This window comes from Mobula hypostoma, chromosome 5 (genome assembly GCF_963921235.1).
Source record: "Mobula hypostoma chromosome 5, sMobHyp1.1, whole genome shotgun sequence".
Lineage (NCBI taxonomy): Eukaryota > Metazoa > Chordata > Chondrichthyes > Myliobatiformes > Myliobatidae > Mobula > Mobula hypostoma.
Genome location: NC_086101.1, coordinates 197029970 through 197174148, shown reverse-complemented (window position 1 = coordinate 197174148; position 144179 = coordinate 197029970). Strand labels below are relative to the sequence as shown.

Here is a 144179-nt window from a genome sequence, read left to right as displayed (position 1 = left end):
GCCGATAGAAAGTGATGCTGGAGAAATTGTAATGGGACATAAGGAGATAGCGGAGGAACTGAACGAGTATTTTGCATCAGTCTTCACTGAGGAAGACATCAGCAGTATACCGGACACTCAAGGGTGGCAGGGAAGAGAAGTGTGCGCAGTCACAATTACGACAGAGAAAGTACTCAGGAAGCTGAATAGTCTAAGGGTAGATAAATCTCCCAGACCAGATGGAATGCGCCCTTGTGTTCTGAAGGAAGTAGCTGTGGAGATTGTGGAGGCATTAGCAATGATCTTTCAAAAGTCGATAGATTCTGGCATGGTTCCGGAGGACCGGAAGATTGCAAATGTCACTCTGCTATTTAAGAAGGGGGCAATAAAGCAAAAAGGAAATTATAGACCTGTTAGCTTGACATCGGTGGTTGGGAAGTTGTTGGAGTCGATTGTCAAGGATGAGGTTATAGAGTACCTGGAGGCATATGACAAGATAGGCAGAACTCAGCATGGATTCCTTAAAGGAAAATCCTGCCTGACAAACCTATTACAATTTTTTGAGGAAATTACCAGTAGGCTAGACAAGGGAGATGCAGTGGATGTTGTATATTTGGATTTTCAGAAGGCCTTTGACAAGGTGCCACACATGAGGCTACTTAACAAGATAAGATCCCATGGAATTACGGGAAAGTTACATATGTGGATAGAGCGTTGGCTGATTGGCAGGAAACAGAGAGTGGGAATAAAGGGATCCTATTCTGGTTGGCTGCCGGTTACCAGTGGTGTTCCACAGGGGTCCGTGTTGGGGCCGCTTCTTTTTACGTTGTACATCAACAATTTGGATTATGGAATAGATGGCTTTGTGGCTAAGTTTGCTGATGATACAAAGATAGGTGGAGGGGTCGGTAGTGCTGAGGAAAGAGAGAGTTTGCAGAGAGACTTGGATAGATTGGAAGAATGGGCAGAGAAGTGGCAAATGAAATACAATGTTGAAAGTGTATGGTTATGCACTTTGGCAGAAGAAATAAACCGGCAGACTATTATTTAAATGGGGAAAGAATTCAAAGTTTGGAGATACAACGGGACTTGGGAGTCCTCGTGCAGGATACCCTTAAGGTTAACCTCTAGGTTGAGTCAGTGGTGAAGAAGGCGAATGCAATGTTGGCATTCATTTCTAGAGGAATAGAGTATAGGAGCAGGGATGTGATGTTGAGGCTTTATAAGGCGCTGATGAGACCTCACTTGGAGTACTGTGGGCAGTTTTGGGCTCCTTATTTAAGAAAGGATGTGCTGACATTGGAGAGGGTGCAGAGAAGATTCACTAGAATGATTCCGGGAATGAGAGGGTTAACATATGAGGAACGTTTGTCTGCTCTTGGACTGTATTCCTTGGAGTTTAGTAGATGAGGGGAGACCTCATAGAAACATTTCGAATGTTAAAAGGCATGGACAGAGTGGATGTGGCAAAGTTGTTTCCCATTATGGGAGAGTCTAGTACGAGAGGGCATGACTTAAGGATTGAAGGGCGCCCATTCAGAACAGGGATGTGAAGAATTTTTTTTTAGCCAGAGGGTGGTGAATCTGTGGAATTTGTTGCCACGGGCAGCAGTGGAGGCCAAGTCATTGGGTGTATTTAAGGCAGAGATTGATAGGTATCTGAGTAGCCAGCGCATCAAAGGTTATGGTGAGAAGGCGGGGGAGTGGGACTAAATGGGAGAATGGATCAGCTCATGATAAAATGGCGGAGCAGACTCGATGGGCCGAATGGCCGACTTCTGCTCCTTTATCTTATGGTCTTATGGTATTATGTTTTTAGGAAGCATAAGTCATGTGAGTCTCAGCCTATCCTGACAATAAATGACCTGGCCAAGAATTTTGATAACAATGTCATCAATGATTTAGTAGTGCTCGATTTCTCCAAAGCATTTGATGTTATTTCCCACCAAAGATTACTTAGGAAGCTCAATTTCTATGGTGTTTGCTCCAATACTAAAAGATGGTATTCCAGTTTCTTGACAAGACGTCTTCAGCGTGTGTACGTGAATGGAAAAAGTTCTAAATGGCGTCCGGTGTTAAGTGGTAAACCCCAGGGTACAGTCCTGGGCCCACATTTGTTTTTACTTTATATTAATGACATCCACGAAAAAGTCACAAGCACCACCAGACTTTTTGCTGATGATTGTTTGATATACCAGCCAATTAAGTCAGCTGATGATGAAGATGCTCTCCAAAAAGATCTTGATTGTATGGTTGAGTGGTCCCAACAATGGGGCATGCAGTTCAATCCTCCCAAATGTGAAACCATGCGCTTCACCAGGAAGAGAAAACCAGGTAAAACATCATATAAAATCCTGGGTGTCACCCTTGAAGGAACCAAACAGATCAAGCATCTTGGTATCAAAATCCAGAATGATCTACACTGGAAGAGTCAGACGCATCACGCAACAGGAGTCCTAAATTTTTTGAGACGCAATTTCATCATTGTTCAGCTTCAGTTAGGGAGAAGTTGTACCTCACTATTGTTGGGCCACATTTGGAATATTCAGTTGCTGCCTGGGACCCATACACAAACAAAAACACGACTTCCATCGAGCGAGTCCAAAGACAGGCAGCCCGATTTGTCACGAATACCTATCAGAGAGAAGCGAGTGTTACTCAACTTTTAAATTCATTAAAGTGGAACTCTCTCCAAGTTAGACGTGAAACACACTGCCTGACCTGGTTTTACAAAATGTTAACTGGTCAGCTCGACATAGACTACCAATCCCACATCAAACCCAAACCTATTAGGAGCAGACAAGGGCACTCAATTCAATTTGAAATACTAACTACCAAGTCAGATGTGTACAGCAATTCATTTTCCCCCCGCACAATTAAAGCATGGAATAATCTTCATCCTAACACAGTCACACATCCAAACCCAATTAAAATTAAGGCAGCTTTTCTTCTTCAAAAATCTCCTTCTTAAGTCCACCCTCCGCCACCTCCAGTTTAAATTCCACACGGAATATTTTGGAGGATCAGGAACCAAGAACCAGGGAGTAGGCACTCTGAGGGCACAATTCCAAAGTTTTCCCTCCCCACACGGTTCCCCCCCTCACCGGCCCGGAGGCCCCGCGTTCCGGAGATGTCTCCCCAACAGAGGGCCCCTGCACAACAGGGCTCCAGCTCTGGGGGTGGGGGGAGCTCTGCACCCAAGGTCTGAACCAGGGGTACATCCTCCTCCTCCTGATCCCCAATCCCTCCGCTGTTTCAGGCCGCGGATGTGCTGAGGCACATCGACCTCCATCAACGGCATCCTCAGCCTCCGGCACCACCCCCACCCCAGGTTCTGGCTGGATTTCGGGAGCCACGAGATCTCCGGGCTCGGTTCAACACCGACAACCTGTTCCTTCTCGCCTTCTCCTGGGGAGAAGACCTCAAATGGCTTTTTCTTCCTTATTCGCCTTCGTGCCCGCCACCTGAACCCACCCTTACCGTCACCTGCCCGTGTCCAACCACGACTTCCACACACGGGGGTGGGGGTAACAGGGAGAGAAGGGACAGTCGGGGGGTGGGGGGGTCACCGGAGGAAGGCCCAGCGGTATCACCCTGCGCCTCCGAGGCAGAGTTGGCCGCCGGACATTACCGGCAATTCTTCCGAATATGCCCGAACTCCTGAAGGCATGAAACCTCGGGCGGCCCACATCCCACGGGACGGTATTACCCCGCAAAATAACCCTGAAGCCACCCTCAGCATCCCCACCCCGCCCCAGCTGCTCCAGACGGCACTGAAATGAGAATAGATGTTCATAACCCCGAGGATGTGCCCTGCACCGTATCGGGATTATTTCCGAACGCACCGCACCGACGGAGCCCAGGTAGGGGAAAAGGGGCTTGTCAGGGGGTGGATTGGATATGGGTGCGGATGTCAGAGATGATTATCACCTGTCCGGTGCTGCACAAACGCTCCTCGCCTTTAACCCCTGACTCAGGGCCAAACACACACCCCCTCACTGACTGCAAATGGAAAAGTGTTTCCCGTTCAAAACCGCTTCCGCAACGAGGCGCTCACGGCCCCCAGCAGTCTCGGCCATGGTCTTTACGGCGGCATTCCTGCCGACTGAAGCAGGCTGTACAGAGTTCTCTAAAGCCAGTCATTTGAACGGGGGGTGGGGGGTTCCTCTTCGTGAACCAGCAGCTTTGCGCAAAGGACTTGTCCGCGCCCAGCCACGACGCAGTTCCATTTCAACAGTTCCAACACGGGTCCTGGGAGGGGGCAGAGTCTACACCCAGCGGAACACCAGGAAACGGTCAAAAATACAGTCCAGAGACAAACTGGACGGAACAGGGACGGGAGGGGAGGGGAGGGGAGAAGGAGTGGATAGGCACGGAACTCTGTGCCGTGTTAAATGAAACTTCAGCGCCGTCTGCGCAGCGGTCGCGAAGAGACGAAAACGTTTTCCCGCCCGTTCCACTGCTCCAAAGTGCAAAGTCCTCTTCACCTCGCTGCCCTGGGCGAGATACTCCGAACGGGAGGCATTTTCTGCTGTTACAAACGGAAAACATCCGTCCCCGCTCCCGGCAAAGTCAGACCCTGGCAATCCGCCAGCCGCTTTCACTGCTCAGCACCGAGAGACACGGCCCGGAAATCTTACGGAAACACACAAACACCAGGAATTCTGCAGATGCTGGAAATTCAAGCAACGCACATCAAAGTTGCTGGTGAACGCAGCAGGCCAGGCAGCATCTCTAGGAAGAGGTACAGTCGACATTTTGGGCCGAGACCCTTCGTCATGACTAACTGAAGGAAGAGTGAGTAAGGGATTTGAAAGTGGGAGGGGGAGGGGGAGATCCAAAATGATAGGAGAAGACAGGAGGGGGAGGGATGGAGCCAAGAGCTGGACAGGTGATTGGCAAAAGGATATAAGAGGATCATAGGACAGGAGGCCCAGGGAGAAGGAGAAGGGGGAGGGGGCGGAAAACCCAGAGGATGGGTAAGGGGTATAGTGAGAGGGACAGAGGGAGAAAAAGGAGAGAGAGAGAAAGACTGTGTGTATAAAAATAAATAACGGATGGGGTACGAGGGGGAGGTGGGGCATTAGCGGAAGTTAGAGAAGTCAATGTTCATGCCATCAGGTTGGAGGCTACCCAGACGGAATATAAGGTGTTGTTCCTCCAACCTGAGTGTGGCTTCATCTTTACAGTAGAGGAGGCCGTGGATAGACATGTCAGAATGGGAATGGGATGTGGAATTAAAATGTGTGACCGCTGGGAGATCCTGCTTTCTCTGGCGGACAGAGCGTAGGTGTTCAGCAAAGCGGCCTCCCAGTCTGCGTCAGGTGTCGCCAATATATAGAAGGCCACATCGGGAGCACCGGATGCAGTATATCACCCCAGCCGACTCACAGGTGAAATGTCGCCTCACCTGGAAGGGCTGTCTGGGGCCCTGAATGGTGGTAAGGGAGGAAGTGTAAGGGCATGTGTAGCACTTGTTCCGCTTACACGGATAAGTGCCAGGAGGGAGATCAGTGGGGAGGGATGGGGGGGACGAATGGACAAGGGAGTCGCGTCGGGAGCGATCCCTGCGGAAAGCAGAGAGAAGTGGGGAGGGAAAGATGCGCTTAGTGGTGGGTTCCCGTTGGAGGTGGCGGAAGTTACGGAGAATAATATGTTGGACCCGGAGGCTGGTGGGGTGGTAGGTGAGGACAAGGGGAACCCTATTCCTAGTGGGGTGGTGGGAGGATGGAGTGAGAGCAGATGTGCGTGAAATGGGGGAGACGCGTTTGAGAGCAGAGTTGATAGTGGAGGAAGGGAAGCCCCTTTCTTTAAAAAAGGAGGATATCTCCCTCGTCCTGGAACGAAAAGCCTCATCCTGAGAGCAGATGCGGCGGAGACGGAGGAATTGCGAGAAGGGGATGGCATTTTTGCAAGAGACAGGGTGAGAAGAGGAATAGTCCAGATAGCTGTGAGAGTCAGTAGGTTTATAGTAGACATCAGTGGATAAGCTGTCTCCAGAGACAGAGACAGAAAGATCTAGAAAGGGGAGGGAGGTGTCGGAAATGGACCAGGTAAACTTGAGGGCAGGGTGAAAGTTGGAGGCAAAGTTAATAAAGTCAACCAGCTCAGCTTGTGTGCAGGAAGCAGCGCCAATGCAGTCGTCGATGTAGCGAAGGAAAAGTGGGGGACAGATACCAGAATAGGCACGGAACATAGATTGTTCCACAAAGCCAACAAAAAGGCAGGCATAGCTAGGACCCATACGGGTGCCCATGGCTACATCTTTAGTTTGGAGGAAGTGGGAGGAGCCAAAGGAGAAATTATTAAGAGTAAGGACTAATTCCGCTAGACAGAGCAGAGTGGTGGTAGAGGGGAACTGATTAGGTCTGGAATCCAAAAAGAAGCAGAGAGCTTTGAGACCTTCCTGATGGGGGATGGAAGTATATAGGGGACTGGACATCTATGGTGAAAATAAAGCGTTGGGGGCCATGGAACTTAAAATCATCGAAAAAATTCAGAGCGTGAGAAGTGTCACGAACATAGGTAGGAAGGGATTGAACAAGGGGGGATAAAACCATATCGAGGTATGCAAAAACGAGTTCGGTGGGGCAGGGGCAAGCTGAGACAATAGGTCTGCCAGGACAGGCGGGTTTGTGGATCTTGGGTAGGAGGTAGAAACGAGAAGTGCGAGGTGTGGGAACTATAAGGTTGGGAACAGTGGATGGGAGATCCCCTGAGCGGATAAAGTCGGTGATGGCGTGGGAGACACTGGCCTGGTGCTCCTTAGTGGGGTCACGATCGAGGGGTAAATAAGAGGAGGTATCCGCGAGTTGTCGCTGAGCCTCGGCAAGGTAGAGGTCAGTGCGCCAGACTACAACAGCACCCCCCGTATCGGCGGGTTTAATAGTAAGGGTAAGATTAGCGCGGAGGGAGTGGAGAGCAGAGCGTTTGGAAGGAGTGAGATTGGAATGGGAACTGGATGCGGTGAAGTCGAGACGGTGATGTCCCGTCGGCAGTTAGCGATAAAGAGATCCAGAGCAGGCAGAAGACCAGAGCGGGGTGTCCATGAAGAAGAGGAGGGTTGAAGACGGGAGAAGGGGTCATCGGTGGGGTTGGAAGAGTCCTTGCCGAAGAAGTAGGCTCGGAGACGGAGACGGCGTTAGAAGAGTTCCGCATCATGGCGAACACGGAACTCGCTGAGGTGTGGGCGAAGGGGGACAAACGTGAGGCCCTTACTGAGGACAGAGCGCTTTGCCTCCGACAGTTGAAGGTCGGAGGGGATGGTAAAGACCCGGCATAGATGAGAGCTGGGATCAGAGGGGGGAGGGGGGAGGCTGGGGGTGTCAGTGGAGAGGGGAGGGTTGGGGTGTGAAGAAGATGGAGCCTCTGAGTACCCAGGAGCTGACGATGGGATCTGAGGGAGACGGGATTGCAGAGTATTGGTGGGGGAAGGGGAGACGGGAGTCACAATAGCAGCACATAAAGGCCTGGAGTTCAAGGCTGGAGTCGCAGTTGGAGGTTGTGCAATCGCTTTGAAGGTGTCCATGGTCGTTGCTGAAGTCCGGATTTTGAATATGCCCTGGGTTGCTGGAGCCGCCGAGATCAATGGCGGGAGCCGCAATCCGAAGTTCGTGCCGGCTAGCGTCGGGGCCAGCAGGCTCTGGGGTCTGCAGATGTAAGATCTTGCGATCCTTGCCTAACATGACGAAGTCAAAGAAACGGTGATCGCAGGCGTGGATCCGTATCTTTTTAAGGAGAGGGATGTTTTCTCTCCCCCGCAATTTACTATGGACTGGCCAGCATCGAATATAAACCCGCAGTCAGGAGATGAGTGGTGTCTCTTGGTTTGAGGAATATTTACTATGTTGTTGTAACCAAGTTCTGTTCTGTTTAGCTGATTCAAGTTTGGAATCCGGAACAGTTCTGTTGAGTTTGTAAACATTTTGGGTAAATCGAACCCCTATTTTTTTCACCTTTACCTGCTCTCCCAGCTTTATGCTTACCCTGGTCCTTCACACAGTGAAATATTACCAAGATCACAAGACAAAGGAGCAGAAGTAGGCCATTCAGCCCATCGAGTCTGCTCTGCCACTCCACCATGAGCTAAACTATTCTCCCATCTAATTCCAATTGCCGGCTTTTTCCCCATATCCCTTGATACCCTGACTAATTAGATACCTATCAATCTCCTCAAACACTCTCAATAATCGAGCCTCCACAGCTGTACGTGGCAACGAATTCCACAAATCCACGACCTTCTGGCTAAAAAATTTCTCCTCATCTCTGTTTTAAATGGGTATCCTCTAATTCTAAGACTGTGACCTCTTGTCCTGGACTCACCCACCAAGGGAAACAGCCTTTCCACATCTACTCTGTCCAACCATTTCAACATTCAAAACGTTTCTATGAGATCCCCTCTCATTCTTCTATACTCTAATGAATACAGCCCAAGAGCCAACAAACACTCCTCCTATGTTAGCCCCTGCATTCCAGGAATCATCCTCGTAAATCTTCTCTGAACTCTCTCCAACATCAGAACATCCCTTCTAAGATAGGGGGCCCAAAACTGCACACAGTATTCCAAATGAGGTCTCACCAGTGCCCCATAGAGCCTCATCAACCCCTCCTTACTCTTATATACTATTCCTCTTGAAATGAATGCCAACATAGCATTCGCTTTCCTTACTGCCAACCCAACCTGGTGGTTAACCTTTAGGGTATCCTGCACAAGGACCCCCAAGTTCCTTTGCACTTCCGATTTTTGAATTTTCTCCCCATCTAAATAATAATCTGCCCAGTTATTTCTTCTTCCAAAATGTACAACCGTACATTTCTCAACATTATATCTCATCTGCCATTTCTTTGCCCACTCTTCTAAACTGACCAAGTCTCTCTGCAACGTTTCCATTTCTTCAACACTTCCTGCTCCTCCACCTATCTTGGTGTCATCCGCAAACTTAGCCACAAAACCATTTAATCCATGATCAAAATCATCGATATACATCGTAAAAAAGAAGCCATTACATTCTCCCCCCACCAAATTTAGTGATGTCCTCATGACGTTGAGATAATTCGCCAACTTTTCCTGCAAATACAAAGCCCAATCCAGGTACAAAAGGCAGTGACATAGCTCCCCAGAGCAGTGGAGATCACGCCCTGTTCCCCAGGCGCTACACAGGCCAACCTAATTCTCTGAGACCTCCGTACCTCCTCACATAACTCTTCAGGCTCAGACTCTACTGGGGATACGTTGGGTCGACTTGGCGAATCCTCCCTCGATCTATCACTCATGCCCCCCTGCAACCCAGAGCCCCCCTGTCCCATGTCCAGGCCCCGCTTCCTCTCCTTCAGGGTCCTGCTGTAACCCAGGCTGCCCACAGATAGCCCTCCTCCCACTTCACCTGACTCGGGGGGACAAGGGCCAGGAGTCTCTTTCTCAGTCACTGGGGAGTTAGCGAACGGCAGCATGTACCACACATCCAGATCCTCATCCTTCAAATCAGTATCCCTCTCAGGGGTGGGGTCTGGCCTAACCTCACCTGTTGGGGGCCCAGTAGTCCCCCATGTTTCTGAAGAGTCCTCTTACGAGGTGTAGGCTGCAAGTCGGGCTCTGGGTCTACCTGCAGCTCTTGTCCCAGGGACAACAGGTGGTTCTGATGGAGAATCTTGACAGGCCCATTCCCCTCCTCTGGTTTTACCCGGAAAACTGGTAGGTTTGTCATCTGACTCTCCAGCACATCGGGTGTGGCCGCCCAGTGGTCAGCCAACTTGTGCTTTCCAGGTAGTCCCAAATTCCTTATGAGGTCTCCGTCTCCCGGCAGGAGTTGGGAGAACCTCACCATCTGATCATACTTCCTCTTATTCCCTTGATTCTGCTGGGCAGCCACGACCCCAGTCAATTCATAAGCCCTTTTCAACTCTCTTCCCATGTCAGACACATACTTCAGATAAGTCTTCGGTGCTAAGTCACCCTCGTCAGTCCCAAAACAAAGGTCAATGGACAACCTCCCCTCGCACCCAAACATCAGATAATATGGTGAGTATCCAGTCGCTTCATTTCGTGTACAATTATAACTGTGAACCAGGTGCCCAATATGTTGACTCCACCTGCTCTTCTTGCTGATCTCCAGGGACCTGAGCATGTCTAGCAAGGTCGGATTAAACCTCTCAGGCTGGGGATCGCCCTGCGGGTGATAGGGCATGATCCTCGACTTCTCAACTCCAAGCATGCTCAGTAACTCATGGATGAGTCTGCTCTCAAAATCCTGTCCCTGGTCACTATGTATCCACCTGGGGAACCATAATAAATGAAATACTTCTCCCATAACACATTTGCCACCGTAGTCACCCTCTGGTCCTTGGTAGGAAAAGCCTGAGCATATCTGGTGTAGTGGTTCGTGATGACTAAAACATTCGCCGTGTTGCTGGCATCGGGTTCTATGGACAGGAAATCATAGAAACATAGAAACATAGAAAATAGGTGCAGGAGTAGGCCATTCGGCCCTTCGAACCTGCACCGCCATTTATTATGATCATGGCTGATCATCCAACTCAGAACCCCGCCCCAGCCTTCCCTCCATACCCCCTGACCCCCGTAGCCACAAGGGCCATATCTAACTCCCTCTTAAATATAGCCAATGAACTGGCCTCAACAGTTTCCTGTGGCAGAGAATTCCACAGATTCACCACTCTCTGTGTGAAGAAGTTTTTCCTAATCTCGGTCCTAAAAGGCTTCCCCTCTATCCTCAAACTGTGACCCCTCGTTCTGGACTTCCCCAACATCGGGAACAATCTTTCTGCATCTAGCCTGTCCAATCCCTTTAGGATCTTATACGTTTCAATCAGATCCCCCCTCAATCTTCTAAATTCCAACGAGTACAAGCCCAATTCATCCAGTCTTTCTTCATATGAAAGTCCTGCCATCCCAGGAATCAATCTGGTGAACCTTCTTTGTACTCCCTCTATGGCAAAGATGTCTTTCCTCAGATTAGGGGACCAAAACTGCACACAATACTCCAGGTGTGGTCTCACCAAGGCCTTGTACAACTGCAGTAGTACCTCCCTGCTCCTGTACTCGAATCCTCTCGCTATAAATGCCAGCACACCATTCGCACCATACACACCAGGACCTGAGGCCCCGCACTTGCAAGTGCGACAAGGGAGCTGCCCACGTAGGCAGTGCCTTCCAGCGTATGAGGCGAATGCATGACTTGCAGTGTTCCTCGACCTCTGCCTACATTCGGGACCAGTAAAACCGGTCTCTGAGCAATCCATAGGTCTTTTCCACCCCCAAATGTCCAGAATCATCATGAAGTGACTTCAACGTCATCCACCTTATTCCTTATGCTGCGTGCATTTAAGTACAACACTTTAAGACCGGTATTTAGTACTTTTTGCTTTGATTTCACCGCAACTCATCCCAATGGCTGCAAATTTGCCCCATCACCAGCCTGTCTTTCCTGACAGCTCTACTGCTCACTATCTTAGATTTATTTCTGTTTTCCCCTTCCTCCGCTCTATCATTCCGGTTCCCATCACCCTGCCAAATTAGTTTAAACCCTCCCTAACAGCTCTATTAAACCTTCCCGCCAGGATATTGATCCCCTTCGGGTTCAGGTGTAACCTGTCCTTTTTGAACAGGTCATACTTCCCCCAGAAGAGATCCCAATGATTCAAGAATCTGAAGACCTGCCCCCTGCACCAGTCTCTCAGCCACGCATTCATCTGCCTGATCCTACTATTCTTGCCCTCGCTAGCACGTGGCACAGGTAGCAATCCCGAGATTACTACCCTGGAGGTCCTGCTTCTCAGCTTCCTTCCTAATTCCCAGAAATCTCTCTTCAGGACCTCCTCCTTTGTCCTATCTATGTCATTGGTACCAATATGTACCAAGACAACTGGCTGCTCACCCTCCCCCTTTAGAATATTCAGGACCCGATCCGAGACATCCCGTACCCTGGCACCTGGGAGGCAACACACCATGCGGGTATCTCTGTCAGACTCACAGAATCTCCTGTCCGTTCCCCTGACTATGGAATCCTCTATGACTACCGCATTTCTCTCCTCCCTCCTTCCCTCCTGCACAACAGCGCCAGGCTCAGTGCCAGAGACCCGGTCACCATGGGTGTCCCCAGTCAGGTCATCCCCCTCAACAGCATCCAGAACAAGATATTTGTTGCTGAGGGGGACAGCCACAGGTGTGCTCTCTACTATCCGGGCATTTCCCTTCCCTCTCCTGACAGTCACCCAGTTTTCTGACCCCTATAGCCTAGGGATGACTACCTCCCTGTCGCTCCTGTCTATCACCTCTTCACTTTCCCTGATAAGCAGTAGGTCATCAAGCTGCAGCTCCAGATCCCTAACACGGTCTCCGAGGAGCTGCATCTCGGTGCACCTGGCGCAGATGTGGCCATCAGGGAAGCTGGAGGTCTCCCAGGATTCCCACATCTGACACCCTGAACAAAGCACTAACCCTGCAGGCATGCTATCTAATTCTACAGGAACGAAACAGGAAAAATGAGTCTACTGACCCACTTATCTCGACAAATTCGGTATCCGCCCCAATGCAGCCACGCACTTCCTCAAAAGCAGCTCGAAACACCGGGTGTACGGACAATGTTCCCAGAAACATCTCCCCAGCCTTCTCCTTGCAGGCCCCCATGAGACTCCTCACAAGAGGGGTGTTGGTCCCCACCAGAACTGAAACGTCGCCCGTCTCAACAGGGTCCGGACAAACCAGCACTAATGTATCAAGGACCTCAGACACTCCCACATCGGCCTCCGAGAACTCCAACTTCACTGACAAACAACCGTCATTAGGATAATCACCAGCACTAAGCCCCCAGATCTCCAGTGCACTGAATGGTGTCAATGGTAAATGCTTCAGATACCGGCTGTAAAATGAACGGTGCCTAATGTGACCTGAGACCCGGTGTCGAGTATGGTTTTAGAATAGATTCCCTCTATCCGTAGCGACACACTGGAGCGTGGTCCCAGTAAGCCTTCCGGAATTGGGCCTTTCACTTTTGGGAGTTCCTTGGTATATTGCTGGGAACGTGTTCCCCCAGAGACACCAGGCCGTTGCTTCACTGGGTCTCCTCTAAGTTTCCTGACACCTCTCCCTGCTTAGGTACCCGGGGACTCACTCCCCGAGGGGCTTCCTGCCGCTCACATTCCCGCCGAAAGTGTCCCTCTCCCCACAGTTATAGCAGACGCTACCGGCCGCCCCTCCTCTCGCAGAACCCCAGCCACCCGCAGCCCTCTGCATAGTCCGTCCCATGAGTGGGGAGCCCTCTCTACCAGTCCTATCATATGGAGGGTCCACACCCGCTGTTAACACCCGGGACATCTCAGTTCTCAGCTCTGCCACCATCTCCTTGACTATTTCCCGGGTTGGGCTGGCCACGGTGACCACAAGGGGCTACTACCGAGGAGACTGTACCCTGCTGACGGGAGTCCTCTCGCGGCTCCAACGCGTTCTCCTCCTCCCGCACCTCTCTGATCAGCTGAACAAATGGGGGGGGGGGCGCGTTTTACGGGACTGTCAGGGACCCCAAGCAATCATGTCCCGGGGCTGGGCGCCCTCGGCTATCTGGTCCATCCTTAACTTACCCACCTCAGCCGTCTGAATGACCCCCCACCCCCGGTGCCGCAAACAGTTTAGCTGTCTGTCTAGCCAGAAAAAGTACGTGGAAAGCTTCTGTCCCTTTTCCCTCGGGGGTGGGTATTATTCCAGAGAAAATTCTCAGCTTCCGGCGGGGATCTGCTGCCTTATTCGCCAGGGAGGTAAGGGCTGATGTCAACTCCGAACCCTCACTCTCCATTGGGGGACGGGGACTAATTAAACTTTCCAAATCCCACCACTCTTTCCCCTCACTCCTCAGCGATGATAGAACCGTCTCTGAAATCTCTGCCCCAGCTGCGGGCAACTCAGCTTGTGACCCGTGACCCAGCCTGCTGGGCTCCCTTCTCCTCCTCCCTGATAGTATGGACGGGCTACGGCCCCGCCTCCCCTGGGGCACCGATAGACAGGGGGCAGTCCCACCGCCATTACGTCTGAACTAAGACAAGGTCTGAGCTCGCCATTTTATCAAACCTTCACGTTACGATTTCAAACTTGCCAACAGCTTTAACCATACTCAAACAGCTAATTAACAATTCATCCGGGGTATGAATATCCACCCCACTCGACACGCACGCGTTAATTCCCAGCAATTCCACAGAGGCACACCACTGCTGTAACCCAAGAACACCCACACCAGCAGAGAGTTACAGATTTAAACAGGGCGATCACACAGCATCCAACGGAATCAATCCCGGATGAGCCCCCAGAATTGTAACCCTCAGGTTCGCCCAGTTCCTGTTCATCTAGGAGAATCAGCCTTCGGACCCGCCAAACTGGGTAATCACGTTTGTGTGGAGGCTGGGTGATGTACCCCCAGATACAAACCCACAACGCAAAATATCAGACAGTACACCATATGCAATTAAGTGATAGACTTTATGAATCTTAATCTGAATATAGGGTTAGTAATGAAAATAAAGAAAACAAAAAAAAGGGCCCAAGTCAAAGTCAAAGTGCCAGTTGGAGCTCACTCTGTAGTCATTCTTCCACCATTGATCTCCTCCAAACGTCGCTGAACTTCGGACCCTCAGGTTCCAGTCCACTCGGTCGGTGGTCTACCAGCTCTCTCCACTCGCGTCTTCCCTCCTCATCTCTCCTCAACAACTGACCGCGAAAACCCAGCTCCCAGACACACCAGAAAGAACAACATTTCCTCATTGGCCAACCCCTGCATACAAAACCCCGTTATCTCCAGCCATAACCCAGACATTGCTGCTACAGAGAACCCATTACCTCAGCAGTGAACATTACAGAGAAACCATTACATTAGCATTAGCAGTAAAGCATTACAAAGAAGCCGTTACACGTGTGTATTGTGTGACTGGACATTGTCCGTGTGTATTGTGTGACCGGACATTGTCCATGTTTATTGTGTGACTGGACACTGTACATGTGCGTTGTGTGACCAGACACTGTCCGTGTCTCATGTGACTGGACATTGTCCATGTGTATTGTGTGACAGGACACTGTACGTGTGCGTCGTGTGACCGGACACTGTCCGTGTGCGTCCTGTGACCGGACGCTCTCCGTGTGCGTCCTGTGACCGGACGCTGTCCGTGTGTGTCGTGTGACCGGACGCATTCCGTGTGTGTCCTGTGACCAGACACTTTCCGTGTGTGTCCTGTGACCAGACACTTTCCGTGTGTGTCCTGTGACCAGACACTTTCCGTGTGTGTCCTGTGACCAGACACTTTCCGTGTGTGTCCTGTGACCAGACACTTTCCGTGTGTGTCCTGTGACCAGACACTTTCCGTGTGTATCGTGTGACCAGACACTGTGTGTCTCGTGTGACTGTACAACGCAGTTGGTATGTTGTTGGTGATGAACTCCTTCACAGCACCGAGTTCCGGACAAAGCTCCAACCTGCTGGTTCGTTCAGACTGAGAAAGGAAGCTGGCGATACCAGTTCTTCAGCAAGGACAGTTGGAATGGTGAGGGATCGAGAGTTGTCAGTGCAGGGAGAGGGGTCGGTCTTAGTGGGGAAAGAGTTTGGGAGATGTATCAGTGTAGGAAGTGGTTGTTTGTCAGATAGAGGGGAGTGATGGGGAGAGTGGTGAATTCAGAGGGGAATGATAGGGAGAGTGGGAGTATCAGAGGGGAGTGATAGGGAGAGTGGTGGTATCAGAGGGGAGTGATAGGGAGAGTGGTGGTATCAGAGGGGAGTGATAGGGAGAGTGGGAGTATCAGTGTGGAGTGATAGGCAGAGTGGGGGTATCAGAGGGGAGTGATAGGCAGAGTGGGGGTATCAGAGGGGAGTGATAGGGAGAGTGGTGGTATCAGAGGGGAGTGATAGGGAGAGTGGTGGTATCAGAGGGGAGTGATAGGGAGAGTGGTGGTATCAGAGGGGAGTGATAGGGAGAGTGGGAGTATCAGAGGGGAGTGATAGGGAGAGTGGTAGTTTCAGAGGGGTGTGATAGGGAGAGTGGTGGTATCAGAGGGGAGTGATAGGGAGAGTGGTCGTATCAGAGGGAAGTGATGGGGAGAGTGGTGGTATCAGAGGGGAGTGATGGGGAGGGTGGGAGTATCAAAGCTCAGTGATGGGAGAGTGGTAGATTCAGAGGGGAGTGATAGGGAGAGTGGTAGTTTCAGAGGGGAGTGATAGGGAGAGTGGGAGTATCAGAGGGGAGTGATAGGGAGAGTGGGAGTATCAGAGGGGAGTGATAGGGAGAGTGGGATTATCAGATGGGAGTGATAGGGAGAGTGGGATTATCAGAGGGGAGTGACAGGCAGATTGAGATTATCTGAGGGAAGTGATAGGGAGAGTGGTGGTATCAGAGGGGAGTGATAGGGAGAGTGGGACTATCAGAGGGTGGTGATAGAGAGAGTAGTAGTATCAGAGGGGAGTGATAGGGAGAGTGGGATTATCACAGGGAAGTGATAGGGAGAGTGTTGGTATCAGAGGGGAGTGATAGGGAGAGTGGGAGTATCAGAGGGTGTGATAGGGGGAGTGGGAGTATCAGAGGGGAGTGACAGGGAGAGTGGTGGTATCAGAGGGGAGTGATAGGGAGAGTGGGAGTATCAGAGGGGAGTGATAGTGAGAGTGGTCGTATCAGAGGGGAGTGATAGGGAGAGTGTTCGTATCAGAGGGGAGTGATAGGGAGAGTGTTCGTATCAGAGGGGAGTGATAGGGAGAGTGGGAGTATCAGAGGGGAGTGATAGGGAGAGTGGGAGTATCAGAGGGGAGTGATAGGGAGAGTGGGAGTATCAGAGGGGAGTGATAGGGAGAGTGGGAGTATCAGAGGGGAGTGATAGGGAGAGTGGGAGTATCAGAGGGGAGTGATAGGGAGAGTGGTAGTTTCAGAGGGGTGTGATAGGGAGAGTGGTGGTATCAGAGGGGGTGATAGGGAGAGTGGTCGTATCAGAGGGAAGTGATAGGGAGAGTGGTGGTATCAGAGGGGAGTGATGGGGAGAGTGGGAGGATCAGAAGGGAGTGATAGGGAGAGTGGGAGTATCAGAGCTCAGTGATAGGGAGAGTGGTAGTTTCAGAGGGGTGTGATAGGGAGAGTGGTGGTATCAGAGGGGGTGATAGGGAGAGTGGTCGTATCAGAGGGAAGTGATGGGGAGAGTGGTGGTATCAGAGGGGAGTGATGGGGAGGGTGGGAGTATCAAAGCTCAGTGATAGGGAGAGTGGTAGATTCAGAGGGGAGTGATAGGGAGAGTGGTAGTTTCAGAGGGGAGTGATAGGGAGAGTGGGAGTATCAGAGGGGAGTGATAGGGAGAGTGGGAGTATCAGAGGGGAGTGAGAGGGAGAGTGGGATTATCAGATGGGAGTGATAGGGAGAGTGGGATTATCAGAGGGGAGTGACAGGCAGATTGAGATTATCAGAGGGGAGTGATAGGGAGAGTGTTCGTATCAGAGGGGAGTGATAGGGAGAGTGGGAGTATCAGAGGGGAGTGATAGGGAGAGTGGGAGTATCAGAGGGGAGTGATAGGGAGAGTGGTCGTATCAGAGGGAAGTGATAGGGAGAGTGGTGGTATCAGAGGGGAGTGATGGGGAGAGTGGGAGGATCAGAAGGGAGTGATAGGGAGAGTGGGAGTATCAGAGCTCAGTGATAGGGAGAGTGGTAGTTTCAGAGGGGTGTGATAGGGAGAGTGGTGGTATCAGAGGGGGTGATAGGGAGAGTGGTCGTATCAGAGGGAAGTGATGGGGAGAGTGGTGGTATCAGAGGGGAGTGATGGGGAGGGTGGGAGTATCAAAGCTCAGTGATAGGGAGAGTGGTAGATTCAGAGGGGAGTGATAGGGAGAGTGGTAGTTTCAGAGGGGAGTGATAGGGAGAGTGGGAGTATCAGAGGGGAGTGAAGAAGAGTGGGAGTATCAGAGGGGAGTGATAGGGAGAGTGGGATTATCAGATGGGAGTGATAGGGAGAGTGGGATTATCAGAGGGGAGTGACAGGCAGATTGAGATTATCAGAGGGAAGTGACAGGGAGAGTGGTGGTATCAGAGGGGAGTGATAGGGAGAGTGGGACTATCAGAGGGTGGTGATAGAGAGAGTAGTAGTATCAGAGGGGAGTGATAGGGAGAGTGGGATTATCACAGGGAAGTGATAGGGAAAGTGTTGGTATCAGAGGGGAGTGATAGGGAGAGTGGGAGTATCAGAGGGTGTGATAGGGAGAGTGGGAGTATCAGAGGGGAGTGACAGGGAGAGTGGTGGTATCAGAGGGGAGTGATAGGGAGAGTGGGAGTATCAGAGGGGAGTGATAGTGAGAGTGGTCGTATCAGAGGGGAGTGATAGGGAGAGTGGGAGTATCAGTGGAGAGTGATAGGGAGAGTGGTGGTATCAGAGGGGAGTGATAGGGAGAGTGGTCGTATCAGAGGTGAGTGATAGGGAGAGTGTTCGTATCAGAGGGGAGTGATAGGGAGAGTGTTCGTATCAGAGGGGAGTGATAGGGAGAGTGTTCGTATCAGAGGGGAGTGATAGGGAGAGTGTTCGTATCAGAGGGGAGTGATAGGGAGAGTGTTCGTATCAGAGGGGAGTGATAGGGAGAGTGGGAGTATCAGAGGGGAGTGATAGGGAGAGTGGTAGTTTCAGAGGGGTGTGATAGGGAGAGTGGTGGTATCAGAGGGGGTGATAGGGAGAGTGGTCGTATCAGAGGGAAGTGATAGGGAGAGTGGTGGTATCAGAGGGGAGTGATGGGGAGAGTGGGAGGATCAGAAGGGAGTGATAGGGAGAGTGGCAGTATCAGAGCTCAGTGATAGGGAGAGTGGTAGATTCAGAGGGGAGTGATAGGGAGAGTGGTAGTTTCAGAGGGGAGTGATAGGGAGAGTGGGAGTATCAGAGTGGTGTGATAGGGAGAGTGGTGGTATCAGAGGGGAGTGGTAGGGAGAGTGGGAGTATCAGAGGGGAGTGATAAGGAGAGTGGGAGTATCAGAGCTCAGTGATAGGGAGAGTGGGAGTATCAGAGCTCAGTGACAGGGAGAGTTGCAGATTCAGAGGGGAGTGATAGGGAGAGTGGTAGATTCAGAGGGGAGTGTCAGGGAGAGTGGTGGTATCAGAGGGGAGTGATAGGGAGCTTGGGAGTATCAGAAGTGAGTGATAGGGAGAGTGGTAGTTTCAGAGGGGAGTGATAGGGAGAGTGCTAGTTTCAGAGGGATAGGGAGAGTGGGAGTATCAGAGGGGAGTGATAGGGAGAGTGGAAGTATCAGAGGGGAGTGATAGGGAGAGTGGGAGTATCAGAGGGGAGTGATAGGGAGAGTGGGAGTAGCAGAGGGGAGTGATAGGGAGAGTGGGATTATCAGAGGGGAGTGATAGGGAGAGTGGGATTATCAGAGGGGAGTGATAGGGAGAGTGGGATTATCAGAGGGGAGTGATAGGGAGAGTAGGAATATCAGAGGGAAGTGATAGGGAGAGTGGGAATATCAGAGAGGAGTGATAGGGAGATTGGTCGTATCAGAGGGAAGTGATAGGGAGAGTGCGAGTATCAGAGGGGAGTGATAGGGAGAGTGGTGGTATAAGAGGGAGTGATGGGGAGAGTGGGAGTATCAGAAGGGAGTGATAGGGAGAGTGGGAGTATCAGAGGGGAATGATAGGGAGAGTGGTAGTATCAGAGGGGAGTGATAGGGAGAGTGGGAGTATCAGAGCTCAGTGATAGGGAGAGTGGTAGATTAAGAGGGGAGGTATAGGGAGAGTGGTAGTTTCAGAGGGGAGTGATAGGGAGAGTGGGAGTATCAGAGGGGAGTGATAGTGAGAGTGGGAGTATCAGAGGGGAGTGATAGTGAGAGTGGGAGTATCAGAGGGAAATGATAGTGAGAGTGGGAGTATCAGAAGGGAGTGATAGGGAGAGTGGTGGTATCAGAGGGGAGTGATAGGGAGAGTGGGAGTATCAGAGGAGAGTGATTGGGAGAGTGGGAGTATCAGAGGGGAGTGATAGGGAGAGTGGGAGTATCAGAGGAGAGTGATTGGGAGAGTGGGAGTATCAGAGGGGAGTGATAGGGAGAGTGGGAGCATCAGAGGATGGTGATAGGTAAAGTGGGAGTATCAGAGGGGAGTGATAGGGAGAGTGGGATTATCAGAGGGGAGTGATAGGGAGAGTGGGATTATCAGAGGGGAGTGATAGGGAGAATGGGATTATCAGAGGGAAGTGATAGGGAGAGTGGTGGTATCAGAGGGGAGTGATAGGGAGAGTGGGAGTATCAGAAGGGAGTGATAGTGAGAGTGGTCGTATCAGAGGGGAGTGATACGGAGAGTGGTGGTATCAGAGGGGAGTGATAGGGAGGGTGGGAGTATCAGAGGGGAGTGATAGGGAGGGTGGGAGTATCAGAGGGAAGTGATAGGGAGAGTGGTTGTATCAGAGCGGAGTGATAGGGAGAGTGGGATTATCAGAGGGGAGTGATAGGGAGAATGGGATTATCAGAGGGAAGTGATAGGGAGAGTGGTGGTATCAGAGGGGAGTGATAGGGAGAGTGGGAGTATCAGAGGGGTGTGATAGGGAGAGTGGGAGTATCAGAGGGGAGTGATAGGGAGAGTGGTGGTATCAGAGGGAAGTGATAGGGAGAGTGGTGGTATCAGAGGGGAGTGATAGGGGGAGTGGGAGTATGAGAGGGTAGTGATAGAGAGAGTGGGAGTATCAGAGGGGAGTGATAGGGAGAGTGGTAGTATCAGAGGGGAGTGATATGGAGAGTGTTGGTATCAGAAGGGAGTGATAGTGAGAGTGGTCGTATCAGAGGGGAGTGATACGGAGAGTGGTGGTATCAGAGGGGAGTGATAGGGAGAGTGGGAGTATCAGAGGGGAGTGATAGGGAGAGTGGGAGTATCAGAGGGGAGTGATAGGGAGAGTGGTTGTATCAGAGCGGAGTGATAGGGAGAGTGGGAGTATCAGAGGGGAGTGTTAGGGAGAGTGGGAGTATCAGAGGGGAGTGTTAGGGAGAGTGGGAGTATCAGAGGGGAGTGATAGGGAGAGTGGGAGTATCAGAGGGGAGTGATAGAGAGAGTGGGAGTATCAGAGCTCAGTGATAGGGAGAGTGGGAGTATCAGAGCTCAGTGATAGGGAGAGTGGTAGATTCATAGGGGAGTGTCAGGGAGAGTGGTAGTATCAGAGGGGAGTGATAGGGAGCTTGGGAGTATCAGAAGTGAGTGATAGGGAGAGTGGTAGTTTCAGAGGGGAGTGATAGGGAGAGTATAGTTTCAGAGGGGAGTGATAGGGAGAGTGGGAGTATCAGAGGGAGTGATAGAGAGAGTGGGAGTATCAGAAGGGAGTGATAGGGAGAGTGGTGGTATCAGAGGGAGTGATAGGGAGAGTGGGAGTATCAGAGCTCAGTGATAGGGAGAGTGGTAGATTCAGAGGGGAGTGATAGGGAGCTTGGGAGTATCAGAAGTGAGTGATAGGGAGAGTGGGAGTATCAGAGAGGAGTGATAGGGAGAGTGGGAGTATCAGAGGGGAGTGATAGGGCGAGTGGTAGATTCAGAGGGGAGTGATAGAGAGAATGGTAGTATCAGAGGGGAGTAATAGGGAGCTTGGGAGTATCAGAAGTGAGTGATAGGGAGAGTGGAAGTATCAGAGGGTAGTGATATGGAGAGTGGGATTATCAGAGGGAAGTGATAGGGAGAGTGGTGGTATCAGAGGGGAGTGATGTGGAGAGTGGGAGTATCAGAGGGGAGTGATAGGGACAGTGGGAGTATCAGAGGGGAGTGACAGGGAGACTGGGAGTATCAGAAGTGAGAGATAGGGAGAGTGGTAGTTTCAGAGGGGAGGTATAGGGAGAGTGGTAGATTCAGAGGGGAGTGACAGGGAGAGTGGTAGTATCAGAGGGGAGTGATAGGGAGCTTGGGTGTATCAGAAGTGAGTGATAGGGAGAGTGGTATTTTCAGAGGGGAGTGATAGGGAGAGTGTTAGATTCAAAGGGGAGGTACAGGGAGAGTGGTAGTCTCAGAGGGGTGTGATAGGGAGAGTGGGAGTATCAGAGCTCAGTGATAGGGAGAGTGGTAGATTCAGAGGGGAGTGACAGGGAGAGTGGTAGTTTCAGAGTGTAGTGATAGGGAGAGTGGGAGTATCAGAGGGGAGTGATAGTGAGAGTGGGAGTATCAGAAGGGAGTGATAGGGAGAGTGGTGGTATCAGAGGGGAGTGATAAGGAGAGTGGGAGTATCAGAGCTCAGTGATAGGGAGAGTGGTAGATTCAGAGGGGAGTGTCAGGGAGAGTGGTAGTATCAGAGGGGAGTGATAGGGAGCTTGGGAGTATCAGAAGTGAGTGATAGGGAGTGTCGTAGTTTCAGAGGGGAGTGATAGGGAGAGTGGTAGTTTCAGAGGGGAGTGATAGGGAGAGTGGGAGTATCAGAGGGGAGTGATAGAGAGAGTGGGAGTATCAGAAGGGAGTGATAGGGAGAGTGGTGGTATCAGAGGGGAGTGATAAGGAGAGTGGGAGTATCAGAGCTCAGTGATAGGGAGAGCGGGAGTATCAGAGCTCAGTGATAGGGAGAGTGATAGATTCAGAGGGGAGTGATAGGGAGAGTGGGAGTATCAGAGAGGAGTGATAGGGAGAGTGGGAGTATCAGAGGGGAGTGATAGGGAGAGTGGGAGTATCAGAGGGGAGTGATAGGGAGAGTGGGAGTATCAGAGGGGAGTGATAGGGAGAGTGGGAGTATCAGAGGGGAGTGATAGGGGGAGTGGGAGTATCAGAGGGTAATGATATGGAGAGTGGGATTATCAGAGGGGAGTGATAGGGAGAGTGGGAGTATCAGAGAGGAGTGATAGGGAGAGTGGGAGTATCAGAGGGGAGTGATAGGGAGAGTGGGAGTATCAGAGGGGAGTGATATGGAGAGTGGGATTATCAGAGAGGAGTGATAGGGAGAGTGGTGGTATCAGAGGGGAGTGATAGGGAGCTTTGGATTATCAGAAGTGAGTGATAGGGAGAGTGGTAGTTTCAGAGAGGAGTGATAGGGAGAGTGGGAGTATCAGAGCTCAGTGATAGGGAGAGTGGTAGATTCAGAGGGGAGTGACAGGGAGAGTGGTAGTTTCAGAGGGGAGTGATAGTGAGAGTGGGAGTATCAGAAGGGAGTGATAGGGAGAGTGGTGGTATCAGAGGGGAGTGATAAGGAGAGTGGGAGTATCAGAGCTCAGTGATAGGGAGCGTGGTAGATTCAGAGGGGAGTGATAGGGAGAGTGGTGGTATCAGAGGGGAGTGATAGGGAGAGTGGGAGTATCAGAGCTCAGTGATAGGGAGCGTGGTAGATTCAGAGGGGAGTGATAGGGAGAGTGGTAGTATCAGAGGGGAGTGATAGGGAGAGTGGGAGTATCAGAGCTCAGCGATAGGGAGAGTGGTAGATTCAGAGGGGAGTGACAGGGAGCTTGGGAGTATCAGAAGTGAGTGATAGGGAGAGTGGTAGTTTCAGAGGGGAGTGATAGGGAGAGTGGTAGTATCAGAGGGGAGTGATAAGGAGAGTGGGAGTATCAGAGGGGAATGATAGGGAGAGTGGTAGATTCAGAGGGGAGTGATAGGGAGAGTGGTAGTATCAGAGGGGAGTGATAAGGAGAGTGGGAGTATCAGAGGGGAATGATAGGGAGAGTGGGATTATCAGAGGGGAGTGATAGGGAGAGTGGGAGTATCAGAGGGGAGTGATAGGGAGAGTGGGAGTATCAGAGGGGAGTGATAGGGAGAGTTGTCGTATCAGAGGGGAGTGACAGGGAGAGTGGTAGTATCAGAGGGGAGTGACAGGGAGAGTGGGAGTATCAGAGGGGAGTGATAGGGAGAGTGGGAGTATCAGAGGGGAGTGACAGGGAGAGTGGTAGTTTCAGAGGGGAATGATAGGGAGATTGGGAGTATCAGAGGGGAGTGATAGGGAGAGTTGTCGTATCAGAGGGGAGTGACAGGGAGAGTGGTAGTATCAAAGGGGAGTGACAGGGAGATGATGTGTGTCAGGGAGATGTGGAGTTGCAGAGAGGGAGGTGAGGCAGTTGGGTTGGGGAGAGATGAATAAGAATGGATGATGCTGAACTCTCCACAGGCTCAGTCTTCACCTGAGCTCTTCGTAATGTAACGTCGGATCACTTGCCATTTGGGCTGCCTGGCCTTCCGTCTCCTCCTGCACAGGAAGGAGAGATGATGGTTAGGTGGAACACTCAACAAGGTTCTGAGTTGAGGATGTCCCTATCCCAGAGGCAGTTATCCCTCCAGGAACTCTCTGGAAAAGACACCTGGAAATGGAAGTTGTGGAGTAACTGGATGTTAATCTGGACTGGTGTAAAATCCTCGGTGGGTGACCCAGGTCCTCTGGTTGCAAACACAGTGTCATCCTGGTGTGGCCACCCACTGACCCCAGTCGCTGATTTCATTTTAACCCTCACACGCCCCACCCCAAGACAGCTCCCTTCACCACCTTCAGTCAGAGCTGGTGGTTCCAGGGACCTGCCCCGCCTGTTTTGCCTTGGGGAAAGGCCCAGGAGATGCTTACCTGTAGACCAGGAAGACCACCAGGATCGAAATCAGACTGATGAAGAGGAGAACAGTAACGGTTATGGCGACCTTTCCACTTGATACTGTTGGGAGCAGAATCCAAAGCAGTAGTTAGATACACAGAGAAACAACAGTCTGGCCCCCAGTTCTGGGTGTCCCAGAGTCGCCCTGTAAACACTCCCTGTACAGTGGGAGCCCATTGACTGGTGATGTGGACCAGCCAATTCAGGGTGACCCAGAATAGCCCTGTAAACACTCATAGAAGCATAGAAAATAGGTGCAGGAGTAGGCCATTTGGCCCTTCGAGCCTGCACCGCCATTCAGTATGATCATGGCTGATCATCCAACTCAGAACACTGTACCTGCCTTCTCTCCATACCCCCTGATCCCTTTAGCCACCAGGGCCATATCTAACTCCCTCTTAAATATAGCCAATGAACTGGCCTCAACTGTTTCCTGTGGCAGAGAATTCCACAGATTCACTACTCTCTGTATGAAGAGGTTTTTCCTCATCTCGGTCCTAAAAGGCCTCCCCTTTATCCTTAAAATGTGACCCCTCGTTCTGGACTTCCCCAACATCGTGAACAATCTTCCTGCATCTAGCCTGTCCAATCCCTTTAGGATTTTGTACATTTCAATAAGATTGCCCCTTAATCTTCTAAATTCCAACGAGTATAAGCCTAGTCGATCCAGTCTTTCATCATATGAAAGTCCTGCCATCCCAGGAATCAATCTGGTGAACCTTCTTTGTACTCCCTCTATGGCAAGGATGTCTTTCCTCAGATTAGGGGACCAAAACTGCACACAATACTCCAGGTGTGGACAACAGGAATTCTGCAGATGCTGGAAATTCAAGCAACACACATCAAAGTTGCTGGTGAACGCAGCAGGCCAGGCAGCATCTATAGGAAGAAGTGCAGTCGACGTTTCAGGCCGACTGCAGTAGTACCTCCCTGCTCCTGTACTCGAATCCTCTTGCTATGAATGCCACTCCCTGTACAGTGGGAGCCCATCCACTGGTGATGTGGACCAGCCAGTTCAGCTGCTCACTCCCTAGTCCTTCCCCAGCAGCTCTGCTAATGGGGCTGTTGCCATTCAGGTAATCATGTTCAGCACACCTCTCAACTGTCCCATTTAAACTGGGAAATTCCAGGCTTGAATGACCCAGTCCCGTCCTCTATTCCTGCACTTGATCATTTCACAGAGTGTGATGGCTTTGTGTGATTGAAATGGGGTCTGGTCTCACTGATGTGTTTGAGAAACGAGTTTTGTGTGGGTGGCTGCAGTGATCTGTTACAACTTCACAAAACACTGGTTCGGCAGAAACTGCAGCTACTGTGATCTGGAACCCCAATTTACAGCCGGAGGATCTCACTGAGTCAGGCAGCATCTGTGGAAGGAAACGGGCGGGTCAGGGGCCTTCACCCGGATTGGTTAGGCTGCAGGGAGTCTTGTGAGCAGAATTGTAGTTCTGGTCACCGTGCTGTGGGAAAGACGTCCTTACTCTGGAGAGAGTGCAAGAGGAGATCTTCCTAGACTGGAGGACGTCGGATATGGGGGAAGGTTGGATGGGCTGGGATGTTTTCCCTGGGGTGAAGGAGGCTGACAGGCGACCTGTATAAGTACACAAAGTTCTGAGAGGACAGCTTGTCAGGACTTGTTTTCATGGTGTCAAAAGCAGGTGAACGCAGTCTGACAGTGAGAAACGGAGGTTGAAAGGAGATCTGACGGGGGGTGCTTTGCTTTACACATTTCTGCCAATGCACTGCGGGAGGAAGTTGTGGAATCAGACACTATCACTACGTTTCAGACATTCAGACAAACCGGCAGAGCACAGGGGGCTCCAGACCTAATGCAGGCAGGTAGCATGAGTGTAGAGGGGCAACAGATGTTAGCATGGACAGGATGGACCGAAGGGCCTGTTTCTGTGCTGTACGTCGACACGATCCGAGTCAGAATGAGGCCCATTACCGCTGGCAGATATCACGAGGTGTGTTGTCTTGCTGTAATAGGACTAAATCTGGAGAAAACGCAATGTGCTGTGGGACATCAGGGAGTCAGACAGAATCTGTAGAGATGTTGGGGGAACTCAGGGTCAGAGAATCTGTAGAGATGTTGGGGGAACTCAGGGTCAGAGAATCTGTAGAGATGTTGGGGAAACTCAGGGTGAGACAGTATCTGTAGAGATGTTGGGGAATTCAGGCTTTGACAGCATCTGTAGAGATTTTGGGGAAACTCAGGGTCAGACAGCACCTGTAGAGATGTTAGAGCATTTTAGGGTCAGACAGGATCTGTAGAGATATTTTGGGGACTGAGAGTCAGAGGATCTGTAGAAATGTTTTGGGTATCTCAGAGTCAGAAATATTCCAGACGAAGGACGTCGATTTTCATTTGCACCGACATCTCGTTCAATTGCTAATTCCACCCGCCCCCCCCCCCCCCCGGATATTCGCTATAATTGTGTGGAGGAAGATTCCTCCGATGTGTGAATTTGTAGAGTCAGGACCATTAAAAACCCTTCCCCCCAGCCCCCACCCACCTCCGTGGTCTTGATTCCACAACTCCCTGGGACATAGGAGCAGAATTAGGCCATTCGGTCCATCGAGACTGTTTTGCCGTTCCATCATTTCTAAGACGATAAGGCCCATCGATTCTGATCCACCATTCAATCCTGGCTGATTTATTACCCCTCTCAACCCCATTCTCCTGCCTTCTCCCCATAACCGTTGTTGCTGTAATTAATCAAGTTTTTCTCTACCTGCACTGTAAATTTATCCAATCACTTGTCCCTCATGGCGTCCGCGGAAATGAATTTCACGGAATCACCACCCTCTAGCGAAAGGAATTCCCCATCTCCGTTCGAAATGTACCTTCCTCTATTCCTCCGCACCTACACTCCTAGACATCGTCTACTACTGGAAACATCCTCTCTATCAAGCATTTCAATATTTGATAGGTTTCAATGAGAACCTCATTCTTCTAAACTCCAGCCAGTACAGCCTCATGCCTGATTGCACACTGTCAGCAGCACTGACCTGCTCTCATCCGTGCCAGCTATCCTGGATATAACAGTGTTTTCTGCTCCCTCTCAGGTGTCATATTGTATTAACCACTGGAAACACCTGCTTTAAACAATCCCGTGCTGGGCTGTCTGCTGGGGTCAGTAACAGTGCCACAGCAGTCAGGGTTTGAACTCACCATAGAACGGTTCATAATACGCACACACAAACTTCACTTCCTGCAAAGAGAATTAACAGCCGCTGTTAGTAATCGAAGCTTTTCCATTCAGATGTGTTTGCTCAGACAATGAGGTGCATTACTCTGCAATAAGCCCAGAACCCAGTCAACGAGCAAGAAACAAGTGTTCAAATCCCACCAAGCAATTTCAACTCAGTGAGTGAGGTGAATCTCGGACAAAGGTCGATCACGGTGACAGTGTCTGTGAAACTGCTGGGTTGTAGTAAACCCTCAACTGGCCACTATCGTCCTTCAGTGGCGGAACTCTGACCCCCGGCCACACTCTATCCTGTGTGTGAGTCTGTCCCCTCCAAACTGATCCGTAAACCCACTGTGACCATCACCATTACACCCAAAAGCACACAGGTCACCGTGACACAGAGTCACACATGACAGAACCCCTCCCAGCCCGGTCTACAGCACCTCCTGGGTCTGCGTTTGAACTGCTGTCATGAGGTTTGGAATCAAGGGGTCCTGAAGAGACTCAAACTGAGTAATTTATCAAATGTCACCTGACAGCACCGCGAACAACGGCTTCCACCCACTCTGACGATAGTTCACGCAGTGATTGTACAACGGGTTTGTCCTTCAGTTTGTGAACGGGACAAGACTGGGCAGTTTGCACACTGTTGGGTAGATTCCTGTGTCGGAACTGTCCTGGAACAGATAGTTCTGGAGCACAGCTCGTCAGTACTGATGTGGGAACGCTCTCCATGGGCTTAGCTGGATCCTGAATCAGCTTTATTATCAGTGATTTGTGGAGCAGCACAGTTACAATTACATCACTGTAAATAACAAATAATCTCAGTGTACAAGGAAAGGAATAATGAGACAGAACGAGTCGGGGACCAGAGGACCCGGCCTCAGAACCGAGGGGCGGCCTTTTACAACGGAGATGAGGAGGAATTTTTTCAGCCAGAGTGGTGAATCTGTGGAATTCTTTGCCACAGGCAGCTGTGGAGGCCAAGTCTTTATGTATATTTAAGGCAGAGGTTGGTAGATTTTTGATTAGTCAAGGCATGAAGGATACGGGGAGAAGGCAGGAGATTGGGGCTGAGGAGGGAAATAGTCCGGTAATTCGGTTCAGCAGTCGGTGTGAAGTTATTACGGATCGGGACACTGGTGTTCAGTACAATTCCGGTAATTCGGCACAGCGGTCGGTGTGACGCTACTGGGGATCGGGTAATAAGGGTAAGAGAAATTCTAAGGGTAGAAAGACCCTAATGGGAGTCATCTACAGGCCCCCAAACAGTAGTCTGGATGTAGGGTGCAAGTTGAATCAAGAGTTAAAATTGGCATGTCACAAAGGTAATGCTACTGTAGTTATGGGGGACTTCAACATGCAGGTAGACTGGAGGAATCAGGTTGGTACTGGACCCCAAGAAAGGGAGTTTGTGGAGTCCCTCCGAGATGGATTCTTAGAACAGCTTGTACTGGAGCCTACCAGAGAGAACTCAATTCTAGATTTAGTGTTGTGCAATGAACCAGATTTGATCAGGGACCTCGAGGTAAAGGAGCCATTAGGAGGCAGTGACCACAATATGATAAGTTTTAATCTACAATTTGAGAGGGAGAAGGGAAACTCGGAAGTGTCAGTATTACAGTTGAACAAACGGAACTATGGTGCTATGAGGGAGGAGCTGGCCAAAGTTCAAAGGAACAATACCCTAGCAGGGATGACAGTGGAACAGCAATGGCAAGTGTTTCTGGGAATAATGCGGAAGGTGCAGGATCAGTTCATTCCAAAGAGGAAGAAAGATCCAAAGGGGAGTAAGGGGAGGCCGTGGCTGACAAGGGAAGTCAAGGACAGTATAAAAATAAAAGAGAAGAAGTATAATATAGCAAAGACGAGTGGGAAGCCAGAGGATTGGGAAACTTTTAAAGAGCAACAGAAGGTAACTAAAAAGGCAATACGTGGAGAAAAAATGAGGTACGAAGGTAAACTAGTCAAGAATATAAAGGAGGATAGTAAAAGCTTCTTTAGGTATGTGAAAAGGAAAAAAAATAGTTAAGACTAAAATTGGGCCCTTGAAGACAGAAACTGGTGAATTTATTATGGGCAACAAGGAAATGGCAGACGAGTTGAACAGGTACTTTGGATCTGTCTTCACTGGGGAAGACACAAACAATCTCCCAGGTATAATAGTGGCCAAAGGACCTAGGGTAATGGATGAATTAAATTAATGATATTAAATCATTAGAAAGAGGTGATATAGGATCAGAAGGTGCAGAATCTTTATGGGTTGAGCTAAGAAATAGCAGGGGTAAAAGGACCCTGATGGCAGTTATTTATAGGCCTCCAAACAGCTGCAGGGACGTGGACTACAAATTACAACTGGAAATAGAAAAAGCTTGTCAGAAGGGCAGTGTTATGATAATTGTGGGGGATTTTAACATGCGAGTGGATTGGGAAAATCAGGTCGGCACTGGATCTCAAGAGAGAGAATTTGTAGAATGTCTGCGAGATGGCTTTTTAGAACAGCTTGTTGTTGAGCCCACTAGGGGATCGGCTGTACTGGATTGGGTATTGTGTAACGAACCGGAGGTGATTGGAGAGATAGAGGTGAAGGAACCGTTAGGAGGCAGTGATCATAACATGATTGAGTTCACTGTGAAATTGGAAAAAGAGAAGTCGAAATCTGATGTGTCGGTATTTCAGTAGAGTAAAGGAAATTACAGTGGCATGAGAGAGGAACTGGCCAAAGTTGACTGCAAAGAGACTCTGGCGGGAAAGACAGCAGAGCAGCAGTGGCTGGAGTTTATGCGAGAAATGAGGAATGTGCAAGACAGATATATTCCAAAAAAGAAGAAATTTTTGAGTGGAAAAAGGATGCAACCATGGTTGACAAGAGAAGTCAAAGCCAAAGTTAAAGCAAAAGAGAGGGCATACAAGGAAGCAAAAATTAGTGGGAAGAGAGAGGATTGGGAAGTTTTTAAAACCTTACAAAAGGAAACCAAGAAGGTCATTAAGAGAGAAAAGATTAACTATGAAAGGAAGCTAGCAAATAATATTGAAGAGGATACTAAAAGCTTTTTCAAGTATATAAAGAGAAAAAGACAGGTGAGAGTAGATATAGGACCCATAGAAAATGATGCTGGAGAAATTGTAATGGGAGATGAGGAGATGGCAGAGGAACTGAACAAGTATTTTGCATCAGTCTTCACTGAGGAAGACATCAGCAGGATACCGGACACTCAAGGGTGGCAGGGAAGAGAAGTGTGCGCAGTCACAATTACGACAGAGAAAGTACTCAGGAAGCTGAATAGGCTAAAGGTCGATAAATCTCCTGGACCAGATGGAATGCACCCTCGTGTTCTGAAGGAAGTAGCTGTGGAGATTGCGGAGGCATTAGCGATGATCTTTCAAAAGTCGATAGATTCTGGCATGGTTCCGGAGAACTGGAAGATTGCAAATGTCACTCTGCTATTTAAGAAGGGGGCAAGGAAGCAAAAAGGAAATTATAGACCTGTTAGCTTGACATCTGTGGTTGGGAAGTTGTTGGAGTCAATTGTCAAGGATGAGGTTACAGAGTACCTGGAGGCATATGACAAGATAGGCAGAACTCAGCATGGATTCCTTAAAGGAAAATCCTGCCTGACAAACCTATTACAATTTTTTGAGGAAATTACCAGTAGGCTAGACAAGGGAGATGCAGTGGATGTTGTATATTTGGATTTTCAGAAGGCCTTTGACAAGGTGCCACACATGAGGCTACTTAACAAGATAAGAGCCCATGGAATTACGGGAAAGTTACATACGTGGATAGAGCATTGGCTGATTGGCAGGAAACAGAGAGTGGGAATAAAGGGATCCTATTCTGGTTGGCTGCCGGTTACCAGTGGTGTTCCACAGGGATCAGTGTTGGGGCCGCTTCTTTTTACATTGTACATCAACGATTTAGATTATGGAATAGATGGCTTTGTGGCTAAGTTTGCTGACAATATAAAGATAGGTGGAGGGGCCGGTAGTGCTGAGGAAACGGAGAGTCTGCAGAGAGACTTGGATAGATTAGAAGAATGGGCAAAGAAGTGGCAAATGAAGTACAATGTTGGAAAGTGTATGGTTATGCACTTTGGCAGAAAAAATAAACAGGCAGACTATTATTTAAATGGGAAAAGAATTCAAAGTTCTGAGATGCAACGGGACTTGGGAGTCCTCGTACAGGATTCCCTTAAAGTTAACCTCCAGGTTGAGTTAGTAGTGAAGAAGGCGAATGCAATGTTGGCTTTCATTTCTAGAGGAATAGAGTATAGGAGCAGGGATGTGATGTTGAGGCTCTATAAGGTGCTGGTGAGACCTCACTTGGAGTACTGTGTGCAGTTTTGGGCTCCTTATTTAAGAAAGGATGTGCTGACGTTGGAGAGGGTACAGAGAAGATTCACGAGAATGATTCCGGGAATGAGAGGGTTAACATATGAGGAACGTTTGTCCTCTCTTGAACTGTATTCCTTGGAGTTTAGAAGAATGAAGGGAGACCTCATAGAAACATTGAGAATGCTAAAAGGCATGGACAGAGTGGATGTGGCAAAGTTGTTTCCCATGATGGGGGAGTCTAGTACGAGAGGGCATGACTTAAGGATTGAAGGGCGCCCTTTCAGAACAGAGATGCACAGAAACTTTTTTTAGTCAGAGGGTGGTGAATCTATGGAATTTGTTGCCACGGGCAGCAGTGGAGGCCAAGTCATTGGGTGATTTAAGGCAGAGATTGATAGGTATCTGAGTAGCCAGGACATCAAAGGTTATGGTGAGAAGGCAGGTGGGACTAAATAGGAGAAAATGGATCAGGTCATGATAAAATAGTGGAGCAGACTTGATGGGCCGAATGGCCTACTTCTGCTCCTTTGTCTTATGGTCTTATGAATTGAAGGAAATTTATATTAGGCAGGAAATGGTGTTGGATAGACTGTTGGGTCTGAAGGCTGATAAGTCCCCAGGACCTGATGGTCTGCATCCCAGGGTACTTAAGGAAGTGGCTTTAGAAATCCTGGGCTCATTGGTAATCATTTTCCAATGTTCTATAGATTCAGGATCAGTTCCTGTGGATTGGAGGGTGGCTAATGTTGTCCCTCTCTTCAAGAGGGGAGGAAGAGAGAAAACACAGAATTATAGACTGGTTAGCCTGACGTTGGTGGTGGGAAAGATGCTGGAGTCAATTATAAAAGATGAAATTATGACACATCTGGATAGCAGTAACAGGATCGGTCCGAGTCAGCATGGATTTACAAAGGAGAAATCGTGCTTGACTAATCTTCTGGAATTTTTTGAGGATGTAACTATGAAAATGGACAAGGGAGAGCCAGTGGATGTAGTGTACCTGGACTTTCAGAAAGCCTTTGATAAAGTCCCACATAGGAGATTAGTGGGCAAAATTAGGGCACATAGTATTAGGGGCAGAGTACTGACATGGATTGAAAATTGGCTGGCTGACAGAAAACAAAGAATAGCGATTAACGGGTCCCTTTCAGAATGGCAGGTGGTGACCAGTGGGGTACCGCAGGGTTCAGTGCTGGGACCGCAGCTGTTTACAATATATATTAATGATTTAGCTGAGGGAATTAAAAGTAACATTAGCAAATTTGCAGATGACACAAAGCTGGGTGGCAGTGTGAAATGTGAGGAGGATGTTATGACAATGCAGGGTGACTTGGACAGGCTGGGTGAGTGGGCAGATGCATGGCAGATGCAGTTTAATGTGGATAAATGTGAGGTTATCCACTTTAGTGGTAAGAACAGGAAGGCAGATTATTATCTAAATGGAGTCAAGTTAGGAAAAGAGGAAGTACAACGAGATCTAGGTGTTCTTGTACATCAGTCACTGAAAGCAAGCATGCAGGTACAGCAGGCAGTGAAGAAAGCTAATGGCATTGCTGGCCTTCAAGGGAAATTGAGTATAAGAGCAAAGAGGTCCTTCTGCAGCTGTACAGGGCCCTGGTGAGACCACGCCTGGAGTACTGTGTGCAGTTTTGCTCTCCAAATTTGAGGAAGGACATTCTTGCTATTGAGGGAGTGCAGCGTAGGTTCACAAGGTTAATTCCCGGGATGACAGGACTGTCATATGTTGAAAGATTGGAGTGACTGGGCTTGTATACTCTGGAATTTAGAAGGCTGAGAGGAGATCTTATTGAAACATATAAGATTATTAAGGGATTGGACACGCTGGAGGCAGGAAGCATGTTCCCGCTGATGGGTGAGTCCAGAACCAGAGGCCACAGTTTAAGAATAAGGGGTAGGCCATTTAGAACGGAGTTGAGGAAAAACTTTTTCACCCAGAGAGTGGTGGATATATGGAATGCTCTGCTCCAGAAGGCAGTGGAGGCCAAGTCTCTGGATGATTTCAAGAAAGAGATGGATAGAGCTCTTAAAGATAGCAGAATCAAAGGTTATGGGGTTAAGGCAGGAACTGGATGCTGATTGTGGATGATCAGCCATGATCACAGTGAATGGCGGTGCTGGCTTTGTGGGCCGAAGGGCCTGTATTGTGCTGTAGGTTTTCTATGTTTCTGTGTGTAAGGGGTTTCTTCTTTCATGTTACTGCGTCGGCTAATCAAAATGGCTGCTTTGTTATGTTAACTGTTGAGAAAGTTTTCTCACTAGCAGCTTGTTTGGGTTATAGAGCGAGTTGTATTCATTTGCTAACCAATTGGGATAAACGTTATTCCCTCTTGTGTGTCTGTAAGCTATTGTGATGCCCGGGCTTTGTTGCAGAAGGTGCGATGGGGACAGAGAGAGTGGACGTGATGCTGTAAACCGGCCGACTCCCGTGCGGGAGTCCGAGGCCCAGAGTTTTTGGCGAGGAGAGGAGACGAAGACAGATTCGTGTGGAACGTCTGGTCGACCACCGTGCTTGGTCCCAGGTGGTGGGTTGAGGTGGTCAGAGGGGATCAGATGGTGAAAAGAGGACCGTTACTAGAGCTCCAACTGTTGTGCACGAAGAGGTTGAACTTTGATAAGTTTGGCACCTTTTACTTTCCTTTTATATTTTATCTCTATTAATTACATAGTTCCAGTAATATCTATAAACTGTAACCATTTAAACGTATATGGTGTATTGTCTGTTATTTGCCGGGGTAGGGTACATCACACAGCATCCACACAAACTGATTACCCAGTTTGGAGGGACCGAAGGCTGCTCCCCCTCGACGACAGCCAGTTGAGTGAGCCTGAGGCTTACCAGGGGGCTACATATATAAAATCACCCATATTGTCAGGAATCATAGAGAAGCAGGTGATCTAAACGGTGAGAGATTGTAGATCTCTGAGACAGAGAGAGACCTGGAGCCCCTGTGCGTGATTTACAGAAGCCGGAATCAGGTATACAGATAAGTCACCGATGGACTCTGAGCCTTTGGCCCAAAGTGACCTTGACATCGTTAAAGCAGAAGTGGTTAAATGAGGGCTGAGGGTTGCTGCCATAGAACAGACAACATTACACCACAGTACAGGCCCTTCGGCCCACAATGTTGTGCTGACCTTTTCAGCTGCTGTAAGATCAATGTAACCCTTTCCTCCTACACAGCCTCCATTTTCCCATCATCCACCGTGGACAGGACTGTGGAGTTGAGGCTACAGTCACATCAGCCAAATAGACAGCGTGGTTTGAGAGACTGAGTGTCCCACAGCCACTCCTCACTCCGATTCTGACATTACCACTCCTATTTATAACCCCGCCAAGGACAGTCCCAAGCCTGGCTGTGAAAAGAGGAGGTTTGGGCAACCTCATCCTGTAAAGACCCAGAGCTACAAAGACCTCACCCCTGGGCTTAAACAAACAATCAAATACTCCTGCTTTCTCCTGGATGCTGCTGAGTGCTTTGAGGGTTGTTGGGGCTGCACTAATCCGGCAGGGGGTGGCAGTCTGTGATGCTGTGTCAGAGGAGGGATCACGTCCTGCAGGACACCTGTCTCCAGTATTTATGAGGCAGATTCTTGGACGTTCTGCCCAACTGTGGATGCTGGTCTGTGGAGCTGGTAACGCTGTTCACAGTCCAGGAAAGGTGGTTGGACATGGTCCTGTTGGAGATGGTCTTCAGGGAACACACCTGTCACGTACCTGCTCATGCCTGTGTTGTCGGCAGTCACAGGGACCATCTGCTGAGGGGTTCTGATGGAAGTGGAGACGGTGCCAACATCAGTCACCATCCCAGTACTGGGGGAGGGAAGGTCATTGATGTAGCGGCTGGGCTCGGTCAGACACAGGACATTGTCACGTCGGACCCACGTCCACCTTCCTTTCCAAGCTGTGACTCCAGGCACTGATGCCCACTGACCTGATTACCAGGACTCCTGGATACAAGAGCGAACAGCGCACAAGATGGCGGCAGGTGACGCACACTCACCGGACTCCAGTCACTGACGACTCGCAACGTGACTGTGTATTGCTGGTCAGACTCCAGACGTCTGTTCCAGAAGTTGCCAATGGTCTGATCATCTCCGATGGTCAACGTCATTGTTCCAGAGACGTTGGCAGTGGGAATGCGCAGACTGATGTAGTCGTTGAATGGATGATTCACTTGGAATGCAAGCAGATGCCTATTCTGACACAAACTTTCCCGATTGGAAGGTGAATCATAACTTGTCGACGAAACAATCACCTCGTAAAATCTGCACCGGTGACAACAGAGGCAGAGTCAATTGGGGGTGGGGAGACGGAGAGAGTTGCGGGGAGACTGGGGGGGTGACGGAGAGTGTGGGGGGGGAGACAGAGAGTTGGGGGGGAGACAGAGAGACTGGGGGGGAGACAGAGAGTTGGGGGGAGGACGGAGAGACTGGGGGGAAGACGGAGAGTGTGGGGGGGAAGACGGAGAGTGTGGGGGGGAGACGGAGAGTGTGGGGGGGAGACGGAGAGAGTGTGGGGGGGAGACGGGGAGAGTGTGGGGGGGAGACGGGGAGAGTGTGGGGGGGAGACGGGGAGAGTGTGGGGGGGAGACGGGGAGAGTGTGGGGGGGGGACGGGGAGAGTGTGGGGGGGACGGGGAGAGTGTGGGGGGGACGGGGAGAGTGTGGGGGGACGGGGAGAGTGTGGGGGGACGGGGAGAGTGTGGGGGGACGGGGAGAGTGTGGGGGGACGGGGAGAGTGGGGGGGAGACGGAGAGAGTGGGGGGGAGACGGAGAGAGTGGGGGGGAGACGGAGAGAGTCGGGGGGAGACGGAGAGAGTGGGGGGGAGACGGAGAGAGTGGGGGGGAGACGGAGAGAGTGGGGGGGACGGAGAGAGTGGGGGGGAAGACGGAGAGAGTGGGAGGAAGACGGAGAGAGTGGGGGGAATACGGAGAGAGTGGGGGGAATACGGAGAGAGTGGGGGGAATACGGAGAGAGTGGGGGGAGACGGAGAGAGTGGAGGGAGACGGAGAGAGTGGGGGGAGACGGAGAGAGTGGGGGGAGACGGAGAGAGTTGGGGGGGAGACGGAGAGTTGGGGGGAGACGGAGAGAGTGGGGGGAGACGGAGAGAGTGGGGGGAGACGGAGGGAGTGGGGGGAGACGGAGGGAGTGGGGGGAGACGGAGGGAGTGGGGGGAGACGGAGGGAGTGGGGGGGAAGACAGACAGCGTGGGAGGAGGACGGAGAGAGTGGGGGGAGACGGAGAGAGTGGGGGGAGACGGAGGGAGTGGGGGGAGACGGAGGAAGTGGGGGGAGACGGAGGAAGTGGGGGGAGACGGAGGAAGTGGGGGGAGACGGAGGGAGTGGGGAAGACAGACAGCGTGGGGGGGACGGAGAGAGTGGGGGGTGACGGAGAGAGTGGGGGTGACGGAGAGAGTGGGGGTGACGGAGAGAGTGGGGGGGACGGAGAGAGTGGGGGGGACGGAGAGACTGGGGGGGACGGAGAGACTGGGGGGACGGAGAGACTGGGGGGACGGAGAGAGTGGGGGGAAGACGGAGAGACTGGGGGGACGGAGAGAGTGGGGGGAAGATGGAGAGAGTTGGGGGGGACGGAGAGAGTGGGGGGGGTCGGAGAGAGTGGGGGGGGTCGGAGAGAGTGGGGGGGACGGAGAGAGTGGGGGGGACGGAGGGAGTTTGGGGGGACAGGGAGTTTGGGGGGACGGAGGGAGTGGGGAGGGAGTTTGGGGGGACGGAGGGAGTGGGGGGAAGACGGAGAGTTGGGGGGAGACGGAGAGTTGGGAGGAGACGGAGAGTTGGGGGGAGACGGAGAGTTGAGGGGAGACGGAGAGAGTGGGGGGAGACGGAGAGAGTGGGGGGAGACGGAGAGAGTGGGGGGAGACGGAGGGAGTGGGGGGAAGACAGACAGCGTGGGAGGAGGACGGAGAGAGTGGGGGGGAGACGGAGGGAGTGGGGGGGAAGACGGACAGCGTGGGGGGGACGGAGAGAGTGGGGGGAGACGGAGGGAGTGGGGGGAGACGGAGGGAGTGGGGGGAGACGGAGGGAGTGGGGGGAAGACAGACAGCGTGGGAGGAGGACGGAGAGAGTGGGGGGGAGACGGAGGGAGTGGGGGGGAAGACGGACAGCGTGGGGGGGGAAGACAGACAGCGTGGGGGGGGAAGACAGACAGCGTGGGGGGGGACGGAGAGAGTGGGGGGGGCGGAGAGAGTGGGGGGGGGACCGAGAGAGTGGGGGGGGGACCGAGAGAGTGGGGGGGGACGGAGAGAGTGGGGGGGGACGGAGAGAGTGGGGGGGGACGGAGAGAGTGGGGGGAGACGGAGAGAGTGGGGGGAGACGGAGGGAGTGGGGGGGAGACGGAGGGAGTGGGGGGAGACGGAGGGAGTGGGGGGGAGACGGAGAGAGTGGGGGGGGAGACGGAGAGAGTGGGGTGGACGGAGAGAGTTGGGGGGGACGGAGAGAGTTGGGGGGGACGGAGAGAGTTGGGGGGGACGGAGAGAGTTGGGGGGGACAGAGAGAGTTGGGGGGAAGACGGAGAGACTGGGGGGAAGACGGAGAGACTGGGGGGAAGACGGAGAGACTGGGGGTGACGGCGAGTGTGGGGGGGAGACGGAGAGTGTGAGGGGGAGACGGAGAGTGGGGGGGAGACGGAGAGTGGGGGGGAGACGGAGAGTGGGGGGGAGACGGAGAGTGGGGGGGAGACGGAGGGAGTGGGGGGTGGAGACGGAGGGAGTGGGGGGAGACGGAGAGTTGGGGGGGACGGACGGAGCGGGGGGGGAGGGACGGAGCGGGGGGGGAGGGACGGAGCGGGGGGGAGGGACGGAGGGGGGGGAGGGACGGAGGGGGGGGGAGGGACGGAGCGGGGGGGACGGAGCGGGGGGGGACGGAGCGGGGGGGGGACGGAGCGGGGGGGGGACGGAGCGGGGGGGGACGGAGCGGGGGGGGACGGAGCGGGGGGGACGGAGCGGGGGGGACGGAAGGAGCGGGGGGGACGGAAGGAGCGGGGGGGACGGAAGGAGCGGGGGGAAGACGGACAGCGTTGGGGGGAAGACGGACAGCGTTGGGGGGAAGACGGACAGCGTTGGGGGAAGACGGACAGCGTTGGGGGAAGACGGACAGCGTTGGGGGAAGACGGGGAGAGTGGGGGGAGACGGAGGGAGTGGGGGGAGACGGAGGGAGTGGGGGGAGACGGAGGGAGTGGGGGGAGACGGAGAGACAGGGGGAGACGGAGAGACAGGGGGAGACGGAGGGAGTGGGGGGAAGACGGAGAGACAGGGGGTGACGGCGAGTATGGGGGGGGAGACGGAGAGTGTGTGGGGGAGACGGAGAGTGTGGGGGACACGGAGAGAGTGGGAGAGACGGAGAGAGTGGGAGAGACGGAGAGAGTGGGAGAGACGGAGAGAGTGGGAGAGACGGAGAGAGTGGGGGTGAAACGGAGAGAGTGGGGGTGAAACGGAGGGAGTGGGGGGGAGACGGAGGGAGTGGGGGGGAGACGGAGGGAGTGGGGGGGGACGGAGAGAGTGTGGGGGGACGGAGAGAGTGTGGGGGGGAGACGGAGGGAGTGTGGGGGGGAGACGGAGGGAGTGTGGGGGGAGACGGAGGGAGTGTGGGGGGGAGACGGAGGGAGTGTGGGGGGGAGACGGAGAGAGTGTGGGGGGGAGACGGAGAGAGTGTGGGGGGGAGACGGAGAGAGTGGGGGAGACGGAGAGAGTTGGGGGGAGACGGAGAGAGGTGGGGGAGACGGAGAGTGCGGGGGGGAGACGGAGAGTGCGGGGGGGGAGACGGAGAGTGCGTGGGGGAGACGGAGAGTGCGTGGGGGAGACGGAGAGTGCGTGGGGGAGACGGAGAGTGCGTGGGGGAGACGGAGAGTGCGTGGGGGACACGGAGAGAGTGGGAGAGACGGAGAGAGTGGGAGAGACGGAGAGAGTGGGAGAGACGGAGAGAGTGGGGGAGAGACGGAGAGAGTGGGGGTGAAACGGAGAGAGTGGGGGTGAAACGGAGAGAGTGGGGGTGAAACGGAGGGAGTGGGGGTGAAACGGAGGGAGTGGGGGGTGAAACGGAGGGAGTGGGGGGGAGACGGAGGGAGTGGGGGGGAGACGGAGGGAGTGGGGGGGAGACGGAGGGAGTGGGGGGGAGACGGAGGGAGTGTGGGGGGACGGAGAGAGTGTGGGGGGACGGAGAGAGTGTGGGGGGACGGAGAGAGTGTGGGGGGGAGACGGAGGGAGTGTGGGGGGGAGACGGAGGGAGTGTGGGGGGGAGACGGAGAGAGTGTGGGGGGGAGACGGAGAGAGTGGGGGAGACGGAGAGAGTTGGGGGGAGACGGAGAGAGGTGGGGGAGACGGAGAGTGCGGGGGGGAGACGGAGAGTGCGGGGGGGAGACGGAGAGTGCGGGGGGGGAGACGGAGAGTGCGGGGGGGAGACGGAGAGTGCGGGGGGGAGACGGAGAGTGCGGGGGGGAGGACGGAGAGTGCGGGGGGGAGGACGGAGGGAGCGGGGGGGAGGACGGAGGGAGCGGGGGGGAGGACGGAGGGAGCGGGGGGGAGGACGGAGGGAGCGGGGGGGAGGACGGAGGGAGTGGGGGGGAAGACAGACAGCGTGAGGGGAGGACGGAGAGAGTGGTGGGGACGGAGAGAGTGGGGGGGGACGGAGAGAGTGGGGGGGGAGACGGAGAGTGTGGGGGGGATACGGAGAGAGTGGGGGGGAGACGGAGGGAGTGGGGGGGGAGACGGAGAGAGGGGGGGAGGCGGAGAGAGTGGGGGGGGAGGCGGAGAGAGTGGGGGGGAGGCGGAGAGAGTGGGGGAGGCGGAGAGAGTGGGGGGAGACGGAGAGTTGGGGGGGAAGACGGAGAGAGTGGGGGGGAAGACGGAGAGAGTGGGGGGGAAGACGGAGAGAGTGGGGGGGACGGAGAGAGTGGGGGGGACGGAGAGAGTGGGGGGGACGGAGAGAGTGGGGGGGGAGACGGAGAGAGTGGGGGGGGAGACGGAGAGAGTGGGGGGGGAGACGGAGAGAGTGGGGGGGGAGACGGAGAGAGTGGGGGGAGGCGGAGAATGTGGGGGGAGGCGGAGAGAGTGGGGGAGGCGGAAGAGTGGGGGAGGCGGAGAGAGTGGGGGGAGACGGAGAGTTGGGGGGGAAGACGGAGAGAGTGGGGGGGAAGACGGAGAGAGTGGGGGGGGAAGACGGAGAGAGTGGGGGGGAAGACGGAGAGAGTGGGGGGGAAGACGGAGAGAGTGGGGGGGACGGAGAGAGTGGGGGGGACGACGGAGAGAGTGGGGGGGAAGACGGAGAGAGTGGGGGGGAAGACGGAGAGAGTGGGGGGGAAGACGGAGAGAGTGGGGGGGAAGACGGAGAGAGTGGGGGGGGACGGAGAGAGTGGGGGGGAAAGGAGAGAGTGGGGGGGAAAGGAGAGAGTGGGGGGGAAGACGGAGAGAGTGGGGGGAAGACGGAGAGAGTGGGGGGAAGACGGAGAGAGTGGGGGGGAAGACGGAGAGTGTGGGGGGGAAGACGGAGAGTGTGGGGGGGGAAGACGGAGAGTGTGGGGGGGGAAGACGGAGAGAGTGGGGGGGAAGACGGAGGGAGTGGGGGGAGAAGACGGAGGGAGTGGGGGGAGACGGAGGGAGTGGGGGGGACGGAGGGAGTGGGGGGGACTGAGGGAGTGGGGGGGACGGAGGGAGTGGGGGGGAGACGGAGGGAGTGGGGGGAGACGGAGGGAGTGGGGGGAGACGGAGGGAGTGGGGGGAGACGGAGGGAGTGGGGGGAGACGGAGAGAGTGGGGGGAGACGGAGAGAGTGGGGGGAGACGGAGAGAGTGGGGGGAGACGGAGGGAGTGTGGGGAGACGGAGGGAGTGGGGGGGAAGACAGACAGCGTGAGGGGAGGACGGAGAGAGTGGTGGGGACGGAGAGAGTGGGGGGGACAGAGAGAGTGGGGGGGACAGAGAGAGTGGGGGGGACAGAGAGAGTGGGGGGGACGGAGAGAGTGGGGGGGGACGGAGAGAGTGGGGGGGGACGGAGAGAGTGGGGGGGACGGAGAGAGTGGGGGGGACGGAGAGAGTGGGGGGGACGGAGAGAGTGGGGGGGGACGGAGAGAGTGGGGGGGACGGAGAGAGGGGGGGGACGGAGAGAGGGGGGGGACGGAGAGAGGGGGGGGACGGAGAGAGGGGGGGGGACGGAGAGAGGGGGGGGGGACGGAGAGAGGGGGGGGACGGAGAGAGGGGGGGGACGGAGAGAGTGGGGGGGGGACGGAGAGAGTGGGGGGGGGACGGAGAGAGTGGGGGGGGACGGAGAGAGTGGGGGGGGACGGAGAGAGTGGGGGGGCGGAGAGAGCGGGGGGGGCGGAGAGAGCGGGGGGGAAGACGGACGGAGCGGGGGGGAAGACGGACGGCGCGGGGGGGAAGACGGACGGCGCGGGGGGGAAGACGGACGGCGCGGGGGGGAAGACGGACGGCGCGGGGGGGAAGACGGACGGCGCGGGGGGGAAGACGGACGGCGCGGGGGGGAAGACGGACGGCGCGGGGGGGAAGACGGACGGCGCGGGGGGGAAGACGGACGGCGCGGGGGGGAAGACGGACGGCGCCGGGGGGAAGACGGACGGCGCCGGGGGGAAGACGGACGGCGCCGGGGGGAAGACGGACAGCGCCGGGGGGAAGACGGACAGCGCCGGGGGGAAGACGGACAGCGCCGGGGGGGAAGACGGACAGCGCCGGGGGGGAAGACGGACAGCGCCGGGGGGGAAGACGGACAGCGCCGGGGGGGAAGACGGACAGCGCCGGGGGGGAAGACGGACAGCGCCGGGGGGGAAGACGGACAGCGCGGGGGGGAAGACGGACAGCGCGGGGGGGAAGACGGACAGCGCGGGGGGGAAGACGGACAGCGCGGGGGGGAAGACGGACAGCGCGGGGGGGAAGACGGACAGCGCGGGGGGGAAGACGGACAGAGTTGGGTGGAGACGGACAGAGTTGGGGGGAGACGGAGAGAGTTGGGGGGAGACGGAGAGAGTTGGGGGGAGACGGAGAGAGTGGGGGGAGACGGAGAGAGTGGGGGGAGACGGAGAGAGTGGGGGGAGACGGAGAGAGTGGGGGAAAGGTTGAGAGAGTCGAGGGATGTGGACAGAGTAGGGAGGGGTGAGGAGAGTCAGGGGTAGACTAGCACGGATGAAGAGAAGGGAAGGTAGGAGAGACTGCAGAGGGAAAGGAGGAGGGACCGCAGGGAGAGGGGGAGGGACTGTGGGGAGGGGCGGAGGGACTGTAGGGAGAGGAGGAGGAGGGACCGTGGGGGGAGGGGGAGAGGCCATGGGGAGGTGGGGAGGGACTGTGGGGGAAGGGGGAGGGACTGTGGGGGGGAGGGTGAGGGACTGTGGGGGGGATGGTGAGGGACTGTGGGGGGGAGGGTGAGGGACTGTGGGGGGAAGGGTGAGGGACTGTGGGGGAAGGGGGAGGGACTGTGGGGAGGGGGTGAGGGACTGTGGGGGGAAGGGGGAGGGACTGTGGGGAGGAGGGGGAGGGACTGTGGGGAGGAGGGGGAGGGACTGTGGGGGAAGGGGGAGGGACTGTGGGGAGGGGGTGAGGGACTGTGGGGGGAAGGGGGAGGGACTGTGGGGGGAAGGGGGAGGGACTGTGGGGAGGGGGTGAGGGACTGTGAGGAGGTGGGGAGGGACTGTGGGGGAGGGTGAGGGACCGCGGAGGAAAGGCAGAGGGGTGGATGACGAAGGAGAGAAGCAATACTCACGACACTGCAGTGCATTCTCTGTGTGAGTGTGTGAACTGGATACGAGCCGTCGAGCCAGTGAGTTCTGAAACACGACTCTGAATTTCGGGAACAAGCGGTTCTGCAGGAAAAGGTTGTGGTTAACGTGCCGGGCACTGAACAAAGACAAACAAACTGCCTGAACCAGCTCTTCACTAACCACCATTTCACGTTGCCTGTTGATTTTCAACACAAGACCTTCTGGTCACTAAAAGGAGGAGACATTAGGCCTCTCACAGGACGTAAACTGGATAAATCCCCAGGGCCTGATGTGCCCCAGGCTGCCGTGTGTTGAAAAGGGAAGGGTTTGCTCAGACAGAGACACAAGTTTCAAATCGCAGCCGAGGTGCCAGATGATAGCAGAAAAGCAATTGCGGTAGAAATTATGGGGTCACAGAAAAGTACAGCACAGAGGCAGGCCCTTTGGCCCATCTAGTCCATGTCAAACCATTTAAACTGCCTACTCCCATCACCATTTAAAACTCATTAAATGTGAGACAATTTTGCTGAATTACCTTTAGAAGCCCCACAAAAATGCACACCAATGTCAAGGGAACTTGCAACTTTTGCAGCGTTTAGAAAAGAGGATTACAATTATCTAAGAAAAAAAAGCAAAGTACTTTACTGTCTAAGGATTCCTGTTAAAGTTTTATTTAATGCTTGGTCTTTTCAGAAAGCTGAACAGATATAAATATATAAAATCATATGAAATCTGTGCAAGACGTGTTCTTTAATGCAAAAGAATGTGCTTATTTCCAAAGACAGACACAGAGTGCGAGTTTGGGATTCCCTGACTAGCCGGTACCTTAGCTGAAGATGGATAAACGTGACGGGAACATAATGATCAGCAGAATGCTACGAGATCTCGGCTGTCAGAGGCTGGAGCTCAGTTCCATCTCTATCTGTGACAAAATTCTATATTCTTCCTTGTGCACATGATTTTCCTCGATGGGCTCTGGCTTCCTCCCACAGTCCAAAGACCAGAACACCATCAGACATAGGAACAGAATTAGGCCATTCAGCCCATTGAATCTCCTCCACCATTTGATCATGGCTGACCCACTTCCCTCAACCCCAATCTCCTGCTTTCTTCCCATAACCTTTCACATCTTGACTTACGAAGAATCTATCGACCTCTGTCTTAAATGCATCCAGTGACCTGTCCTCCACAGCCACTCGTGGCATTAAATTACACAGATTCACCACCCTTGGGTTTATGAAATTTTCCTCATCTCTATTCCACTATTCTGATATTGTGCTCTCTGTTCCTAGACTCCTCCGCTACTGGAAACATCCTCTCCTGTTCCACTCAATCTGGTCCTTTCCACATTCGACAGGTTCCAATGAGATCCCCACTCACTCTTTGAAATTCCAGTGAGTACAGACCCAGATCTGTCAAACATACCTCATGGGATAAGCCTTTCAATCCCAGAATCCATTTTGCTAACCTCCTTTGAACCTCTCCAATGTCAGCACATAATTTCTTAGATTAGGAGCCCGAAGCAGCTCACAATACTTCAAGTGAGCCTCACCGATAACTTATAAAGCCTCAGCATCACATCCTTGCTTTTACACTCTCGTCCTCTCGAAATGAATGCCAACATTACCGACTTAACTTGCAAGTTAACCTTTAGGGAATCGTCACAAGGACTCCCAAATCCATTTGCACCTTCTCCCTGTTTAGAAAATAGTCTATGCTTTTATTCCCTTTACCAAAGTGCATGACATACACTTCCCAAAACAGTATTCCATTTCCCATTTCCTTGCCCATCCTCCTAATCTGCATAAATCCTCTGCAGTCCCCCTGTTTCCTCACCACTACCTGCCCCTCTACCTATCTTCATATCATCCGCAAACTTGGCCACAAAGCCATCAATTCTGTCATCCAAATCATTGACATATAATGTAAAAAGAATCGGTCCCAACACAGACCCCTGTGGAACACCACTCGTCACCAGCAGCCAATCAGAAAGGTTCCCTTTATTGCCACTCTTTACCTCCTGCCAATCAGCTACTGCTTTATCTATGCTGGAATCTTTCCTGTAATACCATGGGCTCGTAGATTGTAAAGCAGCCTCATGTGTGACGTCTTGTCAAAGGCCTTCTGAAAATCCAAATATTCTGCATGATTCTGCTTTGTCTATCCTGTTTGTTATTTCCTCAAGGATTTCCAACAGATTTGTCAGCAATATTTTCCCTTGAGAAAACCACACTGACTTTAGCCCATTTCATGTCGTGTTTCCCAGTATCGTGAAACCACGTCCATAACGATCGATTCCAACATCTTCCCAACCACCTGAGGTCAGAGTAACTGGCCTGTAATTTCCTTTCTTCGACTCTCTCCCTTCTTCAAGAATGGAGTGACGTTTGCAGTTTTCCAGTCCTCCTGAACCATTCCAGATTCTAGTGATTCATGAAAGATGATTACAAATGCCTCCACTATCTCTTCAGCTACATCTTACAGAATCCTGGGGTGTCTACTATCTGGTCTAAGTGACTTCAGACCTTTCAGTTTCTCTAGAACCTTCTCCCTAGTTATAGCAACCGCACTCGCTTCAGCCCCCTGACGCTCTTGAACTTCCACCATACTGCTGGTGTCCTCCATAGTGAAGATTAATGCATAATACTTACTCAGTTCCCCCACCATTTCCTTGTCCCCCATTTCTACCTCTCCAGCATCATTCTCCAGTGGTCTGATATCTACTCTCGCCTCTCTTTTACTGGGATCGGTAACCATGGGCACGTGGAATGTTCTGGGTGGGTAACCATGGGCACCATGTGGATTCTGGGATAGGTAACCATGGGCACCTTGAGCATTCTGGGATAGGTAAACAGGGGCGCCATGAATGTTCCAGGGTAGGTAACCACAGGTAACATGAGTTTTCTGGGGTAGGTAACCATGGGCACCGTAAATGTTTGGGATATGTAACCATGGGCACCGTGTCTGGGTGGGTAACTATGGGCACAGTGAGTGTTCTGGGACAGGTAACCATGGGTACCATGTGGGTTCTGGGATAGGTAACCATGGGCACTGTGAGTGTTCTGACATAGGGAACCATGAATACAGTCTGACCTTTTGCTGCAGTCATCCTTATCACTTCTTCTTTATTCCCCAAGCCCACCGAGCTGTCAGCTTGCAGAATAATGTTGTATTTCGTTGCACATATGAAGGTGTAATTTTTTAGCTGTGTTGTACTGGTATCGAAAGTGAACACATGTTCAGAAGGGAATGAGGCATTGTGGGCTCTCGATCCAACAATGGTTATCTGCAGGCAGAAAAGGAGAACATGAGGTCTGTTAGCACTCGACTGGACTGAGTGGGGAGAGTAAGCAGGGAGATAGCGGGGAGATGGAGACAGAAGGGGTTTGGGAAGGGAGAGAGAGGGGACAAGGGGTTTAGAGGGAGGGTAATGGAGGACAGCGGTACAGATAGGGTTGATGAGATTAGATTGGGTAAGCTTTATGTGTCACATGTATTTAAAGCAGGCATCATTTGCATCAAATCCAATCAGTAAGGATGTGCTGGGGCAGCCTGCAAGTGGCACCATCTTTCCAGCACCAACATGGCATGTTCACAGCTGACTAACTCTAACTTCGTGTCTTGGAAAGCGGGAGGAAACGGGAGCACCCTATGGAACCCATGTGGTGACAGGGGAACGTACAAATCCCACACAGGCAGTGGCCGGAATTGAACCGGGATCTCACAGTCGGCACTGTGAAGAGTGGTGCTGACCGTACCGAGAGAGCGACAGGGCACAGAGGGGCTGAGACCAGGGTGGGTGGGGAGCAGAGAGAGGATGCAGGAACGACATGGGAATGTGTGTTGGAGAGACCAGGAGAGTGCTGGAAGCAGACAGAGAGGGAGGGAGGGAGGGAGGGAGGGAGATGGACAAGGAGGGGAGACAGAGGGTCTCAACGTACCTGAGAACCAAGGACTTGAGCACGGCATGAATTCGGTAGATCCCAGCTAATCCTCCCCTTGACCACGTCCACAGTCAGCAACCAGGGTTTGTCAGGCACTGGGATATGAGAGAGTGGGAGAGAGAGAGAGTGGGAGAGAGAGAGAGTGGGAGAGAGAGGGGGGGAGGGGGGAGAGGGGGGAGGGGGGAGGGGGGAGAGGGGGGAGAGGGGGGAGAGGGGGGAGAGGGGGGAGGGGGGAGGGGGGGGGGGGGGGAGAGGGGGGGAGAGAGGGGGGAGAGAGGGGGGAGAGAGGGGGGAGAGAGGGGGGAGAGAGGGGGGAGAGAGGGGGGAGAGAGGGGGGGAGAGAGGGGGGGAGAGGAGAGGGGGAGAGAGAGGGGGGAGAGAGAGGGGGGAGAGAGAGGGGGAGAGAGAGGGGTGGAGAGAGAGGGGTGGGAGAGAGGGGGGAGAGAGGGGGGAGAGAGGGGGGAGAGAGGGGGGAGGGGGAGAGAGAGGGGGGAGAGGGGGGGAGAGGGGGGGGAGGGGGGGGAGAGAGGGGGGAGAGAGGGGGGGAGAGAGGGGGGAGAGAGGGGGAGAGAGGGGGGGAGAGAGGGGGGGAGAGGGGGGGAGAGGGGGGAGAGGGGGAGGGGGGGAGGGGGGAGGGGGGGGAGGGGGGGGGGGGGGGGGGGGGGGGAGGGGGGGGGGGGGGGAGAGGGGGGGGGGGGGGGAGGGGGGGGAGAGGGGGGAGGGGGGGAGAGGGGGGAGAGGGGGGAGGGGGGGGGGGGGGAGGGGGGGAGGGGGGAGGGGGGGAGAGGGGGGAGAGGGGGGAGAGGGGGGAGGGGGGGGGAGAGGGGGGGGAGAGGGGGGAGAGGGGGGAGAGGGGGGAGAGGGGGGAGAGGGGGGAGAGGGGGAGAGGGGGGAGGGGGGAGAGGGGGGAGAGGGGGGAGGGGGGGAGGGGGGGGAGGGGGGGAGAGGGGGAGGAAGAGAGGGGGAGGAAGAGAGGGGGAGGAAGAGAGGGGGAGGAAGAGAGGGGGAGGAAGAGAGGGGGGGAAGAGAGGGGGGGGAAGAGGGGGGGGGGAAGAGGGGGGGGGGAAGAGGGGGGGGGAAGAGAGGGGGGGGAAGAGAGGGGGGGGAAGAGAGGGGGGGGAAGAGAGGGGGGGGAAGAGAGGGGAAGAGAGCGATATTAGTGAGGTCGGTTCACACAGCAGACAATGCCGACAGAGGTCAGGCTCCATCTGAGCTCTCACACAGGTAGACCGCCTCACCACCTGACTGTCAGACATTCATCCAGTAACAGAGAGACCCACCAACCTTCCCCACCGTGCAGTCTGGCTGCAGAACGCAGCATCCACAAAATAAACCACAGGCTGATGCGATGGCAGCCCCCAAACCCACCGTGTCTGCCAGCGAGAACAAGGCCGGCAGGAGCCGGGCTCACCACCACACACACGTTCCTCTCCTGGCTGATTGATCAGAGAGCACAGAAACTCCTCCATGCTGACCAAAACGCCAACTTGCATTTGGCCTGGCAACACACATCAAAGTTGCTGGTGAACGCAGCAGGACAGGCAGCATCTGTAGGAAGAGGTACAGTCGATGTTTCGGGCCGAGACCCTTCGTCATGACTAACTGAAGGAAGAGTTAGTAAGAGTTTTGAAAGTGGGAAGGGGAGGGGGAGATCGAAAATGATAGGAGAAGACAGGAGGGCGAGGGATGGAGCCAAGAGCTGGACAGGTGATTGGCAAAAGGGATATGAGAGGATCATGGGACAGAAGGCCCAGGGAGAAGGGGGAGGGTGGGTGAAACCAGAGGATGGGTAAGGGGTATAGTGAGAGGGACAGAGGGAGAAAAAGGAGAGAGAGAGAAAGAATGTGTGTATAAAAATAAATAACGGATGGGGTACGAGGGGGAGGTGGGGCATTAGCGGAAGTTAGAGAAGTCGATGTTCATGCCATCAGGTTGGAGGCTACCCAGATGGAATATAAGGTGTTGTTCCTCCAACCTGAGTGTGGCTTCATCTTTACAGTAGAGGAGGCCGTGGATAGACATGTCAGAATGGGAATGGGATGTGGAATTAAAATGTGTGGCCATTGGGAGATCCTGCTTTCTCTGGCGGACAGAGCGTAGGTGTTCAGCAAAGCGGCCTCCCAGTTTGCGTCGGGTCTCGCCAATATATACAAGGCCACATCGGGAGCACCGGATGCAGTATATCACCCCAGCCGACTCACAGGTGAAGTGTCACCTCACCTGGAAGGACTGTCTGGGGCCCTGAATGGTGGTAAGGGAGGAAGTGTAAGGGCATGTGTAGCACTTGTTCCGCTTACACGGATAAGTGCCAGGAGGGAGATCAGTGGGGAGGGATGGGGGGGACGAATGGACAAGGAAGTCGCGTAGGGAACGATCCCTGCGGAAAGCGGGGGGGGAGAGGGAAAGATGTGCTTAGTGGTGGGATCCCATTGGAGGTGGCGGAATTTACGGAGAATTATATGTTGGACCTGGAGGCTGGTGGGGTGGTAGGTGAGGACAAGGGGAACCCTATTCCTAATGGGGTGGCGGGAGGATGGAATGAGAGCAGATGTGCGTGAAATGGGGGAGATGCGTTTGAGAGCAGAGTTGATGGTGGAGGAAGGGAAGCCCCTTTCTTTAAAAAAGGAAGACACCTCCCTCGTCCTGGAATGAAAAGCCTCATCCTGAGAGCAGATGCGGCGGAGACGGAGGAATTGCGAGAAGGGGATGGCATTTTTGCAAGTGACAGGGTGAGAAGAGGAATAGTCCAGATAGCTGTGAGAGTCAGTAGGTTTATAGTAGGCATCAGTGGATAAGCTGTCTCCAGAGACAGAGACAGAAAGATCTAGAAAGGGGAGGGAGGTGTCGGAAATGGACCAGGTAAACTTGAGGGCAGGGTGAAAGTTGGAGGCAAAGTTAATGAAGTCAACGAGCTCTGCATGCGTGCAGGAAGCAGCACCAATGCAGTCGTCGATGTAGCGAAGGAAAAGTGGGGGACAGATACCAGAATAGGTACGGAACATAGATTGTTCCACAAAGCCAACAGAAAGGCAGGCATAGCTAGGACCCATACGGATGCCCATAGCTACACCTTTAGTTTGGAGGAAGTGGGAGTAGCCAAAGGAAAAATTATTAAGAGTAAGGACTAATTCAACCCCCCGCCCCTTGTCTTTCTCCCTGGGCCTCCTGTCCTATGATCCTCTCATATCCCCTTTGCCAATTACCTGTCCAGCTCTTGGCTCCATCCCTCCCCCTCCCATCTTCTCCTATCATTTTGGATCTCCCCCTCCCCCTCCCAATTTCAAATCTCTTACTAGCTCTTCCTTCAGTTAGTCCTGACGAAGGGTCTCGGCCTGAAACGTCGACTGTACCTCTTCCTAGAGATGCTGCCTGGCCTGCTGCGTTCACCAGCAACTTTGATGTGTGTTGCTTGAATTTCCAGCATCTGCAGAATTCCTGTTGTTTGCATTTGGCCCATTTCACTCTGAGCCTTTCCTGTCCAAGGGTCTTTTACATATAACCGTACTCGCTGTCTCTGGCAGCTCATTCTTACACTCACGACCCTCAGCCCTTTTTAAATATGTCCTTTCTCACTTTAAAGCTGTGCCCTCATTTTAGACTCCCTACCCTGGGCGGGCTTTCACCTGTTTTATGCCCCTCATAATTTATCCCTTTCTATAAGCTCACCCCTCAGCCTCTGACACTCCAGGGAAAAGAGTTCAAGCCTGCCCAGTCTCTCCTTACAACCCAAACTCAAAATCCCAGTAACCTGCCCATAAATCTTCTCTGCACTCTCATTAGTTTAATGACACCCTCCTAAAATAAATGTGGCCATAACACTATCTGTACACTCCATCACTCAGTATTCAGATTCAAAACCACCCAGTCTATCTGTCACCGTTCCATGTTAGCTGTGTCCTACTGCCTTGTCTTCATCACTTTTCTCAGTAACCTCTCAAAAAATTCAATCTGACAGCATTTTCTTGCTCAAAACCGTGTTGACCATCCCAATCAGTCTCTGCCTTTCCAAATGAACATAAATCCTGTCTCTTGGAATAGTTTTCAATTATTTCCCTCTACAAGACAGCCTCACTCTCTTGTAGTTTCCTGGCTTACTCCTACCGAACAAGGGAGCAGTGCAAACTATTCTCCAATCTTCACATTCCTCACCTGTGGTTAACTAAGATGCAAAGATCTGCATCAGAGACACAGCAATCTCCTCCCTACCATCCCACAGCATCCCGTCAAGCCGTGGGGATTTATCCAACCTGTCTCTAATACTTCCTTCGTCATAACACAGACGTGTTCCACAATAAACCCACACGATCATTCAAAGTTCAAAGTACAGTTATTATCAAACTATGCATCCATTATGCAGCCTTGAAATTCATCTCTTTACGGAAAGCCACAAAACACGGAAACCTCAAAAGACGCATTTTGAAAAATGAAGACTGTCAAACACCCTGTGTAGGAATTCTTCTTAATCCCGCTAGGCACGTCTTCCTTATCCCACTAGCCACGTCTTCCTTATCCCTCAACTGCTTTCTCAAGTTCTCTTCTCCGACCCCTACAGGGTCTCACTGGAAACCAAATGCCGAGAGTTGACACTTTTGTTTTTCCCTCTTACCCCTGAGTGGACCCTCACTATCTCGCCTGCGAACATCTCTCTCCTCTCTGATGATGTCTCCTCCCAATCTACTCTGCCAGGTCCAGCCTTACACTGGCGAAATCAGCCCTCCCCAATTTAAGACGTGAACTCTAGAACCAACGTTCTCTTTTTCCGTGACTACCTCAGATCTGACTGAACTGAGGAAGAGTCTCAAATCAAAGTGTTGACTGTTCATTTCCCTCTGCAAATGCTGCCTACACGTTGAGTTCTTGCAGCATTTAGTTTTAAGCTCCAGACTGCAAACTCTGCAGTTTCTTGTCTCTCCGTCTTACTGAAAAATGTTCACTGTTCCCAAAGGGTCACTTCCACACTTGGCCATTCTCGTACTCCAGGATAAGTTTGAATACAACCTCTTTCCGAGTAGGACTCCCTACATCCTGCTTTAAAAACCCTCGAAGATAATCCACCTTCTCAGGGGCAGCTAAATATGGGCAATGAATGCTGGCCTTGCTAACAGGGCCTGGATTTCAATATTGAATTGGACGGCCACCTCTGCATTTCTATCAGCCTCCTCCCTGGTTCCAGCAATGGCCACTTCCAGCTCCTGTCCTGTCCCGTCCCACAGTCCACGTCCTCTGTGACCTTCCCCAGCACTGGGCGCAAACACACAGTAGCTGGAGAACCGTTACCCCTCCCCACACAGAGCAACCCCAATCCCTGAGCAGCCTGGGTCATGAATGGTGACACCTTGATGTCGTTTCAATCCCCTTCCTCACCTGCTTGGCTGGTGTTTACCCTCGATGTGTGAAGTGGTTTCTCGAAAGTTTGCATCTGTCTTTGGCTGTATCCAAATCCAGAGCTGCCAGAGCTGGGAAGAGAGTAATTCACAAAGAGCTGGATGTCGTACCGGGAGAACGGCCTGAGATTTTGGCAGGTCCAGTTATGCAGAGCCGAGCTACAGTAGGGATGACTTTGGCTGATGACCTCCGTGCCTGATTTACAGCGTGAATTGTGACTCTCATACCATTTACAGCGAAGCCAGACATTCAGTTTGTCAGCACTGCTGTTGGGACAGGATTTGAAGCGACCCCACAGGGTGATGCTGTCCGCTGGGGTAGAAACATTCACCACGTTGAATGGTGGCAGTTCTGTAAAAGGCAAAATTCACTCAATGAGCTTGGGACACGTCTGACCCCAGAAACACCAACAGGCGCGGTCCAATCCCAGAAACACCGAGAGGCGCGGTCCAATCCCAGAAACGACGTGAGCTGCGGTCCAATCCCAAAATGATCCAGAGACATGGTCCGATCCCAGAAACACTGTGAGTCGCGGTCTGATCCCATAAATACCAAGAGGCGCGGTCCGATCTCACAAACACCGAGAGGTGTCAGAAGGTGTTGAAATATTCTAGATAGATCTAAGGAACTGCAGGGGTAAAAAGACCCTGATGGGAGTTGTATACGGACCCCAAAAAGTAGTAAGGATGTTGTCTGCAAATTACAATGGAGGATAGAAAATGCATGGCAACAAGGCAATGTTCCAATAGTCATAGGCGATTACAATATGCAGGAAGATTAGGACATTCAAGTTGGTGCCAGATTCCAGGAAGGGGGATTTCAAGAGCGCCAATGAGATGGCTTTTTAAAGCAGCTTGTTGTTCAGCCCTGCAGAACAGCTATTCTGGATTGGGTGTTGTGCAATGAACCAGAATTCATAAGAGGCCCTCAGGGTAAAAGAACCCTGGGTCAATATGATTGAACTCGCACTGAAATTTGAGAAGGAGAAGCTAAAGTCAGATGTATCAGTATTACAGTGGAATAAAGGGAATTACAGTGACACAAGAGAGGAGACAGCCAGAATTGATTGGAAAAGATCACCGGCAGGGATGACGGAAGAGCGACAATGGATGGGGTGGAGTTGGTTAGGTGAGTTCAGGAAGGTTTCCTGACACAATATGTAGATATGTCTACAAGAGGAGAGGCTGTACTTGATCTGGTGTTGGGAAGTGAACCTGGTCAGTGTCAGGTCTCTCAGTGGGAGAGCATTTTGGAGATAATGATCACAATTCTATCTCCTTTACTGTAGCATTGGAGAGGGATAGGAACAGACAAGTTAGGAAAACGTTTAATTGGAGTAAGGGGAAATGTGATGCTATCAGGCAGGAACTTGGATGCATAAATTGGGAACAGATGTTCTCAGGGAAATGTACAGCGGAAATGTGGCAAATGTTTGGGGAATATTTGCGTAGAGTTCTGCATAGGTACGTTCCAATGAGACAGGGAAAGATGGTAGGGTACAGGAACCGTGGTGTACAAAGGCTGTTGTAAATCTAGTCAAGAAGAAAAGACACGCTTACAAAAGACTGAAAAAACTTGGTAATGGTAGAGATCTAGAATATTATAAGGCGAACAGGAAGGAGCTTAAGGATGAAATTAGGAGAGCCAGAAGGGGCCATGAGAAGGCCTTGGCGAGCAGGATTAAGGAAATTAAGGAAAACTGCAAGGCATTCTACAAGTATGTGAAGAGCAAGAGGATAAGATGTGAGAGAATAGGACCAATCAAGTGTGACAGTGGAAAAGTGTGTATGGAACCGGAGGAGATAGCAGAGGTACTTAATGAATACTTTTGCTTCAGTATTCACTACGGAAAAGGACCTTGACGATTGTAGGGATGACTTACAGTGCACTGAAAAGCTTGAGCATGTAGATATTAAGAAAGAGGATGTGCTGGAGCTTTTGGAAAGCATCAAGTTGGATAAGTCATCAGGACTGGACAAGACGTACCCCAGACTACTATGGCAGGTGAGGGAGGAGAATGCTGAGCCTCTGGCAATGATCTTTGCATCATCAATGGGGATGGGAGAGGTTTCAGAGGATTGGAGGGTTGCGGATGTTGTTCCCTATTCAAGAAAGAGAGTAAGGATAGCCCAGGAAATTATAGACCAGTGAGCCTTACTTCAGTGGTTGGTAAATTGATGGAAAAGATCCTGAGAGGCAGGATTTATGAGCATTTGGAGAGGCATAATATGATTAGGAATAGTCAGCATGTCTTTGCGGAAGGCAGGTCATGCCTTACGAGCCTGATAGAATTTTTTGCGAATGTGACTAAACACATTGATGAAGGTAGGGCAGTAGATGTTGTGTATATAGATTGCAGCAAGGCATTTGATAAGGTACCCCATGCCAGGCTTATTGAGAAAGTAAGGAGGCATGGGATCCAAGGGGACCTTGCCTTGTGGATTCAGAAATGGCTTGCCCACAGAAGGCAAAGGGTAGTTGTAGATGGGTCATATTCTGCATGGATGTCAGTGTCCAGTGGTATGCCTCAGGGATCTGTTCTGGGACCCTTCTCTTCGTGATTTTTACAAATGACCTGGATGAGGAAGTGGAGGGACGAGTTAGTAATTTTGCTGATGACACAAAGGTTGGGGGTGTTGTGGATAGTGTGGAGAGCTGTCAGAGGTTACAACGGGAAATTGATACGATGCAAAACTGGGCTGAGAAGTGGCAGATGGAGTTCAACCCAGATATGGTATGTTCAAGCTTCAGCCCAGATAAGGTAGATCAAATATGATGGCAGAATATAGTATTAATGGTAAGACTCTAAGCAGTGTGGAGGATCAGAGTGATCTTGGGGTCCGAGTCCATAGGACACTCAAAGCAGCTACACAGGTTCACTCTGTGGTTAAGAAGGGATACGGTGCATTGGCTTTCATCAATTGTGGAATTGAGTTTAGGAGCTGAGAGGTAATGTTGCAGTTGTATAAGACCCTGGTCAGACCCCACTTGGAGTACTGTGCTCAGTTCTGGTCGCCTCACTACAGGAAGGATGTGGAAACCATAGAAAGGGTGCAGAGGAGATTTACAAGGATGTTGCCTGGATTGGGGAGCATGACTTATGAGAATAGGTTGAGTGAACTCGGTCTTTTCTCCCTGGAGCGATGGAGGATGAGAGGTGAGCTGATAGAGGTGTATAAGATGATGAGAGGCATTGATCGTGTGGCTAGTCAGAGGCTTTTTCCCAGGGCTGAGTTGGCTAATGGAACATGCTGTAGGGTATGACTGCTGTGTAACATGCTGCCAGGTTTCACTAATAATGTAATGGTTTCCCTGTAGCAGCAATTTTTGGGTTATGACTAGAGATAGCAGGGTTTGAAATGCTGTTGTTCTTTCTTGAGAGTCTGGAAGGGAGATTTTCATGGTCTTTTGCCGGGGAGAGATGAGGAGAGAAGATGGAAATGGAGAGAGCTGGTTGACTGCCGTACGTGGTGCAATTGGAGTGAGGGTCCGAAGGTCAGCGACAATCGGAGGAGGTCAATGGCGGGCAATCGGCTTGTCAGTGAGCTCCAGCATTGTGTAATAGACTGTTTCATAAGATTGAGCCCTTTTTCATTTTCATTTCTCGTTTTCTTCAACAGCCATACAGTCAAAGTAAGAATTATAAATCTTAATCCTTTAATCACATTATGTACTGTTTGTTATTTTGGGGTACTAATTTGTAACAGGGGACACATTGCACAGCACCCACCCAAATGAGATTTCTTATGTTTGGCTGGGCCGAAGCAAGAGTTACAATTTTGGGGGCTCATCTGGGATTGATTCCTTTGGATGCTGTCTGATTACCCTGAGCAAAGAACCAATGGGGCAGATATTTGTACTCTAGATGAATTGTTAATTCACCTGTTAAGTACTGTTGAAGTTGCGATTGTGGGCGGAGGTTTGATAAAATGGCTGGTGCAGCTCTCGTTTTAATGCAGACCAGCGCCGAGGTAGCGGTAGCTGGGGCGAAGATTTCAAAGACAGGGTTCTCTCATTTCTGAAGAGTGAGGAGAAAGAGTGGTCGGATTTGGAATGTCTAATTAGTCCATGTCCCCCGGTGAAGAGTGACAATTCTGGGTTAGTATCTGCCCTTCTCTGGTGAATAAATTGAAAAATCAGATTCAAAGTCCCAGCTGTGGCAGGCTCCGCCTATTCTCTGGAATTATTCCCACCCCTAAGGGGGGGGGGGGAGGAGGAGTATGAGACTTGGGTGGAGAGGACCTCTCAGTTGTTAGATGAGTGGCAGAACTCTGATGATGAAAAGCAACCGAGATTGGTTGAAAGTTTGAATGGGCGGGCCGCTGACGTTGTGAGAGCTGTCAGGTTGAAATATCTGACAGCTGTAAATTATCTGCAAGCACTGGACAATGCTTTAGGCCTGTCTGGAAGCCCAGTGGATCTTCTGGTGGGGTTTCAGAACATACGTCAGGCAAAGGGGGAGAAGGGGGCTTTCTGCTTTTATTTTTCAGCTAGAGAGGCAGCTCAATGGCTCGCAGCGCAGAGGGGTCATTCAGGTGGCTGAGGTGGATCAGTTAAGAATGGATCAGATAGCCAGGGGTGCCCAGTCCCATGACCTGATTGCTTGGGGTCTCTGACAGTCTCATAAGATGCACCCCCCCCCCCATCTTTTGTTGAGCTGGTCAGAGAGGTACGGGAAGAGGGGAATGCGTCAGAGGTGTGGGCGGCCTCCGTCAGCAGGGTACAGTCCTCGGTAGTGTCCCCCATGGTGAAGTGACCTCAGATAGCCTACCCTGGGGAGCGGTAGAGGAGATTGTGGAAGATTAGCAGACAGGAAGCAAAGAGTGGGAATAAACGGGACCTTTTCAGAATGGCAGGCGGTGACTAGTGGGGTACCGCAAGGCTCAGTGCTGGGACCCCAGTTGTTTACAATATATATTAATGACTTGGATGAGGGAATTAAATGCAGCATCTCCAAGTTTGCGGATGACACGAAGCTGGGTGGCAGTGTTAGCAGTGAGGAGGATGCTAAGAGGATGCAGGGTGACTTGGATAGGTTGGGTGAGTGGGCAAATTCATGGCAGATGCAATTTAATGTGGATAAATGTGAAGTTATCCACTTTGGTGGCAAAAATAGGAAAACAGCTTGTTATCTGAATGGTGGCCGATTAGGAAAAGGGGAGGTGCAACGAGACCTGGGTGTCATTATACACCAGTCATTGAAAGTGGGCATGCAGGTACAGCAGGCGGTGAAAATGGCGAACGGTATGCTGGCATTTATAGCGAGAGGATTCGAGTACAGGAGCAGGGAGGTACTACTGCAGTTGTACAAGGCCTTGGTGAGACCACACCTGGAGTATTGTGTGCAGTTTTGGTCCCCTAATCTGAGGAAAGACATCTTTGCCATAGAGGGAGTACAAAGAAGGTTCACCAGATTGATTCCTGGGATGGCAGGTCTTTCATATGAAGAAAGACTGGATGAACTGGGCTTGTACTCGTTGGAATTTAGAAGATTGAGGGGGGATCTGATTGAAACGTATAAGATCCTAAAGGGATTGGACAGGCTAGATGCGGGAAGATTGTTCCCGATGTTGGGGGAGGTCCAGAACGAGGGGTCACAGTTTGAGGATAGAGGGGAAGCCTTTTAGGACCAAGATTAGGAAAAACTTCTTCACACAGAGAGTGGTGAATCTGTGGAATTCTCTGCCACAGCAAACTGTTGAGGCCAGTTCATTAGCTATGTTTAAAAGAAAGTTAGATATGGCCCTTGTGGCTACAGGGGTCAGGGGGTATGGAGGGAAGGCTGGGTTCTGAGTTGGATGATCAGCCATGATCATAATAAATGGCGGTGCAGGCTCGAAGGGCCGAATGGCCTACTCCTGCACCTATTTTCTATGTTTCTATGTTTCTATATTTCAGAATGGAGATATGTCGGCTGTTATCAGCAGGTGTGACCCCCCCCCCCATATGACAGAGCTGATGGGGGGGGGAGGGAGGATTCCCTCAGGGGATGAACAATGCGGAGGGCTGCTGGCAGCAGGTGTCATGCCAGAAGGGGAGTGAGCCCTTGGGTACCTAAGCAGAGAGAGTCGTGAAAACCTAGAGGAGACCCAGTGAGGGAAGGGCCTGGTGTCTCTGGGGGAGTATGTTCCCAGCGATGTACCAAGGAGCCACCGAAAGCAAAAGGCCCAATTCCTGAAGGCTCAGTGGGACCACGCTCCAGTGTGTTGCCACCAATAGAGGGTATTTGTGCTAAAGCCATACTCGACACCGGGTCGCAGGTCACGTTACCACACCGTTCATTTTACAACCAGTATCTGAAGCATTTACCATTGACACCATTCCGTGCACTGGAGATCTGGGGGCTTAGTGCTGGTGATTATCCGTATGATGGTTATTTGTCAGTGAAGTTGGAGTTCCATGTGGCTGATGTGGGAGTGTCTGATGTCCTTGATACATTGGTGCTGGTTTGTCCAGACCCTGTTGAAAAGGACGGCATTTCGATTCTGGTGGGGACCAACACCCCTCTTGTGAGGAGGCTCATGGGGGCCTGCAAGGAGAAGGTTGGGGAGAGCTTTCTGGGAACGTTGTCCGTGCACTCGGTGTTTCGAGCTGCTTTTGAGGAAGTGCAAGGTCACATTGGGCCAGATACCGAATTTAGACGAGGAACTGTGTGGTTCACCCAGTTGAAGCCAATGGTGGTATGACCCGGGGAAGTAGCAAGAGTGATGGGGACCCCCAAATTTCCCCAGAGTGTCTGAGGGCGAGGCCTTCTTAGTGGACACTCCGGAAGACCATGAGAGGGAGTTAGGATTTCCTGCTGGGGTGCTGGTGAGGCCTGAATTGCAGAAGCCCTCGGTTGTACAGGCGAGCAGGATGGTGGTGATCGTCAGGAACACTACGAAGAGGGAGGTCACCTTCAAGTGAGGAGTGCCCCTGGCGCATTTGTTCCCAGTGACGGTAATGTCTAGTGTCCCCGTGAGATATGCTGGAGAGAAACTATTGGAAAAGTGGGGGGACGTCGACCGCTGAGTTAACATAGAACAAAGAATAGTACAGCACAATACAGGCCCTTCAGCCCACAATGTTGTGCCAACCCTCAAACCCTGCCTCCCATATAAGCCCCCACCTTAGATTCCTCCATATACCTGTCTAGTAGTCTCACACTTCACTAGTGTATCTGCCTCCACCACTGACTCAGGCAGTGCATTCCACGCACCAACCACTCTGAGTAAAAAACCTTCCTCTAATATTCCCCTTGAACTTCCTACCCCTTACCTTAAAGCCATGTCCTCTTGTATTGAGCAGTGGTGCCCTGGGGAAGAGGCGCTGGCTATCCACTATCTATTCCTCTTAATATCTTGCACATATCTATCATGTCTCCTCTCATCCTCCTTCTCTCCAAAGAGTAAAGCCCTAGCTCCCTTAATCTCTGATCATAATGCATACTTTCTAAACCAGGCAGCATCCTGGTAAATCTCCTCTGTACCCTTTCCAATGCTTCCACATCCTTCTTATAGTGAGGTGACCAGAACTGGACACAGTACTCCAAGTGTGGCCTAACCAGAGTTTTATAGAGCTGTATCATTACATAGCGACTCTGAAACTCTATCCCTCGACTTATGAAAGCTATCACCCCATAAGCATTCTTAACTACCCTATCCACCTGTCAGGCAACTTTCAGGGATCTGTGGACATATACCCCAAGATCCCTCTGCTCCTCCACACTACCAAGTATCCTGTCATTTACTTTGTACTCTGCCTTGGAGTTTGTCCTTCTGAAGTGTACCACCTCACAGTTCTCCAGGTTGAACTCCATCTGCCACTTCTCAGCCCACTTCTGCATCCGATTAATGTCTCTCTGCAATCTTTGACAATCCTCTACACTATCTACAACACCACTAACCTTTGTGTCATCTGCAAACTTGCCAACCCAGCCTTCTACCTCCACCTCCAGGTCGTTAATAAAAATCACGAAAAGTAGAGGTCCCAGAACAGAACCTTGTGGGACACCACTAGTCAGAATCCTCCAATCTGAATGTACTCCCTCCACCACGACCCTCTGCCTTCTGCAGGCAAGCCAATCCTGAATCCACCTGGCCAAACTTCCCTGGATCCCATGCCTTCTGACTTTCTGAATAAACCTACCATGTGGAACCTTGTCAAATGCCTTACTAAAATCCATGTAGATCACATCCACTTCACTACCCTCACCTATATGCCTGGTCACCTCCTCAAAGAACTCTATCAGGCTTGTTAGACACAATCTGCCCTTCACAAAGCCATGCTGACTGTTCCTGATCAGACCATGATTCTCTAAATGCCTATAGATCCTATCTCTAAGAATCTTTTCCAACAGCTTTCCCACCACAGACGTAAGGCTCACTGGTCTATAATTACCCGGACTATCCCTACTACCTTTTTTGAACAAAGGAACAACATTCACCTCCCTCCAATCCTCCGGTACCATTCCCATGGACAGCGAAGACTGACCAGTAATGCCACCCCTCCTCCCCTTTTTCCACCCTCTCTATCCCTTTTAAAGCACTGAAATCCAGGAATATTGAGAATCCATTCCTGCCCTGGTGCCATCCAAGTCTCTGTAATGGCCACTACATCATAATTCCATGGATGTATCCAAGCTCTCAGTTCATCACCTTTGTTCCTGATGCTTCTTGCATTGAGGTACACACATTTCAGCCCTTCTACCTTACTACCTTTACACCCTTTATTCTGCCTCTCTTTCCTCAAAGCCTCTTTATATGTTAGATCTGGCTTTACTCCATGCACTTCTTTCACTGCTCTATCACTCTGGGTCCCCTCCCCCTCGCAAATTAGTTTAAATCCTCCCGAACCATGCTAGCAAACCTACCTGCAAGGATATTGCTCCCCCTTGAGTTCAGGTGCAACCCATCCAATCTGTACAGGTCCCACCTTCCCCAGAAGAGATCCCAATGATTTAAAAATCTAAAACCCTGCTCGCTGCACCAACTCCTCAGCCACGCATTCAACTGCCATCTCCTCCAATTCTTACCATCACCGTCACGTAGCACTGGCAGCAATCCTGAGAACGTCACCCTTGATGTCCCGTTCTTCAGCCTTCTGCCTAATTCCCGAAACTCACACTTCAGGACCTCATCCCTCTTCCTGTCTATGTCGTTGGTCCCAACATGTATCACGACTTCTGATTACTTTCCTTCTCGTACCAGGATGTTGTGCACCCGGTCAGAGACATCCCGGACCCTGGCACCCGGGAGGCAACAAACCATGTGGGTGTCCTTCTCATGTCCACAAAATCTCCTGTCTGCTCCCCTGACTATAGAGTCTCCAATGACGACAGCTCTCCTCTTCTCCGTCCCACCCTTCTGCACCACAGGGTCAGACTCAGTGCCGGAGGCCCTGCCACCGTGGCTCACACCTGGTCAGTCGTCCCCGCCAACAGTATCCAGGATGGTAAACTTATTATTCAGGGAAATGGCTAACAGGGGTGCTCTGCACTACCTGTCTGCTCACCTTCACTTTCCCCCCTCTGTCTGTCACCCAACGACCTGCTTCCGGCAGCCTAGGTGTGACTATCTCCCTTAGCTCCCATCTATGACTGCCTCATTCTCCCTTATGAGGCGAAGGTCATCCAGCTGCTGTTCCAGATTCCTTACACGGTCTTTCAGATCGCCCAGCCGTATGCACTTCTGGCAGATTTGACTCTGCGGGAGAGGGGCGTTCCCCCAAGACTGCCACATCTCACATGAGAGGCACATCACCATCTCAGGGGACATTGTAAAAACTAACTGCGAGCTAGCTTGTCCTCCGCCTCTTCTGGTTGAAGCCTCAAAGCTCCACTCCTTCACTGGCCCACTCACGCACTGGCCGCTTCGCTTGAGCTATCCCTCTATTTATCTGTTTGAGCTTTTCAAAATGTTTATTCAACTTCAGGGACTTCCAGGTTCCTGTGGGTTGGAAGAGGAGGCTGGTAGAGAAGGTGTTGAAGCTGGAAGGAGATTTTTCCACTGACGAGTTTGATGTGGATTGTTCCAAGAGCACGCGTCACACTATCCGGGTGACCGAGGATACCCCGTTCAGAGAAAGGTCGCGGCAACTGGCCCCTGCAGAGGTGGAGGATGTTCGGCAGCATTTGTGTAAGATGAAGGAAGCTGGGATCATCACTGAGTCCCAAAGCCCCCATGCGTCCCCAATAGTAGTGGCCCAAAAGAAGAACAGGAAGGTATGGATGTGTGTGGACTACAGGACTCTGAACATGTGCACTGTCCCTGACCAGTTTACTGTCCCGGGGGTTGAAGACACGCTGGCCTGTCTGAGTGGTGCAAAGTGTTTCATGCACTGAACTTGAGGAGTGGATATTACTAGATCCCTATGATTGGGGCCAACAAACAGAAAATGGCATTTATATGTCCCCTGGGATTTTTCCAGTTTGAAAGGATGCCCCAGAGCATATCAGGAACCCCTGCAACCTTCCAGCGGGTCATGGAGAAGATGGTGGGGGATATGAACTTGGTTGAGGTGTTGGTGTATTTGGATGATCTCAGTGTTTGGATCCACCTTGGAAGAACATGAAGCGAGGCTGCTGAAGGTGCTGGGCCACCTGAAAGCTGAAGGGTTAAAATTTTCCCTGGACAAGTGCCAGTTCTGACAAACGTCTGTTAGCTATGTTGGGCACATAGTCTCACGGTTTGGGGTAGTTAATGACCCCAGCTACGATTGAGGCGGTTACCACTTGGCCAAGACCCCAGACTGTGAGCTCTCTGTGTTTGTTCCTCTGGTTCTGTGTTTAGTATCGGAGGTTTAGAAACATAGAAAACCTACAGCACAATACAGGCCCTTCGGCCCAGAGAGTTGTGCCGAGCATGTCCCTACTTGAGAAATTACTAGGCTTATCTATATCCGTCTATTTTACTAAGCTCCATGTACCCATCTAAAAGTCTCTTAAAAGACCCTATTATATCCGCCTCCACCACCGTTGCTGGCAGCCCATTCCACACACTCACCACTCTCTGTATAAAAAACATACCCCTGACATCTCCTCTGTACCTACTCCCCAGCACCTTAAACCTGTGTCCTCTTGTGGCAACCATTTCAGCCCTGGGAAAAAGCCTCTGACTATCCACACGATCAATGCCTCTCATCATCTTATACACCTCTATCAGGTCACCTCTCATCCTTCGTCATTCCAAGGAGAAAAGGCCGAGTTCACTCAACCTGTTTTCATAAGGCATGCTCCCCAATCCAGGTAACATCCTTCTGCACCCTTTCTATGGTTTCCATGTCCTTCCCGTAGTGAGGCGACTGGAATTGAGCACAGTACTCCAAGTGGGGTCTGACCAGGGTCCTATATAGCTGCAACATTACCTCTTGGCTCCTAAATTCAATTCCACAATTGATGAAGGTCAATACACCGTACGCCTTGTGAAAAGTTTGTGAAAGACTACGTGAAAGTGAGTCACCCACTCTCTCAGTTCCTGTGTGGTTACCCTCCCTTGGGGAAGAAAGGGAGGGGAATAAAGGAAAGGAGAGTGGAGAGTATCTTAGCCGGTCAGAGTCCTTTGGACCGAGGTGGGATGCAAAATGTGAGGAGGCCTCTCAGTTGCTGAAGGAGCTGCTGACGCAGGCACTGGTGCTGGCTTTTGCTGACCGCCGATTACCGTATGTGCTGCGCACAGATGCCAGCCGAGAGGGCCTTGGGGATGTCCTGTATCAGGATCAGGGCTCTGGGTTGAGACACATTGCGTTTGTCAGCCAGAGTTTATTGCCCTCCAAGAAATACTATCCCACGCACAAGTTGGAATTTCTGGTGTTGAAATGGGTGGTGGTGGATAAGCTGAGTGACTGTCTCTACGGGGCCAAGTTTGAGGTGAGGACGGACAACAACCCCCTGACTTACATCCTGACCTCGGCAAAACTGGGTGCCACAGGCCATCGGCGGTTGGCAGCGTTGTCTGCCTATGATTTCAGCCTGAAGTACCGGCCGGGGAGCTGGAACACTGATGTAGATGTTTTGTCCCGACGGGTGCATGGGGAACTGGATATGGACGAGGAGTGGGAGAGCGATCCTGCCCCTGGGGTGAAGGCTGTGTGTCAGTTTGCCATCACCGTGAAGGCAGAGGAAAAGGAGGGGCAGGAGTGAGCAGTGGATCAAATGGGGGCTTCTGATGACGCCATTCCCCAAGTTTACTGTGACCTGACTGCTCTGAAGACAAATCAGCTGCTGGAATTGAGTTGATCAGCGAGATGATCTGGGCATTGGTACCATTTGGACGATGGTCGAAAGGGGATACATGGCTCAGGTGGACAGGATGAAACATGTGTCGGTGCCTCCATTACTATGAGAATGGCCTCGGGTGGAGTTGAAGAGCCAGATCTAATACCGGGTCACATCACCTCCGAAACGACCCCAGCGTTGCCAGCTGGTTCTGCCAGAGAAGTATCAGAGGATGGCGTTGAAATCACTTCATGATGATTCTGGACATTTGGGTGTGGAAAAGACTTATGGATTGCTCAGAGACCGGTTTTACTGGTCCCGAATGTAGGCAGAGGTCGAGGAACACTGCAAGTCATGCATTCCCCTCATACACTGGAAGACACTGCCTATGTGGGCAGCTCCCCTGTCCCACTTGCAGAGTGCAGGGCCCCTGGACCCCGTGTGTATGGATTTCCTGTCCATAGAACCCGATGCCAGCAACACGGCGAATGTCTTAGTCATCACGGACCACTACACCAGATATGCTCAGGCTTTTCCTACCAAGGACCAGAGGGTGACTATGGTGGCAAAAGTGTTATGGGAGAAGTATTTTGTTTATTATGGCCTTCCCAGGTGGAACATAGTGACCAACGACGGGACTTCGAGAACAGTCTCATCTGAGAGTTACTGGGCATGCTTGGAGTTGAGAAGTCGACGACCACACCCTATCACCCGCAGGGCGATCCCCAGCCTGAAAGGTTTAATCCGACCTTGCTAGACATGCTCAGGTCCCTGGAGATCAGCAAGAAGAGCAGGTGGATTCAACATATTGGGCATCTGGTTCACTGTTACAATTGTACACGAAATGAAGCTACTGGGTACTCACCATATTATCTGATGTTTGGGTGCGAGGGGAGGTTGTCCATTGACCTTTGTTTTGGGACTGACGAGGGTGACTTACCACCGAAGACTTATCTGAAGTATGTGTCTGATATGGGAAGAGAGTTGAAAAGGGCTTATGAATTGACTGGGGTTGTGGCTGCCCAGCAGAATCAAGGGAATAAGAGGAGGTATGATCAGATGGTGAGGTTCTCCCAACTCCTGCCGGGAGACGGAGTCCTCATAAGGAATTTGGGACTACCTGGAAAGCACAAGTTGGCTGACCGCTGGGCGGCCACACCCTATGTGGTGGAGAGTCAGATGCCAAACCTCCCAGTTTTCCGGGTGAGACCAGAGGAGGGGAATGGACCTGTCAAGATTCTCCATCGGAACCACCTGCAGCCCCTGGGACAAGAGGTGCAGGTAGACCCAGAGCCCGACTTGCAGCCTACACCTGATAAGAGGACTCTGCGGAAATGCGGGGTGACTACCGGGCCCCCAACAGGCAAGGTTAGGCCAGCTCCCACCCGAGAGGGATACTGATTCGGAGGATGAGGACCTGGATGTGTGGTATTTGCTGCCTTTCGCTAACTCCCCAGTGATTGAGGAAGAGACTCCCGGCCCTTCTCCCACTGAGACAGGTGAAGTGGGGGGGGGGGGTGGAATATCTGTGGCAGCCTGGGTTGCAGCGGGACCCTGCACGGAGGAAGCGGAGTTTGATCACGGGACAGAGGGACGAGTGATAGGTCGGGGGAGGCCTTGCCAGGTAGACCGGAAGTATCTCCAGTAGTGTCGGAAGCTGAAGAGTTGGATGATAGCGTGCAGAGGTCTCAGAGAATTAGGAGACCACCGGATAGGCTGGCCTACGTAACACCAGGGGAACAGAGTATGACCCCTACTGTGTTGGGGAGCTCTGTCACTGCCTTTTACACCTGGATTGGACTCTGTTTTGCAGGAAGGGTTAGTGAATTATCTCAATGTCGTGAGGACATGACTGAATTTGGTAGGGGTGGGGGAGAGTGTAACATGCTGTAGGATTTCACTGACAATGTCATGGTTTCTCTGTAGCAGCAATGTTTGGGTTATGACTAGTGATAACGGGGTTTGGAATGCTGTTGTTCTTTCTTGTGAGTGTGGAAGAGAGGTCGTTGTGGTCTTTTGCCAGGGAGAGATGAGGAGAGAAGACGTGAATGGAGAGACCTGATACACCACCGGACGGGGTGGACTTGGAACGAGTGTCTGAAGGGCAGTGACGATCGGAGGAGGTCGATCGGCTTGCCAGTGATCTCCAACATTGCGCACAGACTGTTTCATAAGATTGGGCCCTTTTTCTGTTTTTTCGTTTTCTTTAAAAAACATATGGTCAAAGAAAGAATTATAAAGCTTGATCATTTAATCACGTACTGTGTAACTGTTCGTTATTTCGGGGTAATGATTTATAACTGGGACACATCGCGTAGCACCCATCCAAACGAGATTTCTTAAGTTTGGCCGGGTGGGGGCTATCACCCCCTATATTTGGCCGCTAGACGAAGCGAGAGTTGCACGAACACGAGCGGGCAGAGTTTTAAGGTGCTTGGAAGTAGGTAGAGGAGATGTCAGGGGTAAGATGTCACAGTGCACAGTCTGATCACATGGTGCACAGTCCGATCCCACCCACACGGCACACAGTCTGATCCCACCCTCACGGCGCACAGTCCGATCCCAGACCCATCCACAAGGCGCACAGTCCGATCCCACACCCAGCCACATGGTGCACAGTCCGATCCCAGACCTGTCCACATGGTGCACAGTCTGATCCCATCAAGCTAATTTCACAATCAATAATCAGCCTGCGTTCGGAATGTGGGAGGAAACTGGGTCACTGTTGGAAATGCAGACGGTCACAGGGAGAACATGAAAACTCCACATGGACAGTACCTGAGGTCAGAATCGAACCCGGATCCCAACCTGTGAGTCCGTGGTAGAGCCACGATCACCACCGTGACACTCACCTTGACACTCGATGTCCTGGGTCGGGATGTTTGTCCCATACTTGAACCAGCGTCCACGGCTACAAGAGAGACCGGAGATGTCCACTGGTACAAAGCCTGGTTCGCAGATGTCCTTGCACCCTCTCTGCCCATAGTGCCCACCGTAGTCAAAACCTGTGTCATCGTCAGCCCCAAAACCTGAAATGGAGGGGGGGGAGGGAGAGGGAGAGGGAGGGGGAGGGGGGGTGAGAGGGCAGAGATGGGGGAAGGGGAGCAAGGAGGGGAGGGGAAAGGGGCAGAGATGGGGAGGGGTAGAGGGGGAGGGGGAGAGGCAGTGAGAGGGCAGAGGGAGAGGGTGCAGGAGGGGGACGATGGTGGAGAGGGGGTGGGGGTGAGAGGGCAGAGATGGGGGAAGGGGAGAGAGGAGGAGGGGATGGGGAGGGGTAGAAGGTGAGTGGGGGTGAGAGGGCGGAGGGAGAGGGTGCAGGAGGGAGAAGGAGGGGAGGAGTGTGCAGGAGGGGTGAGGAGGGTGCAGAGATGGGGGAGGGGAGAGAGGGAGAGAAGGGGAGTGGGAGGAGGGGAGGGGAGTGGGACAAAAACGAACAAGAAGAAAATAACAAAATTGAAGATGTAGAGGAGTGCCATATCAGATTGTTTGCGAAGGAATCACATAATTGCAGTGATTTTGATGATGGAATCTCTAGGATCTGTTGTTATTGATACAGTTATTGTGGGGAGAACACTCTGTAAGTGAACGAAACCAGAATGAACTGTAGAAACTGGTGAACACAGACACACCGACTGACAAAGCATTCAAATCTGGGGATGGGAAGATTGTACATTTCACCAAAAGGGTGAAAATTCCTGCAGGAATAGGGCAGACAAAACGTTACATTGAAATGGAGCAGGTACCAGTGAACATTCCGTTACTCTTGAGTAAATCTTCCCTGAAGAAAGTAGGAGCAGGAATGGATATGGAGGATGACCGGGCAAAGATGTTTGAATGGCCAGTGTCTCACCAGCTCACCAGCACTGGACATTACTGTGTGAACGTTCTCGACAAAGACGTTACGGAGAGCCCCTGTGGGAATGAAGTACTAGGTCCAGGCTCAGTTGACTGAATCTAAGTGCCAAGATGGTGGCTTTGCATGGCTGGAATATGCAGGGGAGGCTAAGAGGAAGCGACAGGAAGACACGGAGGTCTTAACTCAGTGCTTTGAATAGAAAGCATCTGCCTGTGGAAAAGACCAAGAACTTTGGCGTTGGATGATGTGGTTGTGGGCTGGACCACCTACGGCAGATTGCTTCCGACCTTGAAAAGATACAGAAGAAGTGTGGGGGGTTACTGGCTGAAGAACATTTCCTTAAAGAACGCAGAGGAACGGGGCTGCGGCAGGCGAGAAGGAGACAAAGACCCTGTCACGGACTGCGTCCTCAAGGTGGCAATGGAACAGAAGGAGAGGAGGAGAAAGTGAATAAACTGCCGTGACGGAGATGGAAAGCTCGTCAGCTGAAGGGTGGATACGAGTCACACGCGTGCTCTGGAGCAGCAGCTGGAAGAGATGCCGACTCTGCTGAAAGAGTTGGAGGATGAGCTCCAGGCTACTGACGACGTTAAGCCACGTCTGCAGGTAAATCTGAAGCCATGAGCGCTGAGTTAGACAGGGACCTGCCGGGCGAGCACGAACAAAGTGAGAGACTGACTGAGCCGGTTCGTGCTCTGGAGACAGCGCTGGAAGATGGGTGAAAGCAGCAGTCCCTGGTGTTACTGCCAAGGAGAAGTCGGAGATGACTCTCAAGGATTTGGGGTGACAAACTGAAGCTTCAAACAAAGGCCACGATGAAGCAGAAAGCAGCTGCACAAACTGCAGACTCAAGTGAAAGAGCACCTGCGAGAAGCGGATGAAGCTCGCAGCTCTGGAAAGGAAATCCTGACCCTGTCCAAAGAGACTGAAGCAACTGGAGGCAGAAAGGTCCCAATTACAGGAGGAGCTTGCTGGCCATTGCCGCAAACTGTCAGACACAACAGGAAAGAGGTGAACGGGCTGAAGAGATTGCCAGCAGCAGTTCCGGAAAATCATTGGCTCTGGATGAGAAAAGACACCTTGAGGCCAGGATTGCTCAGCTGGAAGAGGAGATAGAAGAGTGAACGGATGCTGAAATGGATAATGATAGACTGGAGAAAACTAGCCTGCAGGTTGGTCAATTCAGTGCAGATCTTTCTGCTGAACACAGCAATGCCCAGAAGGCAGAAACAGCTCGTCGACAACACGATTGTCAGAACAAGGAGCTGAAAGCCAAGTTGCAGGGGATGGAAAATGCTGTCAGATGCAAGTACAAGGAAAACCTTGCAGCACTGGAGGCAAAGGCCACGAGTTAGAGGAACAAATTGATGCAGAAACAAGGGTTAGAACTAATTCCCATATCCTGATAGACATTTGAAGTTTAAATTTTGTTTCAATTTAATTTTTTAATATATACATAGAAAGTATGGGAGACTGTTGAGTTCTGTTCATCGGGACTGTGTAAGTATCTCGTACACATACACGGTCTCCATCGTGCGCGTGTGAGAAAGGGGCAATTGTGGGATGGAAAGGTGCCGGCCACCCCTCAGCTGTTCAATAGAGGGGGGAGGGGGAGAGAGAAGAGGGGGGAGGGAGGGGGGGAGAGGGGGGAGAGAGGGGGGGAGGGGGGGAGAGGGGGGGGGGGGGGGGAGGGGGGAGAGGGGGGGGGGGGGGGGGGGGGGGGGGAGGGGGGGAGGGGGGGAGAGGGGGGAGGGGGGAGAGGGGGGGGAGGGGGGGGGGGGGGGGGGGAGAGAGGGGGAGAGAGAGGGGGAGAGGGGGGGAGAGAGGGGGAGAGAGGGGGAGAGAGGGGGGAGAGGGGGAGGGGGGGGGGGGAGGGGGGAGGGGGGGAGAGGGGGGGAGAGGGGGGAGGGGGGGAGGGGGGGAGGGGGGAGAGGGGGGAGAGGGGGAGAGGGGGGAGAGGGGGGGAGGGGGGGGGGGGGGGAGAGGGGGGAGAGAGGGGGGGAGAGAGGGGGAGAGGGGGGGAGAGGGGGGAGGGGGGAGAGAGGGGGAGAGGGGGGAGAGAGGGGGAGAGAGGGGGAGAGAGGGGGGAGAGAGGGGGGAGAGAGGGGGGGGAGAGAGGGTGAGAGAGGGGGAGAGAGAGAGGGTGAGAGAGGGGGGTGAGAGGGGGGAGAGAGGGTGAGAGAGGGGGAGAGAGAGAGGGTGAGAGAGGGGGGAGAGAGAGGGGGGAGAGAGAGGGGGAGAGAGAGGGAGAGAGAGGGGAGAGAGAGGGGAGAGAGAGAGGGGAGAGAGAGAGGGGGGAGAGAGAGGGGGGAGAGAGAGGGGAGAGAGAGAGGGGAGAGAGAGAGGGGAGAGAGAGAGGGGAGAGAGAGTGAGGGGGGAGCGGGGTTGTGGTAAACCATATGTATTTTGTAACTGGGTTACCTGTCTGGACACACCCCTCTGCTGACTGCCCCTGTGACTCCTCCCACAGTGTCCTGTATAAAGGTGATTCACCTTGCCCCTCCCCCTCAGTCCGGGGGCAGACACTCACCGTGGAGGTCGTATTGTACAGCGAATAAAAGCCTTTCAGTATTTTACCCAACCTCAGTCTTTTGGAGTTATTGAAGGTGCTTCAATTTTATTTGCTGTACATTTTAAAGTGTGGAACATGCACTGAGACCTGACAAGTTAGATATCGATCCGCAAACGCCTGAAGCTGGAAACGCTTTCGAACTCTGGCTGGCCTGCTTCGAAGCGTATCTAGAGGAGATTAAAGCGACCGACCCCGTAGCGAAGCGCAGAGTTCTACTCTCCAGGGTCAGTCCACGGGTCTATTCGCTGATCAGAGACCAGCCGAGCTATAACGGCGCAATGAGCGCCCTCAAAAGACAATACCTGCGGCCAATAAACAGCGTCTATGCTCGGCACCGCTTAGCGACACGGCAACAACGGCCCAGGGAGTCAAGTGCTGAGTTCGTCCAGGCCCTACGGACACTCGTGCGAGCATGCAATTGCCAGGAGCTGACGGCGGTGCAGAATGCAGAGCTTCTAGTGAGAGACGCCTTCATCATGGGGACCAGGTCAGTATATGTGCGCCAGTGGCTGCTGGGAAAAGCCGATCTTACGTTAAGTTCGGCGATTGAACTGGCCGATACGTTGGAGGCCGCTCTGCACAACTCTGAGGCTCTCCAGGCACACGAACCCCCAATGGTCTCGTGGGCGCCGCAGACCCCACAACCCGCCAGCGAATTGACCTCGGCTGCTGCCAGTCGCGAGTCTGCGAGGTGCTACTTCTGCGGACTGGAGAAGCACCCCCGGAAACACTGCCCGGTCCAAGAAGCTACCTGCTCCAGCTGCGGAAAGAAGGGCCACTTCGCGAAGGTCTGTAAGTCCAAACTGTGAGCGGGATCGAGCAGTACTGCGTGCATAATATGGGGGTCGCCATCTTCCCTGCCGCCATCTTCCCTGCCTCCGCCACCATGTGCGAGACATGGGGCGGCCATCTTGGTCAGCCCCACCTCCCACCGCCTACGACCAACGGGCGCTGACGGGGCACCCCACCGCACCAGACCAAGACAGCGACTCAACCCTGGCCTCCATGACCCTCGACCAAAACGCTCCCCACCAGCTCGCAATGTCAATGATGGACATCCTGATGGAGGGGCACAGGTCAAGCTGCCTGTTTGACACGGGCAGCACGGAGAGTTTTATCCACCAGGACACGGTGCTGCATTGCGGACACGTGATACGGCCGGTAAGTCAGAGGGTCACCATGGCTTCCGGGTCGCATACAACAGACATCCGGGGGGGGGGGGGGTTGTGCAGGGCACAGAATATCGAGACTTTACGTTACTGGTCTTGCCTCTACTGTGTGCCCCTGTGCTGTTGAGGTTGGACTTCCAGAGCCACCTGGAGAGCGTGACAATGAAGTATGATGGGCCTCTCCCACCAATTACTGTCATAAATCCCGTTTTGTAGGGATATGTCACGTACCCTGCTACTGACCACACACACCGACCCGCGCATCCCACCCAACATCATGCCAACTGCCACACTACCGACACCACTTGCGGTCTCTCCACCCTCAGGATCCCTCCCCCACCGCTGTTCGCCAACCTGACCCCCGACTGTAAACCTGTGGCAACTAAAAGCAGGAGGTACAGCGCGGGGGGGGACAGAGCTTTCATTAAGTCGGAGGTGCAGCGGCTGCTCAGGGAGGGGGTCACTGAGGCAAGCACAAGTTCTTGGAGGGCGCAGGTGGTCGTTGTTCGGAACGGGGAGAAGAATAGGATGGTCGTGGACTATAGCCAGACCATCAATAGATTCACGCAGCTCGACTACCCCGCATCGTGGATATGGTCAATCAGATAGCACAGTACAAGGTGTACTTGACCATAGACCTAAAATTCATCTCCCCATCCGCCGGGAAGACCGCCCTTATACTGCCTTTGAGGCGGATGGCAGGCTTTATCACTTCCTGCGCGTCCCCTTTAGTGTCACGAATGGTGTATCTGTCTTCCAGAGGGCAATGGACTGGATGGTGGACCAGTGCCAACTGAAGGCCACGTTCCCATATCCGGATAACATCACCATCTGTGGTCACGACCAGCAGGATCATGACAACAACCTCCAAAAATTTCTCCAAGCGGCCAAAGCTTTCAACCTCACCTATAACAAGGACAAGTGTGTGTTTGGAACCACCCGACTTGCTATCCTTGGGTGTATTGTGGAGAATGGAGTCATTGGCCCTGACCCCGACCGTATGTGCCCCCTGTTGGAACTCCCTCTTCCCAACACCCTCAGAGCCCTCAAAAGGTGCCTGGGCTTCTTTTCATATTACGCCCAACGGGTCTCTAACTACGCAGACAAGGCCCGCCCCCGGTCAAATCCACCACATTCCCCCTCTCAGACGAGGCCCGTGCAGCCTTCAGCCGCATTAATGGGGACATTGCCAAAGCAGCAATGCATGTGGTGGATGAGGCCATTCCCTTCCAAGTAGAGAGTGACGCCTCCGACTTTGCGCTGGCTGCTACCCTCAACCAGGCAGGAAGACCAGTGGCGTTCTTCTCCTGTACCCGTCAAGGCCCTGAAATTCGGCACTCTGCAGTGGAGAAAGAGGCCCAGGCCATAGTGGAAGCTATCGGCACTGGAGACATTATCTTGCCGGCAAAAGGTTCACCCTGCTAACTGACCAGGGCTCAGTCGCATTCATGTTTAATAACCCAGCTTTTCCACATTATGAAGGCCCGGAACCTGCCTTACTCCCGTGAGGAGATCAGGACGATGCAGAGTGCAAACCGCACTTCTACCGACCCGAAAAGGCACAACTCATCAAGGCCACCCGCCCCTTTGAGCGACTGAGTGTTGACTTTAAGGGCCCCCCTTCCCTCTACCGACTGCAATGTATACTTTCTTAACATTATCGACGAGTACTCGTGGTTCCCCTTCGCCATCCCCTGCCCCGACACCACTACCACGTCAGTTATAAAAGCCCTGCGCAAGCTCTTCACTCTGTTCGGATACCCATGCTATATCCACAGTGACAGAGGGTCCTCAGTTATGAGTGACGAGCTGTGCCAATATCTACTGGCTAGGGGAATTGCAACTAGTAGGACCACGAGCTATAATCCCCGGGGGAATGGACAGGTAGAGAAGGAGAATGCCACGGTGTGGAAAGCCACACTCTTAGCCCTCAGGTCAAAGGGACTGCCGGTCTCCCGCTGGCAGGAGGTCCTTCCCGAGGCACTCCACTCCATCCGCTCCCTGTTATGCATGGCCACCAATGCCACCCCTCATGAGCGACTCTTTTCTTTTCCCAGAAAGTCGACCACGGGGACCACCCTACCATCTTGGCTGACATCCCCGGGGCCAGTGCTGCTCCAGAAACATGCGAGGAGCAATAAATACTCTCCGATGGTCGAGAGGGTTCACTTACTTCATGCGAACCCCCAGTATGCTTACGTGGTTTTACCTGATGGGCGGGAAGACACGGTCTCCATCCGCGACCTGGCGCCTGCAGGAGCTCCGGGCCCCTACCCTGAACACTCCATGGTGACTATTGACCCCGTACCCACCAATGTATGTACCCACAAGACACCGTGCACCCCAAACCCTATACAGACACCACACTCCCATACCGGGCGCGATGCACACGTACGAGGGATTAACAACGCCTAACGCGCTGGCACCTGAAGTCAGGCCGGAGCCAGCACAACCGCCATCGCCGGTGCTACGTAGGTCACAGCGATGGACTCGACCGCCTGATAGACTTAACCTGTAAATATTCTTCTTGTAGATATTGTCAGTCACTTCACCCCGCGGGACTCTTTTTAAACAAAGGAGGGGTGAATGTTGTAACTGGGTTACCTGTCTGGACACGCCCCTCTGCTGACTGCCCCTCTGGCTCCTCCCACAGTGTCCTGTATAAAGGTGTTTCGCCTTGCCCCTCCCTCTCAGTCTGGGGGGAGACACTCACCGTGGAGGTTGTATTGTACAGCGAATAAAAGCCTTTCAGTATTTTACATAACTTCAGTTTTTTGGAGTTATTGAAGGTGCTTCAGTCGCTAAACCTTAGCCTCCGAGGAAAACCACAACTACAACCTGCAACCTGGCCGTCTCTGAGACTCAGGTACGCAGGTGTTTCCAACAAGTGGACTCTCGTAAGGCTACGGGACCGGACGGCATCCCAGGGCGAGTACTCAGGACGTGCACAGCACAACTGACATGTGTGTTTACAGACATTTTTAATTTCTCTCTCTCTCCCAGTGTAGAGGGTCCTCCTGTTTCAAATTATCCACCATTCTCCCTGGACCAAAAAAGACCAAAGTAACATGTCTGAATGACTGGTGTCCTGTCGCACTCACCTCAATAATCAGCAAATGCTTTGAGAGGCTGGTCAAGGATTACATCTGCAGCTTGTTACCACCCAAACTGGACGCCCTACAATTCACCTACCAACACAACTGATCGACAGATGACACAATAGCCACAGCTCTACATACCATCCTTACACATCTGGAGAAGGATGCTTGTGTGAGAATGCTGGTCTTGGACAACAGATCAGCATCCAGGCTCGATAATAAGCTCAGAGACCTCGGCCTTGACCCTGCCTTGTGCGGCTGAATCCTGGACTTCCTGTCAGATCACCAGCAGGTGGTAAGAGTGGGCTCCCTCACCTCTGACCCTCAACACAGGAGCCCCTCAGGGCTGTGTACTCAACCCCCTCCTTTACTCTCTGTATACTCACCAGGATGTCATGAACAGAGCAAACACAAAGAGAAATAATGCACGAGATCATGAAAAGGCAACGTAACTTCATTGGACATGTGATTAGGAAAGAGGAGTTAGAATGCACGGTAATTATGGGAAAGATTGAAGGGAAGAAAGCAAGAGGAAGACAAAGACAAATGATGATGGAGACAGCAGCCTGAGAACTGGAAATGAATACCAATGAATTGATCCACTTGACCCGAAACAGGAGTGTGTGGGCCATGGCAGTCAAAACTCAAACTGGGCATGGCACCTGATGATGATGATGATCATGATGATACCCATGACTGCGTCGCCACACACAGCTCCAATCTGCTAATTAAATTTGCTGATGATACTACACTGATTGGCCTTACAAAGATCTCACGTGGTCTGTGCACACCAGCTTTGTGGTGAAGAAAGCACAATTGTGCCTCTTTCACCTCAGACAGTTGAGGAAGTTTGCTTTGGGCCCCCAAATCCGAAGAATTTTCCACAGAGGCAGAATTGAGAGCATCCTGACTGTCTGCATCATGGCCTGGTATGGGAACTGTACTTCCCTTAATCGCAAGATTCTGCAGAGAGTGGTGTGGACAGCCCAGCGCATCTGAAGTTGTGGACTTCCCATAACTGGAATGGGAAAACTAGGTCAGTACTGGACCTCAAGAAAGAGAATGTCTAAGGGATGGCTTTTTAGAACAGCTTGTTGTTGAGCCCACTAGGGAATCAGCTGTACTAGATTGGGTGTTGTGCATTGATCCACAAGTGATAAGAGAGCTTAAGGTTAAGGATCCCTGAGGGAACAGTGATCACAATATGAGCGAGTTCACACTGAAATTTGAGAGGAAAAAATAAAATCCAATGTCGTTATTTCAGTGGAATAAAGGAAATTACAATGGCATGAGAGGGGAACTGGCCGAAGTTAAATGGAAAGGGACGTTTGCAGGAAGGACAGCAGAGCAGCAATGGCTGGAGTTTCTGCGAAAAATGAGGGAAGTGCAAGACAAATATATTCCAAATAAGAAGAAATTTTTCAAAGGGAAGGACACTACTGTGGCTGACAAGTGAAGTCAGAGCCAAAGTAAAAGCAAAAGAGAGCTAGTGGGAAGATAGAGGATTGGGAAGCTTTTAAAAACTTGCAGAAGGAAACTAAGAAGGTCATTCAGAAGGAAAAGATGAATTATGAAAGGAAGCTGGTGACTAATATCAAAGAATATACCAGAAGCTTCATTAAGTATATAAAGGATAAAAGAGAGTTGACGGTAGATATAGGACCAATACAAAATGACACTGGAGATATTGTAATGAGAGATGCAGAGATGGCAGAGGAACTGAATGCGGATTTTGCATCAATCTTCACAGTGGAAGACGTTCAAGAGCGACAGGGAAGTGAAGTTTGTGCAATGAAAGTTACGACTGAGAAGGTGCTCAGGAAGCTTAATGCTCTGAGGGTGGATAAATCTCCTGGACCTGATGGAATGCACTCTTGGGTTCTGAAGGAAGTAGCTGGAGAGATTGTGGAGGCATTAACAATGATCGTTCAAGAGTCGACAGATTCTGGCATTGTACCGAATGACTGGAAAATTGCAAATGTTACTCCATTATTTAAGAAGGGTGGGGGGCAGCAGAAAGGAAACGATAGACCTGTTAGCCTGACGTCAGTGGTTGGGAAGTTGCTGGAATTGATTGTTAGGGATGAGATTATGGAGTACATCTCTATCAAGTCACCTCTCATCCTCCATCGCTCCAAGGAGAAAAGGCTGAGTTCACTCAACCTATTCTCATAAGGCATGCTCCCCAATCCAGGCAACATCCTTGTAAATCTCCTCTGCACCCTTTCTATGGCTTCCATATCCTTCCTACAGTGAGGCAACCAGAATTGAACATAGTACCCCAAGTGGGGTCTGACCAGGGTCCTATATAGCTGCAACATTACCTCTTGGCTCCTAAATTCAATTCCATGATTGATAAAGACCAATGCACCATATGTCTTTTTAACCACAGAGTCAACCCGCGTAGCAGCTTTGTGTTTTCTATGGACTCAGACCCCAAGATCCCTCTGATCCTCCACACTGCCAAGAGTCTTACCATTAATACTACATCTGCCATCATATTTGACCTACCAAAATGAACCACCTCACACTTATCTGGGTTGAACTCCATCTGCCACTTCTCAGCCTAGTTTTGCATCCTATCAATGTCCCATTGTAACCTCTGACAGCCGTCCACACTATCCACAACGCCTCCAACCTTTGTGTCATCAGGAAACATACTAACCCATCCCTCCACTTCCTCATCCAGGTCATTTATAAAAATCACAAAGGGTAGGGGTCCCAGAACAGATCCCTGAGGCACACCACTGGTCACCGACCTCCATGCAGAATATGACCCATCTACAACCACCCTTTGCCTTCTGTGGGCAAGCCAGTTCTGGATCCACAAAGCAATGTCCCCTTGGATCCCATGCCTCCTTACTTTCTCAATAAGCCTTGCATGGGGTACCTTATCAAATGCCTTGCTGAAATCCATATACACTACATCTACTGCTCTACCTTCATCAATTTGTTTAGTCACATCCTCAAAAAATTCAATCAGTCTCATAAGGCATGATCTGCCTTTAACAAAGCCATGCTGACTATTCCTAATCACATTATACCTCTCCAGATGTTCATAAATCCTGCCTCTCAGGATCTTCCCCGTCAACTTACCAACCACTGAGGTATGACTCACTGGCTTATAATTTCCTGGGATATCTCTACTCCCTTTCTTGAATAAAGGAACAACATCTGCAACCCTCCAATCATCCGGAACCTCTCCCACTCCCATTGATGATGCAAAAATCATCACCAGAGGCTCAGCAATCTCATCCCTCACCTCCCACAGTAGCCTGGGGTACATCTCATCCGATTCTGGCACCTTATCCAACTTGATGCTTTCCAAAAGCTCCAGCACATCCTCTTTCTTAATATCTACATGCTCAAGCTTTTCAGTCCACGGCAAGTCATCCCTAAAATCGCCAAGATCCTTTTCTGTTGTGAATACTGAAGCAAAGTTTTCCTTAAGTACCTCCGCTATTTCCTCCGGTTCCATACACACTTTTCCATTGTCACACTTGATTGGTCCTATTCTCTCAAGTCTTATCCTCTTGCTCTTCACATACTTGTAGAATGCCTTGGGGTTTTCCTTAAACCTGTTCACCATGGCCCCTTTTGGCTCTCCTAATTTCATTCTTAAGCTCCTTTCTGCCAGCCTTATAATCTTCTAGATCTCTATCATTACCTAGTTTTTTGAACCTTTTGTAAGCTCGTCTTTTCTTCTTGACCAGATTTACAACAGCCTTTGTACACCATGGATCTCATACCCAACTATCCTTTCCATCTCATTGGAACTTACCTACTCAGAACCCCATGCAAATATCCCCTGAACATTTCCCACATTTCTTTGGTACGTTCCCCTGAGAACATCTCTTTCCAACTTATGCTTCCAAGTTCCTGCCTGATAGCCTCATAGTTCCCCTTACTCCAATTAAACATTTCCCTAACTTGTCTGTTCCTATCCCTCTCCAATGCTATGGTAAAGGAGATAGAATTGTGATCACTATCTCCAAAATGCTCTCCCACTGCGAGACCCGACACCTGACCAGGTTCATTTCCCAATACCAGATCAAGTACAGCCTCTCCTCTTGTTGGCTTATCTACATATTGTGTCAAGAAACCTTCCTGAACACCTAACAAACTCCACTCCATCTAAACCCCTCACTCTAGGGAGATGCCAATCAATATTTGGGAAATTAAAATCTCCCACCACAACAACCCTGTTATTATTACACATTTGCAGAATCTGTCTCCCTATCTGCTCCTCAATGTCTCTGTTACTATTGGGTGGTCTATAAAAAACACCCAGTAGAGTTATTGACCCCTTCCTATTCCTAACTTCCACCCACAGAGACTCCGTAGACAATCCCTCCATGATTTCCTCCTTTTCTGCAGTAGTGACACCATCTCTGATCAACAGTGCCACGTCCCCACCTCTTTTGCCCCCCTCCCCGTCCTTTCTGAAAGTCAGTGGATGGTATATCTGTGGAATTTGTTGCCACGAGTGGCTGTGGAGGCCAAGTCATTGGGTGTATTTAAGGCTGAGATAGATAGGTTCTTGATTAGCCAGGGCATCAAAGGGTATGGGGAGAAGGCAGGGGAGTGTGGATGACTGGAAGAATTGGATCAGCCCATGATTGAATGGTGGAGCAGACTTGATGGGCCAAATGGCCTACTTCTGCTCCTATATATTATGGTCTTATGAAGATTCAGGACATTTATAAAGATAGGTGTGAAAAACGGGCCTGAGGTATCATTGGGGACCCGAGTCACCCAACCACAACCTCTTCCAGCTGCTACCCTCGGGAAACGGTACCGCAGCATAAAGGCCAGGACCAACAGGCTCCGGGACAGCTTCCTCCACCAGGCCGTCAGACTGATGAACTCACACTGATTTGAGTGTATTCTATGTTACATTGACTATTCTATTTATTATAAATTACTGTGATTGCACTTTGCACACTCAGGCAGATAGGTAACGTAAAGATTTTTACTCCTCATGTATGTGAAGGATGTAAGAAATAAAGTCAATTCAATTCGAATATTTCCTGTAATACCATGGACACTTATTAAACAGCCTCATGTGTGGCACCCTGTCAAAGTCCTTCTGAAAATCCAAGTACACAACATCCACCAATTCTCCTCTGTCTATCCTGTTTGTCATTTCTTCAATGAATTTCAACAGATTTGTCAGGCAAGATTTTCCCTTGAGGAAACCATGCTGACTACGGCCTGTTTTATCATATGCCTCCAAGTACCTCGAAACCACATCCTTGACAATCAACGCATACAGCTTCCCAACCACTGACATCAGACTAACTGGTCTATAATTTCCTTTCTTCTGCCTCTCTCCTTTCTTAAAGGGTGGAATGATATTTGCAATTTTTCAGTCTTGATTCTTGGAAGATTATTACTAACTCCATATAACAAACCATATAACTATATAACAATTACAGCACGGAAACAGGCCATCTCGGCTCTTGTAGTCTGTGCCGAACTCTTACTCTCACCTAGTCCCACCGACCTGCACTCAGCCCATAACCCTCCATTTCTTTCCATACAGCTCCACAATTCCTCCACAATCTCTTCAGCCATCTCTTTCAGAACCCTGGACTGCAGACCATCTGGTCCAGGTGACTTGTCTACCTTCAGAACTTCCAGTTTCCCAAGCATTTTCTCCCTGGTAAAGGCAAATTTACACACTTCTGACTCCTGATACTCTTGAACTTCCACCATACTGCTAGTGTCTTCCACATGAAGACTGGTGCAAACTACTTCATCAGTTTGTCTGCCATTTCCTTGTCCCCATCACTACCTCTCCAGCATCATTTTGCAGAGTTTCAATATTTACTGCTGCCTCTTTTACACTTTAGAAATCTGAAGAAACTTTCAGTAAGCTTGGCTAGCTTACCTTCGTATTCTATCTTTTCCTTCTTTATAACTTTTTAGTTGCCTTCTGTTGGTTTTTGAAAGCTTCCCAATCCTCTAACTTCCCACTAATTTTTGTTCTATTTTATGTCCTCTCTTTGGCTTTCATATTGGCTTTGACTTCTCTTGTCAGCCGTGCTTTTGTCATCCTGCCTTTAGATTACCATTTCCTTGTGATAGATATATCCTTCGCCTTCCGAACTGCTCCCTGAAATTCCAACCATTACTGTTCTGCACGTTCCCTTCTCGTGTTCCCTTCCAATCAATTTTGGCCTGCTCCTCTTTCATGCCTAATTCCCTTTACTCCACTGTAATACTGATGCATTTGACATTAGCTGATCCTTCTCAAATTGAGGGATGAATTCAATCATATGAACACTTACCCCTAAGGGTTCCTTTACCTTAAGCTCCTTAATCAATTCCAGTTCGTTGCACAACACCTAATCCAGATTAGTTGATCCCTTAGTGGGCTCAATCATGAGCTGCTCGAAAAATTCACCTTTAGGCATTCTAGAAATTATCCCCTCGTAATGTAGCACCAACACAATTTTCCCAATCTACCTGCATATTGAAATCCCCATGGCTATCATAACATTGCCTTTTTGACATGCATTTTCTAACTCCCATTGTGATTCATAGTCCACATCTTTAATACTGTTTGCAGGTCTGTATACAGCTCCCATCATGGTCTTTTTACCCTTGCAGTTTCTCAGCTCTACCACAATGATTCAACACCTTCCAACCCTATGTCACCTCTTTTTAATATTTGATTCCATTTTTAACAACAGAGCAACACCACCCTTTCTGCCTGTCCTTTCGATACAGTGTGTATCCTTGGATGTGTAGCTCCCAGCTATAATCTTTCAGCCACGATTCAGTGTCAATCTGTAACTGTGCTACACGTTCACCTACCTTATTCTGTATACTGCGCGCATTCAAATAAATCACCTTCAGTCCTTTATTCACCCTTTTCAATATCCTCCACCTTTTACATTGCAAATAATCCCATTGACTGCAATTTTGTCCTAAGATCAGCCTCTCCTTGCTCGGAGTCTCACTACACACTGCCTCTGTTTGTAAACCAACTACCCCATCCTCACCACTGTCACTCTGGTTCCCATCCTCCTGCTAAATTAGTTTAAACTCTCCCGAACATTTCCAGCAAACGTGGCAGCAAGGATATTTTGGTCTCTCTCGGGTTCAGGGGTACCCCGTCCCTTTCGTACAGATCGTACCTTCCTCAGAAAATCCAAATGGTCCATATATCTGAAAACCTGCCCCCCCTCCCCCCAACACCAGTTCCTCATTCACTCACTTATCTGCCAAATCTTCCTATTCTGGCGCCTGGCACAGACAGTGATCCAGAGATTACCTCCCTGGTGATCCTGTTTCTCAAGTTTCTACCTACCTCCCTGAAGTCTCTCATCAGGACCTCCTCACCTTTCCTACGTACGTCATTGGTGCCAATATGTACCAAGGCTTCTGGCTGCTCATCCTCCCTGTTTAGAATACTGTGGACCCGATTCGTGACATCCCTGATCCTAGTACCTGAGAGGCATCATACCACCTGGGTATCACAAACACTGGAAATCCAAAGCAACACACACACAAAGCAGGTCAGGCAGTATCTACGGAAAAGAGTAAACTGTCGATGCATCAGGCTGAAACCCTTCATCAGGGCTTGAAACATCGACAGTACTGTTTGTCATTGATGCTGCCTGACCTGTTGAGTTCCTCCAGCATTTTCTGTGTCATCATTTGGACATGTCTGAAGTCATCAAGTCTCATTCACTGGCTAATTGTGGGGGCACTTCAGCCAAGAAAATGAAGGTAAGGGTAAGTGGAGAGAGTGTCAGGGCAGTAGTCAGAGTTGTTGCTATTACTAAAGAGAAGGTGCTTCGGATGGTAAATGAGGCACCTGGACCAGATGAAATGCACCCCAGGGTAGATTTACAATGGAGGAGAGTAGGTTCTTGAAGAGTCAATGATTATGGGGAGAAGACAGAAGACTGGGTTGAGAGGGATAAGATCATTTGCAGACGTGGGTGGAGAAGTGGCAGCTGCAGTTTAATCTGGTCAAGTGTGAGGCTTTGCTCTTCGGGAGCTCAACATAAAAGGAGAGTACCTGTCATTGGTCACGAAGAGTCGGACTGGACTTAACGACTGAACAACAACATGTCACAGGAGCACAATTAGGCCAGTGGGAGCCTGCTCCACCATTCCATCAGGGCTGATTTATTTTTCCTCTCAATGCTACTCAATGGGCTGTACAGTCTAATGTCTTTTGGTTTTCTGGACTGGCAGGTGGAATGGCCACTGTGGTCTTCTGGACTGACAGGTGGAATGCCCACTGTGGGGGCCAAGTCATTGAGTATATTTAAAGTGGAGGTTAATAGTTGTTGATTAGCAGAGTTCAGTTAGCAGGAGGAGGTAGGAGAATGGGGTAAGTTTTTTACTGAGAGAGTGGTGAGTACATGGAATGGGCTGCTGGCAACGGTGGTGGAGGCAGATACGATAGGGTCTTTTAAGAGACTTTTGGATAGGTACATGGAGCTTAGAGAAATAGAGGGCTATGGTTAAGCCTAGTAAATTCTAAGGTAGGGACATGTTCAGCACAACTTTGAGGGCCAAAGGGTCTGTATTGTGCTGTAGGTTTTCTATGTTTCTATACCATAGGACCTTAAAATATAGGAGCTAAATTAGGCCATTTAGTCCTCTGCCATTTCTTCATGTCTGTCTGTCTAGGTACCATATTCAATGCGGACGTTGGTGACCATGGTTTTCCATATAGATCTATCCCTCATTCTTTGGATGATGCAAACAACAGGAATTCTGCAGATGCTGGAGTTAACTCTTCCTTCAGTTAGTCCTGACGAAGGGTCTCGGCCTGAAACGTCGACTGTACCTCTTCCTGGAGATGCTGCCTGGCCTGCTGCGTTCACCAGCAATTTCGATGTGTGTTCGTTGGATGACTTTCATTTCCTCGATGTGTAGCCACCTGGCTCTGCTTTCGATGTACATAAGCCAAGATCTTCCTCTAGGTTTGCTCCCCTCAATCTTTCCAGAGAGTATGAGTTTTTCTAGTTCATCTTTCCTCATGATGTATCCTAGGAATCTGAGTTGTCTTTCCCTTATTGTTGGTATGAGTGATCGAACTGCTTGGGCTCTTCTGAGAACTTCATTTGATGTGTGTGTGGTCCATGATATTTTTAACATTCTCCTGTAGAACCATAATTCAGCTGCTTCTAGTCTCTTTTCCATCGCTGGGGAAATGGTCCAGCATTCACTTTCATAAGTCAGGATAGAATAAGTGTAGCACTGCAGTATTCTGTTTTTAGTGTACATGCTCATCTTTCTGTCTGTCAATATGGTCTTCATTTTTTGGAAAGCTTCTTTCACCATTGCTATTCTGTATTTGATATCTGTGTCAGACCTGCCATCGCTTGTTATTAGGCTGCTAAGATATCTGAATTTGCTGACTTGTTTGATGTTTGTACTTCCAATCTTGATCACACATTGTGGGATATTTGTCTTTCTGAAGATGACCATGCTTTCTGTCTTCTTGGTGTTGATTGAGAGGCCTCTGCGATTATTTTCTGCTGCCATTATAGTGAGTAGTTCTTGAAGTTTTCTGAGTCAGCTATTAGTATGATGCCATCAGCACATCTGATGTTATTTATATTATGGCCTCCAATTGTGAATCCTTTGATGTCTTTGATACTTCTCAAGATATTTTCACTATACAGGTTGAATAAGTCTGGTGAAAAGACACAACTTTGCCTGACTCCTCTCATGATATTCACATACTCACTTACTTCTCCTTCTATTCTGATGGATGCTGTCTGGTCCCAGTATAAGTTTCTTCAGAAACAAACATCTTTCCTCTATGTCAAGATCTTGAAGGATTTCCAGGAGATCTTGGTGTTTGACAGTGTCAAAAGCTTTTGTATAGTTGATGAAACATAGGCAGATGTCTTTTTGTACCTGGATGGCTCATTCAGATCATCCGTAGCATGAAAATTGCATTTCTGGTTCCAGTGTTTTCCACAAAGCCGCATTGTTCTTTACTGATTTCTGGTTTTATACAGCATCTTGCTCTCATCATGATTACTCTGAGAATAATTTTTGCCACGTGGCTCATCAAGCTTATTGTATGATGTAACTCACATTCTGTTGCCCCCTCTTTCTTTGGAAATGTGATGAACACTAATTTACTTAAATCATCAGGTATCTCCCCATGATCATAGATTTCATTTGCTGTTTCTGATATTTTCCCTATTCCAAAATCTTCTAAGGCCAGTATGATTTCAACAGCGATGTTGTCTGGACCAGTTGCTGTGTTATATTTTGTTTTATTTATGGCTGCGCGAATTTCTGATTTTAGAATGTTAGGTCCTTCAAGATTCTTCTTTATGTTTGGCTTTTCTCCTGTTTGGTCTTCAAAAAGTTCTTTTATATATTCTGTCCATCTGTTTAGGATTTCCTCTTTGTTCATAATCAAGCTGCCATCTTTTGCCTTGATGCATCCACTTGCTGAGCAAGGTAATTTCCCCGTTAGTTCTTTAATCTTACTGTGCATCATCTTTGTTCCAGGGTTATGAGTTTGTAGCATTTCTATCTCTGAGCATTTCTCATTTAGCCATCTGTCTTTAGCTTCTCTGCATTTTCTTTTTATTGTCTTATCAAGTTGTTTGTATTCTTCCCTGTCTCTTGGTTTGATGGTCTGTTTTTGTTGCATCAATTGTATTATATCTTCAGTTATCCATTTCTTCTTACTTTTCCGTTCTTTTTGTGGGATGGTTTCTTTCGCAGCTTCAACCATGGATTCCTTCAGTATGTCCCAGGAAGATTTGCCTCCTTCATCCTGCAGCAATTGAAAACAATTTTTCACCTTGATTGTGTATTCTGTTTTCAGATGAGGGTTGTTTTGTAGTTGTTGATAATCCAGTGGTTGTGATCTTTTTGGTTTCTTTAATTTTCTCATCTTTATTTTCATTTTGCAAATGACTGGTGTGTGATCGCTTCCACAGTCTACTCCAGGGTAGCTTTTAGATTGAGTTAGAGTTTTTGAATCTGTTATTGACTGTTCTGCAGTCGATTTAATTTTTGTTGTTCCCATCTGGGCTTCTCCATGTTAATTTCCTTCTTGGATGTTGTTTAAACCAAGTGTTGGTGATTATCTGATTGCTTGTTTTACACCATGATATAAGCTTTTCTCCTCTTTCATTTCTTTCTCCCAATCCCTGGTCTCCAACAATATGGTCTTCTCTTCCCTCACCAACTTTTGCATTGAAGTCACCCATGACTATGAAGGCTTCTTGTGATTTGCATTCTTCCAGTGCTTTGTCTAGGGAGTGGTAGAAGGCATCAATTTCTTCCTCTGAACTTGCCATTGTGGGTGATAGAGATGTTGTTTGGTTGTCCTTTTAGTTTGATTAGCATCATTCTGTCTGAGATATGCCAGTATCCTAGCAGGCTCTTCGATGTTACTTTGTCTAAGATGATTGCAACACCCTTTTCATGTTTATCTCCACCAGAGTATATCATCCTGTAGTCGTCTGATTGGAATTCTCCAGTGCCTTCCCATCTTATTTCACTCAGGCCTAGGGTGCTGACTTCTAGCCTCTTCATTTCTAATTTTACGTTTCCTCGCTTACCAGCTTGGTGCAGGGTTCGAACATTCCAAGTAGCAATTCGCAGTCTCTTGTTCTTGCAGACAGTAGTGGTATGACGATCCGGGTCATACTATTTGGAAGTGGGCGCTGTTGTCTTTTACTTTTGCATATGTGTTAACCATGGTTGTACTAGGGATGAAAGACAAGAAGTATCTCCTGGGTATGAGGATAAAGTACATCCGGCTGTGGAGCATTTGCTTTGGGTAATGAGGTTACCATTAACCACAGCTCCCTCCAGGTCACCCTCAGGCAAGGTGTAGAACCTGTTAGCCTCCCTACTGGGTTACAGTGAAGCCACGGAATGCAGGTGGTGGATGAAGCAGAAGGCAAGTTGTGAGTAACACAATCGATGGTTCCTGCTTCTCAGACGCTGAGCAGTAGATCCTTTTAATCGGACAATGGTCAGGGTCACCTGTCTTGTAAAGACACTGCATCAGAAGCAAGCAAGGGGAAGCTGGTTCTTGTATTTCATCCCCAGTACAACCATTTCATCATGGCTGATCCAGTTTTCCTCTCAGCCCCAACTTCCTGCCTTCTCCCTGTACCACTTCATGCTCTGACCAATCAAGAATCTATCAACCTCAGCCTTAAACATACATAAAGACTTGGCCTCCAGAGCTGCCAGTGGCAATGAATTCTACAGATTCGCCACTCCTTGGCTACAGAAATTCCTCCTCATCTCCGTTCATAAAGAATGCCCCTTTCTTCTGATGCTGTGTCCTCTGGTCTTAGACTCTCCCTCCACAGGAAACATCCTCTCCACATTCACTCCATCAAAGCCTTTCACCATTCGAGAGGTTTCAATGAGGTCATCCCTCATTCTTCTGAATTCCAGTGAATACAGGCCCAGAGCCATCAAACACTCTTCATGTATGTGGAATACTTTGGGATTCTCTTTAATCTTACTTGCCAAAGACTTTTCATGACTCCTTCTAGCTCTCCTCTGTCCCTTATTAGTTCCATTCTGACTCTTTTATAGCTTTTTAAGTGTCTTGTTTGATTCCATATTACATGTGCTTTCTGAACACAAGACATCGTACAGATGCTGGAAATCCAGAGCAACACACACTAGCCTTTTAGGACCGAGGTTAGGAAAAACTTCTTCACACAGAGAGTGGTGAATCTGTGGAATTCTCTGCCACAGCAAACTGTTGAGGCCAGTTCATTAGCTATGTTTAAAAGGAAGTTAGATATGGCCCTTGTGGCTACAGGGGTCAGGGGGTATGGAGGGAAGGCTGGGTTCTGAGTTGGATGATCAGCCATGATCATAATAAATGGCGGTGCAGGCTCGAAGGGCCGAATGGCCTACTCCTGCACCTATTTTCTATGTTTCTATGTTTCTAAATGCTCGAGGAACTCAGCAGGTCAGGCAGCAATTATGTGGTGGAATAAACAGTTGGCGTTCTGATGAGGAGGTCTCAGCCTGAAACGTTGACTGTTTATTGTTCTCTTTGTCGTGTGGTTGAAGGGAGGTACCTGGTGGTGAGGCACTACAGGTCTCTGTGCCCACTGCCAAAAGGGCATGTGGCATCAACTGGCAGATTCACTTACTTGGGCAGCAGCATTCTGCAGGATGCTGGGACAAAGGACGACATTCAGTTCAGACTCAGCAAAGCTAGAAACATCTTCAGATCAATGAGAAACATGTGGGGATCACCCACACCAAGGTGAAGCTGTAGCGGGGCTGTGTTCTCTCCTCACTCTTGTGTGGGTCAGAATGCTGGCACGTGACAGAGAACGACAGTGCCAAGCTGTCACCATTCCACACCACGAGAATCCAGAAGATCCTCCATATTTTATGCAAAAAAAGCTGTTTATAAAATATATTAATGATTTCGATGAGGGAATTAAAAGTAACATTAGCAAATTTGCCGATGACACAAAGCTGGGTGGCAGTGTGAAATGCGAGGAGGATGTTATGAGAATGCAGGGTGACTTGGACAGGCTGGGTGAGGGGGCAGATGCATGGCAGATGCAGTTTAATGTGGATAAATGTGAGGTTATCCACTTCGGTGGTAAGAACGGGAAGGCAGATTATTATCTAAATAAAGCCAAGTTAGGAAAACGGTAAGCGTAAAGGAGTTGGGTGCTTACTGTTCTGGCTAACAACGGATGGTGCAATCCGCGGTATATTACGATCCAGGAACGTGTTTGCAGACTGGATATTGAACTTTTCACTGTTGGACTTCGGCCACATTCCACCGAGATACAACACTGGGCAGCACGGGAGGTCGTTCCTGCCTGTGACCATCGAACGTGCAGCTCCTCCCGTGGAGGGTCAGACACCCTGAGCCAATAGACTGGTCCTGGACTTATTTCCATCTGGCATAGTTTGCATTTTGGTGTTTGATTGTTGGGGTTTTTTGTATTGCTATATTTACGCTCTATTCTTGGTTGGTGTGGCTGTAACAAAACCAAATTCCCCTCGGGATTAGTAAAGTATATCTATCTATCTATCTAAAAGGGGAAGTACAACGAGATCTAGGTGTTCTTGTACATCAGTCACTGAAAGCAAGCATGCAGGTACAGCAGACAGTGAAGAAAGCTAATGGCATGTTGGCCTTCATAACAAGGGGAATTGAGTATAAGAGCAAAGAGGTCCTTCTGCAGTTGTACAAGGCCCTGGTGAGACCACACCTGGAGTACTGTGTTCAGTCTTGGTCTCCAAATTTGAGGAAGGACATTTTTGCTATTGAGGGAGTGCAGCGTAGGTTCACAAGGTTAATTCCTGGGATGGCGGGACTGTCATATGTCGAAAGATTGGAGCGACTGGGCTTGTATACTCTGGAATTTAGAAGGCTGCGAGGGGATTTTATTGAGACATAAGATTATTAAGGGATTGGACACGCTGGAGGCAGGAAGCATGTTCCTGCTGATGGGTGAGTCCGGAACCAGAGGTCACAGTTTAAGAATAAGGGGTAGGCCATTTAGAACGGAGTTGAGGAAAAGCTTTTTTACCCAGAGTGTGGTGGATATATGGAATACTCTGCCCCAGAAGGCTGTGGAGGCCAAGTCTCTGGATGCTTTCAAGAAAGAGATGGATAGAGCTCTTAAAGATAGCGGAATCAAGGGTTATGGGGAGAAGGCAGGGACTGGATACTGATTGTGGATGATCAGCCATGATCACAGTGAATGGCAGTGCCGGCTCGAAGGGCCGAATGGCCTGCTCCTACACCTATTGTCTATTGTCTTGTCCAACCATGCCATACTCCTTCAGAGTTACCAAGAGGACATGGCTACAATCATCATGAGGAAATGATGGAGATGGATTGGGCACGTGATGAACAGAGAGGCCAAATCCATCATTAAGACAGCAGTTCAATGGAACCTGAAAGGGTGGAGAAAACATGGGAGACCAAAGACAACCTGGTGCCATACCGTAGAGACAGAGAGGAAGACCCTGAACCCCACCTCTGGCACAATGGAGAAGATGGCCAAGGACAGACGGAGATGTGGGACCTTCATTGCTGCCCTAATGAATTCCACCGAGATACAACACTGGGCGTCACGGGAGGTCGTTCCTGCCTGTGGCCATCGAACTTGCAGCTCCTCTCATGGAGGGTCAGACACCCTGAGCCAATAGACTGGTCCTGGACTTATTTCCATCTGGCATAGTTTGCATTTTGTTGTTTGATTGTTTGTGGTTTTTGTATTGCTGTATTTATGCTCTATTCTTGGTTGGTGCGGCTGTAACGAAACCCAATTTCCCTCGGGATCAATAAAGAATATCTATCTGTATCTAAATGCGAGTGGATAAATGGGCAGTAACTAACTCACTAACCTGCTGCCAAATGGTAGCTGTAAGAAGGCATGGCTTGGTTGGTGGGGCTGCTTTGACAACAAATGCTAGTTTCCTGAGGCAGTATCTCCTGTATACATTATCAGTGGTGGGGAGTGATGCCTGTGATGTATTAGGCCGAGTCCACTACTGTTCACGAGACCCACAGCTCTTCATGAGACTTGGCTTATTGAGAGTGGGAGGAATGTGGAGTGAGGTCTCCAGACTCAGCCCTCAGAGCAGGAGCGGGGTCAATCACAAATGGGGTGCCTGTAACTAGCACCAAGCTCCTGGGCGAAGACGAGGAAGGTGGGTGAGAGCGGAAATCGCGCGCACATCAGAGAGACCATGAGATGGTATCAGAGCTGACGAAAACAGCACGGTGGGGGAGGAAACAGTTTCCGCTGCATCCGTCAGAGACGCAGACCAAGCCACAAGCTCACTCAGCACCTGTTGTTGGACCCAGTGAGAGGCTGAGCTGGGCATTGACACCATAGTACAGGCCATTCTGCCCAACAGCTCCCTGCCGGCCCCTTCCAACCCTTTTCATCACCCCATCGAGACACAGGGAGGAGATCAAAGAGGGAGTGGAGTGATGTAATGAGGAGTGGGAGAGAAAGTGGGGTGTAGGAGGGGAAGGGAGCAGATGTCCTGGTGTTAGGGAAGGGAGAGAAGCTGGTGACTCAGGGCCTGGTACTCCGGGCCAGAGAGGGAAGGGGTTGAAGGGAAAAAAGGGGAGGGGAGCTGGTGTCTCAGGACTGGTGTATGACCATGCATTTTCCAACATTGTATTTCATTTACCACTTTCTTGCCCATTCTCCTAATCTCTCTCATTCCTTCTGCAGTCTACCTGGTTCCTCAACACTACCTGCCCCTTCACCAATCTTCATATCATCTGCAAACTTGGTAACAAAGCCATTTATTCTATCATCTAAATCATTGATATACAGCATAAAAAGAAACGGTCCCAACACTGACCTCTGTGGAACAGCACGAGTCACTGTCAGCCAACCAGAAAAGGCTCCTTTTATTCCCATTCACTGCCTCCTACCTGTCAGCCATTCCTCTATCCATGCCAGTATCTTTCCTGTAATGCCATAGTATTTTATCATATTAAGCAGCCTGATGAGGATAAGTCACCTGGACCAGATGGACTACATCCCAGAGTCCTGAGAGAGGTTCCTGAAGAGATAACGGATGCATTGGTCATGATCGTTCAAGAATCACTTGATTCTGTCATGGTCCCGGAGGACTGGAAGATTGAAAATGTCACTCCACTCTTCAAGAAGGGAGAAAGGAGAAAGGAAATTATAGGCCAGTTAGCCTAACTTTCGAGGAAAGTGTTGGAGTCCTTTATTAAGGATGAGTTTTTGGGGTACTTGGAGACTAATGATAAAATAAGTCAAAGTCAGCTTGGTTTCGGTGAAGGGAAATCCTGTCTGACAAATCTGTTAGAGTTCTTTGAGGAAGTAACAAGCAGGAAGTAACAAGCAGGGTGGACAAGGGAGAGGCAGTGGATGTCATTTACTTGGATTTTCAGAACGCATTTGACAAGATGCTGCATGTGAGGCTACTTAACAAGACAAAATCCGATGGCGTAATGGAAAGATACTGGAATGGATAGAGGAACAGCTGACAGGCAGGAGGCAGCGAGTGGGGATAAAAGGGGCCTTTTCTGGTTGGCTGCCAGTGACCAGTGGTGTTCCTCAGGGATCAGTATTGGGACCACAACTTTTCACATTGCTTGTCAGTTATTTAAATAATGGAATTGATGGCTTTGTGGCAAAGTTTGCAGATGATATGAAGATTGGTGGAGGGGTAGGTAGTGCTGAGGAAGCAACACGATTACAGCAGGACTTAGACAGATTGGAAGAATGGGCAAAAAGTAGCAAATGGATACAGAGCTGGGAAATGTATGATAATGCTTTTGATAAAAAGAACAATCGTATGGACTATTATGTAAAAGGGGGGAAGATTCAAACATCAGAGGTGCAAAGGGACCTAGTAGTCCTCATGCAAGACTCCCAGAAGGTCAATTTACAGGTTGAGTCTGTGGTAAAGAAGGCAAATGCAATGTTGGCATTTATTTCAAGGGGAACAGGATATAAAAGCAAGCAGGTGATGCTGAACCTTTATAAGACACGAGTCAGGCCGCACTTGGAGTATGTCAACAGTTTTGGGCCCCAGGTCTTTGAAAAGATGTGCTGTCATTGGAGAGTCCAGAAGAAGTTTGCAAGGATGATTCCGGGAATGAAGGGGTTAACATGAGGAGCATTTTAGCAGCTTTGGGCCTGTAGTCACTGGAATTTAGCAGATTGCAGGGGGCTCTCTTTGAGATCTACCGAATGTTGAAAGGACTAGAGAGGGTGGATGTTTCCTACGGTGGGGGTACCCAGAACTATAGAGTACAGTGTCAGATTGAGGGGATGACCATTTAGAATGGAGCTAACAAGGAATTAGTTTTAACCAGAGAGTGATGAATCTGTGGAATGCTCTGCCACAGACTGTGGTGGGGTCCAAGTCCGTGGTTATATTTAAGGTGTCAGGGCATCAAAGCATATGGCAAGGCGGCAGGTGTATGGGGTTGACTAGGATCCTGGTTCAGACATGATGGAATGATGGAGCAGGTTCGATGGGCTGAATGGCCTAATTCTGCTCCTGTGTCTTATGGTCTCAAGGTCTCAGCTGAAACGTTGACTGTTTATTCATTTTCATCGATGCTACCTGACCTCCTGAGTTGCTCCAGCATTTTGTGTGTGTTGCTCTGGATTTCCAGCATCTGTACGATGTCTTGTGTTCAGAAAGCACATGTAATATGGAATCAAACAAGACACTTAAAAAGCTATAAAAGAGTCAGAATGGAACTAATAAGGGACATAGGAGAGCTAGAAGGAGTCATGAAAAGTCTTTGGCAAGTAAGATTAAAGAGAATCCCAAAGTATTCCAAAAGTTCTCTCCTAAGGCTTGTCCATTTCAGGGACAACAACCAAAGTTTGTCCAACCTTTTGTTATACCACATGCCCTCTAATCCAGGCAGCATCTTGGTAGACTTCTTCTGCACCCTCTTCACATCCTCCAAACCAAGTCCTTCATCAGTACTGTACTCAACCATTTATTCATTTACACAGATGCTGCCTGACCTATTGAGTTCCTCCAGCATTTTGTCTGTTTAAAACCATAAGATAGGGGAGCAGAATTAGGCCATTTGGCCCATTAAGCCTGCTCCACATTTCATCATGGCTGATCCAGTTTTCCTCTCAGCCCCTATCTCCTGCCTTCCCCCAGTAACCCTTCATGCCCTGACCAATCAAGAATCTAGCAACCTCTGTCTTAAATATACATTAAAAGCTTGACCTCTACAGCTGCCTGTGGCAAAAATTCCGGATTAACCACTCTCTGGCTAAAGAAATTCCTCCTTATCTCCATTCTAAAAGGACAGCCCTCTATTCTGAGACTGTACCCTCTGGTCTTAGACTCTCCCACCGTAGGAAACATCCTCTCCACATCCACTCTATCAAGGCCTTTCACTGTTTGATAGGTTTCAATGAGGTTACACATTCTTCTGAATTCCAGTCCATCGATTCAAGCCCAGAGCCATCAAACACTCTTCATATGACAAGCTATTCATTCCTGGAATCATTTTTGTGAACCTCCTTTGAACCCTCTCCAGTCTCAGCACATCCTTTCTAAAGTAAGGTGCCTAAATCTGCACACAATACTGTAAGTGAGGTCTACCAGTGCTTTACAAAGCCTAAGCATTACATCCTTGCTGTTATATTGTAGTCCTCTTGAAATGAATGCTAACATTGCATTTGCCTTCCTCACCACAGACTCAACCTGCAGATTAACCTTCAGGGAATCCTGCACGAGGACTCCCAAATCCCTTTGAGCTTCCATTTTCTGTATTTTCTCTCCACTTAGAAGATAGTCAACCCTTTCATTTCCTCTTCCAAAGTGAATGACCATACACTTTCCTGACACTGTATTCCATCTGCCATTTCTTCACCCATTCTCCTAATCTGTCCTTTTGTGGCCTCGCTACTTCCTCCAAACTAGCTACCCCTCCACCTATCTTCATATTGTCTGCAAACTTTGCCTTGGATTTCCAGCATCTGTAGATTTTTGCATGTTCTGTTACCATTAACAGTATACTTTCCCTTTATAATTATCTCACACAATGAAACATTCCATTGCACATTTGGGTGGAATTAAACATCATCTGCCATTTCTCCACCCTTATGCACAACTGAACAACATCTGACTGCATCCTTTGCCAGCCCCCTATGCTATCCACAGCACCAACAATCTTCATAACATTTGCAAGCTTACTAACTCACCCATCTACGTTTTCATCCAAGTTACTTGTATATACCCCAGGCAGCTAAGTTCCCAGTATGGATGCTGTAGAACATTAATAGTCACAGATGTCCAGCCGGAATACATCCCACTGACCACTGCTGTTGGCCATGGAGGAATTAAAATATGGAAGAAAACATCAAACTTGAATGGATCAAGGGCAGTGGAAATCGACAAACCAATTGTCTTTCTTCTTGCCATGTGTTTGAAGGAGTGGAGGCTGCCAATTTGTGAAGCTGCTCTGCAGCCCCCAACTTGTGAACTGTGTGGGAACTGATTCTTGCTCTGGGATCATCTAATCAGAGCAATTGAACGTGGATGCAATGAATTTCTGTTACTGACTTGCTAAACCTGAGATATTCTACTGTGTATTGTTTAAAATGGCATGTTTGCAGAAATCTTGTTATCTCGGTCCAGTGTCTAAGTGACTGGATTGGGCTGGTTTGAACCAGACTTGAAGAGAACAAAAAAAGTCACCTAAGGCATGAAGGTGTGTAGCTCTTGGACTACGTCCAATGAGAATGTCAGATGACCCATAGCCACTAGCACTGATATGCAACATTTCAACTGGTAAGGAATGAATACAAAAGCAGAGGCTTCAAAAACAAAGTAGTGACAACTACGGAGACTAACCATTGTGACGAAGAGCCCTCATGTGAGGAGCTTGGAGAAGAAAGGATTATTCATCTGCCCAATGGGAGATCCCCTATTTCAGTGCTATAAATTGGAAAAGTGGTCTGGGTAAGGATTGGTACAGAGGGATCAGCAGAATTCATGTCCTAAGTTTTTGGCCTGGCGTCAACATAGTTACATTGTTGTTTGTGCAGAGACAATAAAGAGTGAGTTTTGTTTAATTAAGAGTTCAATCGTGAACTTCCTAACCTAGTTCTGTTGAAGAATGGTGAAGACTACCCTCTGTCCTGTACAGAAAAGGCCATTCTGAATCTTTTTATGATGGGGTTACATCTGCCATGGCATGGCACATGATGATGAAGATGATATTTGCTACATTCCAATTTTCAGGAAGTCAGAGTTAGAGAAAAGTACAATACAGAAACAGACCCTTTGGCCCATCTAGTCCATGCTGAGCCATTTATACTGCCTACCCCCATTGACCTGCACTGGGACCATAGCCCTCCATATCCCTAGTATCCATGTACCAATCCAAACTTCCCTTAAATGTTGAAATCGAGCTTGCATGCACCACTTGTGCTGGCAGCTCATTCCACACTCACTACCCTCTGAGTGAAGATATTTCTCCTCATGTTCTGCTTAATCATTTCACCTTTCACCCTTAACCCATGACCTCCAGTTGTAGTCCCACTCAACATCAGTGGGGAAAGCCTGCTTGCATTCACCCCTCATAATTTTGTATACCTCTATCAAATCTTCTCTCAATCTTCTATGTTCCAAGATACAAAATCCTAAACTATTCAAGCACTTATAACTCAAATCCTCCGGACCTGGCAACATCCTTGTAAATTTCAACAGAGCATCCCATCTCCTCTACTCAATACTTCGACTTATGAAGGCCAATGTACCAAAAGCTTTCTTTAAGACCCCATCTACCTGCGATGCCCCCTTCTTTCTCTCCCTCAGAGCACCGGGACCTGAGACACCAGTTCCCCTCCCTTCCCTCCCTACAATGCCCTTCCTGCCAGGCCCTCAGGCACCATCTTCTCTCCCTTCCCCAACACCAGGACATCTGCTCCCTTCCCCTCCGACACCCCACTTTCTCTCCCGCTCGCCCATTACATCACTCCACTCCCTCTTTGATCTCCTCCGGTGTCTTGATGGGGTGATGAAAAGGTTTGGAAGGGGCCAGCAGGGAGTTGTTGGGCTGAATGGCCTGTACTATGCTGTCAATGCCCAGCTCAGCCTCTCGCTGGGTCCAACAACAGGTGCTGAGTGAGCTTGTGGCTTGGTCTGCGTCTCTGACGAATGCAGCGGAAACTGTTCCCTCCCCCACCGTGCTGTTTTCGTCAGCTCTGATACCATCTCATGGTCTCTCTGATGTGCGCGCGATTTCCGCTCTCACCCACCTTCCTCGCCTTCGCCCAGGAGCTCGGTGCTAGTTACAGGCACCCCATTTGTGATTGACCCCGCTCCTGCTCTGAGGGCTAAGCCAGCCTCTGCTCCTCAGGCCTGAGGCTGTGGACCTCACCCACCAAACTGTAACATGGTAGAATCTGATACTAAGATGGAGACTGAACTAGCAGGATCAGATTCTAAGTTGCTGGAGGTGGAAGCTGGGCGATTGTCAGGAGAAAGAATGGAGATGTGAATGGGCAGTTACCGCAGGGCACCCCTGTGCCAGTACCTTCAAGGATGCATCTCACCCTAACCATGGACTTTTCACTCTCCTCCCATCCGGTAGACGCTACAGGAGCCTCCGCTCCCGCACCAGCAGGCACAGGAAGAGCTTCTTCCCTGAGGCTGTGACCCTGCTGAACCTCACATCACAGCGCTAAGCAGCATTGCATCCGTATTGTACTGTCTCAGTGCTTTTACATTTGTGTGCTGTAGCACTTCCTTCTTATTGCAGTTATTCTGTAAATAACACTATTCTTTACATTTCTGGTTCAATGCTAACTGCATTTCATTGGCTTTGTATCTGTACTCGGCACAATGACAATAAAGATGAATCTATTAATAAGTATAACGGTTTGGAGATGGTTGTGGGGGATGACCTCCCATGGGAATGCTGTGGAGACCAGGTTACTGGCAGTGAGCGTGGGTCCGAGGTGCAGACAGGAAAGAGGGAGATGAGGGGAGCTGTAGTGAGAGGGGATTCAGTAGTTTAGAGGAACAGACAGGAGATTCTGTGGATGTCAGTGGACACTCGGATGGTGTGTTGCCTCCCAGGTGCCAAGGTCAAGGATGTCTTGGATCATGTTCACAGCATTTTGGAGGGGGAGGGAGAGCAGCCAGATATCTTGGTACGTATTGGTGCTGCAGTACCATTTCTGGTTTGGTCACTGGCCACTCCACCATGGTTTTCGGCCGGGCACCCCTCGCTCAGAGAGATTAGGCGGGGGGCAGGTGCCCGGCGCTCGGCTGGAGGCCATGGTCAAGTGGTCAGCGACTTTCTGCCGGCTCCCCCACCAGACTTAGTCTGGTGAGGAGGGTGTGAGGACACCCAGCAGGACTGAAAATACAAGACCTGACAAAGAGCGGATGAGCTCCTTGTGAGCCAACGGCCATCTTCCGTGGAAGAGATTAAAGCCTCACCACGTATCTACGAATCGTACGCTATGCACCTAGTTAGAAGAGACATGATGAACTTGGGCCTGGGCCTGTCCAAGGCCTCCGCCTAAGGAAGGGCCGAGCTCGAAGAAGCAGTCGCGGCTGGAGGCCGACATGGCCTTGGGCTCGAGTTCGGCGGGGGCAGCGGCAGGCAGTGCCAAGGTGGCCAGCGAGAACAAACCAGAGGAGGGGCTGCACTCGGTGCTGTTACAAGATCGAAGAGGATGGAGGTGCGTAGCCACCAGTCCCGGATTCGGGACGGCACCCATTGACTGACTGATCAGTACCAGTGACAAAGGAAGGAAAAGCAATGAGGTCCTGATGAGAGAATTTAAAGAGCAAGGCAGAGAGTTGAGACGCGGGACCACCAGGATAATCATCTCTGGATGGCTGCCTGTGCCACACACCAGTGAGGGTGGGAACAGGATGATGAGAGGAGCTGGTGCAGGCAGCAGAACCTCAGCTTCTTGGATCATTGGCATCTCTTCTGGGGGAGAGGAAAACTCGACAGCAGGTTTGTTAGAACTGTTGGGGAGGGTTTAATCTAATTTTGCAGGGGATGGGAACTGGAGTGTATATATAAATTAAATAATAGATGAGTGTGGATATAGGACCACTAAAAAATGAAGCCAGAGAAATCAAATCAGGGTACAGAAGATGGCAGATAAACTAAATGTGTATTTCCCTTCAGTCTTCACTGTAGAAGACACAGCAGTGTGTCAGATGTTCCAGAATACAAAATAATCTGCAGATGCTGGGGTCAAAGCAACACTCACAACACGCTGGAGGAACTCAGCAGGTCGGGCAGCATCCGTGGAAACGATCAGTCAACATTTCGGGCCAGAACCCTTCGTCAGGACTGAAGAGGGAAGGGGCAGAGGCCCTATAAAGAAGGTGGGGGGAGGGTGGGAAGGAGAAGGCTGGTAGGTTCCAGGTGAAAAACCAGGAAGGGAAAAAATAAAGGGTTGGGGAGGGGGGAGGGGAAGCAGGGAGGTGACAGGCAGGAAAGGTGAAGAAGGAATAGGGGAAAACACAATGGGTAGTAGAAGGAGGTGGAACCATGAGGGAGGTGATAGGCAGCTGAGGGAGGGGGCAGAGTGAAATAGGGATAGAGGAAGGGAGGGGGAGGGAATTACCAGAAGTTGGAGAATTCTATGTTCATACCAAGGGGCTGGAGACAACCTAGACAGTATATGAGGTGTTGCTCCTCCAACCTGAGTTTAGCCTCATCATGGCAGTAGAGGAGGCCATGTATGGACTTATCTGAATGGGAGTGGGAAGCAGAGTTGAAGTGGGTGGCTACTGGGAGATCCTGTCTGTTGTGGCGGACGGAGCGGAGGTGCTCGACGAAGCGGTCCCCCAATCTGCATCGGGTTTCACCGATGTAGAGGAGGCCGCACCGGGAGCACCGGATACAATAGATGACCCCAACAGACTCACAAGTGAAGCGTTGCCTCACCTGGAAGGACTGTTTGGGGCCCTGAATGGTGGCAAGAGAGGAGGTGTAGGGACAGGTGTAGCTCTTACGCTTACAGGGATAAGTGCCACGTGGGAGATCCGTCGGAAGGGACGTGTGGATCAGGGAGTCGCGGACGGAACGATCCCTGCGGAAAACGGAGAGGGGTGGAGAGGGAAAGATGTGCTTAGTAGTGGGGTCCTGTTGAAGGTGGCGGAAGTTGCGGAGGATAATGTGTTGGATCCGGAGCTGGTGGGGTGGTAGGTGAGGACAAGGGGAACTCTGTCCCTGTTGTGGTGGTGGGAGGATGGGGTGAGGGCCAAAGTGCGGTAAATGGAGGAGACGCGGGTGAGGGCGTCATTGATGACAGATGTTCCAGTGTGTGAGGAAAGAGAGGTGAGTGTAGTTACTATTATAAGGGAGAAGGTGCCCAGAAATTTGGAAGACCTAAGGGTACATAAGTCACCTGGATCTGATGAAGTGTATCCTGGGGTTCTGAAAGAGGTAGTGTTAGAGATTGTGGAGGCATTAGCATGTCACACGGTGGGGAGCAAGGGTGGACCCAAACATGTCTTGTGAGGTTAACTAAATTGAGTTTATTGCTCTTGTAGGGCTCTCAGTAATACGAGACGGACTGACAACTGTTAACCACTTATTACCAGAATGGCTTCAGTTGGGGCACAGGCCGTTACACTCGCTACAAGGAGAGCAAAGCGGAAGCGGGAGTAGCGTAAGGGACAAGGACTCGGGCCCTGGGCTAGGCTGGGACTAAGGGTCTGGGCTGGGACTTGGAATCACGGAACTCGGAGCCAAGACTCGATACTTGAAACCTCCGGAGTCGGGACTCTTCTTATTCACGGGACAGACTTAGACACGGGACATAAAACACTGAGCCAGAAATCCTCCTTAGACACAGGACGGAGTCAGGACTCTACTTGACACAGGGTCAGGACCCTTCCAGGGTACAGGGCCGGGACCCCTTTTAGACACAGGACATGGATACGGAGACCACACAACGATGGACAGAACTATAACTGGGCACAAGTACGCTCCAAGCTGCGGCGAGCACTTAACTCACCCTGGTGGGGGAACTTTGACTGACCCGCTCTGGCAAGGGAAGGCGGCATTCTGGCACTTGCTCCGGGGGAAGACCCAGCTTGCTCCGGCCAGATGATATTGACTTGTACTACCTTCGGTAACTTCATTAACACTCTTGCGCAGAACGGCTGAACCCGGAGACTTATTAACTGCCGGTCCAGCCGCGAGTAAATTGCCTCTAATGACCAAGCCCGAGGGACACGGGAAAACAGGGAACCAAAGGGAAACAGGGAGTCAACAGTCCGGATTGTAACAAACAAAATAAATTTAAAGGAAACCTGATCCGGACCATGACATAGCACTGATCTTTCAAGAATCATTGTCATAGTTCTGGAGAACTGGAAAATTGCGTATGTCACTCCACTCTTTAAGAAAGGAGGAAGGCAGCAGAAAGAAAATTATAGACCAGTTAGTCTGACCTCAGTGGTTGGGAAGATGTTGGAGTCAATTGTTAAGGATGAGGTTATGGAGTCTTTGGTGACACAAGACAAAATAGGATAAAGTCAACATGGTTTCCTTAAAGGAAAATCCTGCCTGATGAACCTGTTGGAATTCTTTGAAGACATTACATGTAGGACAGATAAAGAGGATGCAGTGGATGTTGTATATTTGGACTTTCAGAAGGCTTTTGACAAGGTGCCACACACGAGACTGCTTACCAAATTAAGAGCCCATGGTATTACAGGGAAATTACTTGCACAGTTAGAGCATTGACTGATTGGTAACAGGCAGTGAGTGGGAATAAAAGGATCTTTTTCTGGTTGGCTGCCAGTGACTAGTGGTGTTCTGCGGGGGTCAATGTCAGGGCTGCTTTTTATGCTGTGTATCAGTAATTTAGATGATGGAATAGATGGCTTTGTTGTCAAGTTTGCAGATGATACTCTTACAATGGGGGTGTTGGGAACAGACCCAAATGCAAGACACAGACACTGAAGTACTAGGAACAGAACAAGGATGCAGGACCTGTGCTAGGACATAGACAAGAAACAGGGAACCCAGACAAGGAAATATGAACTCAGAGCCTGGGCTTGGGCTCCAAGCCAGAGACTGGACAAGGACCCAGAACTTGGGTCTTGCCTCAGGCTTGGGCCCCAGAACCGGACATGACATGACTACAGGACAGGACGTGGCTGGGGTCTCGAGGCTGAAGGCTTGGAGACAGGCTTGGGGTCTTGGCTCTTGAAATGCAGAGGCTGATAACTCAGGGGCTGGAGCTTGGAGACATACTGGGAAATGTACATCAACATGGAGCTGGGACTTATCCTTTGAAAAGCCAGGACTCATCTTCAACATGACACCAACATGAGGCAGGACAGTACATAGACACAGAGCCAGGACTTATACTGAGACAAGCCTGGACTCAACTTCATCTCCACACCAAGGTGGGACAGGACCATCCATCGGGTAACAGCAGAACAGCCTGACTTACCCCACAGAGGCAAGGACAGGACAAGACAGATCACCCCACAGGGCAACAGCAGAATGGCCTGACTTACCCCACAGAGGCAAGGACAAGAAAAGACAAACACTGAAGAACGACAGACAGTTCCATCTCTGCATTGGCAATTGAACTTGACAGTGGTGCAGGCGAGGTATCCAGCCAGAGAGTCAGGCAAGAGGGGAACAGGACAGTCCAGCAGGGAATCCCTGGCTTGCAGAGGTATTTATGTCTCAGCCCCAAAACGAGAATCATGTGCCTACATGATTCTGGGGAAAACCAGAAACCCCGGAACAAAGAACCATGGACCGGACCGTGAACTGGAATACAGACTTCATGGACCGGACCATGACAGATACAAAGATTGGTGGAGGGGCACGTAGTGTTGAGGAAACAAGTAAGGACTTAGACAGATAAGGAGAATGGGCAAGAAAGTGGCAAATGAAATACAATGTTGGAAAATACGTGGTCATGCACTTTGGTAGTAGAAATAAATGTGCGGACCATTTTCTAAACGGGGAGAAAATCCCCTGAAGTTTAACTTGCAGGTTGAGTCAGCGGTGAGGAAGGCAAATTCAATGTTAGCTTTCATTTCATGAGGTCTAGAATACAAGAGCAGGGACATGATGTATAAGGCACAGGTGAGGCCTCACCTTGTGTATTGTGAACAGGTTTGGGCTCCTTGTCTTAGAAAAGATGTGCTGGCATTGGAGAGGGTCCAGAGGAGGTTCACAAGGATGATTCCAGGAATGAAAGGGTTATCATATGAGGAACGTTTGATGGCTCTGGGTCTGTACTCACTGGAATTTAGAAGGATGAGTGAGGAACTCATGGAAATCTTTCGGGAGACTGCCCCTGTCTGCAAATGGAGTAGCAGTAATTTTGTGCTGCTCTTAGTTTTCTTTCTCTCCCCCAGTTTCAACTTTGAATTAAAAATTTTTATTTGCTGATTCTTGAGGGGGAACAATATGTCTATGTCTACAAGAAGTGGGAAGAATTTACCTGAACCTAGTGATAAAGGTAATGGGAAAGGAAAGGTGCTAAAGGAAAGATCTGATGAAATGCCATCGTGGGCTGAAGATATCGTTCGGACACTGAATTCAATTAAGGATCAGAATGGATCAATTAAAGAGCAACTGGAAATGAATAGTAATGAAATGAAGTCATTTCTGGGAAAACTTAAAGACCTGAAACTCAAGTTACTACACATGAAGAGGAATTGAAGATAACTAAGTAAAGGTTGCCAGAAGCTACAACTTGTTTGGAAAGATATCAAAATCAGATTATAGACCTGGAAAGTAGGTCTCGCCGAAAGAATATACAAATTGTTGGGCTGCAAGAAGGAGCTGAAGATGGAAGTTTAACTGCTTACTTTTGAAATTTTCGTTATTTTTTTTCTCCAACGGTTTTCTGAGAGGCGGAACTGCGCAGGCGTGTGACGTCGGGCAGTGCAGCGCGGCAGATTTAAAAGGGCAGACATCCTGCTTCGGATTTGATTCGAAGAAGGAGTCTGAGAGTCTGAGTGGGAGTGCCGAGAAAGAGATTTTTGAAATTTTCGTTATTTTTTTTCTCCAACGGCTTTCTGAGAGGCGGGACTGCGCAGGCGTGTGACATCGGGCAGTGCAGCGCGGCAGATTTAAAAGGAACAGAGCCTCAGAGAGCGGGCAGCGTAGTTTGCGGGTGGCGGAGTGAGCCGGGAGCAGAGTGAAGACTTAAGGGCTTCGGCTCACCGGGCTTAGGCGGAAGCGGGCGAGGCGAGGAAGGTTTGACATTCATTTTCTGTTGCTATTTGAGGAGAGGGGCATTATGACTGTGAGGGCAGTTTGCTGTTCTCGGTGTCGGATGTGGGAGGCCCTGGAGTCTCCAAGCCTCCCGGACGTCTACATCTGCACCAAGTGCATCGAGATGCAGCTCTTAAGGGAGCGCGTTACGGAACTGGAGCTGCAGCTCGATGACCTTCGTCTGGTCAGGGAGAGCGAGGAGGTGATAGAGAGGAGTGGAAGGCAGGTGGTCACGCCGGGGCCACGGGAGGCAGACAAGTGGGTCACGGTTAGGAGGGGGAAGGGGAAAAGGCAGGTGATGGGGAGTACCCCGGCGGCTGTGCCCCTTAACAACAGGTACTCCTGTTTGAGTACTGTTGGGGGGGACAGCTTACCCGGGGGAAGCGACAGTGGCCGTGCCTCCGGCACAGAGTCTGGCCCTGTAGCTCAGAAGGGTAGGGCAAGGAAGAGGAGGGCAGTTGTGATAGGGGACTCGATAGTAAGGGGGTCAGATAGGCGATTCTGTGGACGCGGTCCAGAGACTCGGATGGTAGTTTGCCTCCCTGGTGCCAGGGTCCGGGATATTGCTGATCGTGTCCAAGATATCCTGAAGTGGGAGGGTGAAGAGCCAGAGGTCCTGGTACATATAGGTACCAATGACATAGGTAGGAAAAGGGATGAGGTCCTGAAAGAAGAATATAGGGAGCTAGGAAGGGAGTTGAGAAAAAGGACCGCAAAGGTAGTAATCTCGGGATTACTGCCTGTGCCACGCGACAGTGAGAGTAGGAATGCGATGAGGTGGAGGATAAATGCGTGGCTGAGGGATTGGAGCAGGGGGCAGGGATTCAAGTTTTTGGATCATTGGGACCTCTTTTGGCGCAGGTGTGACCTGTACAAAAAGGACGGGTTACACTTAAATCCTAGGGGGACCAATATCCTGGCAGGGAGATTAGCGGGGGCTACTGAGGTGACTTTAAACTAGAATGGTTGGGGGGTGGGAATCAAATTAAAGCGGCTAGGTGTGAGGAGGTTAGTTCACAACAGAGGGATGGGAACCAGTGCAGAGAGACAGAGGGGTGTAAAGTGAGCGTAGAAGCAAAAAGTACAAAGGGGAAAAGTAAAAGTGGCAGGCCGACAAATCCAGGGCAAGCATTAAAAAGGGCTAAGAGAGTTGTAAAAGAGCGCCTGAAGGCTTTATGTGTCAATGCAAGGAGCATTCGTAATAAGGTGGATGAATTGAAAGTGCAGATTGTTATTAATGATTATGATATAGTTGGGATCACAGAGACATGGCTCCAGGGTGACCAGGGATGGGAGCTCAACGTTCAGGGATATTCAATATTCAGGAGGGATAGACATGAAGGAAGGGGAGGTGGGGTGGCGTTGCTGGTTAAAAAAGAGATTAACGCAATAGAAAGGAAGGACATAAGCCGGGAAGATGTGGAATCGATATGGGTAGAGCTGCGTAACACTAAGGGGCAGAAGACGCTGGTGGGAGTTGTGTACAGGCCACCTAACAGTAGTAGTGAGGTCGGAGATGGTATTAAACAGGAAATTAGAAATGTGTGCAATAAAGGAACAGCAGTTATAATGGGTGACTTCAATCTACATGTAGACTGGGTGAACCAAATTGGTAAAGGTGCTGAGGAAGAGGATTTCTTGGAATGTATGCGGGATGGTTTTTTGAACCAACATGTCGAGGAACCGACTAGAGAGCAGGCTATTCTGGACTGGGTTTTGAGCAACGAGGAAGGGTTAATTAGCGATCTTGTCGTGAGAGGCCCCTTGGGTAAGAGTGACCATAATATGGTGGAATTCTTCATTAACATGGAGAGTGACGTAGTTAGTTCAGAAACAAAGGTTCTGAACTTAAAGAGGGGTAACTTTGAAGGTATGAGACGTGAATTAGCTAAGATAGACTGGCAAATGACACTTCAAGGATTGACGGTGGATATGCAATGGCAGGCATTTAAAGGTTGCATGGATGAACTACAACAATTGTTCATCCCAGTTTGGCAAAAGAATAAATCAAGGAAGGTAGTGCACCCGTGGCTGACAAGAGAAATTAGGGATAGTATCAATTCCAAAGAAGTAGCATACAAATTAGCCAGAGAAAGTGGCTCACCTGAGGACTGGGAGAAATTCAGAGTTCAGCAGAGGAGGACAGAGGGCTTAATTAGGAAGGGGAAAAAAGATTATGAGAGAAAACTGGCAGAGAACATAAAAACGGACTGTAAAAGCTTTTATAGATATGTAAAAAGGAAAAGACTGATAAAGACAAATGTAGGTCCCCTGCAAACAGAAACAGGTGAATTGATTATGGGGAGCAAGGACATGGCAGACCAATTGAATAATTACTTTGGTTCTGTCTTCACTAAGGAGGACATAAATAATCTTCCAGAAATAGTAAGGGACAGAGGGTCCAGTGAGATGGAGGAACTGAGCGAAATACATGTTAGTAGGGAAGTGGTGTTAGGTAAATTGAAGGGATTGAAGGCAGATAAATCCCCAGGGCCAGATGGTCTGCATCCCAGAGTGCTTAAGGAAGTGGCCCAAGAAATAGTGGATGCATTAGTGATAATTTTTCAAAACTCGTTAGATTCTGGACTAGTTCCTGAGGATTGGAGGGTGGCTAATGTAACCCCACTTTTTAAAAAAGGAGGGAGAGAGAAACCGGGGAATTATAGGCCGGTTAGCCTAACGTCGGTGGTGGGGAAACTGCTGGAGTCAGTTATCAAGGATGTGATAACAGCACATTTGGAAAGCGGTGAAATGATCGGACAAAGTCAGCATGGATTTGTGAAAGGAAAATCATGTCTGACGAATCTCATAGAATTTTTTGAGGATGTAACTAGTAGAGTGGATAGGGGAGAACCAGTGGATGTGGTATATTTGGATTTTCAAAAGGCTTTTGACAAGGTCCCACACAGGAGATTAGTGTGCAAACTTAAAGCACACGGTATTGGGGGTAAGGTATTGGTGTGGGTGGAGAATTGGTTAGCAGACAGGAAGCAAAGAGTGGGAATAAATGGGACCTTTTCAGAATGGCAGGCGGTGACTAGTGGGGTACCGCAAGGCTCAGTGCTGGGACCCCAGTTGTTTACAATATATATTAATGACTTGGATGAGGGAATTAAATGCAGCATCTCCAAGTTTGCGGATGACACAAAGCTGGGTGGCAGTGTTAGCAGTGAGGAGGATGCTAAGAGGATGCAGGGTGACTTGGATAGGTGGGGTGAGTGGGCAAACTCATGGCAGATGCAATTTAATGTGGATAAATGTGAAGTTATCCACTTTGGTGGCAAAGATAGGAAAACAGATTATTATCTGAATGGTGGCCGATTAGGAAAAGGGGAGGTGCAACGAGACCTGGGTGTCATTATACACCAGTCATTGAAAGTGGGCATGCAGGTACAGCAGGCGGTGAAAAAGGCGAACGGTATGCTGGCATTTATAGCGAGAGGATTCGAGTACAGGAGCAGGGAGGTACTACTGCAGTTGTACAAGGCCTTGGTGAGACCACACCTGGAGTATTGTGTGCAGTTTTGGTCCCCTAATCTGAGGAAAGACATCTTTGCCATAGAGGGAGTACAAAGAAGGTTCACCAGATTGATTCCTGGGATGGCAGGTCTTTCATATGAAGAAAGACTGGATGAACTGGGCTTGTACTCGTTGGAATTTAGAAGATTGAGGGGGGATCTGATTGAAACGTATAAGATCCTAAAGGGATTGGACAGGCTAGATGCAGGAAGATTGTTCCCGATGTTGGGGAGGTCTAGAACGAGGGGTCACAGTTTGAGGATAGAGGGGAAGCCTTTTAGGACCGAGGTTAGGAAAAACTTCTTCACACAGAGAGTGGTGAATCTGTGGAATTCTCTGCCACAGCAAACTGTTGAGGCCAGTTCATTAGCTATGTTTAAAAGGAAGTTAGATATGGCCCTTGTGGCTACAGGGGTCAGGGGGTATGGAGGGAAGGCTGGGTTCTGAGTTGGATGATCAGCCATGATCATAATAAATGGCGGTGCAGGCTCGAAGGGCCGAATGGCCTACTCCTGCACCTATTTTCTATGTTTCTATGTTTCTATGTTTTCCACACTTTATTTCCTACCATTTTATTAAAGCTGCCTGCTATAGAAAGGGCACACAGGGCGTTTACTTCGAAATTGAAGGATTCTAGTAAACCAAGATCTGTTCTGGTTTGTTTTCCTCACTTTAAAATTAAAGATCAAATAATGCGACAGGCAAGAAAACAGAGAGTTTTTAGATTTATGGAGTCTAAGCTCCGTTTTTATGAAGATTACCCGAGAGAGGTAATGGAACAAAGATTAAAATTTGCCCTGGTAACAAAACAAGCATATGATAAGAAACTGTTTCCCTCTCTGAGGTATCCGACAAGAATTAAAGTTTTTCCTGCTAATTCTCCTCCTCGTATTTTTTTTGATCCAAAAGCTGCACTGGACTTTGTCCAGGCTATACCCGCCAGCGTTACTGACGCCACTGCTGAATGAACTATCTGCAAGGCTGTTTGGCTATCCGTATATTATTCGCATTTTGGAAAGAAAATTTATGAAGGTCATTTGTATATTTCATTGAGAGGCTAATAAAAGAAGTTCAGGAGATTTGTTCATTATTGTATATTATTGGTTTTCCTTTGGAAAGAAGATTTATGGCTCAAGTATGACTGTCTAAATGATTATCTGAAGATTCGACTGAGAAAAGAAGATAAGGGGATTTGTTCCTTTATTCTAATACCTGGTTTGATGTTTTTTTGTTTAATCAACTAACTGGTAGTTTCTTCCTACTAATAGGGCTTTATATATATATTGGGAGGGTTTAATTATTTATGATATTATTAATTAACATTTTTGAAAATTCAGCTGGGTCAAATATACTATTAATTTTTTTTTGTTTTATTATAACATTTTATAATTGAATTTAAAGTTTTTTTAAGGAGTTAATGTTAAACTTAAAGATGGCGCTGGATTTTCTCTCTAAGAGATAACATTATTTTGGTTTTGCTTGTTCATTAGATGATGGAATGTAAGTGCTTTTCTTTACTGAGACTTTATTGTCTTTTTTACAAGGTCACTCTACTCTTTCTACTAACTGGGGAGGGAAAGAAAACACAGACGGAGCGATCAGTGGCTTTGAACTCTGTCATAGGTTGCTTGCCTTTTTCTTGGGCTTTCGGGTAGGGGGTGGGATTAGAGTTAGGGGCTTTTTCCCATGGATGGTTCCAGAGCATGCGTGTTTTTTATGTGGTTGTATTCTTCATCGCCGCCATTTTTGGTCATCCTGTATTGGTATGTGCTCTGTGCATGTATAAAGTAGAATAAAATTACAGTATGGTATTTAAACGGATTAATATAATAAGTTGGAATGTATGTGGCTGGAATCATCCTATTAAATGAAAAAAGACTTAAAATTATTAACCGATTCCAACCTGATATAATTTTTGCTCAAGAGACACATATCAAGGCGGGAGATCAAAATAGATTTTTTGGATGGTGGAATGGTTTGTAATTCCACTCTACTTCTCAGAGTAAAACAAAAGGCGTGTCTATTTTTATTAAATCTAATATATTTATTCAAGAGAATATTGAATCAGATTCTAATGGTAGATTTTTAATTGTTAAAGGAACGATCTGTAACAGAAAAGTTGTTTTGGTCAATTTGTATGGTCCTAACTTAGATGATCCTTCTTTTTTTAAAAAACTATTTGCTTTTCTGCCTGATTTAAATGAATATATGCTGATATTGGGCGGGGATTTTAACTGCTGCTTAAATCCTATGATTGTCGAGAGCTCAACCAATCAGCGACTTCCAAATCGATCCGTGTCATTTATTAACTCCTTTTTGATTGATTTTGGGTTGATTGATTTGTGGAGTTATCTCCATCCCGATAACAGAGAATACTCTTTCTTCCCACGTTTATAAAAATATTCAAGGATTGATTATATTATAATCGATCCCCGCTTCTTGCCTAGTGTTAGGAATTGTGACTACGATGCTATTGCTGTATCTGATCATGCGCCTTTGAGTTTGTCTTTCGAGTTTGATGATGTCATTCTTGCCCGCCCACCTTGGCGCCTGTCTCAGACATTATTGCAAAACCCTGACTTTGTCAGTTTCATTGAAACACAGATAAAAGATTTTTTTCTTTTTAATGATATAGGGGGTACGTCTAAATTAATTATATGTGATACATTTAAAACATTTTTACGTGGTCAGATCATTTCTTATTCAGCAAAGCTTAAAAAACAGACTAAAGCAGAATTAGACAGAATTTCAAAACAAATTAAGGATTTAGATAATGTCTATGCAATTACCCCAATATTGATTTATTTAAACAAAGGGTGGAACTTCAATCACAATATAACCTGTTATTAACTCATCCCATTGAAGGTTATTTGCTTAAGTTAAAGAGCCAATTTTATACGTCTGGAGATAAAAATAATAAACCGCTGCATCTCAAACAAAAATGACTGCAGCCAAAAGGCAAATCATGAAAATTCATAGGAAAGGTGGTACCTTGGCTCAGGAATATGAAGAAATTAATAAGATTTTTCAAGATTTTTATACTGAACTTTATAAATTTCAATGTTCGTTAGATTCCTCTGAAATGAATGCTTTTTTTTAATGAAAGATTGCTTTTCTTAAAATCTTGGCTGAAGATGAAAAAAACTCTCGATGCTCAAATCACTGAAGCCGAAATTCATAAAGCTATTTTTTCAATGCAATCTGGTAAGTCCCCGGGACTTGATGGTTATCCTGGAGAATTTTATAAAAAATTGGAAAGTTGCTTTCTCCGTATATGTTGGAAATGTTTAAGGATTCCTTTGTGAAAGGTGACTTACCCTCTACTTTTTATGAGGCTTCTATTTCTTTAATTCTTAAAAAAGGTAAAGATCCCACTGACTGTGCTTCATATAGACTGATTTCATTACTGAACGTCGACGCTAAGATTCTGTCAAAGATAATGGCCAATTGGTTGGAGAATATTTTGGGTAAAATTATTTTTAAAGATCAAACAGGCTTTATAAAGGGTTACTATTCTTTTTCAAATGTTTGGAGACTATTTAACATTATATATTCGTCCTCTTTTAAAACTCCACAATGCGTTGTATCTTTGGATGCTGAAAAAGCGTTTGATCGAGTCGAATGGAAATATTTATTCAATGTTTTAGAGAAATTTGGCTTTGGTGTTAATTTTAATACTTGGATTAAAATGATCTTTTAAGCTCCTATTGCTACTGTTGTCACTAACAATTGTCAGTCTCCTTTTTTTCAGCCTTCACGGGGGACAAGACAAGGCTGTCCATTAAGTCCTTTCTTATTTAATTTAATATTAGAACCCCTTGCTATTGCTCTTTGTGAGGCTAAAAATATCCATGGGATTTTTGTGAACGAGACCATGCATAAAATCTCTCTTTATGGCGACGATTTATGGATTTATATATCTAATCCTGACGAATCTATTCCTGCCTTGCTAAAATTATTCAATGAATTTTGAGATTTTTCAGGATATAAAATAAATTTCAGTAAAAGTGAATTGTTTCCTTTAAATGATTCTGTCTCTCTATATATATATATATATGATAATACTCATTTTAAAGTCACGGATTCTTTTAGACATTTAGGTATCATAATTACTAAAAAAATGTAAGGATCTTTATAAAGCCAATTTTGTTCCCTTAGTAGACTCTATGAAGTATTTATTTAGTAGATGGAGTCCACTTACATTTTCACTTGTTGGTCGTATTCATATAGTTAAAATGATGATTCTACTGAAATTTTTATATTTATTTCAGAATATCCCTTTTTTTGACTAGGAAATTTATTGATCGGATTGATTCTATTATTTTATCTTTTAATTGGAATAATAAAAGACCAAGAATTAGTAAATGTCACTTACAAAAATTGAAAAAGGAGGTCTTTCTTTGCCTAATCTAAGAATGTATTATTGGGCTGTTAATGTGCGATACATGTCTTTTTGGTTATATTGGGTTGATAAGAGTGATCGCCCAATTTGGGTAGACCTGGAACTGGAAGTTGTAAAACAGTTTTATTTAACCTGGTTATTGGGAACTGCTTTGCCTATACAATTAGCTAATGTTGCTAATTTAAACCTCTATCCTGTGATTAAGTATTCTGTACAAATTTAGCTCCAGTTCCGCAATTTTTTTAATCTTAAAAAATTTAAACTTTGTAGTTTACTTTATCAAAATTACTTTTTTAAGCCTTCTTTGAGTGAACCAATTTTTTTACTTTGGAAAAATAAAGGTATTAATTCTTTTTTTGGATTTATTTAAAGAAGATAGATTGATATCTTTTGAACAATTAATTGATAAATATTCTCTTTCGTACTCACAATTTCTGCAATACCTTCAAGTTAGACATTTTTTACAAAAGTATTTAAGTAATTTTCCTTGCGTATTGGAGGCTGACCTGTTAGATACTATTATGAATATGAACCCTTCGATCAAGGATTCTATTGGAAGAATTTATAATTTATTATTACAATGAGATAAGCATCCTTTATCTAAGATTAAACAGGATTGGGAAAAGAAACTCAATTTGACTTCTGTGACAGAGGATTGGACGCGGATTTTGAAGTTGGCTAACTCTTCTTCAATTTGTGCTGGCCATTCACTGATTCAATTTAAAATTATACATCATTATCATTTGATGAAGGAGAGACTTTCTAAAATATTTCCTAATGTTGATAGTTATTGTGATATATGTAAAACTGAGATAGCTACACTGACACACATGCTTTGGTCTAGTTCTATATTGGAACAGTTCTGGAAGTCAGTTTTTTCAACAATTTCTAAAGCACTTAAAATTAATGTACAACCTAATAAATTAACTGTGCTTTTTGGAATAATTCCTCAAAATATTCATGGTATTTCTGTGTCTGACTAACATGTTATTGCATTTGTTACATTGATAGCTAGGAGGGCCATTTTGTTGAAGTGGAAGGATACATCAGCTCCCACTTTGTCACAATGGTTCTCTCAAGTGATGCTATGTCTTAGTTTGGAGAAAATCCGAAGTCGAACCTTTGAACCTTTATTTGATTTTGAGAAAAGTTGGGGCTCATTTGCTTGTTATTATCATTTGAGCAAATTGATAGATTATTTCCAAATTGTAAATTTTTTGGTATATTTTCTTTTCTTGCTGGCAGTTTGGTTTATTTTTAGAAGCTTTTTGAATGACGCATGGCTCCAGGGTTGTACACCTAGTGGGGGTTTTTCCCCACTTTTTCTGCTTAGTAGGTTTTTTTTGTTATCACAAATTTTTCTTCAATCTTTAAGATAATGTCTTTTTTGAGACATTGTAAGTGTTGTTACTTCAATGTACTCGTGTTATTTCTTTTGTATAATATAACAATAAAAAGATTTGAAAAGAAAGAAAGGAAATCTTCCGAATGTTGAAAGGCCTAGAGGGAGTAGATGTGGACAGGATGTTTCCCATGATGGGGGAGTCTAGGACAAGTGGGACAGCCTCAGGATAAAAGGGTGTCCATTCAAAACAGAGATGCGGAGACACTTCTTCAGGCAGACGGGGTGAACCTGTGGAATTTGTTGCCACGTGCAGCTGTGGAGGCCAAGTTGCTGGGTGTATTTAAGGCAGAAATTGGTAAGTTCTTGATTGGATATTGAATTTAAGGTTAAGGGGAGAAGGCCGGAAAATAGAGTTGAGGAGGAGAATGAAAAGAATCAGCCATGAATGGCAGAGCAGACACGATGGGCCAGATAGCTTAATTTCTACTCCTATGTCTTATGGTCTCGCCATATCCCCAGTCCCTTCACCATTCTCTCCATAACCCGAGACTCTTCACCATTCTCTCCCATTACCCCAGTCCCTTCAATGTTCTCTCCATAACTCCAGGCCCAGTTCTTACTGTCTATTTTCATGTTTTCATCGGGGTGCTGTCACTCATTTTTATCTTGCATTTTTTAATCAATTTCAAGATTCTCCTTTGATGAGTTCTACAATGCTCCCGACACTCGAGTCTACTGCTATTTTGGGCAACTTCACAAGTCTCTTCCTGTAATTTAAGATTATCTTTTATTTCTCTAGACAGCCACAGATTAGTAGTTGTTTCTGTTGGGTTTGAAAGGAGTATGTATCTTTTGCAGCATCTGTATTATACTTTAAAATGCTAAATGCTATTATTGAATGCTCAAAGTTCCTTCAATTCAGTTGACTGCGTCCCTTTCAATGTGTTCTCCCAAACTACGGCAATCAAATCTCCTCTCGTACTTCAGTATTTGTCTGTTTAGGTTTAGGATACTGACCACGCATGGAGCTTTGAATAACACATTCCATCACATTGTGCTGTCCCTTGTTCACTCCTGGACGTACGGATCAGTAGATCATTGTGTATACCATGAATGATCCTCCATCTTTGCTCACGTTTCTCTCATCTTTGTGGAGCGAAGAATCCCTGACGACCTCATCAGCCCAGTCACACACCTATCGAGCTCCCTGCTTTATGCCATGCTAAATATCACAACAACTATTTGAAGACCATGAAGAACGGCAACCAAGATTTTCTGCCCTTTTCTATTTCTTTACTCGACACAAATACAGTCGATTTGAATTCTACATCATGATCTGTCAAGCCAAGGTCCTTTCTCACCCCGATTATAATTCCATCTTGCTCTAATTATTATTCCATCACACCCCAATTATAATTCCCTCTCACCCCGATTATAATTCCGTCTCACCCTAATTATTATTCCATCACACCCCAATTATAATTCCGTCTCACCCCAACTATAATTCCGTCTCACCCTGACTATAATTCCCTCTCACCCCGATTATAATTCTGTCTCACCCTCTTTGTCGCCGCTCCTTTCTAAATGCCTAACAGCTGGAACATTTAGATTGCAGCTTTGAGCGCCCTGTAGCCACGTTTTGTCAGTAGCAACTACATCGTACTCATTCACCCCTATTGTGAAATTAGTGAGTTACCCTAAATGCAAACACAACACATCTAATCTATTATTTTTACATTTTTCAGTTCTTTAATTCCTTTATTTCTGTTTTAATTTCTTTCACCTATTTTTCTAACTTCTCCTTCCCGCTTTGCCTGACAGGTTTCATCCATTGTGGAGCGACTTCAAACCCTCTGCAATTACACCAGCAAACCTACCCACCCCTGTAAAGGAATTGATCCCAGTACAGCGACACACCCTGTAAAGATACTGATCCCAGTCCTGCTGAGGCGACCCCCTTCAAGTCGTACAGGTCTCCCGGCTCCTGATGTTCCAGTTCTCAGATATCTAAAGCTCTCCCTGCCAAACGCCATCCCTCCTGCCGCACACTCATTTCATCTCTGCACATTATGTGGCACGAGGAGTTATCATTAACATCTAGATTGGATTCATCGTCAGGAGAAGGGGCCGGGGAGACTGGTGAACGGACTGAACAGCCTCCTATTCTGAGAATACTCTGGGCCTCAGTAAAAACGGCTGAATTCGCAAACTGGGACCTGCCACCTCATCCTGGGCCCTGTCCACTAGCCATGGGATTACACAGAGGAACTTACCCCGCCTTGGGGAGCCCACATGTAGGATTGTGCTCGTCACCAACAATGTCAGGATGGTGCTGCTGACAGACTCCATGTGAAGAGGCCCTGGCACTGAGTCAGTCCGATCACCGTGGCTACACGAAACCTCACACGTACCAGCACTGAACAGGCAGGAAGTGAGAAAAAACAGCCCTCCAAGGAAAATTTAACTCTTTCAAGACAATCACACCAGCAGCAATGCCATACGCAGCGATATCACGTGAAGACTGGTGGCAGCTCCCTGAGCTGGAGAGACAGGCCCTTTCGCTCAACATCCAGGCTGATGTCAACCTGGCCCTTAACACCCAGAAGACCAAGGAGAGCATTGTGGACTTCAGGCATGTTAGGAGTCACACTCACGTCTCCATCTTCATCAACGGAACTGTAGTGGAGCGTGTATCAAGCTTCAAATTCCTTGGTGTCCACATTTCCGGGGATCTCACCTGGTCCCTGAACTCCTCCATCCTGATCAAAAAGGTGCAACAGCGCCTTTATTTCCTGCGGATAATAAAGCTCACCTCTGTCCCAGGATACTGACGGACTTTTACTGCTGTACCATTGAGAGCATACTCACCAACTGCATCTCAGTGTGGTATGGCAATTGTCCCGTATCGGACCGCAAAGCACTCCAGCGTGTGGTGAAAACTGCCCAGCGGATTATCGGCACCCAATTGCCCACCATTGAGAACATCTACCATAAACTCTGCCTGGGCAGGGCGAAAAGCATTATCAGGGATGCATCTCACCCTAAACATGGACTTTTTATTCTCCTCCCATCCGGTAGACGCTACAGGAGCCTCCACTCCTGCACCAGCAGACACAGGAAGGGCTTCTACCCTGAGGCTGTGACCCTGCTGAACCTCACATCACAGCGCTAAGCAATATTGCATCCATATTTGTGTGCTGCAGCACTTACTTTTTATTGCAGTTATTTTGTAAATAACACTATTCTTTACATTTCTGGTCAGATGCTAATTGAATTTCATTGGTTTTGTATCTATACTCAGCACAATGACAATAAAGTTGAATCTAATCTAATCTAAACTAAATACTTAACTGTACAAATCCTATTTACCAGCAATTGAACCAGAGTTTGTCTAGGTACAGTACTCAGGTTGTCATTTTAGTAAGTCTGTCCTCCTCTGCCATCCCTTCAGGCCGTGAGTTCCAGGTTCCACACAGCGTCTGGGTGAGATCTCAGGAAAGTAGTAGAGGAGACTGTTCCTCCATTCAATGTTGTTCCAGCTTCTTTCCTCATTCCTTCATCCGTCCAGCTTCGACTTCTGTTTGTGATGAAGAATTCTACAAGTTCACCACTTTCCTTGGGGAAGCAATCTTCCCTCATCTCAATCCCACGTGTTTTACCCCCTGTCCTGACAGTGGGATCTCTCCTCTGAATTCCCCAGCCCACAAGAACATCTTCTTGCATCCATTCTGCCCGTTCCTATAGAATTTTGTAAGTTTCCATGAGATCTCTTCGCATTCCTATTGGGGAAATTTTATTTTTACACCAGACTTGGAGCCAGTTTGATGAAGGGTCTTGATTTGAAACGTCACCTGTCAAAAGATGCTTCACGAATTCCTGCAGCTCTTTATTCCAGATCTCCAATCTCTTATAGAACATAGAACATAGAATAGTACAGCACAGTACAGGCCCTTCGGCCCACAATGTTGTGCCGACCCTCAAACCCTGCCTCCCATATAAGCCCCCACCTTAAATTCCTCCATATACCTGTCTAGTAGTCTCTTAAATTTCACCAGTGTATCTGCCTCCACCACTGACTCAGGCAGTGCATTCCACGCACCAACCACTCTCTGATTAAAAAACCTTCCTCTAATATCCCCCTTGAACTTCCCACCCCTTACCTTAAAGCCATGTCCTCTTGTATTGAGCAGTGGTGCCCTGGGGAAGAGGCGCTAGCTATCCACTCTATCTATTCCTCTTATTATCTTGTACACCTCTATCATGTCTCCTCTCATCTTCCTTCTCTCCAAAGAGTAAAGCCCTATCTCCCTTAATCTCTGATCATAATGCATACTCTCTAAACCAGGTAGCATCCTGGTAAATCTCCTCTGTACCCTTTCCAATGCTTCCACATCCTTCCTATAGTGAGGTGACCAGAACTGGACACAGTACTCCAAGTGTGGCCTAACCAGAGTTTTATAGAGCTGCAAGATTACATTGCGACTCTTAAACTCTATCCCTCGACTTATGAAAGCTAACACCTCATAAGCTTTCTTAATTACCCTATCTACCTGTGAGGCAACTTTCAGGAATCTGTGGACATGTTCCCCCAGATCCCTCTGCTCCTCCACACTACCAAGTATCCTGCCATTTACTTTGTACTCTGCCTTGAAGTTTATCCTTCCAAAGTGTACCACCTCACACTTCTCCGGGTTGAACTCCATCTGCCACTTCTCAGCCCACTCCTGCATCCTATCAATCTCTCTCTAAAATCTTTGACAATCCTCTACACTATCTACAACACCACCAACCTTTGTGTCGTCTGCAAACTTGCCAACCCACCCTTCTACCCCCACATCCAGGTCGTTAATAAAACTCACGAAAAGTAGAGGTCCCAGATCAGATCCTTGTGGGACACCACTAGTCACAATCCTCCAATCTGAATGTACTCCCTCCACCACCACCCTCTGCAGGCAAGCCAATTCTGAATCCATTTGGCCAAACTTCCCTGAATCCCATGCCTTCTAACTTTCTGAATAAGCCTACCATGTGGAACCTTGTCAAATGCCTTACTAAAATCCATATAGATCACATCCACTACACTACCCTCATCTATATGCCTGGTCACCTCCTCAAAGAAGGCTTGTTAGACATGATCTGCCCTTCACAAAGCCATGCTGACTGTCCCTGATCAGACCATAATTCTCTAAATGCCTATAGATCCTATCTCTAAGAATCTTTTCCAACAGCTTTCCCACCACAGACGTAAGGCTCACTGGTCTATAATTACCCGGACTATCCCTACTACCTTTTTTGAACAAGGGGACAACATTCACCTCCCTCCAATCCTCTAGTACCATTCCCGTGGACAACGAGGACATAAAGATCCTAGCCAGAGGCTCAGCAATCTCTTCTCTCGCCTCATGGAGCAGCCTGGGGAATATTCCGTCAGGCCCCGGGGACTTATCTGTCCTAATGTATTTTAACAACTCCAACACCTCCTCTCCCTTAATATCAGCATGCTCCAGAACATCAACCTCACTCACATTGTCCTCACCATCATCAAGTTCCCTCTCATTGGTGAATACCGAAGAGAAGTATTCATTGAGGACCTCGCTCACTTCCACAGCCTCTAGGCACATCTTCCCACCTTTATCTCTAATCGGTCCTACCTTCACTCCTGTCATCCTTTTTTCTTTTTCTTTTTCTTTTTCTTTTTCAATCTTTTTATTAATTTCAAAATACAGAAACAGAACATAGCCATAATACAAATAGAAGGAGATGTAATGTTACACTTAAAAAAATTAATTGCAAAACCAAGTAGTGGAAATTAACAAAGCTCCCAAACATGTAAAACTAACCACGGATAATACAAAATAAAAAAAAAACTGGGAAAAAAAAATGAAAAAGAAAAAAAAAACAAAACAAAAAAAACCCATCCCCAAAGAAAAACAAAATTAATCAACTAACCTAAAAGACTTGGGCAAAACTAACAACTTAAAAATGGAAAAGAAGAAAACCTTAGTGTCGACGACTCCATTCCCCTCCAACAACAGTACAGGGAGATAAAACAAGTTTGGAAATGATCAAATTACAACAAATGAAAATGCTGAATGAATGGCCTCCAAGTTTTTTCAAACTTAATGGAAGGGTCATAAACTGCACTTCTAATTTTCTCCAAATTCAAACACATCATAGTTTGTGAAAACCAATGAAATACAGTAGGAGGGTTGATCTCTTTCCAATTCAACAAAATGGACCTTCTAGCTATTAAAGTAAGAAATGCAATCATCCTTCGTGATGAAGAGGTTAAATTATTTAAGTCTATCATTGGTAGTCCAAAGATAGCAGTAATTGGATGAGGTTGTAAGTCTATATTTAGGACCGTTGAAATAATATCAAAAATATCTTTCCAATATTTCTCCAACAAGGGACATGACCAGAACATGTGGGTTAAAGAAGCTATCTCGGAATGACATCTGTCACATATTGGATTAATATAAGAGTAATAACGAGATAGTTTATGTTTGGACATATGAGCCCTGTGCACTACTTTAAACTGTATCAACCTATGCTTAGCACACACAGAGGATGAATTCACCAACTGAAGAATTTTTTCCCATTTTTCAGTCGGTATAATAATCTCAAGTTCTCTTTCCCAATCAGCTTTGATTTTATTAGAAGCATCAGGACATAGATTCATAATTATATTATATATAATTGCTACTACACTTTTCTGAGAGAGATTTAAATCTAAGATTTTTTCCAAAGTGTCCATTGGATATGGATGTGGAAAATTAGGAGAGACAGTAATTAAAAAGTTTCTAATCTGTAGATATCTAAAAAAGTGAGATCTGGGTAAGTTATACTTATTAGAGAGTTGATCAAAAGACATAAAACATTTATCCAAGAATAAATCGCGAAAAGATATTATACCTTTGGTTTTCCAATCAAAGTAATCTTGATCCATCGTAGAAGGTTGAAAAAGAAAATTTGATATAATATGACTTGCTAGAATAAATTGATTAAACCCAAAAAATCTTCGGAATTGAAACCATATACGTAAAGTATGCTTAACTATTGGGTTGTTCATTTGTTTATATGATTTAAAAGAAGTAAAAGGAAGTAAAGTTCCTAAAACCGAACCCAAGGAGAACCCTTGTAATGAATTAGATTCAAGATTTACCCAATGAGGGTTTAAAGATGCGTCCAAATCTTGTAACCAGAATTTTAAATATCGAATATTAATTGCCCAATAATAGAATCTAAAATTCGGGAGGGCGAGCCCCCCCTCCTTTTTAGATTTCTGTAGATACCTTTTACCTAACCTAGGATTTTTATTCTGCCAAATATAAGAGGAAATTTTTGAATCTACGTTATCAAAAAAAGATTTTGGGATAAAAATTGGAACCGATTGGAATATATACAAAAATTTAGGCAAAATGATCATCTTAATAGCATTAATCCGACCAATCAAAGACAAATAGATTGGGGACCATTTGATAAATAAAAGTTTAATCTGATCAATTAAAGGTAAAAAATTAGCTTTAAATAAATCTTTATACTTTTTCGTAATTGTTATCCCTAAATATATAAATGAATCAGTAACCAATTTAAATGGTAAACGTCCATAAATAGGTACATGCTTATTTAAAGGGAATAATTCACTCTTACTAAGATTCAATTTGTAACCAGAGAAGTTACTAAATTGAGCTAACAGTTACTAAATTGAGCTAACAGGAGAGCAGGAATTGACTTCTCCGGGTTAGAGATGTATAACAACAAATCATCTGCATATAATGATAATTTGTGTATTTCGTTTCCACGGGTAATACCAACAATATTTGGCGAGTCACGAATAGCAATTGCTAAAGGTTCAAGAGCAATATTAAATAGTAAAGGACTAAGAGGGCAACCTTGCCTAGTACCACGAAAAAGAGGAAAAAAAGATCTATAATTATTTGTACAAACCGAGGCTACCGGGGAGTAATATAACAATTTAATCCAAGATATAAATGTCAAATTAAAATTAAATTTCTCAAGAACATTAAATAAATAAGGCCATTCAACTCTCTCAAAGGCTTTCTCGGCATCTAATGAGATAATACATTCCGGGGTAGTAAATGAGGGGGTATAAACAATATTCATTAACCTCCTAATATTAAAGGATGAATAGCGATTTTTAATAAATCCGGTTTGATCCATAGAAATAATTTGAGATAACACCTTCTCCAATCTAGTTGCTAGAATTTTTGAAACAATTTTAGAGTCTACATTCAGAAGAGATATCGGTCTGTATGATGCACAATCAGTAGGATCTTTATTCTTTTTGAGAATTAAGGAAATAGAGGCTTCATAAAACGATTGTGGTAATTTACCTAAGCTGATTGCTTCCTTGAATATTCTAGACAACTTAGAAGAAAGAATGGAGGAAAAAAATTTTAAAAATTCCACTGTAAACCCATCCGGACCGGGTGCTTTACCGGAATTCAATGATGAGATTACAGTTATTATTTCTTCCTCTGAAATGGAAGTTTCTAATGATAGGCAATCTTCGGGTGATAGTTTCGGAAAACTCAATTTACTTAAAAAATCATGCATGAAATTAGAATCATGAGGAAAATCAGAGTGATATACAGAGGTATAAAATTCTTGAAAGGTTTGGTTTATCCCAACATGATCAACTGTGAAAGTATCATCCTGTTTACGAATCTTAGTAATTTGACGTTTAGCCGAATCAAATCTCAATTGGTTAGCCAGTAATTTACCCGATTTATCGCTATGAATATAAAAATCACTTCTAGTTCTCATTAATTGATTTTCAATCGAGGATGTTAATAATAAGCTATGTTCCAATTGGAGTTCAACTCTGTGTTTGTACAGCTCCTTACTGGGAGAAATCGCATATTTTTTATCGACTTCTTTAATTTTATCAACCAACAGAAGTATTTCATTGTTAATACGTCTTTTCAAACCAGCCGAATAGGAAATAATTTGACCACGGATATAAGCTTTAAAGGCGTCCCAAACAGTTCCGTTGGAAACTTCTTCCGTAGTATTAGTTGAAAAGAAGAAATCAATCTGCTCCTTTACAAATTTGACAAAGTCCTGATCTTGAAGCAAAATAGGGTTAAATCGCCATTGTCTGCTAGTACAAAAGGTATCCATTAGCTTGATGGAAAGTTTCATTGGAGCATGATCTGAAATAGCAATAATGTCATAATTACAATCAACTACATATGGAATCAAACGAGAGTCAATCAAAAAATAATCAATACGGGAAAAAGAACGATGTACATGTGAAAAAAAGGAGAATTCCTTATCATTTGGATGTAGAAATCTCCAAATTTCTGAAATCCCAGAATCCAACATAAAAGAGTTAATAATAGTAGCTGACTTATTCGGTAAAGCCGGACTAGCTATGGATCTGTCCAACATGGGATTCAAACATAAATTAAAATCACCGCCCATTATCAACATATACTCGTTTAAATTAGGAAAGGAAGTGAGTAAGTGTTTAAAGAATTCAGGATAATCCACATTCGGAGCGTAAACATTAACCATAGCAACCTTTTTATTAAAAAGTACTCCAGTAATTAACAGAAATCTGCCGTTAGGATCTGAAATAATGTCTTGATGAATAAATGTAATTGAGGGATCAATAAAAATTGAAACGCCTTTAATTTTGGCTTGAGCATTTGAATGGTATTGTTATTTTTTCCAAAACTTAAAGAAGCGTTGATTGTCCTCTTTCCTTACATGAGTCCCTTGTGCAAAAATAATATGAGCATTCAGTCTTTGGAACACTTTGAAAATCTTTTTCCGTTTTATTGGATGGTTTAAACCATTTGTATTCCACGAGACAAAATTAATAGTATGAGCCATAACTAAAAATTAACCCTTTGGTAAGTAAGGGGTTAACCATAATGTGAGCTCATGAAATCGGAAGAGGAATGCATGATTAGAGAGGAACCGGAAATCTCGACACTGCGAACATCTTTGTAGTTCTGAGTCAGCCCAATAGAAAAAATTAGAAAAGAAAAAGACATCCCCCTCCCCCAACCCCAAGTAGAACCCCGAACTAAACCAGAGAAGGCTGAAAAAAAGCACTAATACTAACTTTAACCCCATTACTGCAGGGGGCAACTCCAAAAAAATATGTTAAATAAGTGACCTCCCGAAGACTTATATGTGATAAATAAACAGTATTGTAAATTAGTCTACATAGTAAAAATTACTAAAATATATGAAATAAAAAAAACAGTATCAGTACATATAATTAGTTAATTATAAGCGAGTAAATAAAAAATCACTTCCAACATAAGAAAAATGGATTATGGGAAGAAAAAGCATAAGAACATGACGTCCCCCAAAAAAAAGAGATTATAGAAAAAGAAAGACAAGTCGCTATTTTAATTATGCGAAAATCAAAAAAAGGAAACATATAACTACAAATGACCGTCAGATCGGATCATTAGTAATAAACGAAAAAGGATAAGTTAAAACAAAAGGTTAACGAAGGGAAAATGATGTTATTCATAGGAGATAAATACTATTCTCTGACCACTGCCTTCTGAGAGCCACCTGTCGCTTACGGGAGGACCAGAAGGCAGGCAGGGGGACTTGGAAGCTGAACGTAAAGCTGCTGACCCCAGAGAACATCGAGGAACTAGAGAGGGAGTACACAGGTTGGAGAACCTTGAAAGCCTTCTTTGATTCCCCGGTTCACTGGTGAGAAGCCACCAAGGAGAACATTAAGAGGTTCTTCATCCGCAAGGGTATCCAGAAGGCAAGGCAGGAGCAGAGGGAACTGCGTAAACTCCAGACAGAGTTGCAGCAACTTCTCCTTCTGCAGTCGAAGGGGGTGGATGTCAGGGAGGAATTGCGAGAGGTGAAGGGCCGGCAAGCCCAGCACCTCGCCGCTGAATCCTCCAAGATCATCTTCCGATCAAGTGTCCGAACCGTGGAGCAGGACGAGACGTGCTGACGCTTCTTCTTCCAAAAGGTGCACAGGGGGAGCTCTGTGATCCACAACCTTAAGGAAGAGGACGGCTCAGTCGCGTCCTCGCAGACCGACATACTGAGGATCTGCAAGTCCTTCTATGCCGGTCTGTACGATGAAAAGGCCACAGAATCCACAGCCTCCCGCAACTTCCTGTCATCTATCACGCAGGTCTTAGACGACGGCAAGCGGGAGAGTCTGGATCAGCCACTGACCCTGGACGAGCTGACAGGCTCCATCCGTTCCTTTGGGTCGGGTAAGACTCCCGGAAGCGACGGCTTACCGGCTGAGTTGTACTCGGCTCTGTGGAACTGGATAGGCCCAGACATGCTGGAAGTGTACAACGCTATGCTTCTGGCCGGCAGTATGTCTGAGTCCATGAGGAAGGGCATCATCACCCTCATCTACAAGCAGAAGGGGGAAAGGGAGGACATTAGAAATTGGAGACCCATCTCTCTCCTGAATGTGGACTACAAGATCCTGTCCAAGGTCATCGCCAACAGGGTCAAGTCTGCTCTGGGACAGGTGATCCACCCAGACCAAACCTGTGCTGTACCGGGCAGGAAGATCTCAGACAGCCTCGCGCTGCTGAGGGACACCATCGCCTACGTGCAGGACAGGGGGGTGGACGCCTGCCTGGTCAGCTTGGACCAGGAGAAAGCCTTCGACAGGATATCGCACACGTACATGGCGGACGTGCTCTCCAAAATGGGATTTGGGGAGGGAATCCGGAATTGGATCAGACTGCTCTACACAGACATCCGTAGTGCAGTCCAGGTTAACGGGTGGGAAACAGACAGCTTCCCCATCAGGGCTGGAGTCAGGCAGGGCTGTCCCCTCCCCCCTGTCTTGTTTGTCTGCTGCATAGAACCCTTTGCGGAAGCCATCAGGAGGGATGAGGGCATAAGAGGGGTGACGCTGCCAGGCAGTGGAGGGACCCAAGTGAAAACCTCCCTGTACATGGACGACGTCACCGTCTTCTGCTCTGATCCGAGGTCAGTTCGCAGGTTGATTGGCACCTGCGAACAGTTCGAGCTAGCGTCGGGGGCCAGGGTCAACCGCACGAAGAGCGAAGCCATGCTCTTCGGCAACTGGCCCGACCGATCCAGCGTCCCCTTCGCCATCAGGTCTGACCACGTGAAGGTGTTGGTGATCTGGTTCGGAGGGGCTGAGGCGTGCAACAAGAACTGGCAGGAGCGGACTGCCAAGGTGAAACAGAAACTGGGACTGTGGGGAGGGCGCTCCCTGTCGATAACGGGCAAGAACCTGGTCATCAGGTGTGAGGTGCTCTCAGGGCTGCTGTACTTGGCGCAGGTCTGGCCCGTCCCCCGCTCCTACAGCTCGGAAATCACCCGGGCTGTCTTCAGATTCGTCTGGGGATCCAAGATGGAGCGGGTGAGACGGACAGCCATGCACAAGTCCCTGGACAATGGGGGGCAAGAACGTCCCCAATGTCGCCCTCACCCTGATGGCCAGCTTCGTATGTGGCTGCATCAGGTTGTGTGTAGAACCCAGGTATGTGGGCACCAAGTACCACTATGTGCCCAGGTTCTACTTGTCGCCCTGGCTACGAAGGATGCGTCTGGCCCCACTCCCGCGCAACGCCCCAGTCAGCTGGTCGTTGCCGGCATACCTGTCCTACGTAGCAAAGTTCTTCCAGGAGAACGCCTTTGACCACAGGGCCGTCAGGCAGTGGTCGGCACGTAGTGTCCTGCAGGCACTGCAGGAGAAGGACGTGATGGACACAGTGGGGTGGTTCCCTGAGCAGACTGTCCAGTTCATCTGGCAAAATGCCTCATCGCCAGATCTAACCAACAGGCGCCAAGACCTCGCCTGGCTGGCGGTGAGAGGGGCCCTCCCAGTCAGAGCCCTCCTGTACGCCCGGAACGTCGTCTCCGCACCCCACTGCCCACGGGAGGACTGCAGTGAGGAGGAGTCTGTGACCCACCTCTTTGCACACTGCCAGTTCGCAAAGAGGGTGTGGAGGAGGATGGACGGGCTAGTGTCACGGTTTATCCCCAGCAGCTGCGTAACAGAGGACTCTCTGATCTACGGGCTGTTCCCGGGGACACACACGGAGACCAACGTCCGGTGCTGCTGGCAGATCATCAACTCGGTGAAAGACGCTCTTTGGTCGGCCCGAAACTTGACGATCTACCAGCACATGGAGATGTCCGTGGGAGAATGCTACCGACTGGCACATTCTCGGCTGCAGGAGTACGTGCTGAGGGACGCACTGAAACTCGATGCAGCCACCGCAAGGGCCCGGTGGGGAAGGACCACAGTATAGGTTTCTCCACCCGTGGGAGTGGGAGGGGTCGGAGGGCGGGGAGTATACCCCTCAACAATGATATGGTAAGCTGAACTACTGAAGTGCCACGTGGGTGGCTATAAATACGGATATGTACTGTGTATAATGGAAACGTATGTAAAGGATGAAAAGTTATTGAATGGTTTATTGTATATATTTATTTTTGAATAAAGTATATTTTGAAATTAAAAAATCACTATAGTAATAAACAAAGAACAAAAATCTTAGACTTATAAAAAACCTTCATCGCACAGTAGTAGAAGGTTTATTTTGAAGAAAAACACCAGAGAGAAAAAAAAATGGTGCTGGAAGCACCAGACACAAATTAAGAGAGGGTGTCTGTATCAGATGGGAAGTTATCATCCAAAAAGCTTCGAGCGGCAGTTGTAGAATGGAAGACACGACGATTTCCATCGGGAAGAGAGATTCTGAGTCGTGCAGGGTACAGTAGTGCCGGTTTGAGATTTTTTTGATAGCATTCCGACATTAAAGGTTTAAAAGACAGTCGTTCATTCATCACTTCAGGACTGTAGTCTTGAACTATCCTGAAGGAATGCTGACGATACTTGATCATCCCTTGTCGACGAGCGGTCTGGAGAAGTTGTTCTTTAACATTAACATAATGGAAACGAAGAATAACTGGTCTGGGTTTGGAAACAGCCGCTGCCGACTTTATCCACGGTATACGATGGGCGCGGTCGAGTAATGGAGGATCGTTGGGAAAAGCTGAACCGAACGAATCCTGCTCGAACGAGTTGAGCAAAGAATATTACAGGATCTCCAACCTCAACATCCTCGGGTAAGCCAATTAAATGTAAATTTTGTCTTCTCGATCGATTCTCAAGATCAATAACTTTGGATTTAAGTTGTTGGAGCTGTTTAGTAGTCGAAGCTAGATTCTTCTCTAAGATCTCAACTTTGGTATCCGTCTTCTGAGATTTAGTATCCAGCTCAGAAATTTTTGCATCGTGTTTTTGAACATCAGAATTCAGGGATTTCAAAGAATCCATGATTGATTTTAAATCTTCATTGAGGCTTTGACGATGTTGTTCAAATTGAGCAGTTAAACTTTCAGATAATTTTATCCGATGCTGCTCAAACATTTCCTCCAAACACTTCATCATAACTTCGTAAGTTAATTCCGTTTGTTTAAAGTCACCTTTCTTCTTTCCTCCGTTCCCATCAGCGTCTTTCCCATCTTTGGTTTTAGATCTCGTACTCATTTCTTTAAGCTCAAAAGATGCAGTTAACAAAAGGAAATCAATTAATCAGTAAGTCAGAGAGATAAAGTAAGTCTTCTGGTGTACTTAAAGTTGATTAAATCAAGGAGATCATAGGTTAAAAAGGATCACGGGAATGGAGCGAGCCAGAGAGACGACCTCACTCCATGAGCGCTCCCTGCAGAATCCCCCATCCTTTTTTCTTCACATAATTGAAGAATGCCTTGGGGTTTTCCTTTACCCTACTTGCCAAGGCCTTCTCATGCCCCCTTCTTGCTCTTCTCAGCCCCTTCTTAAGCTCCTTTCTTGCTTCTCTATATTCCTCAATAGACCCATCTGATCCTTGCTTCCTAAACCTCATGTATGCTGCCTTCTTCCACCTGACTAGATTTTCCACCTCACTTGTCACCCATGGTTCCTTCACCCTACCATTCTTTATCTTCCTCACTGGGACAAATTTATCCCTTACATCCTGCAAGAGATCCCTAAACATCGACCACATGTCCATAGTACATTTCCCTGCAAAAAGATCATCCCAATTCACACCCGCAAGTTCTAGCCTTATAGCCTCATAATTTGCCTTTCCCCAATTAAAAATTTTCCTGTCCTCTTTGATTCTATCCTTTTCTATAATAATTATAAAGGCCAGGGAGTGGTGGTCACTGTCCGCCAGATGCTCACCCACTGAGAGATCTGTGACCTGACCCGGTTCATTACCTAGTACTAGATCTAGTATGGCGTTCCCCCTGGTCGGCCTGTCGACACACTGTGACAGGAATCCATCCTGGACACACTTAACAAACTCTGCCCCATCTAATCCCTTGGAACTAATCAGGTGCCAATCAATATTAGGGAAGTTAAAGTCACCCATGATAACAACCCTGTTATTTTTGCACCTTTCCAAAATCTGCCTCCCAATCTGCTGCTCTGTATCTCTGCTGCTACCAGGGGGCCTATAGAATACCCCCAGTAGAGTAACTGTTCACTTCCTGTTCCTGACTTCTACCCATACTGACTCAAAAGAGGATCCTGCTACATTACCCACCCTTTCTGTAGCTGTAATAGTATCCCTGACCAGTAATGCCACCCCTCCTCCCCTTTTTCCGCCCTCTCTATCCCTTTTAAAGCACTGAAATCCAGGAATATTGAGAATCCATTCCTGCCCTGGTGCCAGCCAAGTCTCTGTAATGGCCACTACATCATAATTCCATGTATGTATCCAAGCTCTCAGTTCATCACCTTTGCTCCTGATGCTTCTTGCATTGAGGTACACACATTTCAGCCCTTCTAGCTTACTGTCTTTACACCGTTTATTCTGCTTCTCTTTCCTCAAAGCCTCTCTGTATGTTAGATCTGGCTTTACTCCATGCACTTCTTTCACTGTTCTATTGCTCCGGGTCCCATCCCCCTTGCAAATTAGTTTAAACCCTCCTGAACCATGCCAGCAAACCTACCTGCAAGGATATTGCTCCCCCTCGATATGTTGATATTTAATTCCACAATTCGAAATCACAGAAATCAGTCTGATTGTGACTCTCTAAGACAGAATGGCTCTGAGCTTGCTCCTTTAATATTGTCAGTTTAGCATTATTATACAGTCTGCCTCTCGGCATGATCTCACTTGCCCTCCAACCTTCTTGATTTTAGTTCCGTCATTGTCTCTATCTTTGTTTCCTCTTCGGAATTCTTGCTCTGTCCCCATCCCGCTGGCATTCCCCTTTAAATTTTCCCAACCAGCATAGGGGAACGGCTCTGGTCTTGAGCAGGTGCAACCCATCCTGCTTGTACAGGTCTCACCATCGCCGGAACAGGTACTCAAGAAACTAAATCCCTCCCTGCTGTAGCACGGCAAGTAATCCTAATATACAACCTTCTGGGCCCTGCTTTTAGTTCAGCTTCCAACTCCTTAAGTTCACATCTGTCTCATCCCATTTTCTACCCACGTCTTTGTACTAACATAATCACCAGCTGATCCGGGCCCCTCTAGACTGTCCTGCAGCCGGACAACATATCGCTGACCCTGGCTCCTGCAAGGCCATGTAGTATTTGTAAATCTGGTGAACAGCCACCGAAGAGCATGATTACAATTCAATACCAAAACCCTATCACTCTGCCTGTTTTCCCTTTTCTTCCTCCAGGAGGAAGGCTGTGATGTGTCCGTCTGAGGGCCATTCTGAGCTGCCATCATTGTAGTGGGGGCTGGAGTCCGACTGGGAACTTAGAGGCTTTGACTGAGGCCAAAGAAACAGGGAAGAAGGGTAGGTTTTTCCTTTTGTGATTGCTGATTTGGTCATGGTTTTCCGTGGTACAGTGCAGACGGGAGGCAGATACGACCGTGAACGCTCCTCCCGTCCGATGTGGGAACTGATGGAACCTGATGACTACGTCTGTGGGAAGTGCAGCCAACTCCAGCTCCTGAAAGATGGCATTAAGGAGCTGGAGCAGCAGCTGGATGAACTTGGGATCATCCGGGAGGCAGAGCTTTTGACACAACTTTTAAGCAGGTGGTTACACCCAGAATGCAGAATTCAGGGAGTAGGTGGGTGAACACCACAGAGGTAAAAGGAGAAAGAAGTCAGAGCAGGGTCCCCCTGTGGCCTTTCCCCTCAGCAACAGGTTTACCCCTTTGGAATCTGCTGAGGGGCTGACCTATCTGGGCAAGGCAGCAGCAGCCAGACCAATAGCACCTGTAGTCAGTTCTGAGCCTCAGAAGGGTCGGGTGAAGTCAGATGGAGCAATAGACATAGGGGACTTGATAGTTAGGGGCACAGATAGGAGATTCTGCAGCAGCAAGAAACAAGGACAGTGTGTTGCCTCCTGGGTGCTAGGGTCCAGGATGTCTCTGAGCGAGTGCAGAATATTCTGAAGGGGAGGGCGAGCAGCCGGAGGTCGTGGTACATGTTGGTACCAATGACGTAGGCAGGAGAGGGGTAGAGGTCCTGTGCAGTGAGCTTAGGGAGTTAGGAAGGGGGCTGAAGAGCAGGATCTCCAAGGTGGTAATCTCCGGATTACTCCCAGTGCCACGAGCTGGAGAAGGTCAGAACAGAAAGATAGCGCAGATGAATGACTGGCTGAGGAGATGGTGCAGGAGGCAGGGTTTCAAGTTCCTGGATGATTGGGATCTTTTCTGGGGAAGGGGTGAGCTGTACAAGTGGGACGGGTTGCACCTGAACTGGAGGGGAACCAATATCCTGGAAAGGAGGTTTGCTAATGGTATTGGGGAGGGTTTAAACTGGAATTGGGGGCGGGGGGTGGGAACCGAAGTACAGAGGCAGAAGATGGTGCACAAGTAGCGACAGTTTGTGGGGAGTTTGTGAGGAAGGATAGACAGATGATAGAACAAAGATGCACTCAGCCTGATGGTTTGAGATGTGTCTATTTTAATGCAAGAAGTATCATAAATAAGGCGGATGAACTTAGAGTGTAGAGCAATACGTGGAACTGCGACGTTGTCCCCATTACAGAGATTTGGTGTCACCCAGTCCGGATATGGCCCAAGTATGGAGTGAGAGCGACTGAAGAGGGTCGATAGTTCACAGACTTTCATGTGAACGGTGCTAAAGGGAAAAGAAAACACTAAACACTGGGCCAAACAGGGCCGTTAACTAAAACTCTCAAATGGAAAACGAAGCCTACACAGGGGCTGAAAAGAACAACTAAATATTAGACCAATACTTCCAGTCTTCAGTCAGTTGACTTGACAGTCCAGTTTCTCAGGCAAGGCTGAATGCAAACAGGCAGTGAAGCGTTGCTGTGCTGTGTCCAAGTCTCAACAAGCACTACGACGGAATGAATGGAGTCAAATACGATCACAATGAAATAATTAGCTGACATGCGCATATTCACGAGCGCAATTGCCGTACCTGTTGTGCTGCTGAATCCGGGATGTCTCGGGCAGGAATAGCTGCTGAGTGTGCCGGGCTTCAGATGTTTCAAAAGGGCAGAGAGGGAGGCTAAAGAGGTGGGGCGTGGCATTGCTAATCAGGGGTAGTGGAATGGAGCAATAATAATAAGGCTGTTGTAATGGGAGATTTTAATGTTCCTAATGTTGATAGGCATCTGCTTAGTGCAAGGGGTTTTGATGGGATGGAGTTTGTTAGGTGTGTTCAGGAAGGTTTCCAGACACAATATGTAGATAAGCCAGCTAGAGGAGAGGCTGTACTTGATCTGATATTGGGAAATGAACCTGTACAGGAAAGATGTGGATTCTATAGAGAGGGTGTAGAGATTTACAAGGATGTTGCCTGGATTGGAGGGCATACCTCATGAGAACATAAAAATCTACAGCATATTACAGGCCATTTGGCCCACAGTGTTGTACCGACCATGTAACCTACTCTAGAGACTGCCTAGAATTTCCCTAGCGCATAGCCCTCTATTTTTCAAGCTTCATGTACCTACCTAAGAGGCTCTTAAAAGACCCTATTGTTTCCACCTCCACAACTGTCACTGGCAACCCATTCCACGCACTCATCACTCTCTGTGTGAAAAAACTTAACCCTGACATCTCCTCTGTACCTACTTCCAAGCACTTTAAAACTGTGCCCCCTCCTTTTAGCCATTTCAGCCCTGGGAAAAAGCCTCTGTCTATCCACACGATCAATGCCTCTCATCATCTTATACACCTTTATCAGGTCACCTCTCATCCTCTGTCACTCCAAGGAGTAAAGGCCAAGTTCACTCAAACTATTCTCATAAGGCAGTGGTCCCTAACCACCGGGCCTGTGCCACTGGGCAGCGAGGAAATGATATGATTTGGTGATATGAAACGATATGAGTCAGCTGCACCTTTCCTCATTCCCTGTCATACCCTGTTGAACTTGAACACCAACCCTCCCCATCGGCCGGTCCGCAAAAATATTGTCAATATTAAACCGGTCTGCAAAAGGTTGAGGACCCCTGTCATAAGGTACGCCCTCCAATCCAGGCAACAGCCTTGAAAATCTGTGCACTCTCTCTATAGTATCCACATCCTTCCTAGTGGGGTCTGACCAAAGTCTTCTATAGCTGTAACATTACCTCATGACTCTTGAACTCAATCCCACGGTTGATGAATGCCAACACACCATACGCCTTCTTAACAACAGTGTCGACCTGCGCAGCAGCTTTGAGTGTCCAATGGACACGGACCCCAAGACCTCTAAGATCCTCCATACTGGAAAGAGTCTTACAATTCATATTATATTCTGTCTTCAAATTTAACCTACCAAAATGAACCACTTCACACTTATCTGGGTTGAACTCCATCTGCTCAGCTCAGTTCTGCATCCCATCAATGTCCCACTGTAAACTCTGACATCCCTCCACACTATCCACACCTCCAAAATGCTTTCCCACCAAGAGATCTGACACCTGACCCAATAGCAAATGAACGTCCTTTTACTCTTGCAGTTTCTTAACTCAACCCACAAGGATACAACATCTTCCAATCTTGTGTCACATCTTTCTACAAATCTGAGGCCATTCTTCACCAGTAGAGCCACACCATCCCTCAGCCTACCTTCCCATCCCTCCGCCTACCTTCCTATCCCTCCGATATAATGTGTAACCTAGGACATTCAGCCCCCAACTACAACTATCCTTCAACTACCATTCTGTGATGGCCACAACATCATACCTGGGAGTCTTACTTCAGTAGTGAGCAAGTTGTTGGAGAAGATCCTGAGAGGCAGGACCTATGAGCATTTGGAGAGACCTAATCTGATTAGGGATAGTCAGCTTGGCTTTGTCAAGGGCAGGTTGTGCCTTACAAGCCTGATTGAATTCTTTGAGGATGTAACAAAACAAATTGATGAAGGTAGAGCAGTGGATGTAGTGTACATGGATTTCAGTGAGGCATTTGATAAAGTTCCCCATGCAAGTCTCCTTCAGAAAGTAATAAGACATGGGATCAAGTTTATTTACAGCACATATACACAAAGGTACACACAATCAATATTTACAAAAACAGTAAGTACACTCAAATTAAAATATGTTTACTACCGTCTATAAAGTAGTCAATACCCCGGGGGGCACTGCTCACGGATGTCCCCCAATGTGACCGCGACCGTGTGCTGCCTCTCCAAGGACAGCCGGGCACGGATGTATCCTCGGAAAAGGGGCAGTCAGTCGGCCCGGGCAGCACCCTCCACCTTCCGCCACCCAGAGCTGTGAATGGCCATCTTGGCCAGGCCCAGGACCAAGCTCACCAGGAGATCCTCCTCTCGCCCACCCCCTTCCGTACCGGGTGCCTGTAGACGAGGAGCGCGGGGTCAAAGTGCAGCCAGAACCCCAGGAGCAGCCCCTTGAGAAACTCAAAGAGCGGCTGCAACCTCTCGCACTCCGTGTACGAGTGGTACGCTGACTCCTGGCGGCCACAGAATGGACAGCTGGACGGGGTGTCAATAAACCCGCTCAGGAATCTGTTACTCAGGACTGTCCAATGCAACCCCTTCACCCCAGGTCCCCAATGTACAGGAGAAACACACCTGCGTAAAGAGATTTGTCACACTGCCTGCTGATCCGAATTACCGGAATTGTACTGAACACCAGTATCCCGATCCGTAATAATGTCACACTGACTGCTGTGCTGAATTACCGGAATTGTACTGAACACCAGCGTCCCAATCCGTAATAACGTCATACTGACTGCTGATCCAAGTTTCCGGAAAGGTACTGAACACTGGTGTCCCGATCCGTAATAATGTCACACTGCCTGCTGTGCCGAATTACCGGAATTGTACTGAACACCAGTGTCCCGATCATAAGACCATAAGATATAGGAGCAGAAGTAGGCCATTTGGCCCATCCTGTCTGCTCTGCCATTCGGTTATGAGCTGATCCAATTCTTCCAGTCATCCCCACTTCTCCCCATACCCTCTGATGCCCTGGCTAATCAAGAACCGATCTATCTCTGCCTTAAATACACCCAATGACTTGGCCTCCACAGCTGCTTGTGCAACAAATTCCACAGATTTACCACCCTCTGACTAAAGTAATTTCTCCGCATCTTAATTCTAAAAGGGCTTCCTTCAATCCTGAAGTCGTGCCCTCTTGTCCTCGAATCCCTTACCATGGGAAATAACTTTGCCGTATCTAATCTGTTCAGGCCTTTTAACATTCGGAATGTTTCTATGAGATCCCCCCTCATTCTCCTGAACTCCAGGGAATACAGCCCAAGAGCTGCCAGACGTTCCTCATATGGTAACCCTTTCATTCCTGGAATCATTCTCGTGAATCTTCTCTGAACCCTCTCCAATGTCAGTATATCCTTTCTAAAATAAGGAGCCCAAAACTGCACACAATACTCCATGTGGTCTCGCAAGTGCCTCATAGAGCCTCAACACCACATCCCTGCTCTTATATTCGATACCTCAGGAAACCATGCTGGCTTTGGCCTATCTTGTCATGTGCCTCCAGGTACTCCATAATCTCATCCTGAACAATTGATTCCAACAACTTCCCAACTACTGATGTCAGGCTCACTGTTCTATAGTTTCCCTTCTACTGCCTTCCACCCTTCTTAAATAGCGGAGTAACATTTGCAATTTCCTGGTCATCTGGTACAATGCCAGAATCTATCGATTCTTGGAAGATCATCGTTTATGCCTCCGCAACCTCTCCAGTTACTTTCTTCAGAACCTGCGGGTGCATTCCATCAGGTCCAGGAGATTTATCCATCCTCAGACCATTAAGCTTCCTGAGCACCTTCTCAGTCGTAATTTTCACTGCACATACTTCACTTCCCTGACACTCATGAATGTCTGGTATACTGCAGATGTCTTCTACTGTGAAGACTGATGCAAAATATGCATTCAGTTCTTCTGCCATCTCTGCGTCTCTCATTACAATATCTCCAGCGTCATTTTCTATTGGTCCTATATTGGTTCTACCCTCAACTCTCTTTCACCCTTTATATACTTCAAAAAAACTTCTAGTATCTTGTTTGATATTAGTCGCCAGCTTCCTTTCATAATTCATCTTTTCCTTCCTAATGACCTGCTTAGTTTCCTTCTGCAAGTTTTTAGAAGCTTCCCAATCCTCTATCTTCCTGCTATTTCAGTGGAATGAAGTAACTTCCTTGTATGCCCTCTCTTTTGGTTTTACTTTGGCTCTGACTTCACTTGTCAGTCACAGTAGTGTCCTTCTTCCCTTTGAAAATTTCTTCTTATTTGGAATATATCTGTCTTGCACTCCCCTCATTTTTTGCAGAAACTCCAGCCATTGTTGCTCTGCTGTCCTTTCTGCAAATGTCCCTTTCCAGTCAACTTCGGCCAGTTCCCCTCTCATGCCATTGTAATTTCCTTTATTCCACTGAAATACCGACACATTGGAATTTAGTTTCTCCTTCTCAAATTTCAAAGTGAACTCAGTCATATTCTGATCACTGTTCCCTAAGGGTTCCTTAACCTTAAGCTCTCTTATCACCTCTCAGCTGCTGTTTGGAGGCCTGTATACAATTGTCATTAGGGTCCTTTTCTATCTGCTGCTGCGATTTGTAATCCACATCCCAGCTGCTGTTTGGTGGCCTGTATACAACCTCAGCTGCCCTCCCCTTCTTTTGGAGGATCATGCAGATCGACCCCTCCCGGACCTGACCATCGATCAGGGGCCAACTGGCCTTGAAAGGTTTCCTCTAATGATCCCGCACGATCTGTGGGACCTCCTCCAGAGAGCCGGGCTGCGACTCGGTGCTGGGTTCGAGGAAGTCGGCCATCTTGTCTTCAAAAGAATTCCCCTTTTCCCCGTCATGGGGTGAAATGCTCTCATCCCCCTCCAGGCAGTCGTCATCTACACCCAATGTGACTACCTCACTCTTCACCCTCACTGTAGACCTGACCACGGGCTCTACTCCATCCCTGGGGCCAGTGACAGAGGAAGCCCCCCCCACCCCCACCTCTGGATCCAGAGAACCTGCTACACCCCAGGCACAAGCTTGGTGGGACAAACCCAGCTCTACGCCCTCACCACCTACCCTCCTACCCTGCAAACACTTGGAGAGTCCCCTTCATCCTGGGCCCTTGGGACACGTCCCCCTCTGCCTGGCTGCCTGGGATGGCGATGCTGGGTGTTGCAGATAAATCACAGGGCGGCTCAGAGAGTTGTTTCAGACTAAAGGATTTGATTTACATGATATCATGGAGAGCCCAAGCAGCTAAAAACGGGATCTTGGGCCTCTGCTTAACAATAGAGTACACTCTTATTTATACCCCAGACGTATGTGACAAGAAGCACTGGAAGCTGTAAGGAGGAACCTGAACTACAATTGTACAGAATAGCGAAGCTGCACAATAGGTCCTTGAGAGGTTATTCAGTGACTTGAGTCTTGGTTCACAGGGAACTATAACAGGCTTGCTGAACCACAGACACGTGATAATTCTTAGAACAAAGAAGAACAGATATACTTATTTCTACATCCCGTCTACAGCGCACATTTTAGTTACGCAATGTACATTAGTCAGATAAATGACTATAGCTTTTGAATTCACACTATTAACCCCTTAACATCTCTCACGAGGTCTTAGTATTTTCCTTCCACACTGGGCTACATTGGCTCCCCTCGAGGTCTGCATGCTCCTTGGCTGGGCACGGCCTCAACTGAGGTAACAATTTGGGAGAGCAATCCCCCTGGTGACCCGGTACCCACAGTCGACCCCTGTCCCACCGGGCTTCGCCCCTCCCCAGGGAGTGGGCACTCCGAGTGCACAATTCCAAAGGTTCAGCTCCCCCCCACTGGCACCACTCACCGGCCCGGAGGCCCCGGGTTCCGCAGATGTCTCCCCAGCAGAGGGCCCCCGCACAACAGGGCTATCCTCCAGCTCTGGGGGTCGGGGGAGCTCTGCACACAGAGTCTTAACTGGAGATCCATCCTCCTCCTCCTCCTCCTCCTTATGTTCCTGAATATTCTTCCCAATATGCCCTAACTCCTGAAGTCATGGCACCTTGGGTGACCTGTAGACCAGGGCATGGTACAGTATTGCCCCTCAAAATAACCCTGAAGCCACCATCAGCATCTCCAGCTGCTCCAGACGGCACTGAAATGAGAATAGATGCTCATAACCCCGAGGATCTGCCCTGCACCGTATCGGGATTATTTCTGAACGCACCGCGCCAACGGAGCCCAGGTAGGGGAAAGGGGCTTGTCAGGGGGTGGATTGGATCTGGGTCTGGATATCAGAGAGGATTACCACCTGCCCAGGTAGGGGAAAAGGTCTTGTCAGGGGGTGGATTGGATCTGGGTCTGCATGTCAGAGAGGATTACCACCTGTCCGGTGCTGCACAAACGCTCCTCACCTTTAACCCCTGACTCAGGGCCAAACACACACCCCGTCGCTGACTTCAAATAGAAGAGCGTTTTAAATCCTGTCCATTCCCCTAACTAACAAATTCTCCATCACCACAGTGTGTCTCTTCTCCCCCCTTTCCCTTCAGAGTTGTCTAGCCAGACTCAGTGACCGAAAGCTGACTGTTGTGACTTTCCTCTGTTAGGTCACACATACCCCCAAGTGTTGTACCTGTTGTTGAGCTGGGTGACCACAGCGGTACTCTGCACTGACTCCTTAACCCCTTTCCCCTTCCTGACTGTCACCCAGTTTCCTGTGTCCTGCACCTTGGGTGTAACTCCCTCTCTGTATGTCCTACATGTTCAACTGGAAAGTCTTCCACGATGAGGATATCTCTGAGTTCACGGAGGGGTCACAAGCTTCATCGAGAAACGCATTAAGGATGTTGTCTCCTAAAAATCGGTCAGGGTCTATCCAAACCAGAAACCCTGGTTCAACAGTTCCGAGCGAGCAGAACATACCGTGCAACACAGAGTTTACGCTGCCGGTAATCAGCAGGAGCTCACGAAATGCAGCTACGATCCGCACAAAGTCATCAAGGCAGCGAAACGACAACACCGGGACAAGATGCAGGCACAGCTCTGCACCAACAACACATGCAGCTTATGGCAAGGTCTTCACACTACTGCAGACTTCACAGCCAAACACAGTGGAGTTTCTAACATTGCAGACTCTCTCCCAGATGAGCTAAATCTTTTTTTCACTTCACTCAATGTTGCCATCACTGAGCCTCTGAGGAGAGCCATTGAAGTGACCTTCAGCTTGGCCATCTCTGAGGCAAAGTCCGCAATTGTTTCCAACGAGTGGACGGTCATAACGCTGCGGGACTGGACGGCATCCCAGGACAGGTACTCAGGATGTGTGCGGTACAACTGGCAGGTGTGTTTACAGACATTCTTACTCTCTCCCTCCTCCAGAGTAGAGTGTCCTCCTGCTACAGAACATCCACCATTGGAAGGCGGAGGTTAGGAGCGTTAACGGCGCCTAACAGCGAATCCTGCTTGCATCTCTGGAAACTGCTCTGTTTCCATCTTTAATATCTCTAATTTTCCCTTTCAGGGTTCTTTTGAAGACCCTGGCCTGGAGTTACATGCTGACTATGGTTCTTTGCGGGAATGGGAGCTGTTCTCAGGGTTTCACAACCAGCCGTTGTTCGGCACGCCAAGGGCTCGGCCTAAGAGCTCCGCTCGCCTTCGGAGGACCGAGTTTTCGTGGCTCTGGAGATGGGTGGATCAAAGGACAGTGTCCAGGTAGATCGGTGTGTTGTTGGAGATGGAAGATCCAAGCCTGTGTGCCCAGAGACCCGAGATCTTTGGACACAGAGCTCAGGAAAAGCCATGCAATGGACTTTTAATATCGTAAAGCAGTGAGTTGTTTGTTATGTCTCCCCTCTCACTGTGAAATGGAGATACCCCTTTCACCCTTATTGGGGGAGAGAGAGCCTGTGGTATGTTGAAGACCGGGTGAACAAGTAGTCTTTGGGGTAACTGCAAGTCTGTGTCTTCGCTGTTGCTTTGCTCACGCTTGAGAGCTCGGTGACAGTGCGGATGCTTTTTTATGCTGGTGGGGTGAGGCGGGATTGTTGCTTGCTGCCGCTTACGCACGGGAGGGAGGAGCTGGGGGGGACTTTGGGGTTCCAACATTTAACTGTCATTCAATCTTTGGGGCACTCCTCTGTTTTCGTGGATGGTTGTGAAGAAAAAGCATTTCACGATGTATACAACAGGAATTCTGCAGATGCTGGAAATTCAAGCAACACACATCAAAGTTGCAGGTGAGCGCAGCAGGCCAGGCAGCATCTCTAGGAAGAGGTACAGTCGACATTTTGGGCCGAGACCCTTCGTCAGGACTAACTGAAAGAAGAACTAGTAAGAGATTTACTAGCACCTCTTTCAGTTAGTCCTGACGAAGGGTCTCGGCCTGAAGCGTCGACTGCACCTCTTCCTACAGATGCTGCCTGGCCTGCTGCGTTCACCAGCAACTTTGATTTCAGGATGTATATTGTATTCCACGCTATGCTTCTCGAGTGGTGTATTCCCAGAACAATGGAAAACAGCATCAGTAACACCAGTACACGAGCCGGAATCCAGAGTTGATCCTACAAATTACAGCCCTTTTCCTTAGTCAGTGTCATCAGCAAGGTAATGGAAGCAGCAGTCCACAAACAAGCTCAGAACTACCTACTCCGTAACAACTGAGTTTCAAGTAGGCAGTATGGACTTAGAGCTGATCACAGTACAGCCGATCTCCTCACCACCTTATCTCAAACGTGGAACACCTTCTTAGACAAAGGTGGAGAAGTGTGTGTCATAGCCCTGGACATCAAAGGAGCTTTTGACAAGGTCTGGCATAATAGACTCCGTGTTAAGCTGAGATCCAAAGGAATAACTGGAAAGCTGCTGAGACAGCTGCAGAGCTACCTTCACGGACGGACCATCAAAGTTGTTATCTCTGGTCAGGCTCCTGATTCTTCAACCATCAACACATCTGTACCACAGGGTTCAATACTTAGGCCACTTCTGTTTTCCATCTTTATTGACGACTTGGTTGATGCGTGCAGTAACGAGCTATACTTGTACGCTGACAACTCCACACTATTAGAGCAGGAGAGAGTAATACAGTGGCAACAGGCCTGAATGGGGATCTCAACAGGATGAAAGCCTGGGCAGATGACTGGAATGTCACCTTTGAATGCAAAGCGATGGTGATGTCTAAGAAGAGGAATCCATCTAACCCCGACCTGTATTTTGGGAACTGCAAGCTGGATTTAAAGAAGGAGCTAGTAATCCTCGGTGTTAATAGTGACAGCAAGTTGGTGTGGGATAAACACCTTTCCACTATTTCAAACAACACTGGACAAAGGCTTGGAGCTCTGCAGAAAGCAGCATCCAAACTAGACAAAGAGGGCAGAGCCACGGTTTACAAAGCCCAGGTTCGAAGTATCATGGAGTATGCCTGCTTATCATGGATGAATGCCTCACAGAGTGTCCTCAGCCAGCTTGATTCCATTTAAAGAAAGGCTCTCAGGATTATAGGCGTAGATGAAGCCACAGCTCATGAGAAGTCGCCATCAGTAGCTTGCACCACAGACGACAGGTCGTGCAGCTACAAAATGCACACCAGCCACAGCCCTGCAGACATTTGCGCCATGCTGCCTTCATCTTATGAGAGACGGTGCACCACACGATCAAGTTTATCTACGCCTGCTCATGCTGTTTCTATGCCTGATGCAAGAACCTACACACTGGATAGAAGCAACCTTCACTGTGCTATCAGAATTTGGAACAGCCTTCCAGATGCTGTGGTTGGAAACATCTGTGATGATGGGGTCCAAGCCTTCAAGAGTCGAGTGCACAAACACCTATCATCTCTGGGAGGGAAGTCACATGCGTCTTCATAAGCTATCACGAAGGGGACCAGGATGGCAATGCTTGGTTGTTGGTAGGTAGGGTTAATACTCGACTTTCAAGAGCACTTGTGAGTTATATTCCGGCTGGATTTCATCCTTAAACTGCTGGAGAACAGTGCAGAAAGAACAGGTGCTGTTTTCTCCCGGTAGGGATTGGTTTTTAGTTCCAAGTGCTCCTGCCACGTTTTGTCCCCCTGTAATCTTATCCTTCAATCTCTTTGAAATATGGAGGACAGTATGTGTATAAATGTCTCTCTCCAGCAGACTTCATCATGATCATCATGACTCTAGTATTTCTACTATTTTATTAATGTTTCGTAATTGTACATATGATTATTTTGTGTTCTATCGCTGAGCAGCAGTGAACCATCTGATTGGCCTATCAGAGTCTCTTTGGGAACTAGTTGACTCGATCAGCATTTCTGATCTGGCTATTGTTCACGATTGCACTTCATAAAAAAATACATTTCTCTGACATTAAATGTACCTTTGAAACCTTTGAAACCGTTGTCCCTGTAGCTATAAAAGACCAAGGTAAACTGTCTGAATGACTGGTGTCCTGTCGCACTCACCTCAATAATCAGCAAATGCTTTGAGAGGCTGGTCAAGGATTACATCTGCAGCTTGTTACCACCCAAACTGGACGCCCTACAATTCACCTACCAACACAACTGATCGACAGATGACACAATAGCCACAGCTCTACATACCATGTTTACACATCTGGAGAACAGGGATGCTTGTGTGAGAATGCTGTTCTTGGACTAAAGTTCAACTCATAATTCCCTCCAGGCTCGACAAGAAGCTCAGAGACCTCGGCCTTCACCCTGCCTTGTGCGGCTGGAGCCTGGACTTCCTGTCAGATCACCGGCAGGTGGTAAGAGTGGGCTCCCTCACCTCCAACCCTCTGACCCTCAACACAGGAGCCCCTCAGGGCTGTGTACTAAACCCCCCCCCTTTACTTTCTCTCTGTATACCCATGTCTGTGTCACCACCTACAGCTCCAATTTGCTAATTAAATTTGCTGATGATACTACACTGATTGACCTAATCTCAAATAATAACAAGGCAGCCTACAGAGAAGAAGTCATCACCCTGACACAGTGGTGTCAAGAAAACAACCTCTCCCTCAATGGTAGGTTACCTGTGAGGAATAGAAACAGGAAGTATGTCTGTGAGCCCGGTGTTCTGTACTGGGTGTCAGATGTGGGAAATCCGGGAGACTCCCAGCCTCCCGGACGGCCACATCTGTATCAGGTGCGTCGAGCTGCAGCTCCTTTCGGACTGCGTTAGGGAACTGGAGATGCAGCTCGATGACTTTCATCTGGTCAGGGAGAATGAGGAGGTGATAGAAAGGAGCTATAGGCAGGTAGTCACGCCGGGGCCTCGGGAGACAGTAAGTGGGTTATAGTCAGAAGAGGGAAGGGCAGGAGTCATATACTAGAGAGTATCCCTGTGGCTGTCCCCTTTAACAATAAGTACTCCTGTTTGAGTACTGTTGGGGGGGGATGGCCTACCTGGGGGAAGCAACAGTGGCCGCACCTCTGTCACCGAGTCTGACCCTGTTACTCAGAAGGGTAGGGAAAGGAAGAGGATGGCAGCAGTGATAGGGGACTCTATAGTTAGGGGGTCAGACAGGCGATTCTGTGGATGCAGGAAAGAAACTCGGATGGTAGTTTGCCTCCCAGGTGCCAGGATCCAGGATGGTTCTGATCGTGTCCACGATATCCTGAAGTGGGAAGAACAGCCAGAGGTCGTGGTACATATTGGTACCAATGACATAGGCAGGAAAAGGGAGGAGGTCCTGAAAACAGACTACAGGGAGTTAGGAAGGAAATTGAGAAGCAGGACCTCAAAGGCCGTAATCTAGGGGTTACTGCCAGTGCCACGCGACAGTGAGAGTAGGAGTGGAATGAGGTGGTGGATAAATGTGTGGCTGAGGGATTGGAGTGGGGGGC

The 144179-nt window shown here is 48.9% G+C and overlaps 1 protein-coding gene and 1 pseudogene across 1 annotated transcript; one reads left to right on the top strand and one right to left on the bottom strand.

Annotated features, from left to right (window-relative positions):
• Positions 1-23737: 23737 nt before the first annotated feature.
• On the bottom strand, positions 23738-116377 carry LOC134346401 (uncharacterized). The gene is made up of 10 exons (XM_063047768.1): positions 116252-116377; positions 68132-68308; positions 53066-53437; positions 47699-47796; positions 46851-47043; positions 43760-43859; positions 36047-36311; positions 27671-27710; positions 24471-24555; positions 23738-24101 (listed from the first exon to the last, which is right to left on the bottom strand). The coding sequence occupies exons 1-10, from the start codon at positions 116325-116327 to the stop codon at positions 24026-24028; spliced, it is 1482 nt and encodes a 493-aa protein (XP_062903838.1). The 5' UTR covers positions 116328-116377; the 3' UTR covers positions 23738-24025.
• On the top strand, positions 69079-70552 carry LOC134346407 (myosin heavy chain, embryonic smooth muscle isoform-like; annotated as a pseudogene).
• Positions 116378-144179: the final 27802 nt, after the last annotated feature.

Bases quoted from the DNA above. Each gene is read 5' to 3' on its own strand.
- LOC134346401 (XM_063047768.1), bottom strand. From the start codon at position 116,327: ATGGAGTCTGTCAGCAGCACCATCCTGACATTGTTGGTGACGAGCACA. The intron at 47,044-47,698 runs GTACGTTGAGAC...TTCTGCCTGCAG, and splicing joins CTCAAGTCCTTGGTTCTCAG to ATAACCATTGTTGGATCGAG. The intron at 24,102-24,470 runs GTAAGCATCTCC...CTTCCTGTGCAG, and splicing joins GTGGTCTTCCTGGTCTACAG to GAGGAGACGGAAGGCCAGGC.